Genomic DNA, 133,412 nt, shown 5'->3' with positions numbered 1-133,412 from the left:
TTTGGACTGTGGGGGAAACCGGAGCACCCGGAGGAAACCCACGTGGACACGGGGAGAACATGCAAACTCCGCACAGAAAGGCCCTCGCCGGCCCCGGGGCTCGAACCCGGACCTTCTTGCTGTGAGGCGACAGCGCTAACCACGACACCACCGTGCCGCCCCAAGGACAAATTTATTATTATTCATCTCATCTCATTATCTCTAGCCGCTTTATCCTTCTACAGGGTCGCAGGCAAGCTGGAGCCTATCCCAGCTGACTACGGGCGAAAGACGGGGTACACCCTGGACAAGTCGCCAGGTCATCACAGGGCTGACACATAGACACAGACAACCATTCACACTCACATTCACACCTACGGTCAATTTAGAGTCACCAGTTAACCTAACCTGCATGTCTTTGGACTGTGGGGGAAACCGGAGCACCCGGAGGAAACCCACGCGGACATGGGGAGAACATGCAAACTCCGCACAGAAGGGCCCTCGCCGGCCACAGGGCTCGAACCCGGACCTTCTTGCTGTGAGGCGACAGCGCTAACCACTACACCACCGTGCCGCCCTTTATTTTTATTATTATTATTATTATTATTATGTTAAAATGCAGTACATACAAAATACAGTATGAACATGGCATAAAAACCAGGATTACACAAAAAAGTGTGAACACTTGTTTCCATTGTGGTCCAGACAGGGGCGCCACCAGAAATTTTGGGCCCCATGAAAGATTAGAATTTTGGGCCCCCCAACTTTGCCCACCCTCGTCACAATTGCACTATTGTCATTATTTGACTTTTGATAGCCCATGGACCTTGAGTTTGTGACTTTGTTATTACATTTTATGTATTAACCTACCAGGGACTAGATGAAAACTGGTCAGTGACTAATTCTGGTGCATCACAAATGAAAATTCAAGATTTTGCCACATGCCTTCTTGTGCTAGGACAATTGGTAGTGAAAACATTCCACACACGTAACCATGTCAAACACTTGACTGGTGTCCGTTATTAGCAACACTTTAATCTAGCAAACTGTATATGGCGCTCGCTCATTAAAAACTTCAATCCTAAAGCATTTATGGGTTGTATTGCTGCTTACCTCCTTCTCCAAAGGGGGGTTCAGTGGTTTGGTAGGACGGAGGTCCCCCGAGGCGGAATCTGTGCATATTTAGGGCACCCCATTAGTTATGAAACTGGTTATTAGCACCAGCATAACGTAATATTTCATCTTGTTTATCACACAAGTCAGTTCAGTTATTAGATAAAATGGAAAAAATGTCACTGTACAAACTGTAAAAGTGTTCTCTTCATAGGCTAATCCAACCACGTTCATACTGTTCATTTACCTTTCGCTAATATTTTGAACACACATGTGAGCGATAGCTACCTTTCTTTGGGGAAAAACTGAGTGACCAGTTGCCTGCCTCTCCGGTCCCTCTCAGCTTTCAGCTGCCTTTCTTTACGTTTTTGACAGCCACGCTTCATATTTAGCGATCATAGACTGTACGCACTCCACTGCTGGCTGGCTGGCTGCTGCACCGCGACACAGCAGCAAGTAGCGTTGCACTGATCAGCACACAGATTTAACGCATCGCGCTTCTACCAGAACTGGACCGTACCATTTTGCAAAAGGGGGAGGGTTAAATGACAATATGTTGAAGAACTCAAGAAATAGACAACCTTGTTCAATTAGCTCATTTTAGCAGATGGAATATTGCATTGTTGTTATTTCAAAAGTCTTATTAAAATCATTAAAAGCATATTATCAGCCCCTTAAAGGGCCCCATGGCAGTGCTGGGCCCCTAGAATTGTTCTAACCTTTCCCCCCCTGGCGGCGCCCATGGGTCCAGAGACTTATCACAGACAGCCATGGTTACTATACTAAGTAGATACCCAAATTATAAATAATAATAAAGTAATTTAAATAATAATAATTATGGGCGGGGCGGCACGGTGGTGTAGTGGTTAGCGCTGTCGCCTCACAGCAAGAAGGTCCGGGTTCGAGCCCCGTGGCCGGCAAGGGCCTTTCTGTGCGGAGTTTGCATGTTCTCCCCGTGTCCGCGTGGGTTTCCTCCGGGTGCTCTGGTTTCCCCCACAGTCCAAAGACATGCAGGTTAGGTTAACTGGTGACTCTAAATTGACCGTAGGTGTGAATGTGAGTGTGAATGGTTGTCTGTGTCTATGTGTCAGCCCTGTGATGACCTGGCAACTTGTCCAGGGTGTACCCCGCCTTTTGCCCGTAGTCAGCTGGGATAGGCTCCGGCTTGCTTGCGACCCTGTAGAACAGGATAAAGCGGCTACAGATAATGAGATGAGATGAGATGTTAAAATGCAGTACATACAAGATACAGTATGAACATGGCATAAAAACCAGGATTCCACAAAAAAGTGTGAACACTTGTTTCCATTGCGGTCCCAGAGACTTATCACAGACAGCCATGGTTACTATACTAAGTACATACCCAAAGTATAAATAATAATAAAGTAATTAAATAATAATAAATAATAATAATAATAATAATGTTGGGCGGCACGGTGGTGTAGTGGTTAGCGCTGTCGCCTCACAGCAAGAAGGTCCTGGGTTCGAGCCCCGGGGCCGGCGAGGGCCTTTCTGTGTGGAGTTTGCATGTTCTCCCCGTGTCCGCGTGGGTTTCCTCCGGGTGCTCCGGTTTCCCCCACAGTCCAAAGACATGCAGGTTAGGTTAACTGGTGACTCTAAATTGACCATAGGTGTGAATGTGAATGGTTGTCTGTGTCTATGTGTCAGCCCTGTGATGACCTGGCGACTTGTCCAGGGTGTACCCCGCCTTTCGCCCGTAGTCAGCTGGGATGGGCTCCAGCTTGCCTGCGACCCTGTAGAAGGATAAAGCGGCTTGAGATAATGAGATGAGATGAGATAATAATGTTATGGTAACAAAAAGGACATAGCACCAAGTACAAACAGTCAAAACTTTAAGAGATGGCAATTTGATGATTGTGTGTAGAGATAGAGACCAGCAGCAGGGGTTAATGAAGTGTAAAACACTATTGGGGAAAGCGATAAAGCCGCAAGTGTGGGAGGAAAAGGGGAAGTGTATGGGTGTGATATCTGGAGTATCTACTGAGTTGACAGAGGAACAGATCCGAGTTAACATGAAAGGGGTTAGAGTAACCAAGGTGAAACGTTTGCCTATTACAAGAGATGGAGTTACAAGTCCTAGTTTGTCAGTTATGATAGCTCTGGACGAAGAGCGATTACTGGACAGAGTTAAGATTGGGGATGTCAGTTATGCAGTACGAGCATACATTCCTCCACCAACAAGGTGTTTTAAATGCCAAAGGTTTGGGCATATTACTGCAGCCTGTAGGGCTAAAGCCAGGTGTGCTAAGTGTGGGGGGGAACATGAATATGGCAAGTGTGTTGTAGGAACTAAAATACAGTGTTGTAACTGTGGAGGGGAGCACAGCGCTGCTTATAAAGGATGTGAGGCCCATAAAAGAGCAGTACGGATTCAAAACATAAGGGTGAAGGAGAAACTTACCTATGCTGATGCAATCAAAAAGATAGATAGCAAAGTACGATCTGATGCTAAAGCAGTGTCTGTGTCTCAACCTCCTACTCAAAGAGTTGCACAATCTTTGAATTATAAAATTTCTGAAGACACCTTGATTGTGGAGAAGAAAAAGTTTGTTGCCTTCGTAGTGGAAGTTATCAGTTGCTCAGCTCAGACAGATAGCAGAACAGAGAGAATAAAGATTATCACAAGAGCAGCAGAAAAGTACCTGGATATAGGGGAATTATCCGTTGAGTCTGTAAATGCAGTATTAGCGACCAGAGTGTCTGAAAGTCAGCAGTCATGTGGTGGTGGTGTTTTATAATGGTACTGTCCATATTACAGTGGAATGCCAGGAGTTTAATTGCGAATGGGCAAGAATTTAAACATTTTATTGAAGAACAGCAGGTTAAACCTAATATCATTTGTATTCAAGAAACATGGTTAAAGCCGGGCGGCACGGTGGTGTAGTGGTTAGCGCTGTCGCCTCACAGCAAGAAGGTCCTGGGTTCGAGCCCCGGGGCCGGCAAGGGCCTTTCTGTGTGGAGTTTGCATGTTCTCCCCGTGTCTGCGTGGGTTTCCTCCGGGTGCTCCGGTTTCCCCCACAGCCCAAAGACATGCAGGTTAGGTTAACTGGTGACTCTAAATTGACCGTAGGTGTGAATGTGAGTGTGAATGGTTGTCTGTGTCTATGTGTCAGCCCTGTGATGACCTGGCGACTTGTCCAGGGTGTACCCCGCCTTTCGCCCGTAGTCAGCTGGGATAGGCTCCAGCTTGCCTGCGACCCTGTAGAAGGATAAAGCGGCTAGAGATAATGAGATGAGATGGTTAAAGCCATCACTTGACTTTATAATCTATGGATATGTAGCAGTACGCAAAGATAGAAGCCTAGGAACAGGTGGGGGAGTGGCCACATTTATTCAACAGGGACTTAATTACAAAGCACAAAGTATAAATAAAGAAATTGAAGCAATATCAGTGGAAGTATGGGTGGGTAGAATTAAGTTTAAAATGATTAACTTCTATAACCCTTGTCAAAAGATTAGAAGAGATTTTTTTAGATAGTTTTTGTGTGGAGGGAAATTGTAGAAGTATTTTATGTGGAGACTTCAATGCTTATAACACATTATGGGGAAGCAAAAGAACAGATGATAATGGGAGTACTGTTGAGGAGTTTATGGATGACCACAATCTCATCTCATCTCATTATCTCTCGCCGCTTTATCCTTCTACAGGGTCGCAGGCAAGCTGGAGCCTATCCCAGCTGACTACGGGCGAGAGGCGGGGTACACCCTGGACAAGTCGCCAGGTCATCACAGGGCTGACACATAGGCACAGACAACCATTCACACTCACATTCACACCTACGGTCAATTTAGAGTCACCAGTTAACCTAACCTGCATGTCTTTGGACTGTGGGGGAAACCGGAGCACCCGGAGGAAACCCACGCGGACACGGGGAGAACATGCAAACTCCACACAGAAAGGCCCTCGCCGGCCCCGGGGCTCGAACCCGGACCTTCTTGCTGTGAGGTGACAGCGCTAACCACTACACCACCGTGCCGCCCTGACCACAATCTAGTCTGTTTAAATGATGGAACAGGCACTAGGTTTGATCTAGTACATGGAACAGAATCAGCACTTGACCTTACCTTACTTTCAGAACGATTAGCAGGAGTCAGTCAGTGGGAAGTTCTTAATAATAACCCATTAGGAAGTGATCATTACCCAATTTGGACCAAGATACAAGAGCAGAATGTTAATTTGGAAGAAAACTGGTACCCAAGATGGAAAATGAGAGACGCTAATTGGGGGCTATATAGCATGAAGGCAAGTGGCAAACTTATGGAGAATATGTCAAACTTAAGTGATGATGTTGAATTAGTAAATTCCATAATCACAAATATATTATATGAGTCAGCAGAGGAGGTTCTGGGTGAGTCTTCTGGGATAAGGGAAAAGAAAATGGTGCCATGGTGGTCAGATGAATGTAAAAAAAAGTGGTCAAAGCCAGAAATAAAGCATTTAGAATGGTGAAATCAAATCATTCCTTCAATAATTTAATACTATATAAAAAGGCACAATCTCAAGCTAAAAGAGTAATAAGGGAACTGGAGGAGTTTCTGTAATACAACTCTGATTCCAAAAAAGTTGGGACAAAGTACAAATTGTAAATAAAATCGGAATGCAATGATGTGGAAGTTTCAAAATTCCATATTTTATTCAGAATAGAACATAGATGACATATCAAATGTTTAAACTGAGAAAATGTATCATTTAAAGAGAAAAATTAGGTGATTTTAAATTTCATGACAACAACACATCTCAAAAAAGTTGGGACAAGGCCATGTTTACCACTGTGAGACATCCCCTTTTCTCTTTACAACAGTCTGTAAACGTCTGGGGACTGAGGAGACAAGTTGCTCAAGTTTAGGGATAGGAATGTTAACCCATTCTTGTCTAATGTAGGATTCTAGTTGCTCAACTGTCTTAGGTCTTTTTTGTCGTATCTTCCATTTTATGATGCGCCAAATGTTTTCTATGGGTGAAAGATCTGGACTGCAGGCTGGCCAGTTCAGTACCCGGACCCTTCTTCTACGCAGCCATGATGCTGTAATTGATGCAGTATGTGGTTTGGCATTGTCATGTTGGAAAATGCAAGGTCTTCCCTGAAAGAGACGTCGTCTGGATGGGAGCATCTGTTGCTCTAGAACCTGGATATACCTTTCAGCATTGATGGTGTCTTTCCAGATGTGTAAGCTGCCCATGCCACACGCACTAATGCAACCCCATACCATCAGAGATGCAGGCTTCTGAACTGAGCGCTGATAACAACTTGGGTCGTCCTTCTCCTCTTTAGTCCGAATGACACGGCGTCCCTGATTTCCATAAAGAACTTCAAATTTTGATTCGTCTGACCACAGAACAGTTTTCCACTTTGCCACAGTCCATTTTAAATGAGCCTTGGCCCAGAGAAGACATCTGCGCTTCTGGATCATGTTTAGATACGGCTTCTTCTTTGAACTATAGAGTTTTAGCTGGCGACGGCGGATGGCACGGTGAATTGTGTTCACAGATAATGTTCTCTGGAAATATTCCTGAGTCCATATTGTGATTTCCAATACAGAAGCATGCCTGTATGTGATGCAGTGCTGTCTAAGGGCCCGAAGATCACGGGCACCCAGTATAGTTTTCCGGCCTTGACCCTTACGCACAGAGATTCTTCCAGATTCTCTGAATCTTTTGATGATATTATGCACTGTAGATGATGATATGTTCAAACTCTTTGCAATTTTACACTGTCGAACTCCTTTCTGATATTGCTCCACTATTTGTCGGCGCAAAATTAGGGGGATTGGTGATCCTCTTCCCATCTTTACTTCTGAGAGCCGCTGCCACTCCAAGATGCTCTTTTTATACCCAGTCATGTTAATGACCTATTGCCAATTGACCTAATGAGTTGCAATTTGGTCCTCCAGCTGTTCCTTTTTTGTACCTTTAACTTTTCCAGCCTCTTATTGCCCCTGTCCCAACTTTTTTGAGATGTGTTGCTGTCATGAAATTTCAAATGAGCCAATATTCGGCATGAAATTTCAAAATGTCTCACTTTCGACATTTGATATGTTGTCTATGTTCTATTGTGAATACAATATCAGTTTTTGAGATTTGTAAATTATTGCATTCCGTTTTTATTTACAATTTGTACTTTGTCCCAACTTTTTTGGAATCGGGGTTGTAATATTGGATCAGAAGTTAAGGTCTCCGAGATATGGGGAATGATCAGAAAGATGGGAGGAATAAGAAGGGATTTCTCTTTACCAGTAATTAAAGATAGTGATGGTGAAGCAGTAAATAATGATGAAAAAGCAGAGATGCTTGCTAGGGCCTTTGTTAAGGTGCATAGCTCTAAAAACTTAACAAATGAAGAGTTATTATGGAGAACAAAAATGATTGAAGATAATGGAAACTTATTAGGAAAGAAAGATATAAGTGAGGGCGCACTTGATAAGAATTTTACATTATTTGAACTGAAAAGAGCATTAGTGGGTGTTAAAAATACGTCTCCAGGTAAAGATAGAATTTGTTACAAAATGATTGAACAATTATCTGATGTGGCTAAAAGTGTGATTTTAAAGTTATATAATAAAATTTGGGAGCAAGGTAAGCTGCCCTCTAGATGGAAACATTCAGTAGTGGTACCTATAGCTAAACCAGGTAAGGATAAAGCAGAGCTCAAAAGCTATAGGCCTATAGCACTAACATCTAATCTTTGTAAGTTAATGGAAAGGATGATAACTAAGAGGTTAGTATACGAGATTGAAAAAAGACGTCTTTTCTATCCACATCAAAGTGGGTTTAGAAATGGCCGTACTACGGATCCAATAATCTGCCTAGAAAATGAAATTAGGAAAGCTCAAGCAAATAAGGAGTCAGTCTTAGCAACATTCTTTGATATTGAAAAAGCATATGATATGCTCTGGAAAGAGGGTCTTTTACTTAAATTGAATAAAATGGGAATAGAAGGCAAAATGTTCAATTGGATTAGAGATTTTTTAAGGAATAGAACCATAGAGGTAAGAGTTGGAGTGAGTCATTCAAATATCTACGCTATAGAAAATGGTACCCCACAGGGTAGCGTCTGCAGCCCAATTCTATTTAATATAATGATTAATGATGTTTTTAACAATATTGATTCCAGAATCAGTAGAGCACTTTATGCAAATGATGGAGCACTGTGGGTGAGAGGCCGAAATTCTGATAGTCTAAGGAACAGAATGCAAATAGCTATAAATGAGGTTGAAAGATGGTCACATGAGTGGGGGTTTCATTTATCTGTTGAAAAGACACAAGTTATATGTTTCTCAAAAAAAAGGGTTAACCCTACAGTGGACCTCAGGTTGTATGGGCAGCCACTCAAGCAAACGGATAATTTAATATACCTTGGTGTATGGTTCGATATCAAACTTTCTTTTAAAAATCATATTCAAAAGGTTATAGACAAATGTAAAAAGGGAATTAATATTCTGAAATGCTTAGCAGGGAATGACTGGGGGGCATCAAGCACATCCTTGAAAAGAATTTATAGTGCCCTAATCCGACCAGTGTTGGATTATGGATGTATAGCATATAATTCAGCAGCCAAGACTTCCTTGTTAGAGCTAAACAAGATACAAGCCAAAGCCCTCCGTATATGCTGTGGTGCCTTCAGGACCTCTCCAGTCCCAGCACTTCAGGTGGAAGTAGGGGAGATGTAACTGGACCTCAGGCGACTGAAATTATCAGTATCATATTGGCTAAACCTACAGGGTCATGAAGATAATCACCCAACCAAACAGGTACTAAGGGAATGCTGGGAGTATGGTCGACCCGTACGCAGTTTTGGGTGGGATGGTAATCAGCAGACAGATCAATTGGGGATCAGTGACATTCCTCTTTGCAAAACAATTACAAGGTCAATCATTCCCCCTTGGTTATTTTATTTCCCTATTGTAAATTTGAAAACTAAGGAGATTGCACAATCCAGAGGTTTTTACCAGAATGTACAGCAGTATTTAGAAGTAATGTATGATGACACGACACAGATATATACAGATGCTTCTAAAGACGAAACTGGTAAGACAGGAGCAGCAGTATTCATCCCCAGCTACAATATAAGTATTGGGAAAAGGACGTCAGATCACTTGTCAATTTTTTCAGCAGAAATGATGGTTATTATACTGGCCCTGCAGTGGGTGGAGGAGGTGAAGCCTAGTAAAGCAGTTATTTGTTCAGATTCTATGTCTTCCTTAAATAGTATCCAGAGTGGAAAATCTACATGCCGACAAGATCCCTTAGATGAAATTAACCATCTCGTATTTAAGATAAATCAACATAAAACTTTGATTCAGTTCACATGGGTTCCAGCTCATAAGGGGGTTGAGGGTAATGAGAAAGTGGATAAAATGGCCAAAGAGGCCATCAAGGCAAATGAGGTTGAGTTAGAAGTCCCATTAAGCAAGGCAGAAATTAAAGTAATAATTAAAGACAGCATCAACAAAATGTGGCAGGAGAGATGGAATACAGAGGAGAAAGGAAGGCATCTATATAATTTATAAAAGGAGGTGGTGTTTAGAAGGGGTGGTGAACTGAAACGACAGGAGGAGGTTTGGTTGACGAGGCTGAGGATAGGACACACAAGTCTAAATAGTGGGTTGTATACAATAGGGAAACATCATTCTGGGGCCTGTGCATACTGTGGAGAAGTAGAAAAGGTTGAGCATGTTCTTATACACTGTACACAGTATTCCAGTGAAAGAGAGAAGATGGGGAGAACATTAAGAAAATCTGTAACTATAGATAACTTATTAAGTCAGCCATTCACACAATCAGCAGTAACAGCTCTAACACAATATTTAAAGGACACTCAACTAGCAAATAGAATTTAGTTTTTTTTTGTTTGTTTGTTATAATCAGTCTGCAATGACTTGTTTATTTGTTTATCTTCATGAAGGGTTTCACGGGAAGATGTGTTTATCCTCATGAATGGTTTCATGGGAAGATTTGTTTATCCTCATGAATGGTTTCATGGGAAGATTTGTTTATCCTCATGGGAAGATTTGTTTATCCTCATGAATGGTTTCATGGGAAGATTTGTTTATCCTCATGAATGGTTTCATGGGAAGATTTGTTTATCCTCATGAATGGTTTCATGGGAAGATTTGTTTATCCTCGTGAAGGGTTTCATGGGAAGATGTGTTCATCCTCATGAATGGTTTCATGGGAAGATTTGTTTATCCTCATGGGAAGATTTGTTTATCCTCATGAATGGTTTCATGGGAAGATTTGTTTATCCTCATGAATGGTTTCATGGGAAGATTTGTTTATCCTCATGAATGGTTTCATGGGAAGATTTGTTTATCCTCATGGGAAGATTTGTTTATCCTCATGAATGGTTTCATGGGAAGATTTGTTTATCCTCATGGGAAGATTTGTTTATCCTCGTGAAGGGTTTCACGGGAAGATGTGTTTATCCTCATGAATGGTTTCATGGGAAGATTTGTTTATCCTCATGGGAAGATTTGTTTATCCTCATGAATGGTTTCATGGGAAGATTTGTTTATCCTCATGAATGGTTTCATGGGAAGATTTGTTTATCCTCATGGGAAGATTTGTTTATCCTCATGAATGGTTTCATGGGAAGATTTGTTTATCCTCATGAATGGTTTCATGGGAAGATTTGTTTATCCTCATGAATGGTTTCATGGGAAGATTTGTTTATCCTCATGGGAAGATTTGTTTATCCTCTTGAAGGGTTTCACGGGAAGATTTGTTTATCCTCATGAATGGTTTCATGGGACGATTTGTTTATCTTCGTGACTGGTCGTCACGGGAAGAATTGGTTTATCCTCGTGGAGAATACCACGGGAAGAATTAGTGCATGCACGTCTGTATGAGTTAACACAGAATAATTAATCTCAAGACTGTCCTTTCGTGTCACCAATGGGAGGGGAAATTGTGTTAAGGTACCCAGACCCCGAGGAAAACCCACGGGATTGGATGAATCGCTGTGGTTTAGCATTCTACACAAATTCTAGACAATTTGGCTGGAGTTTCTCTAAGCTCCGGTGAGGTGGGACGAGGGCTGATAGGGCATGCCCGCCCTCTGAGCACCAATACACGTCAAGAAGAGCAAGGATTAACTCAAGCATACATCTCTTAATATTGTTAATATTCTACTCCATTCTATTTTACTATTTCAGCTAGAAGGCTAGAATTCTTCTGTGACCTTGTGTCTCACTGTGTACTGTACTGTTGTGATGACACATTGCTCGAGACATAATATTGATATCTTTTTGAACATTCTATCAGGAACATCTTGCCCTTTGCTATCTCTGACCTAAGGAATGGCCTTTGATATCTGTCTGCACATTGTTATCATATCATAAGAACATCTTATCATTGTATACCATCGCCAAGGTTTCACTCACACACATACATCTGAACATTCATTAGAACAGTGATATAATTAAGACGTGACCTGATCAAGGTCTGACTACAGGCTCAGTTTTGATTTATCCTCATGCAGGCATTTGCAACGATTAATATCCCTTGAGATCACACCTCAGCCCGGTAGATGGCGGTAATACACGTCGATTGTTAACCGCCAATAAATCGACAGAAGAAGCAGAAGACATAGCACCAGAGTAAAAAACTACTGTAGAATAAATTTATAAGAAGAAAACATGATGAATGAACATTAACACAGACCACAATGGAAGCTAATAGTAAACAAAAGTGTTTCTCTCCTGGTGTGATATCTGATTAAAATAATGACTTTTTACAGTTTTCTTAAAATTAGACAGACCTTGTATGTAGTGTAACTCTGAAGGAAGACTGTTCCATGCCTGAATACCAGTGTAAAGGAAACTAGATTTACCAAAAGACTTGACCCTAGGTATCTGCAAGGATGATGCACTAGATATTGTATTGACTGAATGGAGTTCCTTTGTATAGTTGAAGCCTTGGGCCAAAAAATTTGGGACAGAACCATTTAGAATTTTGAAAACAAGATTAAGCTTCAACTGGGCAACGCGCATACTCACTGGTAACATATTGGCCTGCCTGAATTCCTCAGCACCAATATGACTTCTGGTTGGTGCATTCAAAATATACCGGATTAATTTATTATACCTGTAATCCACCCACTGGGGGTGCATAAGCGTACTCTTGGTGCCGGTCCCACGCCCGGATAAATTGGAGAGGGTTGCGTCAGGAAGGGCATCCGGCGTAAAACTGTGCCAAATCTAACATGCGGAATGAAAAGAGAAATACCCGTACCATACCGGATCGGTCGGGGCCCGGGTTAACAATGACCGCCTCCGGTACTGTTGGTCAACAGGGTGCCGGTGGAAAGTGTGCTACTGTTGCGCCAAAACGGAGAAGGAGAAAGAGAGGGAGGAGGCATGTTAGGAGAGAGCGTGAAAGATGGACGGGAAGGAGCCTAGAATTGAAGGTAGGAACATTGAATGTGGGAACATTGACTGGCAGAGCGAGAGAGTTAGCAGGTATGATGGAAAGAAGGAAGTTGGACATTTTGTGTGTGCAGGAGACGAGGTAGAAAGGAAGCAAGGCCAAGAACATTGGAGATGGATGCAAGCTGTTTTATTATGGAGTCGATGGAAAGAGAAATGGTGTTGGTATTGTTTTGAGGGAAGAGTTGGTCAACAGTGTGATTGATGTGAAGAAGGTGTCAGATAGAGTGATAGGCATGAAGTTGGAAATTCAAGGAGTGGTAATCAATGTTGTGTGTGCGTACGCCCCACAGGTTGGATGTGAGAATGAAGAGAAGGAGTCTTTCTGGGAAAAGATGGATGAAGTGGTAGAAAGTATACCGAGGAAGGAGCGCGTGCTGATAGGAGCAGATTTCAATGGACATGTTGGCGAGGGAAACAGAGGAGATGAGGACGTGATGGGCAGATATGGTGTAAGAGAGAGAAATGTGGAAGGGCAAATGGTGGTTGATTTTTCAAAGAGGATGAATTTGGCAATAGTCAATACATACTTCGAGAAGAAAGAGCAACACAGGGTGAAGTTTAAGAGTGGAGGAAGATCTACACAGGTGGACTACATACTCTGCAGAAGGGGTAACCTGAAGGAGATTGGAGACTGTAAAGTGATGGTAGGAGAGAGTGTAGCTAGACAACATCACGTGGTCGTGTGCAGGATGAGCTTGAAAGTGAAAAAGAGGAAGCGTGAAATAGTAGAGCCAAAGATTAAGTGGTGGAAACTAAATGAGGTTGAACATCAGAAGGAATTTAGGGAAGAAATGAGACGAGCATTGAGTGGTCATGGAAGTCTGCCAGAAGATTGGAATACTACTGCTGTACTAGTAAGAGAGGCAGCAAGGAAGGTGCTAGGGTGGTCATCGGGAAGGAGGAAGGAAGACAAGGAGACATGGTGGTGGAACAAAGAAGTGCAGGAAATTATAAAAGAGAAGAGGCTAGCAAAGAAGAATTGGGATGATCAGAGAGATGAGGAAAGCAGGCGGTTATACAGAGAGAAGAGACAGAAGACAAAAAGAGTGGTAGTGAAGGCAAAAGCAGATGCATACCAGGAGTTGTATGAAAGACTGGAGACTAAAGAAGGAGAGAAAAACCTGTACAGACTAGCTAGGCAGAGAAACAGGGAAGCGAGGGATGTTCAGCAGGTAAGAGTGATGAAAAATGGAAATGGAATGTGCTGACAAACAAAGAGAGTGTATTAAGAAGGTGGAAAGAGTACTTTGAGGATTTATTAAATTAGGAGAATCCAAGAGAGAAAAGGTCAGATTCGTTGGAGACAGCAAATCAGGAAGCAGAGTTGGTTAGTAAGGATGAGGTGAGGGCAGCCATGAAAAGAATGAAGACTGGGAAAGCAGTCGGACCAGATGGTATCCCGATTGAGGCTTGGAGATTTTTGGGTGAGACGGCTGTAGAGTTCCTAACGAGATTGTTTAATAAGATCCTAGAAAATGAGAAAATGCCAAATGAATGGAGAAAGAGTGCGCTAGTCTCAATATACAAGAATAAGGGAGGTGTACAGAGCTGCAGTAATTACAGAGGAATAAAACTGATGAGCCACACCATGAAGCTATGGGAAAGGGTATTGGAGGCGAGATTGAGAAGAGAGGGAGCAATCCGTGAACAGCAGTACGGGTTTATGCCAAGGAAGAGCACGTCAGATGCAATTTTTGCTTTAAGAATGTGAATGGAGAAGTACAGGGAAGGCCAGAGAAAGCTACATTGTGTGTTTGTAGACCTGGAGAAGCCATACAATAGAGTGCCGAGAGATGAGTTATGGTATTGTATGAGAAAGAGTGGCGTGAATGAGAAGTATATTAGAGTGGTGCAAGACATGTATGAGAACAGTGAAACAGCAGTGAGGTGTGCAGCTGGAACAAGTGAATGGTTCAAGGTGAAGGTGGGGCTCCATCAAGGATCTGCTTTGAGTCCTTTCTTGTTTGCCATAGTGATGGATAGCTTGACGGACGAAGTGAGGCAAGAGTCACCATGGAACATGATGTTTGCGGATGATGTTGTGATATGTGGTGAAAGTAGAAAGGAGGTTGAGTTGGGTTTGGAGAGATGGAGGTATGCATTGGAATGAAGAGGAATGAAGGTGAGCAGTAGCAAAACAGAATACATGTGCATCAATGAGAATGGGGATGAGAGTGTAGTGAAGATGCAAGGAGCAGGCGTAAAGAAAGTTGGTGAATTCAAGTACCTGGGGTCAACTGCAGGAAAATGGGGGCTGCGATAGTGAGGTGAGAAAGAGAGTGCAGGCAGGGTGGAGCAGTTGGAGAAGGATTTTGGGAGTCATTTGTGATAGGAAAGTCCCAGCAAAAGTGAAAGGTAAGATGTATAAGACAGTAGTGAGACCAGCTGTGATGTATGGATTGGAGACCGTACCCTTAACGAAGAGACAGGAGGCAAAGTTGGAGGTGGCGGAGTTGAGGATGTTAAGGTTTGCGATGGGAGGTTGGACAGGATAAGGAACGAGCACATCAAAGGGACAGCACATGTGGAGAGCTTGGGAATTAAGCTAAGAGAGATGAGACTGAGATGGTATGGGCACATCCTGAGAAGAGATGCAGAGCATGTTGGAAGGAGAATGTTGAGGATGGAGCTGCCAGGCACACGAAAACGAGGAAGGCCAAAGAGGAGATACATGGATGTGGTGAGAGAGGACATGAAAGTGGCAAGTGTGGTAGAGAAGGATGTGGAGGACAGGGAGCAATGGAGATGAAAGATCTGCTGTGGCAACCCCTAATCGGGAGCAGCCAAAAGAAGAAGAAGAAGAAGAATTTATTATACCTGTAGTCTATTTTGGAACTTTTTCAATAACCCAGAATACCATGAAGTACTGGTGTAGTCATAGTGACTTTGAATAAGGATTGACAAAATGGGTTTTTAAACCAGAAGGTTGTTTGTCTTGCATAAAAGCATGACAATGAACACATATTACACGTTAACATTACGTTCTCAGTCATCTGTGGTCTTATAAAGCTATTACAGAAATAACTGCATAATAATAAAGAAGGTTCTGACCATCTTAAAGTGTAAAACTATCATTTTAATGGTTGACAATGACAATGCATTTCTAACATAAAACAACAAAAATGCAACAAAGGAAATTAAAGTAAAAGCAGAACTTATTTTACTGGCATATTTAAGAATATGGTATATTATTATTATTATTATACATACGGGACACTTTTTTTCAATGGAATAAAAAGCATTTATTCTATTCCCTTCTAGTGGGTTTCATTCATTTGGTTTGATAGCATACAATATTATTAGCATATCACCTATCCTATATGCATTATGTCACTCTACCCAATGGAGAATGAATGTTGAATATGGTTTACGATATTACACGTTGTTAAGACAACATGTCGTCACATGTTGGAGCTGATGTGAATATCCAATGAGAAAGTTTCCTGCTGTGCATGCACAGAAGCATTTCTTTGTTCGTAGGAAAAGAGAAAGACACGTTGAACACCCAAAAGGCTACCATTAGATATTCTTCACACATATTTACAAGAGAAAAACATACCAATGGACATCGAAAAACTGGAAAAGAGACACATCGGAGACATAAAACTTCCGCGCTAGTGAGTGACTGTGACAATCCGTAAACAAACATGGCTGCCAGGTTTGTTTTGTTAAATACGGAAGATTTTGAGAGAATTTTGAAAGAGAAAGACACGTTGAACACCCGAAAGGAATGTGTATGTATAATAAAAATAATAATAATAATAATGGCTTTTTCATGGTATATCAGATATATTCCATTCAGCTAGCATGATATTGAATGGGTCTTCGATTCGTTCAATATCATGCTAGCTAAATGGAATATATCTGATATACTGCTCAACACCAACCAATATTACAACCCCGATTCCAAAAAAGTTGGGACAAAGTACAAATTGTAAATAAAAACGGAATGCAATAATTTACAATTCTCAAAAACTGATATTGTATTCACAATAGAACATAGACAACATATCAAATGTCAAAAGTGAGACATTTTGAAATTTCATGCCAAATATTGGTGTTAGGACTAGGACTGTTTTGGCCTCTAGAGGCCGCTGTTATTTCCTTTTCATGTCGTGTTTATTTTGGCCTCTAGAGGCCGCCACTGTTCCTGTGTTTTGTGTTTGTGTTAATTGCCTAATTATCTTCACCTGTGTCCTTAATTAGTTTGTCTATTTATACCCCTGAGTTCAGTCCTCTTGTCACGGAGTCTTTGTGCTGTTATGTTTATCTCCAGTTTCCTTTGTACTGTGTTTTTTGATCTTCTTAGCTTTTGAATTTTTGCACTTTGCTTTTCTTTTGGATTATACTCTTTGGGTTTTTTTTGTCTTTTGTTTTGCCCTGTATATAGTGTATATAGTTTAAATAAACCTTTTGATTCTTTTTCTACTTCCGCCTCACGCCTCTGCATTTGAGTCATCCCCCTGGTGGCCTAGTGGGGGTTTGCTGGATTATCACACCAACGAACCAGGTTCGAATCCCAGCAAAACCCTAACAGAAAGACTCCGTCATGACCGACTCAGCAGAGGCTGCTTCAACTGTCTACCCGGCCAACCTTCAGGGAATTATGGCAGCTTTGACACGCTTCGGAGCGACCATGGACGCTCATGGACGTACGCTCACCAGCCAACGTGAGGCCCTCGCTCGCCACGAGGAACTGCTTCAGCAAATTGGGAAAACCCTGGCACAGCTGACATCTCTGCCTGCATCTCCTGCTCCTGATCCAGTTCCTGCTCCTGATCCAGCTCCCACTCCTGCTCCAGTGCCTCCTGCAATGCTGCCTTCTTCACCTCGCGAACCCAGCCTTCCTGCACCACAGAGGTATGACGGCAAGCACAGTGAGTGCCGAGAGTTCCTTACCCAGTGTCAACTCACCTTTGAGCTTCAGCCTACCACCTACACTACGGATCGCCGCAAGATTGCCTTTGTGATCACCTTATTAGCTGGTAAGGCGCGAGCCTGGGCTACTGCTATCTGGCAAAGACAGGGACCTGAGTGCTTTGATTTCCAGCTGTTTTCTGAAGAGATGCTTCGGGTCTTCGATCAGGCAGACATCAGTACCGACGCAGCCCGAAAGCTCATGTCCATCCGGCAAGGAGGAAGCGTCGCAGATTACGCCATCTCGTTCCGAACACTCGCAGCAGTAAGTGGATGGAACGAGACTGCCCTGGTGTCAGCCTTCCACCATGGTCTGTCTGACCCCATCAAGGACGGTCTGGCCTCTATTGGATGCCCAAGTGACCTCGAAACCCTCATCTCACATGCTATTCGTCTGGACAACAGGATGAGAGAACGCCACCAAGCCTTGAGCCCCCCCAGCCTCCCTACCTCTACCTGGAGACCGTCTACCTCCTTCAGTTACTGTCCAGAACCCATGCAAGTGGGTCGTACTCGCCTCTCCGCATCTGAGAGGGAGCGCAGAAGGAGGGACAAGTGCTGCATCTACTGTGGCAAGCCTGGTCACTTCCGAGCATCATGTCCCGAACTCTTGGGAAAAGGACCGCCCCGTCCAGCCGAGGGAGGGTTGTGACGGGGCCTACCCTCTCTCCCGGACTCCCTGGTCAAGGAATCTACATCCCGGTCTCCATCTCCTGGGGTGAGTCTGTCCACTCTTGTCAAGCTTTGATAGACTCAGGGGCGGCTGGGAACTTTATGGATATTCACTTCGCCCAAAGCATCAATATTCCGACTGCACCTCTTGAAGTCCCACTGTCTGTGTCTGCCCTCGATGGCCAAGCGTTAGGTGATGGAAGAGTCACCCAAGTTACTTCTCCAGTTTTCCTCCAGTCTCAAGGTCACAAGGAAGAAATATCCCTGCACCTGATTCCTTCACCTGAGTTCCCAGTTATTCTAGGCCTTCCTTGGCTTACTCGCCACAACCCTCGCATAGACTGGGTAACAAGCCAGGTTGTGGAATGGGGCCCTGCATGCCATGCCTCTTGTCTGCTCTCTAGCTCTCCTGTGTCTCCTGCCGAGCCCCCTGATCTCACCGAGTTATCTCAAGTTCCCACAGAGTACTGGGATCTCAAGGAGGTATTCAGCAAGAGCAGGGCCGCCGTTCTTCCTCCGCACCGGGCCTACGACTGTGCCATCGACTTGCTCCCTGGGACTACCCCTCCTCGTGGCAGACTGTTTTCACTCTCTCAGCCAGAACGCAAGGCCATGGAGGAATACCTCAAAGATGCCCTGGTCTCTGGGTTTATTCGACCCTCCACTTCACCTGCTGGAGCCGGCTTCTTCTTTGTCGGCAAGAAGGATGGGGGGCTCCGACCATGTATTGATTACAGGGGCCTGAATAAGATCACTGTGCGCAACCGATATCCCCTTCCGCTGATGTCCACAGCTTTCGACCTGCTCCAAGGCGCCACCGTCTTCACCAAGTTGGACCTACGGAACGCATACCACCTCATCCGTATCCGACAGGGAGACGAGTGGAAGACTGCCTTTAACACCCCGTCTGGGCACTACGAATACCAGGTGATGCCCTTCGGACTCACCAACGCACCAGCTGTTTTTCAGGCCCTAATCAACGACGTCTTAAGGGACATGATTAACCTATACGTTTTTGTCTACCTCGACGACATCCTTATCTTTTCCAAGACCGTGCAGGAGCACCGCCACCATGTCCGCCAGGTTCTCCAGAGGCTGCTACAGAACAATCTGTTCGCCAAGGCCCAGAAATGCGAATTTCATGTTCCCGAGGTCTCCTTTCTGGGATTTATTGTACGGACAGGCCAACTCCAAATGGACCCTGCCAAGACCCTGGCCGTCCGGGATTGGCCTACTCCCAAGTCCGTTAAGGAGGTTCAGCGGTTCTTAGGATTCGCTAACTTCTACCGCAAGTTCATCAGGAACTTCAGTTCTGTGGCAGCACCCATGTCAGACCTCACCAAAGGGACAGGTGGATCTTATGGCTGGTCTCCTCAGGCAGAAAAGGCATTCAAAGACCTCAAGGACCGCTTCTGCACGGCACCCATTCTGGTTCTCCCGGACACCTCCCAACCATTCATCGTGGAGGTGGACGCCTCGGACAGTGGTGTCGGCGCGGTGCTCTCTCAACGTTCGGAAGGAAAGCTGCACCCCTGCGCTTACTTCTCCCACCGCCTGAGTCCTGCTGAGTCCCGGTACGATGTGGGGGATCGAGAACTGCTAGCGGTCAAACTGGCCCTTGAGGAGTGGAGGCACTGGCTGGAGGGAGCACAACATCCATTCCTGGTTTGGACTGACCACAAGAACCTGGAGTACCTCCAGCAAGCCAAGAGACTGAACCCTCGACAGGCTAGGTGGGCCCTGTTTTTCAGTCGGTTTGACTTCACCCTCTCATACCGCCCCGGCTCCAAGAACACCAAACCTGACGCACTGTCCAGACTGTTCTCTGCCACTAACAGGGAGAATGAAGTCGGGCCTATTATCCCTGTGTCCCGGATTGTGGCCCCTGTCCGCTGGGGTATTGAGGAGGCTGTCCGACGAGCCCAACGCCAGGACCCCGGTCCTGGGACGGGGCCACCAGGCCTCTTGTACGTCCCACATCAAGCCCGGGCCAAGGTTCTCCAGTGGGGTCACTCTTCCCCTCTCACCGCCCACCCGGGAGCTCGGAGGACCCTGGACTTCCTGAAAAGACGCTTCTGGTGGCCTAACATGGAGAAGGAAGTAAGGTCATTTGTCCTGTCCTGTGAGGTTTGCACCAGAACCAAGAACCCACGACAGCGTCCCCAGGGTCTCCTGCATCCTCTGACCATTCCCCGGCGTCCCTGGTCCCACGTGGCAGTCGACTTTATCACGGGTCTCCCTGAGTCACAAGGTAACACGGTCATTTTGGTCTTAGTTGACAGATTCTCCAAGGCCTGCCGCTTCATACCACTGTGCAAACTCCCCTCTGCTCTTGAAACTGCGAAACTTTTGTTTAATCATGTCTTCCGAGTCTTTGGTCTTCCACAGGACATCGTCTCAGACCGAGGGCCCCAGTTCTCCTCCCGAGTGTGGCACGGGTTCTGCAAGGTCATCGGAGCCACTGCCAGCCTCTCCTCTGGGTTTCACCCACAGTCCAATGGTCAGACGGAGAGGCTCAACCAGGACCTGGAAACCACCCTGCGAGGCCTGGCTATGGATAACCCGACATCGTGGAGCACCTGGCTGCCATGGGCGGAGTACGCCCACAACACCCTGCAGTCATCGGCCACCAAGCTGTCGCCATTCCAGTGCCAATTCGGGTTCCAGCCACCTCTGTTCCCGGACCAGGAGGAGGACGCGGGGGTGCCCTCGGTCAACCAATATGTGAGACGGTGTCGCAAGACCTGGAGCAAGGTCAGGAAGACCCTCATACAGACCTCCAGAACCAACCAGACTCAGGCCAACCGCCATAGAAGACCTGCACACGCTTTCCGCCCTGGGCAGCGTGTTTGGCTGTCCACTAAGGACCTTCCACTGCGGGTGGAGAACCGCAAGCTTGCTCCTCGCTACATTGGCCCCTTCAACGTGGTGCGCAGGGTGAACCCTGTCTCCTACCGGCTCCAGTTGCCCCGGACTCTGAGGATCAACCCCACTTTCCATGTTTCCCTGTTACGGCCCGTACTGACGTCTACGTATGCCCCTGCCCCTAGGAACCCCCCACCCCCCCGCATCTTCCAGGGGCAGACTGTGTTCACTGTGAATCGCCTGCTTGACTCCCGCCGGGTCCGCGGCGGGTTGCAATATCTGGTGGACTGGGAGGGCTATGGTCCTGAGGAGCGCTGCTGGGTTCCTGCTCGGGATGTCCTTGATAAAGAACTATGTCGGGACTTCCATTCGGCCCATCCGGATCGCCCTGGGAACGTCAGGAGACGCTCCTAGAGGGGGGGGTCCTGTTAGGACTAGGACTGTTTTGGCCTCTAGAGGCCGCTGTTATTTCCTTTTCATGTCGTGTTTATTTTGGCCTCTAGAGGCCGCCACTGTTCCTGTGTTTTGTGTTTGTGTTAATTGCCTAATTATCTTCACCTGTGTCCTTAATTAGTTTGTCTATTTATACCCCTGAGTTCAGTCCTCTTGTCACGGAGTCTTTGTGCTGTTATGTTTATCTCCAGTTTCCTTTGTACTGTGTTTTTTGATCTTCTTAGCTTTTGAATTTTTGCACTTTGCTTTTCTTTTGGATTATACTCTTTGGTTTTTTTTTGTCTTTTGTTTTGCCCTGTATATAGTGTATATAGTTTAAATAAACCTTTTGATTCTTTTTCTACTTCCGCCTCACGCCTCTGCATTTGAGTCATCCCCCTGGTGGCCTAGTGGGGGTTTGCTGGATTATCACACCAATGAACCAGGTTCGAATCCCAGCAAAACCCTAACAATTGGCTCATTTGAAATTTCATGACAGCAACACATCTCAAAAAAGTTGGGACAGGGGCAATAAGAGGCTGGAAAAGTTAAAGGTACAAAAAAGGAACAGCTGGAGGACCAAATTGCAACTCATTAGGTCAATTGGCAATAGGTCATTAACATGACTGGGTATAAAAAGAGCATCTTGGAGTGGCAACGGCTCTCAGAAGTAAAGATGGGAAGAGGATCACCAATCCTCCTAATTCTGCGCCGACAAATAGTGGAGCAATATCAGAAAGGAGTTCGACAGTGTAAAATTGCAAAGAGTTTGAACATATCATCATGTACAGTGCATAATATCATCAAAAGATTCAGAGAATCTGGAAGAATCTCTGTGCGTAAGGGTCAAAGCCGGAAAACTATACTGGGTGCCCGTGATCTTCGGACCCTTAGACGGCACTGCATCACATACAGGCATGCTTCTGTATTGGAAATCACAAAATGGGCTCAGGAATATTTCCAGAGAACATTATCTGTGAACACAATTCACCGTGCCATCTGCCGTTGCCAACTAAAACTCTATAGTTCAAAGAAGAAGCCATATCTAAACATGATCCAGAAGCGCAGACGTCTTCTCTGGGCCAAGGCTCATTTAAAATGGACTGTGGCAAAGTGGAAAACTGTTCTGTGGTCAGACGAATCAAAATTTGAAGTTCTTTATGGAAATCAGGGACGCCGTGTCATTCGGACTAAAGAGGAGAAGGACGACCCAAGTTATCAGCGCTCAGTTCAGAAGCCTGCATCTCTGATGGTATGGGGTTGCATTAGTGCATGTGGCATGGGCAGCTTACACATCTGGAAAGACACCATCAATGCTGAAAGGTATATCCAGGTTCTAGAGCAACATATGCTCCCATCCAGACGACGTCTCTTTCAGGGAAGACCTTGCATTTTCCAACATGACAATGCCAAACCACATACTGCATAAATTACAGCATCATGGCTGCGTAGAAGAAGGGTCCGGGTACTGAACTGGCCAGCCTGCAGTCCAGATCTTTCACCCATAGAAAATATTTGGTGCATCATAAAACGGAAGATACGACAAAAAAGACCTAAGACAGTTGAGCAACTAGAATCCTACATTAGACAAGAATGGGTTAACATTCCTATCCCTAAACTTGAGCAACTTGTCTCCTCAGTCCCCAGACGTTTACAGACTGTTGTAAAGAGAAAAGGGGATGTCTCACAGTAGTAAACATGGCCTTGTCCCAACTTTTTTGAGATGTGTTGTTGTCATGAAATTTAAAATCACCTAATTTTTCTCTTTAAATGATACATTTTCTCAGTTTAAACATTTGATATGTCATCTATGTTCTATTCTGAATAAAATATGGAATTTTGAAACTTCCACATCATTGCATTCCATTTTTATTTACAATTTGTACTTTGTCCCAACTTTTTTGGAATCGGGGTTGTATTTAAATATTGCACGCTACATGGCCAAAAGTATATGGGCTCCTTCCTCAAACTGTTGCCACAATGTTGGAAACACACAATTAGTATATAGAATGTCTTTGTATGCTGTTGCATTATAATTTCCCTTCAATGTAACAAAGGGGCCCAAACCTGTTCCAGCATGACAATGCCCCTGTGCACATAGTGAGCTCCATGAACACGGGATTTGCCAAGTTTGGTACCTAAAAACGCGAGTGTCTTGCACGGAGCTCTGACCTCAACCCCACTGAACACCTTTCAGGTTAAATGGAACTCAGATTGTGTGTCTTACCTCACTTATGCTCTTATGGCTGAATGGATACACTCCAAAATCTAGTGGAAAGTCTTCCCAGAAGAGTGGAGGTTATAATAACAGTAAAGGAGGACTAAATCTGAAATGGGATATTCAACAGGTACATGGGTGTGATGGTCAAGACATCCACAAACTATTGGCTAGATCAGTGGTTTTCAAAGTGGGGGCCGCGGCCCCCTGGGGGGCCGCCAGGGGGCGCTAGGGGGGCCTCAAAGTTGGATGACAAAAGTTGGATGACAAAAAAATTGCGAAAAAAATATATGCTTTTTAAAATAATTATTATTAAATATATTGTAATTAGTTTTTTAATCATTATTATAAAATATAATTATTAATAATACATCGTATCGAAACGTTTGCCATGCTCATCTCTCCGATTGCCTGTGATGTTGCGGTTTGCGCCATTCATCAAGCTGCTTTGCTCCTCAAGCTAGCGTATTGCTAGCCCAAAATGGACAGGTTTTTGAAGAAGAGACCGAAGGAACAAACCAACAGCCCTGCTGTGGAGGACACTGCTGCGAAAAAAGCTAAGAAGTCCTGGCCAACTAAAATCAGAAAATATGAGGCAGCATACATGAAGTATGGCTTTACAGCCATACAGAAAAATGGCCAGGATTGCCCAAAATGTGTCCTCTGTCTGGAGACCCTGTCAAACGAGTGCTTAAAACCTTCGAAACTTCAGCGTCACTTGGTACAAAAACATCCGACAGATGCCGAAAAAAACAGTAGATTTCTTCAGACGCAAAGAAGAGCATTTGGTCAGGCAATCTGCTGCATTCACCCAGCAAGCTACTGTCCCCGAGCGGGCCCTGAAGGCATCATTTTTAGCCTCGTACCACATTGCTCGTGCTAAAAAAACTCACTCAATTGGAGATTTGATTTTACCAGCCACCAAAGACATTGTCCGAGAATTGCTTGGTGAGGATGCTGCCAAAAAAATCGATGCTGTCCCACTCTCTGATAACACCGTGAGCTGACGGATTGGTGACATGGCTCAAGACATATCTGCTCAGCTGTTGGAACAGGTGAGAGCCAGCGAATACTTCGCACTTCAGCTGGATGAGAGCACAGATTTATCCAATGAGGCCCAACTGCTTGTGTACATCAGATTTATTTCACAGGAAAGATTTGTGGAGGGGCGGCACGGTGGTGTAGTGGTTAGCGCTGTCGCCTCACAGCAAGAAGGTCCTGGGTTCGAGCCCCGGGGCTGGCGAGGGCCTTTCTGTGTGGAGTTTGCATGTTCTCCCCGTGTCCGCGTGGGTTTCCTCCGGGTGCTCCGGTTTCCCCCACAGTCCAAAGACATGCAGGTTAGGTTAACTGGTGACTCTAAATTGACCGTAGGTGTGAATGTGAGTGTGAATGGTTGTCTGTGTCTATGTGTCAGCCCTGTGATGACCTGGCGACTTGTCCAGGGTGTACCCCGCCTTTAACCCATAGTCAGCTGGGATAGGCTCCAGCTTGCCTGCGACCCTGTAGAACAGGATAAAGCGGCTAGAGATAATGAGATGAGATGAGATTTGTGGAGGAAATACTATTTTGTAAAGCACTTGAAAGAAGAACTACTGGGAAAGCCATTTTTCAAGTTTTGGACGATTACATCGAGTCTAACGGATTGGACTGGACCCGTTGTGTGGGGGTGTGTTCGGACGGAGCTGCGGCAATGACCAGGAAGATCAGTGGAGTGACCACTCTCATTAAGCAGAAGGCCCCGCATGTAGTGACCACACACTGCATGCTCCATCACGAGGCACTGGTCACAAAAAGGATGGATAACGAGTTGAATCAGGTACTACAGGAGGTTATACAGTTTGTCATCTCATCTCATCTCATTATCTGTAGCTGCTTTATCCTTCTACAGGGTCGCAGGCAAGCTGGAGCCTATCCCAGCTGACTACGGGCGAAAGGCGGGGTACACCCTGGACAAGTCGCCAGTTCATCACAGGGCTGACACATAGACACAGACAACCATTCACACTCGCATTCACACCTACGGTCAATTTAGAGTCACCAGTTAACCTAACCTGCATGTCTTTTGGACTGTGGGGGAAACCGGAGCACCCGGAGGAAACCCACGCGGACAACATGCAAACTCCACACAGAAAGGCCCTCGCCGGCCTCGGGGCTCGAACCCAGGACCTTCTTGCTGTGAGGCGACAGCGCTAACCACTACACCACCGTGCCGCCCCACAGTTTATTGTTCAGTGCGAAAATATTTGTGTTGAAAACATGTTAGTTAATAATATTCTTATGCTAAACAAATGTAACAATTATTGACTATTGAATAAAAGTAAGAGAAAACATTCTAAAAGTTGATGTTTCTTTACATATTTTGTAGCATTGTCTGTGGGTTTGCAAAGGGGGTCCCCGGCCAGAAGCTAATGCTGTTTGGGGGGCCTTGGCATGGAAAAGTTTGGGAACCCCTGGGCTAGATAGTATATTATAGGTTGAAGCAGTACAGTGGGTAGCACTGCTGTCGTACAGCTCCAGAATCCCTGCTCCAGTTCTGAGCTCGGGTTACTGTCCGAGCGAGTTATGTTTCTTCCCATGTCTGTGTGGGTTTCCTCTAGGGGTCTCTGGTTCCCTTCTAAAAACATACCACTAGGTTGCTATAATTTGGCCCTAAGTGTGAATAAGCGTGTGAATGTTTGTGCACAGCACCCTGTGTGGAACTGGTGGCCCATCCAGGGTGTGTTCCTGTTTCATATTGTTCCCAGGATAGGTTCTGGATCCACTAATATTCTCACCAAGATAAAGCTATGACTGAACAAATGTTACAGGTTCAAGTGTCTATTTTCTTTACCATTTTGAAAACCTTTTTCATTTTTGATCAACGTTCATGGATAGTCCAGAAGTCATTGTTGTGTTTCACAGTTAATTCTTGATTAAAATTAAGGCATTCATTGGATATACAGTCATTGAAATATTTCATAATCCACTATCCGATTTACACTAACACAGACAGGGAACACACCACTGAGCACCCTAAAGCAGGGGTTCCCAAACTTTTCCATGCCAAGGTTCCATGCAAAGTTCGCCCAAACAGCATTAGCTTCTGGCTGGGGACCCCCTTTGCAAACCCACAGACAATGCTACAAAATATGTAAAGAAACATCAACTTTTAGAATGTTTTCTCTTACTTTTATTCAATAGTCAATAATTGTTACATTTGTTTAGGATAAGAATATTATTAACTAACATGTTTTCAACACGGGCGGCACGGTGGTGTAGTGGTTAGCGCTGTCGCCTCACAGCAAGAAGGTCCTGGGTTCGAGCCCCGGGGCCGGCGAGGGCCTTTCTGTGTGGAGTTTGCATGTTCTCCCCGTGTCCGCGTGGGTTTCCTCCGGGTGCTCCGGTTTCCCCCACAGTCCAAAGACATGCAGGTTAGGTTAACTGGTGACTCTAAATTGACCGTAGGTGTGAATGTGGGTGCGAATGGTTGTCTGTGTCTATGTGTCAGCCCTGTGATGACCTGGCGACTTGTCCAGGGTGTACCCCGCCTTTCGCCCATAGTCAGCTGGGATAGGCTCCAGCTTGCCTGCGACCCTGTAGAAGGATAAAGCGGCTAGAGATAATGAGATGAGATGAGATGTTTTCAACACAAATATTTTCGCACTGAACAATAAACTGTATAACCTCCTGTAGTACCTGATTCAACTCGTTATCCATCCTTTTTGTGACCAGTGCCTCGCGATGGAGCATGCAGTGTGTGGCCACTACCGTACATGCGGGGCCTTCTGCTTAATGAGAGTGGTCACTCCACTGATCTTCCCAGTCATTGCCACGGCTCCGTCCGAACACACCCCCACACAACGGGTCCAGTCCAATCCGTTAGACTCGATGTAATCGTCCAAAACTTGAAAAATGGCTTTCCCAGTAGTTCTTCTTTCAAGTGCTTTACAAAATAGTATTTCCTCCACAAATCTTTCCTGTGAAATAAATCTGATGTACACAAGCAGTTGGGCCTCATTGGATAAATCTGTGCTCTCATCCAGCTGAAGTGCAAAGTATTCGCTGGCTCTCACCTGCTCCAACAGCTGAGCAGATACGTCTTGAGCCATGTCACCAATCCGTCGGCTCACGGTGTTATTAGAGAGTGGGACAGCATCGATTTTTTTGGCAGCATCCTCACCAAGCAATTCTCGGACAATGTCTTTGGTGGCTGGTAAAATCAAATCTTCTCCAATTGAGTGAGGTTTTTTAGCACGAGCAATGTGGTACGAGGCTAAAAATGATGCCTTCAGGGCCCGCTCGGGGACAGTAGCTTGCTGGGTGAATGCAGCAGATTGCCTGACCAAATGCTCTTCTTTGCGTCTGAAGAAATCTACTGTTTTTTCGGCATCTGTCAGATGTTTTTGTACCAAGTGACGCTGAAGTTTCGAAGGTTTTAAGCACTCGTTTGACAGGGTCTCCAGACAGAGGACGCATTTCGGGCAATCATGGCCATTTTTCTGTATGGCTGTAAAGCCATACTTCATGTATGCTGCCTCATATTTTCGGATTTTAGTTGGCCAGGACTTCTTAGTTTTTTTTGCAGCAGTGTCCTCCACAGCAGGGCTGTTGGTTTGTTCCTTCGGTCTCTTCCTCAAAAACCTGTCCATTTTGCGCTAGCAATACGCTAGCTTGAGGAGCAAAGCAGCTTGATAAATGGCGCAAACCGCAACATCACAGGCAATCGGAGAGATGAGCATGGCAAACGTTTCGATATGATGTATTATTAATAATTATATTTTATAATAATGATTAAAAAACTAATTACAATATATTTAATAATAATTATTTTAAAAAAGTATATATATTTTTTCACAATTTTTTTGTTATCGTCCCTCCAACTTTCTGAGGCCCCCCTAGCGTCCCCTGGCGTCCCCCCAGGGGGCCGCGGCCCCCACTTTGAAAACCACTGCCCTAAAGAATTATTTGGTTTGTTCCTCTGTGGAAAACCTTAAGGATGTCTTAGCGAGGAAAAAAAGGTAGAAATGTTCACCATGTAAAGAACACTTGAACCCTTTTTATGAGCGTACAGTGCTTGGCCTGAACAAGAAGTGTCAGGCACAGTTTCCATTCTGCCTCTTAATGCTGATTCAGCTCAATTCCTACAGCTTTCATGGAAATAATTTGGTCGACCGGCAGAGAGAGAAAAAAAAAATCTTTAAAAGGCATGCAGCTTCCCAGGGCCTGAATTTTATACACGCTACATATTAAAATCCATTTACACTGCATTTTTGATGCAAACAGTTCTTGATGAAATAAAGTAATTGAGGTATTTCTGAATGGTGATACTTTGTATAAGGGCTAGAACATGCAATGTGAAGATTTGTTACAGATCCATGAGGTCATAATTAAAATTTGTAGATTAAAAACAAGAAACAAGCATACTTTGGCACACCCAGGTTGACTATAATGGGGATGGCATGGTGGTGTAGTGGTTAGTATCATCGGCTTGGAGCAAGAAGGTTCCGGGTTCGAACCTTACAGCCGATAGGGGCCTTTCTGTATGGAGTTTGCATGTTCTCAATGTATCTGTGTGGGCTTCCGCCCACAGTCCAAAGACATGCAGATTAGGTAAAATACCCAGCAACTGGGGTTGCACAAATCAGTGCATACTTAGTGCCGGTCCCAAGCCTGGATAGACTGGGGAGGATTGGGTCAGGAAGGGCATCTGGTGTAAAACCTATACCAAATCAAATATGTGGAACAGATCTGCTGTGAGGGCGGCACGGTGGTGTAGTGGTTAGCGCTGTCGCCTCACAGCAAGAAGGTCCTGGGTTCGAGCCCCGGGGCCGGCGAGGGCCTTTCTGTGTGGAGTTTGCATGTTCTCCCCGTGTCCGCGTGGGTTTCCTCCGGGTGCTCCGGTTTCCCCCACAGTCCAAAGACATGCAGGTTAGGTTAACTGGTGACTCTAAATTGACCGTAGGTGTGAATGTGGGTGCGAATGGTTGTCTGTGTCTATGTGTCAGCCCTGTGATGACCTGGCGACTTGTCCAGGGTGTACCCCGCCTTTCGCCCATAGTCAGCTGGGATAGGCTCCAGCTTGCCTGCGACCCTGTAGAAGGATAAAGCGGCTAGAGATAATGAGATGAGATGAGATGTTTTCAACACAAATATTTTCGCACTGAACAATAAACTGTATAACCTCCTGTAGTACCTGATTCAACTCGTTATCCATCCTTTTTGTGACCAGTGCCTCGCGATGGAGCATGCAGTGTGTGGCCACTACCGTACATGCGGGGCCTTCTGCTTAATGAGAGTGGTCACTCCACTGATCTTCCCAGTCATTGCCACGGCTCCGTCCGAACACACCCCCACACAACGGGTCCAGTCCAATCCGTTAGACTCGATGTAATCGTCCAAAACTTGAAAAATGGCTTTCCCAGTAGTTCTTCTTTCAAGTGCTTTACAAAATAGTATTTCCTCCACAAATCTTTCCTGTGAAATAAATCTGATGTACACAAGCAGTTGGGCCTCATTGGATAAATCTGTGCTCTCATCCAGCTGAAGTGCAAAGTATTCGCTGGCTCTTACCTGCTCCAACAGCTGAGCAGATACGTCTTGAGCCATGTCACCAATCCGTCGGCTCACGGTGTTATTAGAGAGTGGGACAGCATCGATTTTTTTGGCAGCATCCTCACCAAGCAATTCTCGGACAATGTCTTTGGTGGCTGGTAAAATCAAATCTTCTCCAATTGAGTGAGGTTTTTTAGCACGAGCAATGTGGTACGAGGCTAAAAATGATGCCTTCAGGGCCCGCTCGGGGACAGTAGCTTGCTGGGTGAATGCAGCAGATTGCCTGACCAAATGCTCTTCTTTGCGTCTGAAGAAATCTACTGTTTTTTCGGCATCTGTCGGATGTTTTTGTACCAAGTGACGCTGAAGTTTCGAAGGTTTTAAGCACTCGTTTGACAGGGTCTCCAGACAGAGGACGCATTTCGGGCAATCATGGCCATTTTTCTGTATGGCTGTAAAGCCATACTTCATGTATGCTGCCTCATATTTTCGGATTTTAGTTGGCCAGGACTTCTTAGTTTTTTTTGCAGCAGTGTCCTCCACAGCAGGGCTGTTGGTTTGTTCCTTCGGTCTCTTCCTCAAAAACCTGTCCATTTTGCGCTAGCAATACGCTAGCTTGAGGAGCAAAGCAGCTTGATAAATGGCGCAAACCGCAACATCACAGGCAATCGGAGAGATGAGCATGGCAAACGTTTCGATATGATGTATTATTAATAATTATATTTTATAATAATGATTAAAAAACTAATTACAATATATTTAATAATAATTATTTTAAAAAAGTATATATATTTTTTCACAATTTTTTTGTTATCGTCCCTCCAACTTTCTGAGGCCCCCCTAGCGTCCCCTGGCGTCCCCCCAGGGGGCCGCGGCCCCCACTTTGAAAACCACTGCCCTAAAGAATTATTTGGTTTGTTCCTCTGTGGAAAACCTTAAGGATGTCTTAGCGAGGAAAAAAAGGTAGAAATGTTCACCATGTAAAGAACACTTGAACCCTTTTTATGAGCGTACAGTGCTTGGCCTGAACAAGAAGTGTCAGGCACAGTTTCCATTCTGCCTCTTAATGCTGATTCAGCTCAATTCCTACAGCTTTCATGGAAATAATTTGGTCGACCGGCAGAGAGAGAAAAAAAAAATCTTTAAAAGGCATGCAGCTTCCCAGGGCCTGAATTTTATACACGCTACATATTAAAATCCATTTACACTGCATTTTTGATGCAAACAGTTCTTGATGAAATAAAGTAATTGAGGTATTTCTGAATGGTGATACTTTGTATAAGGGCTAGAACATGCAATGTGAAGATTTGTTACAGATCCATGAGGTCATAATTAAAATTTGTAGATTAAAAACAAGAAACAAGCATACTTTGGCACACCCAGGTTGACTATAATGGGGATGGCATGGTGGTGTAGTGGTTAGTATCATCGGCTTGGAGCAAGAAGGTTCCGGGTTCGAACCTTACAGCCGATAGGGGCCTTTCTGTATGGAGTTTGCATGTTCTCAATGTATCTGTGTGGGCTTCCGCCCACAGTCCAAAGACATGCAGATTAGGTAAAATACCCAGCAACTGGGGTTGCACAAATCAGTGCATACTTAGTGCCGGTCCCAAGCCTGGATAGACTGGGGAGGATTGGGTCAGGAAGGGCATCTGGTGTAAAACCTATACCAAATCAAATATGTGGAACAGATCTGCTGTGAGGGCGGCACGGTGGTGTAGTGGTTAGCGCTGTCGCCTCACAGCAAGAAGGTCCTGGGTTCGAGCCCCGGGGCCGGCGAGGGCCTTTCTGTGCGGAGTTTGCATGTTCTCCCCGTGTCCGCGTGGGTTTCCTCCGGGTGCTCCGGTTTCCCCCACAGTCCAAAGACATGCAGGTTAGGTTAACTGGTGACTCTAAATTGACTGTAGGTGTGAATGTGAGTGTGAATGGTTGTCTGTGTCTATGTGTCAGCCCTGTGATGACCTGGCGACTTGTCCAGGGTGTACCCCGCCTTTCGCCCGTAGTCAGCTGGGATAGGCTCCAGCTTGCCTGCGACCCTGTAGAAGGATAAAGCGGCTAGAGATAATGAATGAATGAAAGATCTGCTGTGGTGACCCCCTACGGGAGCAGCCGAAAGAAGAAGAGGTTGAATATAAACGACTTGACATATAAGTTGTCATCATCCATGTAGACATCTTGCTCTGACAGTTCATGCATTTATAATTCATGCCTATTCCAGACCACCAGCTTTGCAGTTCAAAGCTATTTCGAGGTTTTCTGTAGATAAGTGTATGTAAAGCCTTATTTTAAAGGGGTACCAAATATAATATATACAGTTGCTGATGTGACAAAGTAACGTATTCTTAAGTATTCTATCAAATTTATATACTAGAAAACAACGAAATATCTTGGTAATTGTAAATATAATACTTTATACGCTAAACCGCACAAGAGTCGCCATTTTTAAAAGACCGTGACGTCAGCGCTACCCACTGCACTAGCGGAACTCTCCGAAATAGAGGAGAGAAGCGTGTAATCATGGCGTCGGGCGCATCAAGTGAAAGCGACAGCTCTGTCGAATCATACGAAGAGATCCCGCAAGACACACTGCAAGCAGGCTATGGCTTAGAAGGGTACCAGTTTGAACCTAGGAGAGGTACTCTCGACTCCGGTGATGAAATAAGAGAAGAAAGCTCGGATGACGGCGAGGATGAGACTGATGCTGACCATGGGCATGACGAGCGTGGGGCAGAGCGTCTGCGTGCAGGTGACATGGCGTGGTGCTCGTGCGGAAAATGTAACGTGGAGTTGCTCACGAGTCCAGCAGAATTTATTTGCTGCAATGAGATAGGCGCCACCCGTGGACTTGCGAAATCATCGCAAGAGGCAGAAACAGGTATTTCACACGTGCTATTCCCAACCTCAATGAGCCAACACAACTGGGCACATACATACGTCATGAGTGTTATGCAGAGAAAATGAACGCGCATTCTGATTGGATAAAATTAATATCATGGCGGGCTGTTCAAACTGCGGAAATAGTTTGCTCGAGCTACTTTCAAAACACTATAACTTTCCAACCTTAGAACAAAAAACTTTTGTGGGTGATTCTATAATTTGGGGTACATTCCATGTCCGCTGATGTTTACTGATGTTACTGACTATTAAAAATCTTTTTTTTCTCTGGAATTTCACATTTTAAGCATGTATACACATCATGCAATATAACTATAAAAACATTTAACATATTTTTTGATTATTAGTAATTAAAATCTATCATGATATTCTTAGAGTTTTCATTTTTTCCATGTCCGATTTCCTGTTTCACTATTTTGTGTTCAAAATAAAGCATTAAAAAACATCAAAGTCAATAATATTATTTTATAATGTTCTTAAGGGTGTTAAGTACTAGGAGAAAATAATAATTTCATATTACATTTTAACATCTTCATCTCATCTCATTATCTCTAGCCGCTTTATCCTTCTACAGGGTCGCAGGCAAGCTGGAGCCTATCCCAGCTGACTATGGGCGAAAGGCGGGGTACACCCTGGACAAGTCGCCAGGTCATCACAGGGCTGACACATAGACACAGACAACCATTCACACTCACATTCGCACCTACGGTCAATTTAGAGTCACCAGTTAACCTAACCTGCATGTCTTTGGACTGTGGGGGAAACCGGAGCACCCGGAGGAAACCCATGCGGACACGGGGAGAACATGCAAACTCCGCACAGAAAGGTCCTCGCCGGCCACGGGGCTCAAACCCAGGACCTTCTTGCTGTGAGGCGACAGCGCTAACCACTACACCACCGTGCCGCCCCCATTTTAACATCTTAATACTTAAAATATTAATTTTACCGCTGTCCGCAAAATTTATGTCAACTAAGTTACTAAATGAAACCTGAAACCCAAAAATGGTTTGCTCCAACACCATGTGACCAGCCCTGTGTGGTGACGCCTTCCTCTCTGGTGGGCATTTTGAAAGCATCATGGTGAGTCTCCTCTAATTTTCTTCAATATTTGATCTAAAATTACATATGGTCTGGGAGTATATTAATTAAGCGTCAACTAAGTTACTCATATAATCATGGGTTTTGATGTTTCAATATTTTAATTAACTTACCTGATTAAAAAAGCTGCTAACCTCTTTAAGAAAATGCCATGTGCTTAGCAATGCTACATTAGCTAAGGAAGTTATGAGACAAAACATGGAAATTGTCAACTAAGTTACCTGTCAACTACGTTACACAGACTGGGTAACTTAGTTGACAGGCAACTCCAGTGCTCTCTGACATCAGTAATTTTCACTACATCATTGTCATTATCAGTCTGCCTATCTCAATGAATAGGCAAGGCAAGTTTATTTATATAGCACATTTCATACACAGTGGCAGTTCAATGTGCTTTACAGAAGTAAAAGCAGAACAGTAAACAATAGAAAATAAAATTACATAAAATAATTGGGGAAGAAAAATAATAAGAATTAAACAATAGTAGAAATAAAATAATAAAATGAAATAAAGTTCAAAAAAGGAATCAGCCTCGAGATTAATTATTATGGGTTTAACTCATAAAGCGCGCTCTTCCCGTGGCTCTTCCACGAGGATCACCAAAAATCGTCCCGCAGACAAAATCTACGAGGATCACCAAATAAAATCGTCCCGCAGACAAAATCTACGAGGATCACCAAAAATCGTCCCGCAGACAAAATCTACGAGGATCACATAAAGCGCGCTCTTCCCGTGGCTCTCCCATGAGGATCACCAAAAATCGTCCCGCAGACACAATCTATGAGGATCACCAAATGAAATCGTCCCGCAGACAAAATCTACAGTTAATGGAGTGCATCTTACTTTTTCACTATACAAGTTAATTTAGTATTTTAAAATCTATTTGAAATAGGTGTCAGCAGCTGAAAAACAGCGCAAATACAGGGCTCAAAGAGATGCTGATCCAGCAAGAAGGGCAGCATATTTGGAGAAGCAAAGACAGGCATGGCACAGGCTAAGGGCACAGAGAAAGGTGAAAACTGTTGGAATGATGAGTGAGAGAGAGAAGAGAAGCAAGAGGGCCTATTGGAGGAAGGCGCAGAAGGAAAGCAGGGAAAGAAAGACGAAACTTCAGTATCGGGATGTCAGTTGCCCTTGTACCACTAGGCAAAATTTTGAATGCAGATGTGATGGCACACATGACTTTGCCTTTGATGTTGAACACACAGCAACATTAGTCCCTCAAACACACAAAGCAGCAGCATGTGAAATTCCTTGGGGTCCTGATCTAATTGGAGAATGGTGTGTTGTAAGATACGAAGGAGACATTTACCCTGGGATAATTCAGGACATCATGGAAAGCCATGTACAGGTGAAGTGCATGAGTAACATTGGAGTAAACCGTTTCTTCTGGCCACTCAGAGAGGATGTGCTATGGTACCTGTTTGAGGATGTGTTGAGAATGATTCCTCCTCCGAAGGCAGTGAATTCACGCCATGTTGAAATTGACAGAGAAATATGGTCAAGTTTGTAAAAGGTCCTAGTGAGGTTTATATGGAATGTATCGATCAGTTTAATGTTTCATATACTACAGTTGTATTTCATTATATTTCAATGTAATTCTCATCCCATTCTCATTATCTGTAGCCGCTTTATCCTTCTACAGGATCGCAGGCAAGCTGGAGCCTATCCCAGCTGACTACGGGCGAAAGGCGGGGTACACCCTGGACAAGTCGCCAGGTCATCACAGGGCTGACACATAGACACAGACAACCATTCACACTCACATTCACACCTACGGTCAATTTAGAGTCACCAGTTAACCTAACCTGCATGTCTTTGGACTGTGGGGGAAACCGGAGCACCCGGAGGAAACCCACGCGGACACGGGGAGAACATGCAAACTCCGCACAGAAAGGCCCTCGCCGGCCCCGGGGCTCGAACCCAGGACCTTCTTGCTGTGAGGCGACAGCGCTAACCACTACACCACCGTGCCGCCTCAATGTAATTCTGTTCTACTGTATTAACTGAATACAGTGCAGGGCAGTTCATCGATTGTTATTTGTTGCCCTCTCACTGCTTTTATATGTATGTGAATCAACTTTATCGCCTTTGATTCTGCTTGGCTACATGATTGATTTCTACTGATGATTACTACTGATATTTTACTGTAACTGAGTCGCAGTTACATGGTTACTGTTGCTTATTTCCTTGTCACTGTTTTATCCATCACCTTGCCTATGAATTTACTTTAATTATCTTTCATTAAATTTCATACTACCTTAAAATAACATGGTACTGGTTGTTTAATGTGTCCTGTCAACTAAGTTACTTGTGTCAACCGCATTACCTCCATCGTCAACTAAGTTACACTTACATTTGTCAAGTTAAAAGAATGAAAATGAGGTCTATAACATAACTTGATGATTGGTATAGATGTGACCAGTTGTGAACTTTGGCAGCCTTTTCTTTAAATTGTGAAAATGACTGGTATGGCATTTTTGTAAATGAAAAAAATCATGGTCCTAATAACAGTTGTAGTTGAATTACTTACATACTGGGGGAAATTTTAATGAATAAAATATATTTTTTTGTAAAATATTGTATATCTGGCAGAAAAGACTAAATATGTCTTCAAATCTAATTTTACTTTAAATGTAAGATTCCGCCAAATGATTGAAATCATATCAGTTTGTCCGTAACTTAGTTGACAAGCTCGGAAGGAAAAACATTTTATTTCATTAAAAATAGAAAAAATGGTTAATGATTAAGCTTTGCAACAACTGGATATGTTACCCTGAAGGATTATGCTAACTTGTAAGATTGGTTGATTCACTGAAAAACAATATGTTTTTTAATTTTTTTCTTACGGCGAAATGTACCCCAAATTATAGAATCACCCTTGTAAGTCTTGAATAAGGTTCGTTAATGTGTGTTGTTATATTTACTCTATATATTGCCCTCTGTTCCCCTTTAATGGTTTATATCAGTAATATATATCATTAGTGACAACCAAAATTAATTAATAAAGCAGGGGGAAAATATTATTTTATTATCAAGCACAAAACTATCAATAAATCACGGCTTCCAGATCCCGGAAAAAGGCAGCCTTGCCCCATACGTGGAATCCCGGTTATCTAGGTCATTTCAGTTCATTTGATTCCGTGCTTATTTACTCGCTGACATTGGATATTGTTGTTGGAATCTTACAAAAAATGACAATGGGAAAGCACCGTGTTGTGTTTGGATGTTTAAATCTATATACAACAGGACATTCAGTTCACAAATTTCCGAGAAAGGACACTAATCTAAAGACAGAGCGGGTGAGGTTTGCGCAAACAAAGTGGGCAGATCCTGTCACCTACTAATAATAAATCTGATTCATCAAGCGTTCACCACCAGAACGACCACATGGGAATCACTGGAGTAAAAAAGAAACCCATTGATTTAATAAATGACATTTGGACAGTTCATCGATTCCCCCATTATCACCTACTTCATATTTTCCTTTCAGTAATTACACTGAATAAGTGGACATTTTAAAGATTATATTTCTGCATTTATTGAGGTACATGTAAATATTTTCCCTGTATTTTGCAGCAGCCAGTTTAGAATAAAAATCTACAAACCAATCTGTTTCCAATTCTCTCTGGCTGGTGGTGCGCTATCGGCAGTGAGCAGGACTGTCATGAACTGGCAGTTTCTTGTCTTGGGGGCTCGAAAAGATAACCATTTACTCCGGAATATCCTTGATAATCATCTGCCCCTTCATCCAACATATAAGAATCCCAATCACCATCAGAATTCTCTCCGAAACGTGATTCCATATCGAGACTGGTCTAACCATTGCTGCGCACATGAACGAAATTGATGCCTGGATTGTTGCACGTGTGACGTCACGCACCCCTTCGGGATCTTCCAGTTCAGTCTCGGCAGATTCCGTGAAAATCAGCTGATCTTATTGATTGTCCATTAATTTATGGCCTTTTGGATCAGCTATGGTTCAAAAACACATGGTCAGTCAACATAATGATTGTTGCTTTGTACAAGGAAAAAAAAAAGTGTGGTTTAGGGACATTGAATTCACTTTAAGGCACTGTATGCTAGTCACATATAGAAGTTACAGTGGTGCTTGAAAGTTTGTGAACCCTTTAGAATTTTCTATATTTTTGTATAATATGACCTAAAACATCAGATTTTCACACAAGTCCTACCTGGTCATTTTTTTTTTATTGAGGAAAATGATCCAATATTACATATCTGTGAGTGGCAAAAGTATGTGAACCTTTTGCTTTCAGTATCTGGTGTGACCCCCTTGTGCAGCAATAACTGCAACTAAACATTTCCGGTAACGGTTGATCAGTCCTGCACAGCGGCTTGGAGGACTTTTAGCCCATTCCTCCGTACAGAACAGCTTCAACTCTGGGATGTTGGTGGGTTTCCTCACATGAACTGCTCGCTTCAGGTCCTTCCACAACATTTCGATTGGATTAAGGTCAGGACTTTGACTTGGCCATTCCAAAACTTTATTCTTCTTTAACCATTCTTTGGTAGAACGACTTGTGTGCTTCGGGTCGTTGTCTTGCTGCATGACACACCTTCTCTTGAGATTCAGTTCATGGACAGATGTCCTGACATTTTCCTTTAGAATTCACTGGTATAATTCAGAATTCACTGTTCCATCAATGATGGCAAGCCATCCTGGCCCAGATGCAGCAAAACGGGCCCAAACCATCATACTACCGCCACCACATTTCACAGGTGGGATAAGGTTCTTATGCTGGAATGCAGTGTTTTCCTTTCTCCAAGCATGACGCTTCTCATTTAAACCAAAAAGTTCTATTTTGGTCTCATCCATCCACAAAACATTTTTCCAATAGCCTTCTGGCTTGTCCATGTAATCTTTAGCAAACTGCAGCCGAGCAGCAATGTTCTCTTTGGAGAGCAGTGGCTTTCTCCTTGCAACCCTGCCATACACACCATTGTTGTTCAGTGCTTTCATGAACATTAGCCAATGTGAGAGAGGCCTTCAGTTGCTTAGAAGTTACCCCGGGGTCCTTTGTGACCTCGCCGACTATTACACGCCTTGCTCTTGGAGTGATCTTTGCTGGTCGACCACTCCTGGGGAGGGTAACAATGGTCTTGAATTTCCTCCATTTGTACACAATCGGACTGTGGATTGGTGGAGTCCAAACTCTTCTGAGATGGTTTTGTAACCTTTTCCAGCCTGATGAGCATTAACACTTTTTCTGAGGTCCTCAGAAATCTCCTTTGTTCGTGCCATGATACACTTCCACAAACACGTGTTGTGAAGATCAGACTTTGATAGATCCCTGTTCTTTAAATAAAAAACAGGGTGTCCACTCACACCTGGTTGTCATCCCACTGACTGAAAACACCTGACTAATTTCACCTTCAAAATTAAGTGCTCATCCTAGAGGTTCACATACTTTTGCCCCTCACAGATGTGTAATATTGGCTCATTTTCCTCAATAAATAAATGACCAAGTATAATATTTTTCTCTCATGTGTTTAACTGGGTTCTCTTTATCTACTTTTAGGACTTGTGTGAAAATCTGATCTTTTAGCTCATTTTATGCAGAAATATAGAAAATTATAAAAGGTTCACAAACTTTCAAGCACCACTGTACATTGACTTAAAAAAAAAGCCACAAAATTGTTTCAAAGAACTAAAAGAAAAGTAGTTCAGCTCAGCTTTCATTTTATTGAACCATTACTTGTGTATTTTCCTTTTTTCTGTAAAAGATAAAATTACTGTCACAAACGGGACAGTAAACAGACACGAACAACCAAGATCACTACTGTACATGATTAACATGAACACAACTACTGCAACACGCAGTTATACAGTATGTGCCAAAGTGCTCTCCTTCATATCTTCATACCAACATCCTTCCCTTTCAAGTTTATAACAGGATCTACTGGACAGTTCAGCTTCAGCATCTTTGGATGGGTAACACAGGCTGGACAAAACCATGACTGAAATTAAAGACTACAATAAAACAAATAATAAAATAAGAATAATTTAGTTAACTTAAAATCACTATGTGCTTTAGGATGACCTTTCTGTACAGTGATACAATATTAACACTTGGCTCTAAACTACAGAAGCCGCGAGAGGCCCTTCATATAATCTTTTTATTCCCCTTGTTATCCCGAGATAGAGACAATTAATTCAGGATCTCGAGAAAACGCAACTAATTCGAGATCGAGAAAAAACTGTTATTCTGAGATAATGACATAATTCAGGATGTCAAGAAAACACAACTAATTCGAGATCTCGAGAAAACAAAATTACTCCGTGATCTCGAGAAAACAGCTGAGATTTCTAGCAGAGCTGCGCCCCCCTGTGGGTCAGACTTAATGCAATCTCTCCCTGTGTCAACCCCTGATCAAAATATTGCCTTATTAGGTGATCGATTATTCCAGACGTTCTAATGACCAAAGTTGCGTCTATACAGAATGAGAAATAGCCCCAAAGTCAGCATGTCACAAGTCTCTTGGCGTACCTGAATGAACCATTTCTCAGCTGTTTACTCGAGATCATGAAATAATTGTTTTGTTTTCGAGATCACGGAATAATTGTTTTGTTTTCTCGAGATCTCGAATTAATTATGTCGTTATCTCGGGATAACAAGGTGAATTAAAAAAAGGATTATATGAAGGGCCTCTCTCGGCTTCCGTACTAAACCTTACATGTGTACCATATTAATATCTTGCATATCTGAAATTAAAGTGTCAGTTCAGATGCAGGATAAATGTAAATCGAAATTTTTACATATAGTAGAATGGATGCATCCAAATAAAAAAAAAAAAAGGGGGGTTCCCCCCTCTTTAAAGTCTTTGGATTTTACCGCCAGTCTTCATCCGCTGGCAAAAACAGTGTCGACAGGTTTCATTTTCTCCAACTTTAACTACAGGTCCAGAGAAAAAAAAAAAAAAAAGGCTTTGTGCAAGTTATACTGGGCTTTATTTGGAGGGCTGCCCCAGCAGGTAGACAATGAGCTCATATGTGGAGAGCACTATAGCAGTGTTGGGAATTTGCCTAATGAGCTGTGGAATGAGTCCTCTATAAAAAGCAGCGTAGCCCTCCTCCACTGCCACCAGGCGGGCCGTTTGGAAAAAGTATTTATATTTGCTGCCCTCTTCTCTCAGCCTCGTCCGAATGACCTCTGGGGGGGGGAAAGACAGGAAAGACAGTGTCAGATCACCAAAAAAAAAAAAAAGCAAAAACGCTGAACACAGGAAGTGCGATAAGGGACAGTCTAGTTAAATAAAGCACAAGAGTCACTTGCAAGTCCACATTCTCAGCACTATCTACTTTGCATTGTTGACATGACCCTTATATAAATATGCACATTTTATCAGTGAGCGTTAGCCGTGTTTATTTATTATACAAACAAATTCAAGAGAGTCCCATACCATGTGGATATGCTATGCAAGAGGCACAGCCTTTGGCAAAAGCAGCTGCTAACATAAGGCTCAGGAAATCCGAGGCTCTTTTGCCTCCATCACTGTTGGCTGACGTAAGCCGACTCCTTGCTATGTGCTTCTTCAGCGTCTCGTAGATGAGGAAGCAAATCATGGTCTCCGAGATTCCAGCATATGATGCAGTGAGGCCCCGGTAAAAGCCTCGTATACCTTCTGTCCTGTATACGTTGCGTGCGCACTGTAACGCGTTCGTCTTCTTCTCTCCTCGTGCCCTGAAGGAAAAGCAGTTAATTAGTAAATTCTCTACAGAACCATTTTAAACTAGGTTAAGAACCTATAATGAAGTTTTGGATTGTGAAACTGGCTGTACTTCCCAAATGACTTTCGAGCATGCTGGTTGATTAGATTAGATGTAGCGGGAGGGGGAACAAAAATTTTTACTATGTTTCTTCTGATTGTACATTAGTTGTACGATGTTTCGGGGGCGTACAGTGGGTTAGGATGTTCATTACAGGACTATATTTAGAAAAGGCTTCCAACATACTACTCTCTCATGATCCTCAAGGCTGTGCTGGCCCATGCAGGGATAAATATATCTCGAGCCATTTAAGCCAAGAGCGGCATAGTGAGCTGGATATTTATACCACAGGCCTTCCAGGTCACATGCTCATTACTGCAACGGTCAAATGACAGCAGGATCCTGTTAATGACTTTTATACGCCCCTTGAAAAGTGCACGTTATACACGTGCACATTAAAGTGCTACGCAGCATGTTGGGTACAGCCCGTCCTACAAATTTCTGTTGCAGAACTGGAGTAAAAACATACTTCTTTTCAAGCTGCATTCTGGTTTTGACCATCCAGATGGGGTTCATTAAGGAGTTGGTTACAAATGCTGGGGGGGAAGAGAAAAAACAAATCACCTTTAACACGCAATCATTTCATAAAAATGCACTACTCTTCCCCTAAATACAACTGCATTAAATAAAGAAATGGTGTATGAAAGTGCATGGAAGTCCAGATGTTTGAATCCACCAGTCCCTAGTAAGAAATGAGGGCGTTTTCACACCTGGTCCCCTTTAAAGGAACCAGACTCAGTCCTCTTTAAGTGGACCAAAAAGTGGACCAACAAAAAAAAAAGAACTCAGTTCTTTTTGTGTTCACACTGAATTTATTACAAAAAGGACTGGGTTCTCTTTCTGGTCCAGTTAAGCTTTGATGGGGCCTCAGTCCTCTTTCTGTTCACACCAGGTCCTCTAGAGCCCTCAGACCCCCAGTGCATGGAATTCTGGGTAATTTTCTCTTGAATCAAAATGAGACAGACAGATTATTGTGGCCGACTCATCAGTCAGTAAGTTCAGAGAACTAAAGCGGCTGTGGTAAGTTCCAAAAGGAAGTTGACTTTCCCTGCTACAGTCACGTGACCAACTGCAGCAAACGAAGAAGGTTAAACTACAGTGAAAAAGGCGAAGTGAACCCGGTGCGCTTTTTGTTCACAATGCGCAGATTAGGCGAACCGTACCGTTGATTTTTGGCGAACCGTACTGAGACCACCTCCTGAGGTGGTCTCAGTTCGGTTGGCTTTAAAGGGGTCTGGGTACGGTTGGAGTGTTCACATATGCGCAAAAAATGCTGAGTCATCGATCTGAGTTCGGTTAGATGGCTGAAAGGGACCAAGTGTGAAAACACCCTGAGTTGCAAACCAACTAAAAATCAAAATCAGAAAAAGAGCAGGCCTGATTAACTGGTAGCACTTCATTCCTTTTTACCTTATCAAGCATTTCTTTCATTTTCTCCTGCATGCTTAGTGTTAACAATAAAAACACGATCAAGCTCTCGCACTAGCTATTTACAGCAAAGGACTCCTGGCAAATTAGACACTTGAGCTTAATAGAGAAGAAAAGAAATTGCGTCTCTGAACTCCGCTGCATATCCTTTATTTATTGTTACTTTAAAAAAAAAAAAAAAATTGCAACCCAAAATCCCATGGAATTAACATTAATCCTGGTATGAACCAAGCAAAGAGGAGATCAGATTAGATTCAGTTTAACACATTGGCGACACCTAGTGTTTCACAGATTCTCTCTTTTTGTTTTTAGTTAAATTGTTATCCCACTTGTTATTACAAAAAAGTTAAACAGTGGCAGCTGTGGTTCAGACCCGTCCATGACCTCTGTGCAGCTCACCTGCAAACCCAGCTGAAGACATGTGCACTGCCCCACTGTTTGGCACAAAGATGCCATTGAATGTCTCTTTTGACTTGGAATAGGCTGCAAAATATATTGCCCTGAAAAAAACAACAACAAAAGGAAAAAACATTTCAGATAAAGCAAGGGAAAAACATCATGTGTGCTCCCTGGGTTACAGCCTGCAGAGATAAAGAGCTTGTTTCACTGCAACAAGAAAGGACTGCTGAAAGCCTGCCAAGTTTAGACACAGACTTCAATGTCCACAGTGTGCAGAACCGTCTGTCTTGTTTTCCTTCATGCGTTTCGAAAACAGGCTGAGCTGGATTACTGCTATGGGAGGAACAATCAGCTGGAGATCAAGTCGCCTAGTCACGATTATCCCTGAGGTTCTGTGGCTCGGTTATTAAACGGAGTGCGCAAAAAAAAAAAAACCTTTCAATATCCAAGGGTCTATTTATCCAAGTTTGATCTAAGCAATAGATTACAAGTTAAATGTAAGCCATGTTCATAAACACGTCCTTAAAAGACCTCTTTGCACCTAACAAACATCTTCCTACGGTTATAATTCAACTGGCCAATTACCATCTTCACGATTTAACAATTAATCCTAAAAACATTCTGTGCATCTGGATTCCGAGTATACACGGCTTTCTCAGACTCTCTTGTAACTTATCAAAAGCACGGATAGTAATCTTAGATTTTCAAAAATGCGAATTACAACAAAGCCAAGGGCGGCACGGTGGTGTAGTGGTTAACGCTGTCGCCTCACAGCAAGAAGGTCCTGGGTTCGAGCCCCGGGGCCGGCGAGGGCCTTTCTGTGTGGAGTTTGCATGTTCTCCCCGTGTCCGCGTGGGTTTCCTCCGGGTGCTCCGGTTTCCCCCACAGTCCAAAGACATGCAGGTTAGGTTAACTGGTGACTCTAAATTGACCGTAGGTGTGAATGTGAGTGTGAATGGTTGTCTGTGTCTATGTGTCAGCCCTGTGATGACCTGGCGACTTGTCCAGGGTGTACCCCGCCTTTCGCCCATAGTCAGCTGGGATAGGCTCCAGCTTGCCTGCGATCCTGTAGAAGGATAAAGCGGCTAGAGATAATGAGATGAGATGAGACAACAAAGCCATTTAACACAACAGTAGAGGAAGCTTACACTGTTTAGTTAGGTAGAACTGGGATTCCTGTTTACCTTGATGGTGCAACACCAACCAGATTTGGACCCAGTCCTCGGAACAACGAGCTTGGCCCTTCTTTTTCCAGAATTGACCTGGAAAGGATAAATAACGTATACTTGAGCGATATACTTAAAAATACTTTGATATACCTAAGAAAACAATACATTAATACATGGTTCAGTCAGATCGGGTAACACCAACAACGTCTGGCATTTAGTGAATACAATTGCATATTATTTATTGTTTGGTACTAATTACAGTAATGCTTAGAGCTTTATTACCCTTTTGATACACGCTCGTTTCTTGGTTGATCTCATTGTCAGGAAAGTTAATCATCTAGTCCTTGAGTAAACATGAACTCCGTCCTCTTTGTTCACCACATAATCATTGTAGATTCAAGAGGTAATCTTTATTCCACATACAGGCCTCATGTACGTGCATCCACACCATGCGCTCGCATTGATGCAAATACGTAGTCTGAAATTCAATATTGCTGAGGGCAGTGTCATGAAGCAGGATGTCTGACAAGTGCTTCTTGGAAAACCTCTATATTTAATTACATTGAGAAATTAATGACTGGATGAGGGACAAAAAAAAAAAAAAAAAATTTTAGCATGGACAGGCTCAAAACCTGTTTTCTCAAACTCAAAGCAAGTCCAAATACATCTGATACAGCACTCCATAAGTACATCAGATGTACTGGGGAAAATCCTCAAAAAAAAAAAAACTCTGCAGGGCCTCCAAGGACAGGATCAACAATCCAAGTTAGAGCCTACACATGAGGACCGGACAGGCTTATATTTATCAGAGCAAAACAAGAACGACTATTTCACAACACAAAAAAAAAAAAAGTTAACAAACCATATATCATGACAAAGTCCATTACAAATAGCTCACACTTCACACTCTGAGGTAGACCATGATCAAACTTTAACAGGGGACAAAATCACAAAGAAGCAGTTTCATAATACGGCCTGTTTCTTGGATTTGCCAACAATAACACATGGGACTCCTCAGTCTTGTCCTCGTCAAATATGTACATAAGGCACAATGTGCAGAAAAGGAACTATGAGCCTAAGCAGAATCCGTATGTACTGGCAATGAGTAATATGATCCAGATCAGAGAAGCCAGAACATTCTCTTGGCCTCCTCAGGTATAATGACTGACCTTCCAGAAAAGGAGACACTCACTACGTTTACATGCACATGGAGAGAATCGAATTTCTGCCGTTGCTCGACTGAAATCGAAGTTCAAAATGCCATGTATACACCTTAATTCGGCTGAAATTGAACCGAACTTGATTTCTCGGAATCGAGCTACACGACCTAGTTTATGCGATTTCTGCCGAGCTACTTTGTGCATGTATACCCTATCGAGCTAGTTGTCAAGCTACTTCCGGAAGTGACGAGTGACGAGACCACAAGCGGGAAACACAACAGCCTCGGTCGGCATGACAACAGTAGTAGCGAGCAGCAGAAGAGGTCAGGAGGAACAAACGAAGAAGAGAAAATGGCGATGTAGAGCTCTCTGAAGTGTGGGTGGAGCACAGAGGACGGCAGGACAAAGCTTCTGGTACTAATAGGCTTTTTATTGTCAGACTTTTCAGTTTAACAGCCTACTTTTATTCTTGAGAGAAGCGCGCGCGCGCTGTGTTCTAGTCCTGGGATGAGCTCTCCCCTCTGCCTCCTTAAATAGGGCGCGGTTACTGGGAAGACACACAAACATGTTAATTACCGTCAGGTTTCGTGATTCTGCCACTCACCTTCCCTGGCTCCGCCCTCCTGTCACAGACCGGCGCTTGACCACGCCCCCACTGCCACAGGCAAGCAGAAACGTGCACTTCTGGAGCAATGAGGAGACAGAGTTCATGCTCATTCAGCTTAAGGAGTTGAATATATTAAAATTCATGGACGGGAGAAAAACGCGCAATGGAGAACACGGAACTGATAACTTTGTTTACGCTCTTGAATAGCTCTTCTTCATGACGACAACCGGAAGTGTACCAACACGATGGGGCGTGTTGCGCCACCTGTGGCTCGGGTGCACAATGCACCTCACACAATAGCCCGATTTCAGTTGTGTGCATGTAGGATTGGATTTCTCTGGCACCCTGCTGGGACCTTCAGCTCGATTACCGACAGCAGCTCGATTTGGATGTGCATGTAAACGTAGTCAGTGCCTTGTTCCTGGTCAGCTTCTATAGAACATGGACACCTTGACAGTAAATGAGGCTGTAATTGTGTGCAGTCTGATCCTTTATAGAAAAGAACTGTTCGTTGAACTAATTTCTGATCATTTACACGAGCTATATTGAACTGAAAACTAGCCATATCAAAGTTTCTGTATAAACTTGGAAGAAAAAAAAAGTACTTATGACCAACAGAGCAAATATAGTGCATATGTTAATGCAATGCAAGTGTCCTCACTGAAAGTTAAGCGTGACTCCTTGAAGGCAGCAGAGACCTGATCTTGCATCCTTCAGTAATTCCTTTAATCCTTAACTGGACTGCAATTCTGTTTATGGTGCAAAATAAATGACAACATACATCTCTCTCTGTCTCTCTCTCTCTCTGACAAAAGGTATTCAGTACATTAACTGCACAGCAATTCTCCAGAGTGCCCAAAAAGCAAAAAACACAACCGGAACCACCAAAAATAAAATTGCATTTACTTTATTTTGCATTTATTATTTACAGCACATGTTCCACATGTGCACCCTTATGCATTACGTACGTTTTCAGCCACTGTCGCGTCTCTGCAGATTCTGCTCAACATAAACTGCTTGACAACCTGGACATGCAAGTTTAGGTTTACGATTGCTTATGATGTTAAAAAGCTCTTCCATACCGTAGGACCTGCAGGAGGCTCGGCGTTACTGGTCCCGGTCTAATAACACCAGCTCCGCTGACAGTACCAAGCTGCACCTGAAACACTGGTCTGAGTGCGAGACCTGAGGATTGTAGCCTCGTCTTCAATACCTCCAGCGGGCAGGTCACGATGGCACCCACTGTACCGCCACATCTGCAAATGTATGAAAAAAGACAACTGTTACCAGCGTTCCAGCGAGCTTTCCAAGAGGGACAGGGTGCCAGTGATTATTGCAGGCAATTTTTCATGCATCTAGGGCAATTCTGCACAAATTATTATAAACAAAGAATCCAGCATGCAAAATTAGCCATACTGGGCAACTATGCAAGGTAGATTCATTCATTCATTCATCTCTAGCCGCTTTATCCTTTTACAGGGTCGCAGGCAAGCTGGAGCCTATCCCAGCTGACTACGGGCGAAAGGCGGGGTACACCCTGGACAAGTCGCCAGGTCATCACAGGGCTGACACATAGACACAGACAACCATTCACACTCACATTCACACCTACGGTCAATTTAGAGTCACCAGTTAACCTAACCTGCATGTCTTTGGACTGTGGGGGAAACCGGAGCACCCGGAGGAAACCCACGCGGACACGGGGAGAACATGCAAACTCCGCACAGAAAGGCCCTCACCGGCCCCGGGGCTTGAACCCAGGACCTTCTTGCTGTGAGGCGACAGTGCTAACCACTACACCAGCAAGGTAGATTACTTTTGTAAAATAAAGCAAGCAGATCTGAAACTTTAGTTAACCCGTTTAATACAATGGTTCATAAAACTATATGGAACACCCCCACACACAGTTGACTAATAATACTAACAAAGGCCTTTTAAGTGATCGTCTATGCAACAGTTTTACACACTGCATACATTCAGGAATATAATTTCTAATGTAGCTTCTGACGTGGATACAGATGCCTGCTGTTCTTATACCCAATGACCACTTAGGCCATCCTTAAAAAAAAAAAAAGTTTCCTGTCCACCGGGCGAGCAAAAAAAATTCAGTCGGGAGGGAGGGATTTTTTTTTTACTATATGGATGGATAAGAAATCGCAATGCTGTGTTAGCTTTTTCTTTCAGTACTTTATTACAAAAAAAAAAAAAAAAAGACATTTAATAAAAATGACAGTTTAATCAACTGAAACTTGTACAAAAACTTTAAAGTTAGCATTTTAAATGCTGACTGCAACATTTGCAAAACTTTTACAAAGGTGCTTAAAATGTCCGACACACGGACTTTTTGTAGTTCTAAATCAAGCATTAGGCCTAGTTCGGATGAAATTACACTATTAAAATGATCACTGAATGATTTGTTTTTCTGAATCTTTAATTTTGTTGTTCGCTAGAATACCATTTTGCGATTTCACACTTAAGCAAATGTTCGAAAACTCCGGATCTCCTTCCTTCATGGTGGCTGCCATTTTTTTGTGCCGCACGGCGCATGCGCAGAGCTGATTCAATTCTATATTCTGCACGGAATGCAGGGCTTTCCACAAGCGCCGGCCATACAGCCGACTACACAATTAAGTGCAGCCGGCTACTTTAAATGACATATTTGTAGCCCACAGGCTCCAAATATTAATTTTCGATTTTAATAAAATTAAAATGTTTATCTAACGGACTGACAATAATGTCAAACTGAACCGCACTCATTTAAGTTGTGATTCGCGCTGTTTGTACCGATAATGACCACAAATTCCCCACAGACTTCGTTGATCAAGGGAGAGTAACTCATCCGCGGCCCCGACATGCGGTGTGTGCGCGCGCTCAGCGGAGGCAGTAGTGTGTCGGAGGCGACATCGGAGGGAACAGAAGCAGAGATAACGCTTATTTTGCCTCCGGTAAACCAGTCTTCTCTCGTTCAATTACGTGCTGGCATTAAAAGACACCGTTGGCTGTAAATGAAACCAAACTGAGTCGTTGGAGTGTATTTTCATACACAAATGGAGAAATGTTCGCCGAGTGTTTAATTGTGTAGCCCCACTGCAGACCGTTGTCATTGTTAATTCATAGCATGCTCAGCTGCGTGAATGTGTCATGCACCGAAAATAAGAGATTTACAAGCCAGGAACGCCTCATGATGCAATACGCAAGAAAAGAAAGAAGATTTACTGCCATTTTACTTTGTATTTGAGTAAAGTGAATAAATAAATGGTCTGTGGAAAATACATTTAATCCTGGGAACTGCGTGCACAGGAGCTTGTGTGTTTACCCCCCCGGCTAATTATTTGTCATGGCTGGCTAGTATGAGCCTTAGTGGAAAGCCCTGGGAATGCGTAAATGTCAAGTTCGATTTTAGATTTACGAACCTGAAAAAATGTGTCAAAAAAACGGTGTTAAAAAAAAAAAAAAATTTTCAACCACACAAACGGCACTCACCCAGCTGGTGGACCGGAAACAGAACGTTTTTTAATAACGGCCTTATGACTGAAAACTTATTGCATAATTCTGTAAAGCCCTTTTAGTTTAGTAGTTTATTAAAGTGAGGTGTAACCAGTGTCCTGGTCAGTTTATTTTATCAGGACCACCATGCCTTGCCCTCCAGAACTTGTGCCCTGCCATCAAATACCAACACCATTCCCAAATTTATATGCACCCTGCTCATAATTATCCAAAACTTTCCAAGCACTTGGCCATAGAAAGAAAGCGTGTCCTAATGAGTACTAACGAATGTTGGACTCCCAGTGAAAGTAACGCACATTGAACAATCACGGCACATCATTAGTGCGGGGTCGTAGTCGTGCTCGGTCAACCGTTTTGTCTTATTTATAATAGAGTCCGTGAATCAAGGTAAATAAGTCTGAAAAACAGCGATGCCTACAAATGCACGAAAGAGACAGAATTGGTTAAAGCAGCAAGGGGCTTAGAACTTGCATATGAAGGGTTCTTTTGCAAACAAAGTTGCAGGTGTCAACTCTAAAGAATCTCTGCATTCAGCTGCAGACCTGCTGAGAATCGATTTAATAACCCGAGTTGCTTTTTGTAAAGAGGCTGACCATTGATAAAATTTTGCAAAGCAGTGCAGGCCATTTTACAAAACAAAAAACAACCCCCAACTCATCCTGAATGTAGACCTTGCTGCCAGTTTACATTCCTGTCACAGGCCCAGTATAACTCTTACATTTAGCATTACCATCCTGGTTAATGCAATATTATTAAAAGAAAGATGCACCGTGCTGAATGCTGACGTTACAGCAAAGACTGACCGCTTTGATAAATCCAGTGACAGGTTCTCACATTCAAATAATCAGTCTCTCATCTCATCATCTCTAGCTGCTTTATCCTGTTCTGCAGGGTTGCAGGCAAGCTGGAGCCTATCCCAGCTGATTACAGGCGAAAGGCAGGGTACACCCTGGACAAGTCGCCAGGTCATCACAGGGCTGACACAGACAACCACTCACACCTATGGTCAATTTAGAGTCACCAGTTAACCTAACCTGCATGTCTTTGGACTGTGGGGGAAACCGGAGCACCCGGAGGAAACCCATGCGGACACGGGGAGAACACAAACTCCACATAGAAAGGCCCTCGTCGGCCATGGGGCTCAAACCCGGACCTTCTTGCTGTGAGGTGACCGCGCTAACCACTACACCACCGTGCTGCCCCAAATAATCAGTGGATTTATGCAATTTTTTTTCAAATACATTAAACTAAAGTAAAAGTTTGAAAGGTGATAAAGGATTCATTACTGCAGACTTGTGTTGATCTAATTAATTTAGCTTTGAGCATATTAGTGATTTTATGCAAAATACAGATAACATGGTGCATTGGGATTGTTAGTTTTAATTAATATTAGCACAAAAATATTAGAGAATACAGAGCTGTAAATCACCACCTAAAACAAAAATATGGGCCAAAGAGACTAAAATTTTACGCCTAGTGATATCAAGCAACCTAACTAAGGATCTAACATTTAGCGTTATTGCTATATTATAATACTAATAGCAGACCTAACAGTCAGGCTTACTTAAAATTAAAAAAGGTTACAAATCAGCCTCGATTAGGTCTAAAATGTTAATACTAATAACTGATTAATATTAGTCTGAGATATTGTTAGATTAGATCTAGTCTAACATGTTAACGTTAGTGACTAGATTTTTTATTTTATTTTTTAAATCTATCGATACAAACTTTGCTTTTGTTTAGTCCTCAACTTCTAGATCCAATTACATTCCAGCAAACAGAGATGCTAAGTTCTAAGCCCCTTGCGGCTTTAACCAATACACTCTTGTGCATTTGTAGGCATCGCTGTTTTTCACACTTGTATTTACCTTGATTCACCGACTCGTTATTGTAAGTAAATGAGAAACTGTTGACAGAGCACGGCGACAACCCCGCGCTAATAGCGTGCCGTGATTGGTCAACATACGTTACTTTCACTGGAAGTCAGCAGCATTCATTAGTACTCATTAGGACACACTTTCTTTCTATGGCCAAGTGCTTGGAAAGTTCTGGATAAATTTGGGCATGGTGTTTTGCTTGCAGGGCACAAATTCTGGAGGGCAAGGCATGGTGTCCTGATAAAATAAACGGACCAGGACACTGGTTACACCTCACTTTACTAAACTAAAAGGGCTTCACAGAATTATGCAATAATAGACCGTTTTCACAGTCATAAGGAAATAAGTGGTCATTGGGTATAAGAAAGCTTTAGTCTTATTACAGAGGAAGAAGTCATGCTGATGAATTAACCGCCTCATGATAAAGCAGTTCAACAAAAGGCAGTCCAAGTATCTGTGGTTTGACAAGTTCGCATTCTGGCACACGTTTCTAAAATGTTGCCTCGTCGGAGAGTTACACAGGTCAAGGAGAGCAAACTGAACCCTTGCAAAATGACAAAAAAAAAGTGACGTAGGTAGTATCGATCATGTATCTGCTGATCAAAACTTGGAAAAAAGAAAGAAAAAAAAAAGCGCTTGTATGGGCAATTTTCTCATCCAAAACACAATAACCGTCTAATCTAAACCTTTATAAAAAAATAGATGCTAGACAGGTTGAAAGCAGTTTAATGTAAAACTGGAAGGGGGTGAAGAAAATTAAAGTTTACAATAGTTACACCATTTGCACCATGTCTGCATCATCTCTGTGCTCTAAAGTGAGCCGGGCATAGTTCACCGCAGTGACGTACAACGAGTTGGATAAAGTAAACTTTCGTTTAAACGCTAAGGCATCGTACGATGGTCATGTAGAACCACTGATAGGGTGTGAAAGCTGTTGAGTTATTCAAATGGCCCAAAAATGGATGTATTTAGAATAAAAATTACATGCGAGTGGATCATTCCAACCTAATGCATTTAAAAAGACATAATATACTCCTCAGGCCCATAATTATATCACAAGACATCTAGAAAGTGACAGAACCAATACTACCTAATAATTATAAAGCCTGATTGAGATTAAGACAATTAGACAATTCTGTCAGATTAATGCGTTATGACTTCAAATTAAATTAAGGCCAATTCCTCAACATGTTTTTACAGATAAGATATTGTACAAGGTGTCGCACTGCGTTAATATTACATAATCTCCCTCTCATTCTCTCACACAGACAGTTTTGCCATCATGAACTCCTCATACATTTGTACTGGACTCCTGAAGGACAGATTAAACACAAATCTGTCGGAGAGGCACAACACACAAGATTAAAAGCTTATTACTAATGCTGTAGAAACTCAAAGCTATACAAATGTTAAGCTCGGTAGCAGTGACCTATTAGACTATGCCATACAAGACCTAATGCTTTAAAATAGCTTGCTGGCAGAGCCACAGGAGGCAACTTCAGGGCATGGACTTGTGTAACAGAGCAGATTTCAGTGGTACGACAACCACCAAAGAGCGACGTGTGAAAAATGTGTCAATAATAATTTAAAAAAAAAAAAAAAAAAACAAACAAACAACACACCATACATGAAGGTGGGTCATAAGATTTTAGAAGATAACTGCACCAAGCACAAGTGTCACTCCTTTTTTTAATAGTTTCATCTACGACATGACAAACACCCACTGAGTCACATTGGCAGGATGTCCAAAACTTCGACACTTTAATCGAGTAATAAAAGTATGTTCACACATTTTATAAATAAATAAAAAAAGCCCCACACAAGGGCATTTCCAGCCTCAACCACAGACACTGGTTTCCGATTCTGTGACTGAGGAAATGTTCATCATATGATGTCCCATGATTGAGGTTGCTTGTATTTAATACATATTAAGGATATGCTCATGTATTCATGCAAGTTTTATCATAACTTAATTAGTGGCATTCTCCACGTCCTCTCACAGCAGATACTGGGGGAAAAACAGAGACTCAAGAACTCTTATGCAAAGTTCCTTCCAAAATTGCACAGTCAAACAAAGCGTAGTTTTAAAAACCCATTCAGGCTGGAAGGTCTGACGCAAGATCTGGTAGCCCGTGGTTACAGGTCCTGTTTTTGTCAGGCAGCTCTAACAGGATTGACCTTGGATGAGCAAAGAGCAAAACTCTCTTCAAAGTACGTTCTGTACCACCTAGAGATTATTTTGCTAAACTTTATATATTATTTAATCAGATTGAATCAAGGTCAATGAAGGCTTTGGGATGGGATAGAACAGGTGTGATGAAAGAGTGAATGCAATGAGTCTACTACTGTGAAGCTTCACAGGAATATGGAGGACATGAAGGCAAAAGTACTGTATTGCTCTATACACTTTAGACGTATATACATTTTCAAAAGATTGCTTTTCTGGCTTAAAATTAAACGGTACTGAAAAACTTTGCATCTCTGTAAAGACAGGAGAATATTAGGAGCAGCAAAAGATGTTTCAAATTTAAAAAACAAACAAACACCCCACCACACAACACTGAATGCTGCTGGGTTTTGCTGCAAAAATAAGAAGCAAGGCGTCAAAAAGTCTCCAGAAGAACTGTGGCGTACTGACCAAGTTCCTTATAAATTGCAGAAATTGTGCAGAAAGCGCAGTTTCAGGTACATCAGGCCTAGAAAAAAAAAGTGCATTTCCTGTCAACCCTTCAAAAAAATTTAGGGTAGGACGGTCGGATTTTTTTTTTTTTCTATGTTGACTATGCGGCTTCACACTAGCGATAAAATACTTACCGATGGAGCAGATCGTCCAGATTTATATCCTCGGCTATTTCTATTCCATGTGGGGCCGTTGTTGACGGTCGTGTGTGACCTATGTCTTCTGATACAGTGGATGTTTTAAGGTTGTGCGCTACATCTTGTGTTGGGTGGTGTAAATTATAAAATTTGAATTACATTGAGATTTGATTTAAAGGACGAAATTATTGAAAAAATTAACTTGTTGTAATTTAAAAATCATGGTGCCACTGGTGGTCGCCATGTTCTCGTTCTTGTCTCGACAAACTCCTGTAAGTGATAATGTGATCGCGATAACATGTGGTCATGTGACCAATCAACATGGCAGCGCCCGGAACAGATTTTTTTGTGTCTCGTCTTAAGTAAACGAGTCCACACAGACTGCATGTCGCGTTGTTGATCATTTTCTCTATGCATTTTGTTTAGAAATTTAGTTCTTTATTGAATGAACTACTTAAAATATGTACAGGGTCGGCGAGGTTTTAGCAGGGTCGGGCGGACGACCGGAAACGCACAATTTTTTTTTCTAGGCCTCATTAGGAAAACGTACTGGTTGGCACTAGACTGCGTTTCTGCTAGTTGTTTTTGCATTGTCCTTGTTTTCACTTTCTGTTGTATGTAGGTTATTGTCTGCAATGTTTGCACTCCATCGTTGTGATGTGTAGATTTGTAGTCCTGTTATGTTTAATGGAAATCCACGGTCCTGGAGAAATGTTTCGTTTTAACGGTGTACTGTACCAACTGTATATGGTTGAAATAATTAAAAAAGCCTTGACCTTGCTTGGTGAGTTTAAATTAATTAAATGGGGTTGATCACACCAAATATTGACCTTCATTAACTACAGTTTACTGCCCTCTTTATAGTACTGTATTCTTCAATGCAGAAACATTGAATGTCATTATTTTTAAAGACATCTTTGCACAGCTGTGTGTGTGCGCGCGCGTGCGTGCGCGCGCGTAAATGTCAGAAACGAATTTATGGCCAAGTACATTCTCACATACAAGGAATTTACTTTGGAGGTAGTGTTTGAACAGTTAAGATAAAATAACTTAAAAAGACTTTAAAAATAAAATGTACATAAAAATATAAATAAAAACAGATGGGGAAGCACCACTATATACTGCCACTTTTGCATAGCTTTCTCCCCCCCCCCCACTACAATTCTTGTTTTTAAGCACTATTAATGCAGTCACCTGCCCCCCCCCCCAAAAAAAAGCACATACATGTATAGATTTCTTATCGTTGCATTTTTATTTGTATATTGTATTGTCAGCTTGTTCTTGGGATTTTTTTTTTTTTAATTCTAGAGCAGAGTCGAGTCTTTCGGCTGGGTAGGAATTGTAGTATTCCAAGTTGAGCTGCTCCCATTTTCAGTTGACTGTCATTTCAGGTCTCTGTGGGTTGTCTAATGCCCTATGGCTGTATACCATGGGATGGTCCTCCATATGTTTGTCCAACCATGCTTTGAATACAAACATTTGGCACTGTACGTAACAACTGTCTCAGGCAGGTTGTTCCACCAACAGACCAGTCGGTTGCTGAAGAAATACCAGTCTTTTGTTGCTCTTGACAGTGTTCTTTTTCAGTTCTAGACTATGCCCTCGTGTCTTGGTGTTTTATCATCATTCCTGTTATGCATGCCTTCGTATCGCATTTTTCACATACATACTTGATGTTTATCATATAATCGCCTCAGTCTGCGGTACACCAATACAGGTAGCTTAAGAGCTTTCAGTCTGTCCTCATATGGAAGAGCCTTCAGTCCAGGTACTCGTCTTGTGGCACGTCTCTGAACACGCCCAATCTGTTCCGCCAATTCCCATGTGTAGGGTGACCATATTGGGGCACCGTACTCAAGATGTGGGCGTATCGGTGACTTGTACAGGAGAAAGAAGACATCTTCATCCACGTATTCAAATGATCTCCAAACAAGTCCTGCAATCTGGTTGGCTTTTGAGACTATAGCTGCTATATGGTTCTCAAAACTGAGCTCGTTGTCCAGCAGAACCCCCAGATCTTTTTCCTGTTGTGTGAAGGCTAATGGCACCATTCTTGTTTCATCAGTCACGGTATATGTGTAGTCGGGATGCCCTGAACCAACTCTGATCACTGTACATTTGTCAGGGTGGAAGCACAACTGCTACTTTTCTGCCCATCCTTGTAGACTAGAAAGGTCTTCTTGTTGCAGTTCACATTCCTACTCGTGACTGACTGAGCAGAACATCTGTGTCATCCGCAAATGATTTTAGGTGGCTTGATACTACCTCTGGCATGTCATTAACAAAGATGGTGAATAGCACTGGTCCCAACACACTGTCTTCTGGCACACCACTGCTTAACTCAACCTATTCTGATTTGGTCCCATTTTTGTGGCACGTCTCTGAACACTCCCAATCTGTTCCACCAATTTCCACAGCTAGAATGACCATATTGGGGCACCGTACTCAAGATGTGGGTGTATCAGTGACTTGGACAAGAACGAGAAGGCATCTTTAGCCACATATTCAAATGATCTCCACATAAGAAGAAACCTTTGTCACATACACACTTCAAGCACAGTGAAATTCATCCTCTGTATTTAACCCATCTGCGCACACACCCAGAGCAGTCAGCAGCCACACTAGAGCACCCAGGGAGCAGTCAGGGGTTAGGTACCTTGCTCAAGGGCACTTCAGCCCAAGGCTGCCCCACGCTAACCTAACTGCATGTCTTTGGACTGTGGGGGAAACCGGAGCAGACACAGGGAGAACATGCAAACTCCACCCGGAACCTTCTTGCTGCGAGGCGACTGCGCAAACCACTACACCACAGTGCTGCCCATAAGTTTAGCAGAGGATGGTTGGAGACTCTTTGCTTACACTCCGTAAGAGAGGAATTGATCCAATGTAGCAAACTGCCCTTGACGCCGTAGCTTCCGATCTTTGCTAAGAGGCGTTGTATTGGTACCGAGTCAAAGGTTTTGCGGAAGTCCAAATATAGATAACATCGACTGGCTCGAACCACTCTGTCCAGTCCTGATGGACATGCTGATGCTGTGTTTATAGACCATTAATTTTCATGTAGGACACCAGTGCATCTCTAATAGCTCCTTCTAAAACTTCTCCAGTGGCAGGTGGGCGGCACGGTCGCCTCACAGCAAGAAGGTTCTGGGTTCGAACCCAGTGGCCAGTGTGGAGTTTGCGTGTTCTCCTCGTGTCTGCGTGGGTTTCCTCCACAATCCAAAGACACGCGGTTAGGTTAATATGGGACGGCCTTAGGCTGAGGTGCCCTTGAGCAAGGCACCTGACTCCCAACTGCTCCCTGGGCGCTGTTAGCATGGCTGCCCACTGCTCTGGGTATGTGTGTGCTCATTGCTCAAGCATGTGTTCACTGCTTCAGATGGGCTAAATGCAGAGAGGAAATTTCACAAGTGTATACTTGTGAAATATGTATACTGTACATGTACAACCTGTGTTTTCTTTCCCCCCCCCCCAAAAAAAATCTGTCCCTCTGAGTTGCATGGATTCAACAGGAAATCTTTTGGTGGAGAGAGTGGAGACCTCGACTGGCTATCGTAGCCTGCAGGGAATCGGCCGTCAGACATTCTGTCGCATGTCCCAGACCCAGTGAAATGTAACTGAATTGTCTTGGCCATCCCCAAGGGTCCCATCTGCATCTCATCATTGCTGAGGAGTGTGCTCCCATCACCCAATCAAGCATCCAGCCAGAGCAGGTCATGATATTTTTTAACCATATTAACATGCCATTGTTGTGTGTTATGCCTGATGTCAAGACTCTCGTCTCTGCGAGCCTACCACACAGACTTAATACTTGTCATTTTTAGGGCATACATAACCTGCGTTTTCTCTCTCTCCCTCCCCCCCCAATCTGTCCCTCTGAGTTGCATGTTGGTCCTGGGATTGAGATGCTGGCCTCTTCTGCCCCTTGGACCTGCTTGATCCATCCTGGTGCCCTGTGTCTGGTCGGAGTTTTATCGCATCGCTCCTGTGAAGGATGGCCCCATGAGGATAGTTGAGGGTTACACCTGGAGGACGCTCTGGACTCTAAAGGCCTCTGCATGCTCTTGCGACAAGGCTTTCGCAGATAGCTTTTCGCAGACAGTTGTAATTTATCGTTGAGCGGGGAGTAATAGGCGTGCACAATGTTATTCACCGCCACAACGCAAGGGGGCGCGAAGTCGCTAGGAGTAGTTGGTGGGTGTGGTTAGTGGAGTGTTTATCTTCCGGTTACTTATAATGACTAGAACTGGAGTCGTATAGGTGTACGTACTTCCTCACTTCCTCGATCAACCGCTCTTCGTGCTGCTCCATCTTCGCTCGTGTTTTTAAAAATGGCGGTCGTGAAAACAAAACAAAAGTAGGGAAGCGGAAGTGCGTGTACAGCGGATGTAGAGTGGACCAATCAGAGCCCTCTTGTCTGCGATGCTGTCTGCGAGGCTTCTGCGGTGGTCACAATTTTTGGGAGGTGCGTGTAGAGCGTCTGTGAAGGGGGGGGCTACGCAGATGCCATCTGCGAGGACTACATTGTCAGCATAAATTGGCCTTTACAGTAATGCTTTTATGGCTGAGGACTACAGTTGACTTGCTAACTTTAGGACTGCAGTTGTCATGAACAGTTTTGCACTCAAGTTTCCATCAATGAAGAGTTTATAACATCAACGAAACTGTCATGTTAAAACTGTTAATGTTATAGTCATGCTGTCTGTTGTTGCCCAAATGAGGATGGGTTCCCTTTTGAGTCTGGTTCCTCTTGAGGTTTCTTCATGTCGTCTGAGGGAGTTTGTCCTTGCCACCATCGCCACAGGCTTGCTCATTGGGGATAGATTAACTCATGTTTTAAAGTTGTTCAAATTCTGTAAAGCTGCTTTGCGACAATGTTTATTGTTAAAAGCGCTATACAAATAAACTTGACTTGACAAGTGTGTGATGAATAAAGTTGTGCTTTCTTCTTTCTTTTCTTTAATAGTTGCTAGGATTTTCCCTTCACTGGGAAACCTGCTTTCTGTTGTACGGTGTGTGTTTCTTTTCACATGTCTGATAACTTGCTGCTGGAACAAAATTCCCCAACTTGGGATCAATAAAAAGTCAATCAAGCAAGCAATCCATCCATCCATCCATCTATCTATCTTTCTCCAAGTTGTACAGCTTAAGTTCCACAATACATCACAGCTCTCTTATGATAAAAAAACAAATCATTTATTTCCAGAATATTCACACAATATTAGGAACATGTGTGACTCAACCTGGCAACCCGGATACTGTGTGAGAGGCACGAGCTCACTGTGAGAGACATCCGTGAGCTAGCTTAACTAGCGACCTGAAACCTCAATGTCAGCTAGCATTTCGGTTGCTAAGAAGCAACGAAACACTTTAAATATCATTAAAAAACCCATATTATCAAACTGAAATGATATATATCCAGTGGATAATTAACTATATCGTCAAAAAGTTTCTCCAAACTTTGTTTCACATGAGAAAATGACGGCTTTAGCTTAGCACCGCTAGCTACCTCAGCCTGAAGAGGCACTGCGGATAGTCAACCCGAGTTAACACACACCAGGGAAGAAAAAAAAAACCAAAAACAAATAAATAAAAAATAAACAAACAAGTCTACTCACCCCCCGGCGAAGAGATGTAATAACGTGTCTTTCTGCGCCATTTCAAATTATCATCATACACTTCAGGTTTCAGTTTTATTGGCTTTAAAAATAAATAAATAAATCACACAAGTACCGAGTCTCCAAACCGGCCTCAGCCACCCAGCCGGCTTCTTTATAGCGCTGTGCGCAGACTCTAAACAGAGGACCGATTGGCTGTTAGGCTGCGTCTAAAACGTCACACCGAGAACACTGAGCGTATTATATTAGCCATTAGTTTGATCTGTGAGTAGTGCGCCTATGTAGGGAGTAAATGATGCTTTGGAATTCGGCATTATGATGTCAGGGAGGCTGGGCCGCTCGTGCCCAGCCCACGCAAATCAGAACCGTTTGATTTGAATAGGCTGGGCGGGGGTGTTGTCCTTGACGTCATTGAAGACATCCAGTCTTGTCGCTCTACTGAGGGGATGAGCTGGACATTTGATCTGAACATTTTGAGTAAATGAAGAACTGGAACGTGTAGTGTCATGTGCTGCAGCTGTGAAATACTTTCTATGTTGAAAATGCCCTATCAAAAGTGATGCGTACACTACCGTTCAAAAGTTTGGGGTCACTTTGAAATGTCCTTATTTTTGAAAGAAAAGCACTGCTCTTTTCAATGAAGATCTCATCTCATCTCATCTCATTATCTCTAGCCGCTTTATCCTTCTACAGGGTCGCAGGTAAGCTGGAGCCTATCCCAGCTGACTACGGGCGAAAGGCGGGGTACACCCTGGACAAGTCGCCAGTTCATCACAGGGCTGACACATAGACAACCATTCACACTCACATTCACACCTACGGTCAATTTAGAGTCACCAGTTAACCTAACCTGCATGTCTTTGGACTGTGGGGGAAACCGGAGCACCCGGAGGAAACCCACGCGGACACGAGGAGAACATGCAAACTCCACACAGAAAGGCCCTCGCCAGCCCCGGGGCTCGAACCCAGGACCTTCTTGCTGTGAGGCGACAGCGCTAACCACTACACCACCGTGCCGCCCTCAATGAAGATCACTTTAAACTAATCAGAAATACACTCTATACATTGCTAATGTGGTAAATGACTATTCTAGCTGGCGGCATGGTGGTGTAGTGGTTAGCGCTGTCGCCTCACAGCAAGAAGGTCTGGGTTCGAGCCCGGTGGCCGGCGAGGGCCCTTCTGTGCGGAGTTTGCATGTTCTCCCCGTGTCCGCGTGGGTTTCCTCCGGGTGCTCCGGTTTCCCCCACAGTCCAAAGACATGCAGGTTAGGTTAACTGGTGACTCTAAATTGACCGTAGGTGTGAATGTGAGTGTGAATGGTTGTCTGTGTCTATGTGTCAGCCCTGTGATGACCTGGCGACTTGTCCAGGGTGTACCCCGCCTTTCGCCCGTAGTCAGCTGGGATAGGCTCCAGCTTGCCTGCGACCCTGTAGAAGGATAAAGCGGCTAGAGATAATGAGATGAGAGATGAGACTATTCTAGCTGCAAATGTCTGGTTTTTGGTGCAATATCTACATAGGTGTATAGAGGCCCATTTCCAGCAACTATCACTCCAGTGTTCTAATGGTACAATGTGTTTGCTCATTGCCTCAGAAGGCTAATGGATGATTAGAAAACCCTTGTACAATCATGTTAGCACAGCTGAAAACAGTTGAGCTCTTTAGAGAAGCTATAAAACTGACCTTCCTTTGAGCAGATTGAGTTTCTGGAGCATCACATTTGTGGGGTTGATTAAATGCTCAAAATGGCCAGAAAAATGTCTTGACTATATTTTCTATTCATTTTACAACTTATGGTGGTAAATAAAAGTGTGACTTTTCATGGAAAACACAAAATTGTCTGGGTGACCCCAAACTTTTGAACGGTAGTGTATGTTTTATTAAGACCGACAATATTCATTATTATATAGTTAGTTTTTTCTTTTTTATCAGACATCTAGTTTTTAGGTTTGTTTACCTGACATGTTTCGACGTACGACTGTCGTCTTCCTCAGAGTGTCACCGGAAGACGACAGTCGTACATCGAAACATGTCAGGTAAACAAACCTAAAAACTAGATGTCTGATAAAAAAGAAAAAACTAACTATATTTAATATATGACATAATGAATGTAACTGAAAGAATATTCATTATTGCTTTGATGTGTGTTCTGTTGATCCGTACACATCCATCAATCCATCTATTAGCCACTTATCCTGTTCTGGAGCCTATCCCAGGGTGGCACGGTGGTGTAGTGGTTAGCACGGTCGCCTCAGAGCAAGAAGGTTCCGGGTTCGAACCCAGCAGCTGGCGAGGGCCTTTCTGTGTGGAGTTTGCATGTTCTCTGCATGGGTTTGCTGCGGTTTCCACCACAATCCAAAGACATGCAGTTAGGTTGACGTGGGGTGGCCTCAGCCTTGGGCTGAGGTGCCCTTGAGCAAGGTACCTAACCCCTGACTGCTGTGTGTGTGTGTGGGTTCATGTGACAAATAAAGGTTTCTTCTTCTTCTTCTATGGGTGGTCCAAAAGCAGTCCAAGGCTCATTGATTTGCATGAGGCATAAAGGTTTGTTGTAATGTTCACAATGTCTGTCTCTTACTGCTTGAGGTCAAACCTCGTAAATTCCATGAGGCGAAAGCAAATTCCTGGGAAGATTGTGGTGCCCGCGGGTCACAGCTCCTCGGCTGAAGAAAGGTAGACATTAAAGAGGTTGTCCTCTTTATGCAGAAGGCTTGTAATGCCGACCGACACACCTGCACAACAAGCACTGGACTTTGGGTCTAATAGATACAAGTCCAGAAAAGGAAGGCATTGTAAGAACTTACTGAGTATTCTGAGGGCAGACCTCAAAGAAAGAGGACTAGGACTGTTATGGTCAGAAAGGAAACTACGGGAGCTCAGGAAGCTCGTGAAGAACAGGACACAGTGGAAAGGGTTGAAGAAAGACTGACTGCAGCTGCAGAGTGTCCAGACCACTGCAGCAGCAGAACACAGTAAAGCCATGAAGGCTTGTCCATATGGACCCACAGAAGAGCTGCTGTAGCACAAACTGCAGCACAAACTGCTGAAAAAGTTAATGCTGGCTAAAACAGAAAGGTGACACCTTTCTGTTTTAGCCAGCATTAACTTTTTCAGCAGTTTGTGCTACAGTAGCTCTTATGTGGGATTGGACCATACAGGCTAGCCCCTGTATGAGCCCCATGCAAATCAATGAGACTTCAACACCCATGACCCTGTTGCCGGTTCACCGGTTGTCCTTTGGATCCTTGGACCACTTTTGGTAGGTACCAACCACTGTATACCGTGAACACCCCACAAGCCATTGTGCCATTTTGGAGATGCTCAGACCCAGTCATCTAGCCATCACTATTTGGCCCTTGTCAAAGTCACTCAGATCCTTACGCTTGCTCATTTTTCCTATGGGCAAGAGGCGGGGCACAGCCAGATTATTGCAGGGCTGACACAAAGACAAATAACCATTTACACAATTTATCCATCCGTTATCTGTAGCCCTGTTCTAACCGGATGCCCGTGGTGGCTGTAATTCTGCATTAAAGAACTTCGTGAGTTCAAGCCTTTGGAATAGGCTGTGTAATCTCATAGCAGTGGAAATTCCAGCGGAATATCCTCCATGTATTTTTATTTTTTTACATATATATATTGCATATCATATCTTAGGGCAAAGGGGGCATTAGGCCCTGTGGAGTATTAGGTCCTGTGAGGTGTTAGGTCCTATGAGGTATTAGGCCCTGTGAGGTATTAGGCCCTGTGAGGTATTAGGCCCTGTGGATTATTAGGTCCCACTACACTGAAAATGCATGGAATTTATCAACAGCATGTCAGACATTATTGCCCAATTGGGATAAGTGATACCTGAACCCAGTAAAATGATGGAAATTGAAACTTGGACTCTTCTGCTGGGAACTTATTGCCCCACACCTGGCTCTACTGTAAAAAAAAAAAAAAAGTTGAGTTGTTGCACTTTTATCATTTGTTTTGACACCAGTTAATTTGTAATTCTGTGTTTGTTTGATCTATGACACTGTTAGTGCAGTCTGTTAGGGCCTGGTATTTGGCCCACTTCCTGTCTTCCCAGGGGACAGTTCTTTGCAACATAATCACCTGTCCAGCTGACTCAAACAGCAGTACTATGTCTGGTCTCAAGGGCATCGTGACTATGTGAGCCAGGAACTTGAGCTGCCTCCCTAGTTCAACACTCAACTGCCAGTCGGCACCTGCACTGAGGAGGTCTGTTAGAGTTTGACTTGGGGTCTGAAGCCTCTCCCCTGCCTTGATAAATGTTACAACTCTTGTTGCCTGGCAGTTCTTATGTAGGGAGATAGCTGTACAAATGGTCTCAGCCACAGCCTTCAGTATCTGGTCATGGCACCAGCAATAATGCCCTTCTCCCAGGGCTTTCAGGCAGCTGCTAAGGATGTGCTCTGTGGTCCCTTTCCCTTTGCACAGGCTGCAAGAAGATGTCTCGGCCTTACATATAATACTTATAATACATTTCACACATTGTCAATGTATATTTTTATTTAGTATTACTAGATATTAGAATAGAGATTGTTCTTTTTAAGGGTTGCTTTTACCAATATTTATATACACCGATCAGCCATACAATTAAAAACACTGACGGGTGTAATGAATAACATTGATGATCTCATTACAATGGCACCTGTGAAGGGGTGGGATATATTAGGCAACAAGAGAACACTCAGTTCTTGAAGTTGATGTGTTGAAAGAAGGAAAAATGGGCAAGCATAAGGATCTGAGTGACTTTGACAAGGGCCAAATAGTGATGGCTAGATGACTGGGTCTGAGCATCTCCAAAATGGCACATCTTGTGGGGTGTTCTTGGTATACAGTGGTTAGTACCTACCAAAAGTGGTCCAAGGATCCAAAGGACAACCGGTGAACCAGCAACAGGGTCATGGGTGTTGAAGTTTCATTGATTTGCATGGGGCTCGAAGGCTAGCCTGTATGGTCCAATCCCACATAAGAGCTACTGTAGCACAAACTGCTGAAAAAGTTAATGCTGACTAAAACAGAAAGGTGTCACCTTTTTCAGCAGTTTGTGCTACAGCAGCTCTTCTGTGGGTCCATATGGACAAGCCTTCATGCCTCATGCGAATCAATGAACCTTTGACACCCATGACCCCGTCGCCGGGTCACCGGTTGTCCTTCCTTGGACCACTTTTGATAGGTACTAACCACCACATACCAAGAACACTCCACAAGATGTATCATTTTGGAGATGCTCAGACCCAGTCATCTAGCCATCACAATTTGGCCCTTGTCAAAGTCACTCAGATCCTTACGCTTGCCCATTTTTCCTTCTTCCAACACATCAACTTCAAGAACTGACTGTTCTCTTGCTGCCTAATATATTCCACCCCTTGACAGATGCCATTGTAATGACATCATCAATCTTATTCACTACACCCATCAGAGTTTTTAATTTTATGGCTGATCGGTGTATTTGTCTTATGCTCTAGAAAGCATTTGATGAAATAAATTACTTCAATGTCCCAGTATACCTGATCTTTGTTCATTTTAATTTTAAAATATTAATCCACATTCCAATTAATGTTAAACATAATTAATTTTGACAACCGATACAGTCACTTCTGGACTGTTGTCACATTTTGTTTTTAATTTATTCAAATTAGAAGATTCACTAAGCTGGAAATTCCTGTCAGACCTCTAGTGTTTGTGATAAGATGAAGGTGTGGTGTAATACCATCAGCAATAACTCATGTCTGCAGAGCTGCATGAAGAAAGCAACCTATAGGGAAAGGGGGTGTGAGCCAGAGGGAGGGATGAAAGCTAAGATACACATTGCTCAAGATTCATAACCCATGAACTCATGCGTGTGTTGTTCAACCATGTCCTTGTCTGCTTGTTTACTTGTCTGAAATGTGCGAGCTTGCCAAAAGGTATTACAGTACCTGTATAAGGGACAGCCTTTGATTGTTTGAGATAATCCACAGGTTAAACAAAAGAAAGTGCTGGGGATTATATGCATCATTTCATTCAGCATTAAATAAAATAAAAATGTTTATATAATTTCTTTGCATTGTATTTTGGTGACACAATACCTCTTGCCCTAAAGAAAATATGGATCACAAAATAATTCATATGACGTTCATATATGACAATATGTGGATCATCATTTGGTAATTTTCCACTATAGCTACTAATGGAAATGGAAATAAATCTAACTTAGACAACATTAACTGTTTAATGTCTGGTGATACTGTTTGCAGCAATTGCCTAATACAAGTGGTTTTCAAACTGGGGGCCGCCAGGGGGCGCTAGGGGGGCCTCAGAAAGTTGGAGGGACGATAACAAAAAAATTGCAAAAAAAAATACTTTTTTAAAATAATAATTATTAAATATATTGTAATTAGTTTTTCAATCATTATTATAAAATATAATTATTAATAATACATCATATCGAAACGTTGTTTGCCATGCTCATCTCTCCGATTGCCTGTGATGTTGCGGTTTGCGCCATTTATCAAGCTGCTTTGCTCCTCAAGCTAGCATATTGCTAGCGCAAAATGGACAGGTTTTTGAAGAAGAGACCGAAGGAACAAACCAACAGCCCTGCTGTGGAGGACACTGCTACGAATAAAACTAAGAAGTCCTGGCCAACTAAAATCCGAAAATATGAGGCAGCATACATGAAGTATGGCTTTACAGCCATACAGAAAAATGGCCAGGATTGCCCGAAATGTGTCCTCTGTCTGGAGACCCTGTCAAACGAGTGCTTAACACCTTCGAAACTTCAGCGTCACTTGGTACAAAAACATCCGACAGATGCCGAAAAAACAGTAGATTTCTTCAGACGCAAAGAAGAGCATTTGGTCAGGCAATCTGCTGCATTCACCCAGCAAGCTACTGTCCCCGAGCGGGCCCTGAAGGCATCATTTTTAGCCTCGTACCACATTGCTCGTGCTAAAAAACCTCACTCAATTGGAGAAGATTTGATTTTACCAGCCACCAAAGACATTGTCCGAGAATTGCTTGGTGAGGATGCTGCCAAAAAAATCGATGCTGTCCCACTCTCTGATAACACCGTGAGCCGACGGATTGGTGACATGGCTCAAGACGTATCTGCTCAGCTGTTGGAGCAGGTGAGAGCCAGCGAATACTTCGCACTTCAGCTGGATGAGAACACAAATTTATCCAATGAGGCCCAACTGCTTGTGTACATCAGATTTATTTCACAGGAAAGATTTGTGGAGGAAATACTATTTTGTAAAGCACTTGAAAGAAGAACTACTGGGAAAGCCATTTTTCAAGTTTTGGACGATTACATCGAGTCTAACGGATTGGACTGGACCCATTGTGTGGGGGTGTGTTCGGACGGAGCCGCGGCAATGACCGGGAAGATCAGTGGAGTGACCACTCTCATTAAGCAGAAGGCCTGCATGTACGGTAGTGGCCACACACTGCATGCTCCATCGCGAGGCACTGGTCGCAAAAAGGATGGATAACGAGTTGAATCAGGTACTACAGGAGGTTATACAGTTTATTGTTCAGTGCGAAAATATTTGTGTTGAAAACATGTTAGTTAATAATATTCTTATCCTAAACAAATGTAACAATTATTGACTATTGAATAAAAGTAAGAGAAAACATTCTAAAACTTGATGTTTCTTTACATATTTTGTAGCATTGTCTGTGGGTTTGCAAAGGGGGTCCCCGGCCAGAAGCTAATGCTGTTTGGGGGGCCTTGGCATGGAAAAGTTTGGGAACCCCTGGCCTAATACTACCAAACAACATAATTGCAGAACAATTGTTTTTCAGAGTAAAGCAATCACACATTTTTTTTTCCTTCCCACGCCTTACAGTACCTGGTATTCCTAGGCAGTCTCCCACTCAAGTACTAACCAGGCCCAACCTATATGTGGCGCATCAGGCGGCGCCGATCTCCGTTTCCATAGCCCTCGGCCTCTCGCCTATTACATAGCTAGGGTTACAGTGGGGGGCTAGTCCTCTGGTAACCACAAGAGTTTAACTCCCCATGCACATCTGTATTGCAGCGTGCCTTGCCAGATGGCAGTAGGTACCATTTTTATGATGGTCTTTGGTATGACCCGACCGTGAATAGAACTCACGATCTCCCGATCAAGAGGTGGACACGCTACCACTAGGCCACTAGTCGGTCTAATCACAAAATAGTCATCATAATCTTATTTTATTTTAAAATGCTGTCATGAAATTTAACGTGTTTATGAGATGAATGGAGTCTTGTCAGGTTATAATTAGAAAGATTCCATGTTAATAGCTGCTGCATTTGGCTCAAGTCTAAAAAATAGAAGAGATTTTCACTCGTGTGTGGAGCAGTTGCTCAATAACTCTTGCATGCTCACTGGAATGCTTTGTCCTTCAAATGACAATGTTTAGCTTCTGGTTGCATTTCACAAGATCAGATATCACAAGATTCCACCCAGAGAAGGAAGTGGCACGCTATGTTCATTGCTCTGTTGATAGCAGGGCTGCTTGCTGAGCGATGAACTAGCTAGTGTTAACCCTCATCTCATCTCATCTCATTATCTCTCGCCGCTTTATCCTTCTACAGGGTCGCAGGCAAGCTGGAGCCTGTCCCAGCTGACTACGGGCGAAAGGCGGGGTACACCCTGGACAAGTCGCCAGGTCATCACAGGGCTGACACATAGGCACAGACAACCATTCACACTCACATTCACACCTACGGTCAATTTAGAGTCACCAGTTAACCTAACCTGCATGTCTTTGGACTGTGGGGGAAACCGGAGCACCCGGAGGAAACCCACGCGGACACGGGGAGAACATGCAAACTCCGCACAGAAAGGCCCTCGCCGGCCACGGGGCTCGAACTCAGACCTTCTTGCTGTGAGGCGACAGCGCTAACCACTACACCACCGTGCCGCCCATTTTTCATTCTACTTTTATATTTTGCATTCCATATGCACTTTATATTTTATATTTCATATATATATTTCTTTTTATATTGGTAAGCATAGTTTGGTCGGGCAGTTGCAAAATAAGAATTCCATTACCCAATAATAAACCGCTGTGTCTGTTATTGTGTATATGACAAATAAACATCTTGAATCTTGAATCTTGAATAAACATCTTGACAGACTGCAGGCTAATTCCTTTTCACCCCTCTGATGCCCCTTCGATTTACTTGGCTCTTTTGCTTATCTTAAAGCTAGATGGCCTCTTGATTTCATAAAACTGGTGAAATTTGGTTCCCTCTGAAATTTGGTCATTGTGATATATGTTTATTTCTGCAATATCTAAAAAAATTATCAGGCCATTCTGTGGCTGGGAAGTTATTTAATTTGAGGGGATTCCTGAGCAAATAATGTGCATGAAATTGCTTGCTTTGCGCAGTCAAGCAGACAGAGGAAGTCTGTTTGCGCATGCGCAGGTTTACCGTCTTCTTTTTCTTCTTCTTTTGGGTTTTACAGCAGCTGGCATCCAGTGTTGCATTACTGCCATCTACAGGTTTACCTTTGACCGTGTATAGCACTTTTAACAACAGACTGTCGCAAAGCAGCTTGACAGAAAATTAAAGAGTTTAAACATGGGGGTGTCGTGGCTCAGGTGGATAAGGCGCCATACCATAAATCCGGGGTTCGATTCCGGCCTGAGGTTATTTCCCGATCCCTCCCCATCTCTCTCTCCTGCTCATTTCCTGTCTCTACACTGTCCTATCCAATAATAAAGGTACAAAAAGCCCCCAAAAAATCTTTAAAAAAAAAGAGTTTAAACATGAGCTAATTTTATCCCTAATAAATTTATTTATCCCACTGGAATATATTATTACAGTATAATACATTAAGCAATCACCACTGTTCTGATTAAAACTTCATTTAGCCTGTCTGGGATTTGTATAGACACAAGTGAGGGCCAACAGAACTCTAGCAAGTTCGCCAAAATGCTTGAACCAAACTACAGCCGATTTCCTCATAAAACTGCACAGCTGCGTACCTCAGAGCACTGATGGAGTTTTAAAGGGTCACACCTAATCTTTTTAATGATGAGAAATATTTCAAAGCAGGACACTACGAGTAGAAACAGCAATTTTGGTCATGCCAAACTCCTTAAGCACCTTTGATGAAGGTTTTGTGTGTCATTATGATATAAAACGACATTACTAAACTGGAAACGTATTAAACCACATTGAATCCGTAAAGTCATTCTACCAAAATCTTTTTTCTCGATATCCAGAACCAAACATATCAGGTTTCTAGATGACCTGCATTCATGAAATTTTATTTGTTCATTCCTGTCCCTATTTCAAACGATATTAAAAAGGTATTTCTCTTGAGAGCATCTTCAAAGTAGACGGCCTTTCGATTTCATAAAATCGGTGAAATTTAGTTCCCTCTGAAATTTGGTCATTGTGATATGTTTAGGGCAGCATGGTGGTGTAGTGGTTAGCGCTGTCGCCTCACAGCAAGAAGGTCCTGGGTTCGAGCCCTGGGGCCGGCAAGGGCCTTTCTGTGTGGAGTTTGCATGTTCTCCCCGTGTCCGCGTGGGTTTCCTCCGGGTGCTCCGGTTTCCCCCACAGTCCAAAGACATGCAGGTTAGGTTAACTGGTGACTCTAAATTGACCGTGAGTGTGAATGGTTGTCTGTGTCTATGTGTCAGCCCTGTGATGACCTGGCGACTTGTCCAGGGTGTACCCCGCCTTTCGCCCATAGTCAGCTGGGATAGGCTCCAGCTTGCCTGCGACCCTGTAGAAGGATAAAGCGGCTAGAGATAATGAGATGAGATGTGATATGTTTATTCCTGTAATATCTAAAAAAACAAAAAAACAACAGGCTATTCTGTGGCTGGGAAGTTATTTAATTTGAGGGGATTCCCGAGCAAATAATGTACATAAAATGGCTCCTTTCGTGCAGTCAAGCAGACAGAGGAAGTCCGTGTGTGCATGCGCAGATTTACCTTGACCGTGCACTGACAGTTCCATTATTCTGTCGCTAAACGAACAGCTGATCACACCGAGGTGCTCGCTGACCACCGATATTTATTAGTTTGGTTCTGCGTTTCCTTTCCTTCGTATATAGCATAACGTCTTTTCTTATCGCTTTCTTTCCGTTACTGTAGTCGGTCTTTCACATTTCATTCGCACACTCACTTCCTCCTTTTTTCTCTCCTGTTCCAAATTTGTATCCCACAATGCCTTGCATGAACGGGGAATCCCACCACGTCGTGCATAACGTTGTATCTTGAATTGGGTCATGGTGAAGCAGGAAAAAATAGCGGCAAATTTAGGGCCACATGGCCTTAAATTCATTAATTGTTCTATTTTAAAAAATAATAAAATTGGAAGTCTGTGATTCGAATTCAATAGCTTTTGGTCCACTAAACAAAAATAATTGGGTGTCGGGGAAAATTCTTTTATGACCTAGACTTGAAAAATCTGAAAGGCAGTCTAGCTTTAAAGTGTTCAGACTTGAAGGCATCAAGATGGTCTTGATGTTGTTAAACAGTATTATTTGAATTTTATGTGGTTGACGCTGATATATTACATAAATTACTCTCACTAGACATCTAGAGTCTTGTTGATGCACCTTCCACTCCATGCCTTTAAGATTATCTCAGACAAGTATTGCACTACTTACTCCCCCCCCCCTTTTTTTTTTTTTTGTTGTTGTATAAATGTGCCTGCCTGTGGCATATTGGCCTACAAAGTTGCCCAGAATCTGCTGACGTTTGTGGAAATATCACATGTAACTCATGTCATGTGATTTGTTAATTTAATGAGTGTTCCAGGTAACAAGACTTTTTGTGCAATGAAACTGTATGAAGCATTTTTGCATTATTATTCAGCATTTTATATTATATCCTGTCATCTAGATCAGTACCTAATAAGCAATTTGTTTCATTATTCATTTGAATTTGTAATATATCCTAACTGTAATGAATATGGCAATAATATGGCTGAAGTGGTAAAGCAGACTCTGGAACTGAACTATTAACTGGTGGTTAATTTCAATTAGTTTGTCTAAAAGGAGCTGGCATTTCATTATAACTTGATTTCAGAGAATAACATTGCAGTTGGGGGCGGCACGGTGGTGTAGTGGTTAGCGCTGTCGCCTCACAGCAAGAAGGTCCTGGGTTCAAGCCCCGGGGCCGGCGAGGGCCTTTCTGTGTGGAGTTTGCATGTTCTCCCCGTGTCCGCGTGGGTTTCCTCCGGGTGCTCCGGTTTCCCCCACAGTCCAAAGACATGCAGGTTAGGTTAACTGGTGACTCTAAATTGACCGTAGGTGTGAATGTGAGTGTGAATGGTTGTCTGTGTCTATGTGTCAGCCCTGTGATGACCTGGCGACTTGTCCAGGGTGTACCCCGCCTTTCGCCCGTAGTCAGCTGGGATAGGCTCCAGCTTGCCTGCGACCCTGTAGAAGGATAAAGCGGCTAGAGATAATGAGATGAGACATTGCAGTTGATCTGGATTTTGTAGAAAGAAAATGCAGTAATAAGTCACGCCAAGACATTTCAATGAAAGCTGTCTGTACACTATTTGTTTTCATAAATAAATAATGTAAGAAAGAAGCTATAATGTTGAATTGAAAACATGAAAAGGTGTTTTGCTGTTTTCATTCCTAGATACTAGGCATATTAAAATAGTACATTTGTGATAATTACTAAATTAACTACTAAAGAAAGAAAGGACGTGTATACTGTGGGTGGTAAAAGAGAGCAGCTGGACTTGCTTGAAGATTCTTGAAGACGTTTCACTTCTCATCCGAAAGGCTTCTTCAGTTCTGTCTGACTAAGGCCCTGTCCACACGGCAACGGATTCAGATGAATCCGATACAACTGTTTATCGTTTAGGCCTGGCGTCCACACGGCACTGACGTTTTGGGTGCCCCAAAACGCAATCTTTTGAGAACGGGTTCCAGAGTGGAAAGATCTGGCAACGTTGCCGTTGCGAAGTCGTCTGGATGAGTAGAACGGATTTGTTTACGATGACGTCACAACCACATGTGCTTCACGCCGGGTAGAAGTGTAACGAACTCGATGCGAGTTGTCAACAAATCCTATAACTTGGTTCATGAAACGCGCTTACAAAATATTTTCACTGTGAATATTTATTGTGTAATGGTGCAAAGTGAGAGAGAGAGAGAGAGAGAGAGAGAGAGACTCTGCCCTTAGGGCAGAGTCAATCCCGCCAGCAAAAATAGGGAAAAAAAGGAGCGATCTCACCTCTTCAGATGTTGGTTTCAGTCCTACAATACATTCCTCAAAAAGGGCGTAGAAGAACAAAGTAATCCATCAACGTGTAGCATTCAATTTATTCCGAACCATTAAAGACGCCACCTTCCGCGTAGAATCATACGTCATCCTCGCCGCCATATTGGATAGGTCAAAGCGGAGAATAAAGATGCCTCATTCATGTGCTGCGTTTAACTGTACCAACAGGTTTACCGTCCAAATGAGATCACATGGGATTACCTTTCACAGGTGAGACTGGAAAAATACTTTTCATTGTATTTGGTCATTATAACGTAATTTTACGAACAGATTTTCCTGACTTTGTGGCTAATATGAAGTCTTGCGCATAATAGTTTATGCGCATGCATCCTTACTTCTTCTATTGTTCTGGTGTCTCCGAAGGGACCGTCTTACAGCGCCCCTAGAGGTGTGGCATGTGTATTGCATCGTTTTCAGCAAGCGTTGCGTTGCCATATGGACCTGATATCTTACTGATCGTTGCCCATGTGGACACAATATTTTTTTAAATAACATCTCGTTGCCGTTGTCGTGTGGATGTAGCCTAATAGGGAGTATCAGGTATTTATCCTCTCATGGATGAAAAGTGATCCTAAGGTGTTGTTGAGCCATCCTGTTGGTGTGGGTCACTGGGGGCTGGGTGTGAACAGCCTAGAGAGTCGTTGGGGTGATCAATGGTTGTTGGTTCTCTCTTCTTGTCCCTTTTCCACCAAAGCAGTTCCAGGGCTGGTTCGGGGCCAGTGCTTAGTTTGGAACCGGGTTTTCTGTTTCCACTGACAAAGAACTGGCTCTGGGGCCAGAAAAACTGGTCCCAGGCTAGCACCAACATTTTGCTGGGCCAGAGGAAAGAACCGCTTATGTCAGCAGGGGGGGAGTTGTTAAGACCAACAACAATAGCAAGATCGTGAAAGGTCACCATTTTTAAGCGACGAGAAGCAGCAGCTGTACAAACGCGAAGTCATCCATTATTATTGTTGTTGTTGTTGTTGTTGCTTCTATATTCACGCCAAGGCTTATGCAAACGCAGCAACGTAACTGACGTATACAGCGTCGTAACTGACGTATACAGTGACATAATGACATGCCTCCCCTTAGCACCCCGAGCTATGGAAACGCAAACTGGTTCTCAGCTGGCTCGCAAGTTGAACGAGTTGGGAACCAGCACCAGCCCCGAACCAGCCCTGGAACTGATTTGGTGGAAAAGGGGTATCTGTCCTCCTGTGAGTCACTGAAAACAGCTGGGTTTTGGTGTGCATTCAGTTGTCTGGGAAGTGTGCCTAGGACTGCATTGTAGGTGGCTGATAAATGGTGTCTTAGACCACCACCTCTGTTCAGTGAAGGCCGTTCCAGGTTGACAAAAATGGCTTCTTTAACTCCTCGCTCATACCAACGATCCTCTCTGGCTAAAATGCGTACGTTGCAATCCTGAAATGAGTGTCCTTTGCTGTTAAGATGAAGATGGACAGCAGAGTCCTGGCCTGAGGAACTGGCTCTCCTGTGTTGAGCCATGCACCTGTGAAGCGGTTGTTTTGTTTCCCCAGTATATAGAGTCCGTGCATTCCTCACTGCACTGAATTGCATACACTATGTTGTCCTGTTTGTGTCTGCCTATTCTGTCCTTAGGGTGGACCAGTTTCTGCTTCAGGGTGTTACTGGGTCTGAAATGTACCAGAATGTTGTGTTTGTAGAAGATCCTCCTGAGTTTCTCAGATAGACCAGGAATGTAGGGAATGACAATGTTCTTGCGTTTGTTACTGTTATCCTCCTTGTCCGTTATGTTCCTTTTTCTGCTCTTGAAGAAAGACCAGTTGGGATACCCGCAGTTCTGAAGTGCTTTCTTGATGGGATTTTGCTCCTTCTCTTTTCCCTCTACCACTGTAAGAATGTTCTGAGCCCTGTGTTACAAGGTCCTAATGACCCCCAATTTGTGTTCCAGTGGGTAGTGTAAGTCGAAGAGTAGGTACTGGTCTGTGTGTGTGGGTTTCCGGGATCGAGGTCTACCCGGTTTCCTCCTACTGTTCAAAACTATGCAAGCAGGTGCACTGGCCCTTGTGTGTGTGTAGTGCTCTGCGAAGGACCTAGAACAGTTGTGCTTAACCTTTTTTGAGTCACGGACCCCTTTAAGAATCTGATGAAAGCTATGGACCCCCTTCCCCAGAAATATTCACATAAACACAACTTTGCATGCAATATGTATAATGTACTTTATTTATTGAGATTTTATTGTCTCATACATATGACATACACAAAGTATTACTACTGCTACTACGACTACTACATCTACTCTCTCATTATCTACTTTATTTCAATGAGAAGGTTGTTGTTGTTTGCCTTGAATAAGAATATGAAACTGTGGAGTGGGCTTTGACAAGGTGACACGCATGTCATCTTTGACATCCAATCTATTTCAACTTTTCGTTTTGATAGAAACAAGTGCTGAAAACCCTGATTCACAAAGGTAGCAAAGGGAATCAGAGCACTCATAGCTCGTTTTACCAGACAAGGGTAGGCTTGGGTCAATGCATACCAGAATTCTCCAAGACTCTTTGGGTTGCATTCATTTCATAACACTTCCTTGGTCCTCAGGTCAATGAGGTCGTCTTTGACAAGGTCTTAATCACTGATACAGTCTATGTTGGCTAGGAAAGGATTACATACCCATGTTTCAACTCTAAGGTTACCCGAGCCAAAGTAACCTTTGAAAGAGTTCTGTAGAGTCTCCAAATGTCTGCAGAACTCTGCCTGCAGAGAAGCTGACAGGGCATTGTTGCTTTCACTTCCATCCTGCTGAAGCACTTCTTCTAACATCTGGCAGCTTGCCCAGAAAAGCTTTCATTCTGACCTCTTCTGCTCCTCAGACCTTCCTGATCCATCCCGATGTCCTATGCCTGGTTGGAGTCTCATCACATCACTCCTGTAGAGGATGGCCCCATATGGACAGTTGAAAGTCACACTTGGAAGATGCTCTGGACACTTACAGCAATGCTTTTATGGCTGAATACTTCAGTTGACTTGCTAACTTTAGGACTGCAGTTGTCATGAACAGTTTTGCACTCAAGTTTCCATCAATGAAGAGTTTACAACATCAACGAAACTGACTTCATGTTAAAACTATTAATGTTATAGTTATGCTGTCTGTTGTTGCCCAAATGAGGATGGGTTCCCTTTTGAGTCTGGTTCCTCTCGAGGTTTCTTCCTCATGCCGTCTGAGGGAGTTTTTCCTTGCCACCATCGCCACAGGCTTGCTCATTGGGGGATAGATTAGGGATAAAATTAGCTCATGTTTTCAGTCATTCAAATTCTGTAAAGCTGCTTTGTGACAATGTTTATTGTTAAAAGCACTGAGTGTTTAGTCTATGTCTAGTTCTTATCTAGAGTGTTTATACTGTTTATATTGTTTGTTTGTTTTTTCAATTATTCTATTTTTATTTTTATTTATTGCATTGCCTGTTTGCACCGTAGGTCAGAGAGGACTGAAATTTCATCTGTGCTGTATGTCAAGCATGTATAGCATATTTGACAATAAAGTTGACTTGACTTGACAAATAAACCTGACTTGACTTCTTTCAGCAGCATCCATAATGGTGACTTCATGGCCTTGAATTGAAAGATTTACCGCGTTCATTTGGCCAAAGATATCCGCCAAGTAGGCCAAGCCATGAATGAACTCCTCACTGTCATATTGTTCTGAGAGTGGCCTTTCTTTTTCTCTCAAAAAAATTGAAACTTCTGCACTCAGTTCAACCAGTCGCTTCAAGATTTGTCCTCTGGAAAGCCAGCGAACCTCTGTGTGGTTCCTGCATTTTATTTTTTTCAATTGGAAACCACTGATTGGGACAAGGGCTGTATACCAAATATAAATGTTAATTTTTATCTGATCCTCATGGACCCACTGAAACCCATCCATGGACCCCAGGTTAAGAACCCCTGACCTAGAATGTGTTCTTGGGATAGGCTCTGGATCCACTGCAACCCTGATCAGGATCGAGCAGTAAGGCTACTGAAAGTGAGTGAAAAACGTGTGCTACAGGAAGAAACGAAAGGTGTTATTATAATTACGAGACATGTACAGACTCCAGAAATGTATACATTTAATGTTTTGTCTTAGTAAATCAATGATTTTGTTTTATTTGGACCAAATTTGTGATGGTGTTAGTTATTTTAGGCCCTATCTGTTCAGTATACAGCAATTACTCGTTTTGTTTAACGCGTGTAAACTTTGTGAAGCTGCTAGCTATGTTTAGACGCACAAATTTTACGTGACATATTTTATGTCTAAACATGAACACAAGTTCATGCTTTCGTTACCTCCAGGTTGGATTATTGTAATGCCTTACTGTCTGGATGTTCCAATAAGTGCATAAACAAGCTCCAGTTAGTTCAAAATGCAGCAGCAAGAGTCCTTACTAGAACTAGAAAATATGACCACATCACCCCTGTCTTATCCACACTGCATTGGCTCCCAATCAAATTTCGTATTGATTATAAAATACTACTATTGACCTTTAAAGCATTAAATGGTCTTGCACCACAGTACCTGAGTGAACTTCTGGTCCTCTATGACCCGCCATGCCTACTTAGATCAAAAGGTGCAGGCTATCTGCTGGTACCTCGCATAGTGAAGGCTACATCAGGGGGCAGAGCCTTTTCTTACAAAGCCCCACAGTTATAGAACAGCCTTCCAAATAATGTTCGGGAATCAGACACAGTCTCAGCGTTTACCGTAAGTCTAGGCTGAAAACATATCTGTTTAGTCAAGCCTTTTGTTAATGGTGTTTACGAGGTAAAGGAGTAGATCTGGAGGGTCCTCAGACACAGAGTGTTTGGGTAAACTGGGATGTATGGATGCTGTCGGTCCCCCATTCGCTTGCTCACTCAAGTTTGTTGACGGTGTAGTGGCTGGCTGCTTTATGTCCCGGGGCTCCTTCATGCCTGTGTTACCTTCTGGCTCTCCCCTTTTAGTTATGCTGTCATAGTTAGTTGCTGGAGTCCCTGCTTGCACTCAGTGCAATATGTATACTGTTCCTACTTATTGAGATGACATTGGGCATACCGAACAACCTGTGTTTTCTCTCTCTCTCTCAAATCTGTCCCTCTGAGTTACATGTTGGTCCTGGGATCGAGATGCTGACCTCTTCTGCTCCTCGGACCTGCCTGATCCATCCTAATGCCCTATGTTTGGTTGGAGTCTCATCGCATCGCTCCTGTAGAGGATGGCCCCATATGGACAGTTGAAAGTCACACCTGGAGGACGCTCTGGACTCTTACAGTAATGCTTTTATGGCTGAGGACTACAGTTGACTTGCTAACTTTAGGACTGCAGTTGTCATGAACAGTTTTGCACTCAAGTTCCCATCAATGAAGAGTTTATAACATCAACGAAACTGACTTCATGTTAAAACTATTAATGTTATAGTCATGCTGTCTGTTGTTGCCCAAATGAGGATGGGTTCCCTTTTGAGTCCAGTTCCTCTCGAGGTTTCTTCCTCATGTCGTCTGAGGGAGTTTTTCCTTGCCACCGTCGCCACAGGCTTGCTCATTGGGGATAGATTAGGGATAAAATTAGCTCATGTTTTAAAGTGCCATTCCACCATTGGATGCATTTTTTTGGCATAAAATACAATATATTTTATGACAACATGACTAGACAGAGAAATGTTTTAGCTTCAAAATGATATATCAAACATAATTTTTTGACAACGACAAGTATATTAATTTTGCGACCAAAGTCACCTACCCTTTTAATTTCCGCGCGGTAGTGAAACGTGATGTCATCGGCAGGTTCCCCTTCTTGTGTACCACGTCACGTGTGACGTGGCACAGATTATCAGCAATGGCGGATAGAACGCGATTGTCAGCTTCGGAAAAGAAGCGAAGGAAAATAGCAAGTGATGCCCAAAGGAGACGGTCGATGGTGAATATCGGCACAGCAATCGACAAGTGGAAATCGCGTTCTATCCGCCATTGCTGATAATCTGTGCTACGTCACACGTGACGTGGTACACAAGAAGGGGAACCTGCCGATGACATCACGTTTCACTACCGCGCGGAAATTAAAAGGGTAGGTGACTTTGGTCGCAAAATTAATATACTTGTCATTGTCAAAAAATTATGTTTGATATATCATCTCATTATCTGTAGCCGCTTTATCCTTCTACAGGGTCGCAGGCAAGCTGGAGCCTATCCCAGCTGACTACGGGCGAAAGGCGGAGTACACCCTGGACAAGTCGCCAGGTCATCACAGGGCTGACACATACAACCATTCACACTCACAGTCAATTTAGAGTCACCAGTTAACCTAACCTGCATGTCTTTGGACTGTGGGGGAAACCAGAGCACCCGGAGGAAACCCACACGGACACGGGGAGAACATGCAAACTCCGCACAGAAAGGCCCTCACCGGCCCCGGGGCTCGAACCCAGGACCTTCTTGCTGTGAGACGACAGCACTAACCACTACACCACCGTGCTGCCCGTTTGATATATCATTTTGAAGCTAAAAGATTTCTCTGTCTAGTCATGTTGTCATAAAATATATTGTATTTTATGCCAAAGAATACATCCAATGGTGGAATGGCACTTTAAGTCGTTCAAATTCTGTAAAGCTGCTTTGCGACAATGCTTATTGTTAAAAGCGCTATACAAATAAACTTGACTTGACATATCTGTTCAGGATAATTCTTTAGAACACGTTCAGAAACATATTTATAAGCTTTGCAAGTTAAAAATAATGTATAGTAATGAGCACTTTTTAAAATTAGCATTTTTTTAAACGTCCCGGAACCAATGACAGGCGGATCACGAACATGGGGGAAGAATTTAGATGGTGAACCGGAAGTGTACGGAGTCACATTGAAGCGGTTCTCTGAGTAAGTCCTTAATTAAAAAAAAAACAAAAAACAAAAAAACAACAAACAAAAAGCCAAGTTATTAATTTCATGCACTGTTATTGTATGGAATAAATTACACCAGTCTGTGTTTGATATTTAAGCCTTGTTTTTATATCCAAGAACCTAAGCTAGTTGGCTAACAGATAGCTACCTAGCAACAAGCTAGAAACTCGTGCTAAAACAGAGGGCAAAACTGCTTTCAGTTTATTGTACTGATTCTTCTAGGCTGTATAGAGCAATAGTATATTTGTCAGTCCCTGAAACATTCAACTTGGACGTTATAATGAGATCTGCAATCATTTATGTGTTGTCTTGCACTATAATTTTAACTTCTTTCTAATCATATTTTAGAATCAGAAGCCCTTCATTGCATGTTCATGTTTAGGGGGAATTCACATGATCCACATGAGAGTGCACAAGGAATAAGACCTGGTCATGATTGTCTCAAGGCTAATCCCACGGCTGAATGTGTTCTTCAGATTTGCTGGTAAGTGTTCTGAATGATTTTCTTGACTTACTCTTTATTTAACACGTATTTGAAAGCCTGTGTCACCTTCTTATCCTGACAGGTTCACATCAGTACCATTGCAAGTCTGTACACAATGCAATGCCACACTGCCGTTCTGCTACAAATCCGACACAAAGGTACTTCACAACAGACACTGACAACAAGCAGCCAACGAAACTACGGACAGTGCTCGAGTCGGAGTTAGAGGAGTTCCTCGTTCCCCGAAAACTCTCCGTTACTCCTGTAGAAAGCTGGCTTTCTCTGTGGTATTCACTACCTCCGCTTCACGTGACTCCTGTCCCTTTAGAAGAAGGCAAGAAGATGGAGGAGGCTGTGGGGTTGCCTCCCTCGGCTGTGCCTGTTGTGGAAGATGGTGAGAGCTCCACACCGCTGAACTGTAAGAATGTGCTGGAGATCCGGCGAAGGAAGATGAACAGACACAAATACAAGAAGCTGCTGAAACGAACCAAGTTCCTGAGGAGGCGGATCAAGGAGCGCAGACAGAAAAAAAAGCAGGTCGGTCATTTTTATAAAATATACTAAATGTAGATGATGCGTTGACAAAATGAATCTTGATCTTGACAGAATTTATCTAGATTGTCCTGCATTCATTCATAAACTCTGTTTATTTATTGCCTGGGTTGTCTCATCTCATCTCATTATCTCTAGCCGCTTTATCCTGTTCTACAGGGTCGCAGGCAAGCTGGAGCCTATCCCAGCTGACTACGGGCGAAAGGCGGGGTACACCCTGGACAAGTCGCCAGGTCATCGCAGGGCTGACACATAGACACAGACAACCATTCACACTCACATTCACACCTACGGTCAATTTAGAGTCACCAGTTAACCTAACCTGCATGTCTTTGGACTGTGGGGGAAACCGGAGCACCCGGAGGAAACCCACGCGGACACGGGGAGAACATGCAAACTCCGCACAGAAAGGCCCTCGCCAGCCACGGGGCTCGAACCCGGACCTTCTTGCTGTGAGGCGACAGCGCTAACCACTACACCACCGTTCCGCCCTGCCTGGGTTGTAAAAAAAATAATAATAATATGGAACTAGGAGTATAAAATGTTTTGGGGGGACCTTTTTTGGTTACATGTTCAAAAAATAATGTTCAAAAAAGTGTTGAAGCAGATTTAAGGACCTCATCATTTACACTTGGGCTGGATGGGTTTGTTCCCTCACTCAGTCGACGCTCTCTGGACTACTTGGACCAGTCATCTCTTTGCATTTTATAGCACTGTAACCTGCAACTTATTTCAAAATATCCAATATAGCTTCCCTTTATCTTCACCGGAGGTGTGCACGTTGGTCGGAATGCAAATAAGAGATGGAGTCGAAGTAAAATTATACTAAAATAATTGGCAAAGATGTTATATTCACCACTCTTAGGTCAAAATGACATGAAGATAAATTGTGAAATGTTCCGCAAGTACGATTTTGGATTCCCATTGCAGAAATTTAGTCCGAATATGAAATAAAATACATTTTAACAACGATACTTCATTTAATGTCGACAGAAATAAAATTCTTTTGACATTTTACAATTTTAAGATTAAGTACAAAATATAAACGGCAAATCAGCTGTTTCTAGTTAGTTTGTAATTAATAAAAAGAAAACACTATGCATTATGTCTAAGAAAAGCATATAGTTTCGTGACATCATCGCATCATCGACAATTACATCACCTCGCCATAGTTAAGACTTTGTCGTAGGTTTATTGCACTAAGACCAAGAATGTGAGATTCTTACACTTCACTCCATGTATTCCTTACACTCCACACCATGCACTTTACGCTCCACTAGTGCAATTCTTACACACCACACCATGCAACTTGTGTACAAAAAGAATGACCTCAGTAAAAATTTGCTGCTAAATGTGAGCGCAAATGTTATGTTTTTTTTAACTTGGGTGGGTGTTGTTGTTTTTTTTTTTAAGTACACTGCTCAAAAAAATTAAAGGAACAGTTTTTAATCAGAGTATAGCATCAAGTCAGTTCAACTTCTGGGATATTGATCTGATCAGTTAAGTAGCAGAGGGGGTTGTTAATCAGTTTCAGCTGCTTTGGTGTTAATGAAATTAACAAGAGGGGCAACAATGAGACGACCCCCAAAACAGGAATAGTGGAGGCCACTGACATTTTTTCCCTCCTTGTCTTTTCTGACTGATATTTGGCTAGGGTCAGTGTCAGTATTAGTAGCATGGTGCGGTACCTGGACCCTACAGAGGTTGCTCAGGTAGTCCAACTCCTCCAGGATGGCACATCAATACGTGCCATTGCCAGAAGGTTTGCTGTGTCTCCCAGCACAGTCTCAAGAGCATGGAGGAGATTCCAGGAGACAGGCAGTTACTCTAGGAGAGCTGGACAGGGCCGTAGAAGGTCCTTAACCCATCAGCAGGACCGGTATTTGCTCCTTTGTGCAAGGAGGAACAGGATGAGCACTGCCAGAGCCCTACAAAATGACCTCCAGCAGGCCACTGGTGTGAATGTCTCTGATCAAACAATCAGAAACAGACTTCATGAGGGTGGCCTGAGGGCCCGACGTCCTGTAGTGGGCCCTGTGCTCACTGCCCAGCACTGTGGAGCTCGATTGGCATTTGGCATAGAACACCAGAATTGGCTGGTCCATCACTGGCGCCCTGTGCTTTTCACAGATGAGAGCAGGTTCAACCTGAGCACATGTGACAGACATGCAAAGGTCTGGAGACGCCGTGGAGAACGTTATGCTGCCTGCAACATCATTCAGCATGACCGGTTTGGTGGTGGGTCAGTGATGGTCTGGGGAGGCATATCCCTGGAAGGACGCACAGACCTCTACGGCACCCTGACTGCTATTAGGTATCGGGATGAAATCCTTGGACCCGTTGTCAGACCCTATGCTGGTGCAGTGGGTCCTGGGTTCCTCCTGGTGCATGACAATGCCCGGCCTCATGTGGTTAGAGTATGCAGGCAGTTCCTGGAGGATGAAGGAATCGATATGCTCGCCTGACCTAAATCCAATAGAACACCTCTGGGACATTTCGTTTTGGTCCATCCGACGCCGCCAGGTTGCACCTTGGACTGTCCAGGAGCTCAGTGATGCCCTGGTCCAGATCTGGGAGGAGATCCCGCAGGACACCATCCGTCTGCTCATTAGGAGCATGCCCCAACGTTGTCAGGCATGCATACAAGGACGTGGGGGCCATACAAACTACTGAATACCATTTTTGAGTTGCTACAATGAAATTTCGGCAAAATGGACTAGCCTGCCGCATTTTTTTTTTTTTCCACTTTGATTTTTGGGGTGTCTTTGAATTCAGCCCTCTGTAGGTTGATAATTTTCATTTCCATCAAACAATGTGGCAACCTTTCGTTCCGAACACATTACCCAGTCCATATCAGGAAAGATATCCAGCATGATTCCCCCCCCCCCCCCCCCCCCATTGAGATCTGATGTGTTTTCAAAGGCTACGTTCACACTGCAGGCTGAAGTGACTCAAATCCGATCTTTTCGCCCATATGTGACCTGTATCCGATCTTTTATTGACAATATGAACGACACAGATCCGATTTTTTCAAATCCGACCCAGGCCGTTTGGATATGTGGTCCTAATTCCGATTCCTATCCGCTCTTTTCATATGCGACTTCAGTCTGAACCGCCAGGTCGCATTCATCCGACTTACACGTCATCAACAAGCCACAAACGTCACTATTCTGCGCTGAAGTAGGCGGCGGGTCTTTCAAAAAAAAGTTACAACAACATGGCGCATAATCATGGGCGCAGATAGAGGGGGGGACTCGTCCCACTCAGATTTAAATTCACCTCGCTCGGTCCCCCCCCCACTTATAGGGAGGAAAAAACGTCTATGCTGTCTTTCTTTGCATAAGGCAAACCTCACGGAAAAATCAAAAGACTAATTACCATTCGGTTTATTGAGGTGCACAGCAGTGTATACATAGTTGCAACAACTCACATAAAACAAAGACTGATATTCGGTTGGTTGAGCTGCGCAGACTGCACAGGTTGCGAGCTCGAGCTTGGTTGCTATGGTTACTAACAACAAGTTTGACAGGCATATCGGGGTTGGGGTTGGTTTGCTGGCAGCTTTGTCCCTCCCAGTTCAAAAAACGTATCTGTGCCCTTGCGCATGACATCAATGCGAGGGACGCTTCGGGCTGTGAAGGTTCTGAATCTTCTCAATGGAAGGACGCAGAGGTTAGGGAGCTGATTTCCATTTGGGGGGATGCAGCTATTCAAGCTAGATTGGATGAGTCATACCGCAACCGGGCGGTTTTACTTCCATAAACACTGGCCATGCTCACTGCGTGTGACGTCGTCGTATCCTGCAATGCGCATGCGGAACACTTTTAGGTCGCTTTTCGTTCATACTGAGGATCACATACAAGTCGCATATATTTGTTAATGTGAACGACCTCACAAAAAAATCGGATTTCACAAAAAAATCGGAATTGAGCATTAAGCCTTGCAGTGTGAACGTAGCGAAAGTGTTCCTTTAAACTTTTTTGAGCAGTGTACTTATTTGTACCAAACTCTTTCTGTCGTTGTTTATATAGGCTAGGACAGGGGTTTTCAAAGTGTGGGAGAGTCAGCCCCCCCTCAGAGAGCAAATAAACAACAGCGCCCCCCCACAATTTTTGTTGTTGCTATACTTAAAGTTCCATTCGTATTTAAAAAAAAATGGTTGTTGTACACATTTTTTTCTTTTACACATTTTAAACATCTGTGCTTTTTAAAACATCTTTTTTTACACATTTTAAACATCTGTGCTTTTTCTTTTTAAAACATCTTGTTTTGCACATTTTAAACATCTCATAGCATCGTTAGCTAGCACCTCTTGGCAGACAACACACTGTGGCAGTGGAGCATCTTCAGATCCAGTCCATGAAAATCCAAACTTTAAATAATCGTGGTCATACTTCCTTCTTTTTTCAGTCCCCCCAGGATTCCGCGGGCCTTTTTTGTGATTGTTGCGGGCTAAAATGTCTGATGTTGTGGGGGGTTTTTCCAAAAAATTGCGATGAAAGTTGCGGTGTTTTTTTAGGTTTTTGTTGCGATTACATTGCGGGAGGAAGTGAAAGTTGCGAGAAATTGTTGCGATTTTCTCTTTTTGTGATTAAAATTGAGTGATATGTTAAATATTAAGTTATTACCGAAAAACTATTGATTTAAAAAAACAAAGACACTGAGAAATGGTCCTATAAACAACTTTACCAATATAAAAGATTACCAGGAAATGCAGAAAAATAGGCTTTACTTATCCAAATGCACCTGTTGGTTCAAAAGTTAAAGTGCAGAGAACCTCACAGCACAACATGAAGTTACCTTAAAATATAATATAAATGCCTCAGCTTTCATGTAAGAAAAAAAACTATTAATACTAGTACTGTGTGCAGGCAGTCTCTCCTGAAGACTAAATTAAACAATAATTATAAACTAATAAAATAAATGGCTCAGGCTTCATAGAAGAAAAAAAAACAATTTGAACAGAATCTCACAGTATGATGCTGAAGCTGCCTAAACAATGGAAAATAAAATACCATTTTGGCAAAAATGTTGGCATCCATTAATTTCTTGTATTAAGTAAAAAAAATAATGTAAAGTGCGCACAGTCCTTCACTGTAAACATAACACACTTTCAGTAACAGAATTTAAGCCTACATAAACACTGACTCGCACATGCAGTGTTGCCAGATACTGCTGACGGTTTCCAGTCCAAAATATGTTCAAAACCCGCCAAAATGCACTTAAAACCGCCCAATCTGGCAACACTGCACGCATGCTGCTTCTCTTGAACGTATACACGGAAGTAAGGCGAAAGGTAGTTTGTCGACGTCACTTCAAGACAACGCCAACGATTGGTCAAATTTGCGGGAAAGTTGTGGTGATTGGATATAATTGCAACACCGCCCTGAATTCGCGGGGATTGGTTGAATTTGCAAATCGCAACATCGTGAAATCCTGGAGGGTCTGGTTTTTGCTTGGCCCAGACTCTGTCTCCTCACTCACTGTAGCTTTAGGTACTAAAATTCGATCCATTTTGTCTCGGGCAAAGGCTAGTTGAAGTTCGCTAAATGTCCGCAATAGTAACTTATTCTGGGGCGGCACGGTGGTGTAGTGGTTAGCGCTGTCGCCTCACAGCAAGAAGGTCCTGGGTTCGAGCCCCGGGGCCGGCGAGGGCCTTTCTGTGTGGAGTTTGCATGTTCTCCCCGTGTCCGCGTGGGTTTCCTCCGGGTGCTCCGGTTTCCCCCACAGTCCAAAGACATGCAGGTTAGGTTAACTGGTGACTCTAAATTGACCGTGAGTGTGAATGGTTGTCTGTGTCTATGTGTCAGCCCTGTGATGACCTGGCGACTTGTCCAGGGTGTACCCCGCCTTTCGCCCGTAGTCAGCTGGGATGGGCTCCAGCTTGCCTGCGACCCTGTAGAAGGATAAAGCGGCTAGAGATAATGAGATGAGATGAGATGAGTAACTTATTCTGGTTTGTTTCCTCACATTGCGCCCCCCCGAAGAACTCTGGCGCCCCCCAGGGGGGGCGCGCCCCACACTTTGAAAAGCCCTGGGCTAGGAGGAACAGTATTTCATTCTTGACTATATGAAAGTGCAGGACATTCTGACAATAAACATATCTTGAAGAATTGAACCATGTGGAAAAATCTAAGAAGAAAAAGAAGGCTTTAATTTGTCACATGCACACTCAAATTCATCCTCTGCATTTAACCCATCTGAAGCAGTGAACACACAAGTGAGCAATGAGCACACACACACATACCCAGGGAGCAGTTGGGGGTTAGGTGCCTTGCTCAAGGCCATCTCAGCCCAAGGCCGCTCCATGTTAACCTGACCGCACATCTTTGAACTGTGGAAGAAACCGGAGCACCTGGAGGAAACCCACGCAAACAACATGCAAATTCCAAACAGAAAGGCCCCCGTCGGCCACTGGGCTTGATCCTAGAACCTTCTTGCCGTGAGGCGACAATGCTAACCGCTACACCATCGTACCGCCCAATCTACACAACACACTGAGGCCTGCGCCTTCATATTCAACTCCAGAACTGAAATGTACCTGTTCATAAGCCGAATATACCCTGAACACACAGTTTACTGTAATCTTTTTCTATTTCGTTTTGACATCTGAGTATTTTGATATACACTACCGTTCAAAAGTTTGGGGTCACTTTGAAATGTCCTTATTTTTGAAAGAAAAGCACTGTTCTTTTCAATCAAGATCACTTTAAACTAATCAGAAATCCACTCTATACATTGCTAATGTGGTAAATGACTATTCTAGCTGCAAATGTCTGGTTTTTGGTGCAATATCTCCATAGGTGTATAGAGGCCCATTTCCAGCAACTCTCACTCCAGTGTTCTAATGGTACAATGTGTTTGCTCATTGCCTCAGAAGGCTAATGGATGATTAGAAAACCCTTGTACAATCATGTTAGCACAGCTGAAAACAGTTGAGCTCTTTAGAGAAGCTATAAAACTGACCTTCCTTTGAGCAGATTGAGTTTCTGGAGCATCACATTTGTGGGGTCGATTAAATGCTCAAAATGGCCAGAAAAATGTCTTGACTATATTTTCTATTCATTTTACAACTTATGGTGGGAAATAAAAGTGTGACTTTTCATGGAAAACACAAAATTGTCTGGGTGACCCCAAACTTTTGAACGGTAGTGTACATTTGAGGTGGTGTTCTATGCTTTGTACAGAATACTGATTAAAATTTCACATTTTTGCCATGGCGTTAGTTCCCATACCTGTGATACTGTAGCCTGTCCAGTAAGTTATTACTATTCTAAACTAGTACTGTACTCTCAGTCTCTGCATGTGGATTTCTGTATTGCGTTATATGAGGCACTAGGAGGCGCACAAACTCATCATTTCATACACTACCGTTCAAAAGTTTGGGGTCACCCAGACAATTTTGTGTTTTCCATGAAAAGTCACACTTTTATTTCCCACCATAAGTTGTAAAATGAATAGAAAATATAGTCAAGACATTTTTCTGGCCATTTTGAGCATTTAATCGACCCCACAAATGTGATGCTCCAGAAACTCAATCTGCTCAAAGGAAGGTCAGTTTTATAGCTTCTCTAAAGAGCTCAACTGTTTTCAGCTGTGCTAACATGATTGTACAAGGGTTTTCTAATCATCCATTAGCCTTCTGAGGCAATGAGCAAACACATTGTACCATTAGAACACTGGAGTGAGAGTTGCTGGAAATGGGCCTCTATACACCTATGGAGATATTGCACCAAAAACCACACATTTGCAGCTAGAATAGTCATTTACCACATTAGCAATGTATAGAGTGGATTTCTGATTAGTTTAAAGTGATCTTCATTGAAAAGAACAGTGCTTTTCTTTCAAAAATAAGGACATTTCAAAGTGACCCCAAACTTTTGAACGGTAGTGTAGAGGTAAAGGGCTGATATGTAAGCAATTGTGTTTGTACTCAAAAATCCATTCGATTGGTTTTATTTTTTGAAAAATAAAAAGTAGTTGTAAATAACAGCACTGCTGAATTCTCATCCGATGGGTCAAAAGGTTTTGAAAGGTTGAAAGGGTTTTTGTGTTATTAAATTCAAGAGAGACAAAGGAAGAGGCTGTTATTCTGAATGAGTGTGTGCTGTTGGCATTTGGGAGTATCCTTCATGTTTACATCCTCATATAGTGTCTCATAAAGCACTGGCTTTACCATACTGATAGTATCCAGTCCTTTCGTGCCTAAAGTTTGATGTACAACACATTTTAATGGTGATTTTATTATTTTAAACTCAGTAATGTTGTTTTGTTCATTATTAACAAAAGATTGACTTACAGTGGTGCTTGAAAGTTTGTGGACCCTTTAGAATTTTCTATATTTCTGCATAAATATGACCTAAAACATCAGATTTTCACACAAGTCCTAAAAGTAGATAAAGAGAACCCAGTTAAACAAATGAGACAAAAAATATTACACTTGGTCATTTATTTATTGATGAAAATGATCCAATATTACATATCTGTGAGTGGCAAAAGTATGTGAACCTCTAGGATTAGCAGTTCATTTGAAGGTGAAATTAGAGTCAGGTGTTTTCAATCAATGGGATGACAATCAGGTGTGAGTGGGCACCCTGTTTTATTTAAAGAACAGGGATCTATCAAAGTCTGATCTTCACAACACATGTTTGTGGAAGCGTATCATGGCACGATAAAAAGGAGATCTCTGAGGACCTCAGAAAAAGCGTTGTTGATGCTCATCAGGCTGGAAAAGGTTACAAAACCATCTCGAAAGAGTTTGGACTCCACCAATCCACAGTCAGACAGATTGTGTACAAATGGCGGAAATTCAAGACTATTGTTACTCTCCCCAGGAGTGGTCGACCAGCAAAGGTCACTCCAAGAGCAAGGCATGTAATAGTCGGCGAGGTCACAAAGGACCCTAGGGTAACTTCTAAGTAGCTGAAGGCCTCTCTCACATTGGCTAATGTTCATGAGTCCACCATCAGGAGAACACTGAACAGCAATGGTGTGCATGGCAGGGTTGCAAGGAGAAAGCCACTGCTCTCCAAAAAGAACATTGCTGCTCGTCTGCAGTTTGCTAAAGATCATGTGGACAAGCCAGAAGGCTATTGGAAAAATGTTTTGTGGACGGATGAGACCAAAATGGAACTTTTTGATTTAATTGAGAAGCGTTATGTTTGGAGAAAGGAAAACACTGCATTTCAGCATAAGAACCTTATCCCATCTGTGAAACATGGTGGTGGTAGTATCATGGTTTGGGCCTGTTTTGCTGCATCTGGGCCAGGACGGCTTGCCGTCATTGATGGAACAATGAATTCTGAATTATACCAGCGAATTCTAAAGGAAAATGTCAGGACATCTGTCCATGAACTGAATCTCAAGAGAAGGTGGGTCATGCAGCAAGACAACGACCCTAAGCACACAAGTCGTTCTACCAAAGAATGGTTAAAGAAGAATAAAGTTAATGTTTTGGAATGGCCAAGTCAAAGTCCTGACCTTAATCCAATGGACATGTTGTTGAAGGACCTGAAGCGATTGAAGCTGTTCTGTACGGAGGAATGGGCTAAAATTCCTCCAAGCCGGTGTGCAGGACTGATCAACAGTTACTGGAAACGTTTAGTTGCAGTTATTGCTGCACAAGGGGGTCACACCAGATACTGAAAGCAAAGGTTCACATACTTTTGCCACTCACAGATATGTAATATTGGCTCATTTTCCTCAATAAATAAATGACCGAGTATAATATTTTTCTCATTTGTTTAACTGGGTTCTCTTTATCTACTTTTAGGATTTTTCTGAAAACCTGATGTTTTAGGTCATACTTATGCAGAAATATAGAAAATTCTAAAGGGTTCACAAACTTTCAAGCACCACTGTACTAGAGGTTTAACGTCTTTTGAAAATTCATTCAAATGTATAACTGCATGTTGTGATATTTTGATAAAAGGAATAACATTTTAATTGATTAAAAAAGCCAAAACAGGTTTGTATTGTTTGATTTGTCATCAATTGAAGCACTGTCTTTCATACATTTTTTTTTTTTTTTTTTAAAGAGGTCTTCATCATCATCATACCAAATGCCATAACTGATCAGGACGTTTTTGACTGACTGTTTGCTGTTTGTCATGCTCAGATAAGATTCGAGAAGGACCTTGAGAGAATCTGGAGGCGAGCGGGACTGAAAAAAGCCCCTGAAGGATGGACCACACCGAAAATCTACGTCCGACATCAAGTAAAGCGTCGCTGATTGATTTGCTCAATGAAACTGTGTAAAAATAATATCTATTGAGGACTGGTCTTGCTTTTTAGATCATCAGCTTGGCTTTGCTAGATTTTAGTGGAAACCTGTGACTTGCCTTCTCGTATATAATATTGTAACAGAAATAAACAACTTTCACCACCCCAAGAACGTGCTCTATTGCTTCATGGTGTGTGTGTTTTTTTTTTTCTCTTTTCTACACGATGTTTTTCTTTTCAAACTACCACTAGAGAGAACCAGAGCACCATTTTTACTCCTACATGTACTGTATTTACTGACATGTTTACTCATTTGAGGAATATCAGCATGTACTAGAGGTTTAACGTTTTTGAAAATTCATTCAAGTGTATAACTGCATGTTGTGATATTTTGATAAAAGAAATAACATTTTAATTGATTAAAAAAGCCAAAACAGCGGTCGTAGTTTTGGCCAAAACCCCGCCCCTTTGTCGTAGTCTTATAGTATGACCCTCCTTGATTTTGTATTATATTGTATGTTCCTAAGAGACACTGTTAAATGTGGTCTCTTGAGGACAAAAAGTTTTGTCAAGGTGAACCAGACCAAGGAGCTGGTCATTGACTTTGGGAGGTCCAGACCAAGGTCATGACCAGTTCTGATCGAGGGAGTTGAGGTGGAGGCTGTGGATTCCTACAAGCACCTTGGGCTGTGGCTGGACAGCAAGCTGGACTGGACTTGCAACACCAATCACTTATACAGGAAAGGACAGAGCAGGCTATACTTCCTTAGGAGGCTGCGGTCCTTTAACATCTGCAGGAAACTCCTGTGGATGTTCTATCAGTCTGTGGTCGCCAGTGTCCTGTTTTACACCGTGGTGTGCTGGGGTCCAAGAAGGACACATCCAGGCTGGACAAACTGATCAGGCGGGCCGGCTCTGTGGGCGGCATGAAGCTGGACTCTCTGGTGACGGTAGCAGACAAGAGGTCTATGGACAAACTATTGAACATCATGGACGATGCCAGTCACCCTCTGCACACCGTCATCAGCAACCAGAGGAGCCTGTTCAGTGACAGAATGCTCCTTCCAAGTGCAGGACGAACAGACTTAAAAACTCCTTTGTCCCTCACACCATCAGACTGTACTACAACTCTCCCCCCCCCCCCCCCCCCCCCCCCCCCCCCCCCCCCCCTGGGGGGGAGGAAGGGTAACAGGAGGACAGAGGACGGGAAGGAGCTGTAGCCTAGCTTAACGATAAGCTATACTGGATAATGTGCAATATCTCTCCTGCTTCCCCCCACTTCCTCTCTTCCCCATATCTTCTCATCTCATTATCTCTAGCCGCTTTATCCTGTTCTACAGGGTCGCAGGCAAGCTGGAGCCTATCCCAGCTGACTACGGGCGAAAGGCGGGGTACACCCTGGACAAGTCGCCAGGTCATCACAGGGCTGACACATAGACACAGACAACCATTCACACTCACATTCACACCTACGGTCAATTTAGAGTCACCAGTTAACCTAACCTGCATGTCTTTGGACTGTGGGGGAAACCGGAGCACCCGGAGGAAACCCACGCGGACACGGGGAGAACATGCAAACCCCACACAGAAAGGCCCTCGCCGGCCCCGGAGCTCGAACCCAGGACCTTCTTGCTGTGAGGCGACAGCGCTAACCACTACACCACCGTGCCGCTCTTTTTATATTTGTATATGTAAATATTTAATTTAATTCATCTAGAATTTTTTCTATTCTGTGTTTATCCTGTAATGATGCTGCTGGAATCTTAATTTCCCTGAGGGAACCTCTCAAAGGGATCAATAAAGTTCTGTCTAATCTAATCTGATCTGATCTGATCTGACTGGGAGAAAAAAGAACCCACAAAAATGGGGGGTAGGGAAAGTTTGGGGTTTCATAGTCAGAAGCTGGAGCTCAAATGGCGCCTTCTTGGTGACTTAGTGCACTATGGAGGGAGGAGAAACTCTTATTTTACACCCTATGTAGTGCACTAATAGAGACAGAGGGGCGGAGTTTGGGATGGGGGCGGAGTCTGTGAAAAGGGGCGGGGTTTTGGTGGTCCAGACACTGACACGACAGTGTTTTTGTTGTCTCTGGTAGAAAAAGTTCTCAGGTGATGCTCAGTGTTTAAAAGTCTGACCTCCATCACCTGCTGTCCATGATGAAGGATTCAGCTCGGGTTTTGTGTGAAATGTTTGGGATATTTTTCAGTAAGTATCTGTTTTTAACCTTTCACAAACACCACAATCCCTTCTGCATGAACTTGGGGTTTTTTTTTTCCTCCTCTTCTTCCCTCCTTTTGTTTTCCATCTGTTCTCCATGCTTCTGCAAACTTTTCTCCTCTGGATATTAATAGGGCAGGCTGTTTTTTTATTTTTGCATTTTATTTTAGTTTTAGCAGATTTATCAACATGATCCTGAGATGTTTTATTTATTATATACTTTTACATTTAAATGTAATGACAAAATGTCTTTCACTCTTGTGTTTAACCCTTTCATTGAGTCCATGGAGAGTGTATAGTGCATATCCACTTTAAGGCTTTTTGTTTTATACATTTCAGGAAAGTACTGTATAAGATCACCTTCCAAATCACTTGAGAGCATTACTGCAAATTAATGGAAACTCCTGCAGCTGTCTAGACTGTTTGTTGTTCTCCATCTTTATTAACTTTCTGCATAAAAAAGGGAAGTCTTAACTGAGTGCCTTGCATTAGATTTTTTTTTTTTTTTTAGAAAGATGGATTCTTTTGCACCTCTTTTTGACATGCGACGGTCTAAACATTTTGTAACGTTCGGAAATATTTTCGACAAATTTGTGTTCAGCCTCAGTGCTAAAAAGTTTGGACGCTATAGGTTCTTGGTGTTTTTTTTATTGTTATTATTTCACACATGCGTGTCTTTTTTTTATTTTTTAACTCCTGTACAATCCAGTTACTTTTGAATAGTTGATATGTAGACAGAATCAACATTTCATATATCATATATGATTCAATTTTAACAAAGAAAATCTTTTTTTTTTTTTATAGATATGCATATACACACTACCGTTCAAAAGTTTGGGGTCACTTTGAAATGTCCTTATTTTTGAAAGAAAAGCACTGTTCTTTTCAATGAAGATCACTTTAAACTAATGAGAAATACACTCTATACATTGCTAATGTGGGGCGGCACGGTGGTGTAGTGGTTAGCGCTGTCGCCTCACAGCAAGAAGGTCCTGGGTTCGAGCCCCGGGGCCGGCGAGGGCCCTTCTGTGTGGAGTTTGCATGTTCTCCCCGTGTCCGCGTGGGTTTCCTCCGGATGCTCCGGTTTCCCACACAGTCCAAAGACATGCAGGTTAGGTTAACTGGTGACTCTAAATTGAGCGTAGGTGTGAATGTGAGTGTGAATGGTTGTCTGTGTCTATGTGTCAGCCCTGTGATGACCTGGCGACTTGTCCAGGGTGTACCCCACCTTTCGCCCGTAGTCAGCTGGGATAGGCTCCAGCTTGCCTGCGACCCTGTAGAAGGATAAAGCGGCTAGAGATAATGAGATGAGATGAGACATTGCTAATGTGGTAAATGACTATTCTAGCTGCAAATGTCTGGTTTTTGGTGCAATATCTCCATAGGTGTATAGAGGCCCATTTCCAGCAACTCTCACTCCAGTGTTCTAATGGTACAATGTGTTTGCTCATTGCCTCAGAAGGCTAATGGATGATTAGAAAACCCTTGTACAATCATGTTAGCACAGCTGAAAACAGTTGAGCTCTTTAGAGAAGCTATAAAACTGACCTTCCTTTGAGCAGATTGAGTTTCTGGAGCATCACATTTGTGGGGTCGATTAAATGCTCAGAATGGCCAGAAAAATGTCTTGACTATATTTTCTATTCATTTTACAACTTATGGTGGTAAATAAAAGTGTGACTTTTCATGGAAAACACAAAATTGTCTGGGTGACCCCAAACTTTTGAACGGTAGTGTAAATTTAAGTCAAAAAAACATTTTTTTTGTCTTCTCAATAAACACCTCTATTGTTTACCCTGGAGCTGTAAGTGTATTGCTGGAGTGTTTATACCTGATGAACAGTACTAGTTATAGTCCAGGCCTGTGATTAAATCTGTGCACTGTCGAGCGCCTGCATCTTATATTTATCAGCACGAGTGAACAGTCTGCAGTATGTCAGCCTTGTTTGGGCAGCGAACTGGACATTTTAGTTTATCAGTTGTAAGGAAAAGTACTGCATCAGCATGTTTGCTGCTGAGAGTTTTATCGGAAGGAGCAGAAGCAGAGCCTGAATTAGCCTGAGCCGCCTCCTACAAAAGGATGTTGACTTTGTGAGTATAGACACACTGTGGAATGTTAGAGAAACAAATAGCAGTTTGTCCACGCACACAACCAACCACTGATTTCAACCTGTTTGTCTTTTTTAATCTCATAAAGAAAGAAACCAAGCTTATTTTTAAATAAAATAAAAGTATCCCACACTTTCAGAAGAAAAATGAATTAACTGCAAGTTTCCTTGTTGCTGCATTCTCAGAAAAATAAAGTACGTTATTGTACCTGTAGGGGTACAATGGCTGGTCACTGGGGCAATACTCTCAAAGGCACTTATTTGTACCCTTTATATACTGTTTGGGAACATATAGGTACCTTTCTGGTGCTAAAAAGGTACATGTAGTTACTTTGAGGTCCAATAATGAGCCCTAGGTGGTACATTAGGGTAGCTTGTACCTTGGGGGACAGAAATGGACTCCTTCTGTACCTCTATTTCTGACCGTGTGTGATGGTATTGTCAGGGTACACCTTCTGTACCATTAGTATGTCTCTTTTACCTAGTATATATATGTTATTTACCAGCTTAAGGTCGGTCCGTATCATGAAATACCGTGACTGAGGTCTTGAAAGTACTGACCGAGGCCCTCTGGGCTGAGGTCACGGTATTTCACCATATGGACCAACCTTAAGCTGGTAAATAATATATTAATTTTTTTCTTTACCAAATTCTAACAGAAAACGAGAGCGCCCGAAAGGGAAAACTGAGCCGTGCCATTTTGAATCCTCATTCACGGCTGTAATGCAAATGGCTTCCTCCTCGGTATACCAGTGCACTTCCATGGCAGGAAAAAAACTACATTGTGCCGCCTATGTAGTCCCCTATTTATACAAAATTGAGTCATTCAGGATTCAGCCATGTTTTTGCTCGGCGTTAGCAAGTTAGAGGTTTTTAGCTTTCTCCCGAAATGTTTCTTTTATTTCTTCTTCCTCAGGGTAGTAAAACTCGCTTTCGCTGTGAACACTGTCGTTATCGCTATCCATGCTGTAAAATTAATGCTATTCTCCTGAGAAATGCTGGCAAAAATGTAAGATTTTTGATAATCTTTTTAATAAATCTTATAAAAAAAAAAGATAAATGTTGACAAAAAAATGCTACTACGTTTTTTGTTGTTGTGAACGAGCGAGTCGCCAGAGGTCCGTAGCCGGGGTCCGTATCGTAGGATACGGACCCGCTCTCCAGCCAATCAGAGCGCAGGATTTGATGGAAACCGGTTGGCGAAAAAAATAAATACAGTTATGGACAGAAATTTACAAAGACGGACATGAATTTCATGGTAATATTGAGCTTTCAGTGATTTCTTTGAACTGTTCTTTTTCTGCAGCAGAATGATTGTACAGCACACATCTTTCATAAAAAACAAAACAAGAATTTGGTGCACGACTTTGATTTTATTTTTGGTTTTCTTAAGTTAACACAGGGTCACAATTATACGTACATCATACCTGAGATTTGGTTAAATGTCCCTTAGCAAGTTGCACCTTGACCTTTTGGATTTTTTGTAGGTATCAACAAGTTTCTGGTTGAATTAGATATTTGACCAGAATTCTTGACTCTGAATTCTTGGCAGAATTGGTAGAGTTAAAAAAAAATTGTGTTTCCTGGCACAGACCTGACTTTTAAGCACAGAATACATATTTTCGATAAGGTTGATGTCAAAACTTGTTGTTGTTGATAATCGTAGCCTGGATTATCCATTCCATAGCCAGCTTTGATGTGTATTTAGGGTCACTGTCCTGTTGGAACACCCCGAATGTGTTCAAGTTTCTGATGGTTTGAGGTTATGGTGAAGAATTTTAAGGTAGTCTTCCTCCTTCATTATTCCATCCACTTTGTGCAATACACCAGTTCAACTGGCAGCAAAACCACTCCGGAGCATGATGCTACCAACACCATGCTTTACAGTTGGTACAGTGTTCCTTTGTACCTCTGGTCATTGTGGCAAAACAAGTCAATTTTTGTCTCATCTGACCATAAAACTTTCCTCCAGAAGTGTTTTATTTCTTCATGTGGTCAGCTGCAAACTTTGAGCTTCAAGGTGTTGATTTTGGAGCAGGGGCTTATTTCTTGGATGACAGCCTCTTAGTCCATGACAATGTAAGATTCGCTTGACTGTAAACAGTGACACTGGTCTTCCAGCAGCTTACAGTTCATGGCTGGCCTGTAGCTTGATGATTCCTGGCTCGTTCCTGACCATCCAAACCAATTTCTCTCAGCTGAGGGTGACAGTTTGGGTCTTCTTCCAGCAAAGTGGCTTGGCAAAGTGACTACACCTCCCAACTGATAATCTTGGAATCTGCAGTTGTTTCAAAATGGCTCCAAGAGACATTCCTGAGTTGTGTAAATCTATGATCCTCTTTCTCAGATCTGCACTGAGCTCCTTGGACTTTGCCATTGTACTGTGTGTTAAGTCAATCCAGTGAATGCTGTCAAACAAACTCTTTATGTTGGCACAGAGAAGCTACCAGCTGTAGTCAATCATGATCACTGACAGGAAGTTACGGGAAGTTGGCCGTGGCAAATTAAAAGATATTTTGGCACTTTTAGCACTTCTGAATTAGTAATCTAAGTGGGTGTATGTAAATTTTTGACCCTGTATGTATACCTTTGATCATGTGTTGACTTCAGAAAGCCAAAAATGGATGAGAACTTCTGTAGATTTATCACCACATTCTTTATTATTTATTTATTTATTTATTATTTTTAAAAAATTATTATTAACAGTGTTTGTTGTATTTTCCTCACTAATGGGTTCTGATATATAATATTACACACATACATGTATACATATATTTTAGAATGGACCCCTACCCCCATTATTTATTTATTTTATTTTCCTTGTGTTGTTTTCTTGCTTAATAATTTAATATATGTATAGAGCCTATCTACAGCTGCAAAAGGAAAAAGAAAGTAATTGTATAAAAATGGGTATATTATACCATTTGTTATCCATCCATCCATCCATCCATCCATCCATCCATCCATCCAATTTCTGCCGCTTATCCGGATCTGGGTTGCGGGGGTATCAGCCTATGGCAGAGCAGCCTAGACTTTCCTCTCCCCGGCCACCTCCACCAGCTCTTCCAGGGGAATACCGAGGCGTTCCCAGGCCAGCCGAGAGATGTAATCTCTCCAGCATGTCCTGGGTCTGTCCCAGGGTCTCCTCCCGGTGGGGCATGCCCAGGAGGCATGCCCAGAGAACCTGCCCTGGGAGGTGTCCAGGGGGGCATACCGTTGTTATTACAAAACTAAATAAAAATTAATTAAAAAAATATGCTTGTACAATCATTCTGCCCCAGAAAAAGGAAGAAGCCACAGTTCAAAGAAATCAATGAAAGCCCAATATTCCCATGACATTCATGTCTGTGAACCACAACTGTAGTGTACCTCTAAAAATCCATCCATTATCTGTAGCCGCTTATCCTGTGCAGGGTCGCGGGCAAGCTGCAGCCTATCCCAGCTGACTATGGGTGAGAGGCAGCGTACACCCTGGACAAGTCGCAGCGCTGACACATAGAGACAAATAACCATTCACACTCTCACATTCACGGTCAATTTACAGTAGCGCCACTAATTAGCCTAACCTGCATGTCTTTGGACTGTAGGGGAAACCGGAGCACCCGGAAGAAACCCACACAGACACGGGGAGAACATGCAAACTCCACACAGAAAGGCCCTCGTCGGCCACTGGGCTCGAACCCAGAACCTTCTTGCTGTGAGGTGACAGTGCTCACCACTGTCCCATCCACCTCTAAAAATGTTACTCTAAAAATGAATCATGATCTCTTTATGAGGGCGGTACGGTGGTGTAGTGGTTAGCGCTGTCGCCTCACAGCAAGAAGGTCCGGGTTCGAGCCCCGTGGCCGGCGAGGGCCTTTCTGTGCAGAGTTTGCATGTTCTCCCCGTGTCCACGTGGGTTTCCTCCGGGTGCTCCGGTTTCCCCCACAGTCCAAAGACATGCAGGTTAGGTTAACTGGTGACTCTAAATTGACCGTAGGTGTGAATGTGAGTGTGAATGGTTGTCTGTGTCTATGTGTCAGCCCTGTGATGACCTGGCGACTTGTCCAGGGTGTACCCCGCCTTTCGCCCGTAGTCAGCTGGGATAGGCTCCAGCTTGCCTGCGACCCTGTAGAACAGGATAAAGCGGCTAGAGATAATGAGATGAGATCTCTTTATGTATCTTTGAACATAATCCTGCATACACTATATCCATGTTTCCAGGTGAATCTTACATACTAAAGTACAAACCTTTGCAATGAGGAAAGGTACAGTTTCATTCATCTCATCTCATTATCTCTAGCCGCTTTATCCTTCTACAGGGTCGCAGGCAAGCTGGAGCCTATCCCAGCTGACTACGGGCGAAAGGCGGGGTACACCCTGGACAAGTCACCAGGTCATCACAGGGCTGACACATAGACACAGACAACCATTCACACTCACATTCACACCTACGGTCAATTTAGAGTCACCAGTTAACCTAACCTGCATGTCTTTGGACTGTGGGGGAAACCGGAGCACCCGGAGGAAACCCACGCGGACACAGGGAGAACATGCAAACTCCACACAGAAAGGCCCTCGTCGGCCATGAGGCTCGAACCCAGGACCTTCTTGCTGTGAGGCGACAGCGCTAACCACTACACCACCGTGCCGCCCCGAAAGGTACAGTTTATTCTTTAAAAAAATAATTATATAGAGGATTTTTTTTTTAAAGCAGTTGTCTGTGTCTTTATCTCATCTCATCTCGCTGCTTTATCCTGTTCTACAGGGTTGCAGGCAAGCTGGAGCCTATCCCAGCTGACTACGGGCGAAAGGCGGGGTACACCCTGGACAAGTCGCCAGGTCATCACAGGGCTGACACATAGACAACCATTCACACTCACATTCACACCTACGGTCAATTTAGAGTCACCAGTTAACCTAACCTGCATGTCTTTGGACTGTGGGGGAAACCGGAGCATCCAGAGGAAACTCACGCGGACACGGGGAGAACATGCAAACTCCACACAGAAAGGCCCTCGCCGGCCACGGGGCTCGAACCTGGACCTTTTTGCTGTGAGGCGACAGCACTAACCACTACACCACCGTGCCGCCTTGTGTCTTTATGTAACTCCAATTGAAGTTTGTCGTTGTTTAGTCCGTTACTATCAAACAAAAACAACATGATTTTCTTTACCATTAGAAAACTAAATTAGCTTGAGACAAATAGTTAACTTTATTCGTGTTTTCAGTTCTTCTCAATTTGGCTAAAATAAATACAAACATATTTGGCAATTTCACCTTATTTCGAAAAGCTTTTTTAGGTTCAAAATGGTGTGTACTCTATTTACTAGCTAGCTGCATCTAATGACTGTGTACGTCAGGGACGTATGCTTCAAATGACTTAATTATGAGCGTAAAATGTTGTCAGCAGGTACAAGAAGAATAAAATGCTCGTTAATTTGTTTGAACATTCTTTATTTGAGATTAAGCATATGAAAATAACACAAAACAATACACTGAAAACAAAACACAACAGACAAGGAACAATTGGTGTCTCAGCAAACCTACAAACCCAATTCAAGATCTACTTCCCAAATGGACATCCCACAAAACTAAGCCCCGGATAGGGGGGAGAAAGTGCACCCAACAGGAGACCTCCACAAAACAACAACAAAAAACACTTTATTGCTCACGACCAGCTGTTACCAATTCATCTATCTGTCCATCTGAAATGAGAAATGACGGGCCCACAAAAACAAATCCATTTTTACATGAAGTTTTGCTGTTATCTTCTCCATTAAAGAAACATTCTTTAGTCTCTCTTGCCATTGTTGACGGGTGGGAGGCAGAGGCTTGAGCCAGGACAGGGTTATCATTTTCCTAGCCACAAGTAAGAGAATCTGTAATAGTTGGACTTTCCTCTTCCCTATATCTTCCCCTGGAGCAGGGGCGATTCTAGCATCTGATCTTTGGGGGTGCTTAGGCCCCAGAGCTGACAGAGGCACCTGGCTTGAACGACAGTGTTTCCACGTTTATTCCGCATTTAGACTAGACTTAACTAGACAAGAAGACTAGACTAGACAAGACTAGACTTATGCAATGTTTTCACAGAAGCTGACCCAATAAACTATGATATCTACACATTTACAACCACTGACACAAATATTTACGTTATATTTTTAACTAAACAAGACCTACTACTGGGCAGCACGGTGGTGTAGTGGTTAGCGCTGTCGCCTCACAGCAAGAAGGTCCGGGTTCGAGCCCCGTGGCCGGCGAGGGCCTTTCTGTGCGGAGTTTGCATGTTCTCCCCGTGTCCGCGTGGGTTTCCTCCGGGTGCTCCGGTTTCCCCCACAGTCCAAAGACATGCAGGTTAGGTTAACTGGTGACTCTAAATTGACCGTAGGTGTGAATGTGAGTGTGAATGGTTGTCTGTGTCTATGTGTCAGCCCTGTGACGACCTGGCGACTTGTCCAGGGTGTACCCCGCCTTTCACCCGTAGTCAGCTGGGATAGGCTCCAGCTCGCCTGCGACCCTGTAGAACAGGATAAAGCGGCTAGAGATAATGAGATGAGATGAGACCTACTACTGCATTTGTAATGTTGGAGCTATTCATTTTGAACAGTGGTAATTGTTAATTAATGTGTTATTGTGTATTGTGTAATAATAGTGTGTATTATTATGATTTTACATTAGTTTATATTTTTTGTTATATTTGTTATATTTTGGTAGTGTTCTTTTGCTAGTCATTTGTTTAATTGTTTGCTTCGTGCATGTACGTTTCAGTGTCTATTTTGATTAATTTGCTAATTAAGTATCTCGATATGGATGATAAATGTCGTTTTTATCATTCTGTTCATAGACCAGGGAACATCAATATTGCATTATGCATATTATTGTGTTGTGTTTAACAATTGTAACTCCAGTCCGTACCTTTACATCTCGCTATGCCAGTAATACTCAGGTGCTACACTCAAAAAAATAAAACATTGGATTTACTTAACCGAGTTATGGCAACCGGTTCAACGAAACTGTGTTAATTTAGATGTATTGAATACAGTTATGTGTTGAAAAACTCAACATAACTATATTCAATACATCTAAATTAACACAGTTTCGTGGGACCGGTTGCCATAACTCGGTTAAGTAAATCCAATGTTGGTTTTTTTTGAGTGTACTTCGAGTTCCTCATCGACGTGGAATCCAGTTAAAAAAACCACCATGTCATAGCAAGCACTCACGCGGACAAGCAACCCAATCAGAGGGGACACAAGGAGGAGAGGTATTTTACTGGTCATAGAACTATCACGTAACAGGTGAATTCAAGAACACACACACGCCCGCGCACACATTCATTGCGCAGTGCGCAAGGGCACTTATTTCTGAAAATTACGTCCAAAAGCAGTGTTTTTGAGGGTGCTGAGCTAGGGGGTGCTGAGCTCGTTTTTGGGGGTGCTTGAGCACCCCCAAAAATAGGCTAAACACACCCCTGCCCTGGAGTCAAACCCAGTATATATTGTAATGGATTCAGTGGTAAATTTATTTTCAGAATGTTTTGAATTTCTGCCTGGATCCCTTGCCAAAATGGAATCAATATCGGGCAATCCCAGAAAATGTGAGTGCAGTCCCCGATCTGTTTACATTTCCTCCAGCATAAATTTGAATTATTTTTGTCATATTTTTGGTGTAGTGGAAGGTGTCTTGAAGTATCTCATTCTTAATTTCCAATTGAATTCCTTCCACACTGGACTATGAGTGATTTTTATGGCCCTGTCCACACACCACCTCCCACTCTTCATCTTCAATAACAACATTCATTTCCAGTTCCCATTTTTCCCAAAGGGTATTTTTAAATTTACTTGGGCACATTAGTTTGCTTTTCTAACCATCCACGTAAAATCATGACCACTGTTGTTACTGCTTCCTGATTCCTGCCAAGAAGATGATTAGATATCTTTGGTTATTAATATTATATTTAAAGGAACGTAACATTTCCAGCTGGATTACAGATGGAAACGGTTCTAAACTAATCGCTGAATTGTGCAATTCCTCTGAGGCTGAAGTTTGTAGATAAATCCTCACTGAATGTTTCTTCCTTTCCTGTATTATTGTATGTAGTACGGCTCATCTTGTGATGCATTGCCCATCTTCTTTCTTTCTTTCTAAATAGGAAAGAGCAGGCAAAAAACATGTCTGTGAAGGCGGTTGACTAAGCCCATTGTCATCAGTGCTTGTTTAATGCTCTTCGTTTGGCCTTAGTTTAACAGTAATTTGGGAAAAGTACCGTGTAAATTCCAGTTAAGTTTTCTGAATCATCACAGTTAATTGTACGCTTCTATATGCCAATTTACAGACATATTGTTAAGTCATTATTCAGCAAGTATTGCTTCTTTGCAAGGTATGGTTTCAGGGTGGCACACTCGCAAAGAAAATTACAGGGTCTGCTGGTGTGTATTACCTTTCTTCAGTGGCCATGCTGTGCTTTTCAGCCCAGTCCAAGCCTCAGGCTTGGTGGTGACAAGGATTTCTTCTTTTACGGGAAATGTGCTTTCGGTCTTCCAGGCAGTGTGGCACTGTCGCTTGGGTTTTTCTTTTCTTCTTCCTCTTCTTCTTTTATTTTAACCTCAAGAGTTTGTCATTGTGTGCTGGTGTGTCTTTAGGTGTGTAGATAAATTACTTTTGTACCCTATTTGTATTTTTGTCTCCATTTGGTGTCTTGGAAACGAGTTGGCTATTTTGGTATAATAATCTCATCTCATCTCATTATCTCTAGCCGCTTTATCCTGTTCTACAGGGTCGCAGGCAAGCTGGAGCCTATCCCAGCTGACTACGGGCGAAAGGCGGGGTACACCCTGGACAAGTCGCCAGGTCATCACAGGGCTGACACATAGACACAGACAACCATTCACACTCACATTCACACCTACGGTCAATTTAGAGTCACCAGTTAACCTAACCTGCATGTCTTTGGACTGTGGGGGAAACCGGAGCACCCGGAGGAAACCCACGCGGACACGGGGAGAACATGCAAACTCCGCACAGAAAGGCCTTCGCCGGCCCCGGGGCTCGAACCCAGGACCTTCTTGCAGTGAGGCGACAGCGCTAACCACTACACCACCGTGCCGCCCCGGTATAATAATAATAATAATAATAATAATATCCCAATTATTTTTTGTAATTTTTGTGCTTTTTGTATGGGAACATTTTCAACAAATTACGTTTATTTATTTTACATTACATTATGCTACATGGCATTTAGCAGACGCTCTTATCCAGAGCAATGTACTGTACAATGACGGTGACTGTTTGTTGGTTCGTTCATTCATTCATTCATTCATTCATTCAAATGAGGTTTCGTATAAATAAATATGCATAAATATTCATGTAATCTTTGGATGATTCTCAAAACAGCATTTTTATTTCACTGTGAAAGCTGTACTCCCTTTCAGATTTTTCAAGTTTAAGTCATAAAAAGAATTTTCCCCGACACCCAATTATTTTTGTTTAGTGGACTGAAAGCTGCTGAATTCGAATCACAGACTTCCAATTTTATTATTATTTTTAAATAGAACAATTAATGGGGCGGCACGGTGGTGTAGTGGTTAGCGCTGTCGCCTCACAGCAAGAAGGTCCGGGTTCGAGCCCCGTGGCCGGCGAGGGCCTTTCTGTGCGGTGTTTGCATGTTCTCCCCGTGTCCGCGTGGGTTTCCTCCGGGTGCTCCGGTTTCCCCCACAGTCCAAAGACATGCAGGTTAGGTTAACTGGTGACTCTAAATTGACCGTGAGTGTGAATGGTTGTCTGTGTCTGTGTCAGCCCTGTGATAACCTGGCGACTTGTCCAGGGTGTACCCCGCCTTTCACCTGTAGTCAGCTGGGATAGGCTCCAGCTTGCCTGTAGAACAGGATAAAGCGGCTAGAGATAATGAGATGAGAACAATTAATGAATTTAGGGCCACATGGCCCTAATTTCTCCGCTGTTTTTTCCTGCTTCACCATGACCCAATACAAGATACGACGTCATGCATCACGTGGTGGGCTTTCCCCGTTCACACAAGGCATTGTGGGATACAAATTTGAAACAGGAGAGAAAAATGGAGGACGTGAGCGTGCGAATGAAACGTGAAAGACCGACTACAGTAACGGAAAGAAGGCGAGAAGAAAAGACGTTATGTTATATACGAAGGAAAGGAAACGCAGGACCAAACTAATAAATATCGGCGGTCAGCGAGCACCTCGGTGTGATCAGCTGTTCGTTTAGCGACAGAAGGATGGAACTGTCAGTGCACGCTCAAAGGTAAATCTGCACATGCGCACACGGACTTCCTCTGTCTGCTTGACTGCGCGAAACAAGCGATTTCATGCACATTATTTGCTCGGGAATCCCCTCAAATTAAATAACTTTCCAGCCACAGAATGGCCTGTTTTTTAGATATTACAGGAATAAACATATCACAATGACCAAATTTCAGAGGGAACTAAATTTCACCGATTTTATGAAATCGAAAGGCCGTCTACTTTGAAGATGCTCTCAAGAGAAATACCTTTTTAATATCGTTTGAAATAGGGACAGGAATGAACAAGTAAAATTTCATGAATGCAGGTCATCTAGAAACCTGATATGTTTGGTTCTGGATATCGAGAAAAAAGATTTTGGTAGAATGACTTTACGGATTCAATGTGGTTTAATACGTTTCCAGTTTAGTAATGTGGTTTTATATCAGAATGACACACAAAACCTTCATCAAAGGTGCTTAAGAAGTTTGGCACGACCAAAATTGCTGTTTCTACTTGTAGTGTCCTGCTTTGAAATATTTCTCATCATTAAAAAGATTAGGTGTGACCCTTTAAAACTCCATCAGTGCTCTGAGGTACGCAGCTGTGCAGTTTTATGAGGAAATCGGCTGTAGTTTGGTTCAAGCATTTTGGCGAACTTGCTAGAGTTTTGTTGGCCCTCACTTGTGTCTATACAAATCCCAGACAGGCTAATTGAAGTTTTAATCAGAACAGTGGTGATTGCTTAATGTATTATACTGTAATAATATATTCCAGTGGGATAAATAAATTTATTAGGGATAAAATTAGCTCATGTTTAAACTCTTTAATTTTCTGTCAAGCTGCTTTGCGACAGTCTGTTGTTAAAAGTGCTATACAAATAAACTTAACTTATTTTATTTAATACATCCAAAAATTCCACAAAATGCACAAACTTTACAACAGTGGTGTAAGTGGTTAGCACGGTCGCCTCACAGCAAGAAGGTTCTGGGTTTGAACCCAGCGGCCAGCGAGGGCCTTTCTGTGTGGAGTTTGCATGTTCTCCCCGTGTCTGCGTGGGTTTCCTCCGGGTGCTCCGGTTTCCCTCACAGTCCAAAGACATGCGGTTAGGTTAATATGGGACGAACTTGGGCTGAGGTGGCCTTGAGCGAGGCACCTAACTCCCAACTGCTCCCCGGGTGCTGTTAGCATGGCTGCCCAGTGCTCTGGGTATGTGTGTGTGTTCACTGCTTCAGATGGGTTAGGCCCTGTTTACATTATTTCGAATCAGCGAATCATCAGATTAACGTTTTTAAAACGATTCGCGTACACACACAAAATTTCTGTGCCCGCAACAAAACCGTTCCCCGTGCACACAGCAACGCCAATACACGGATACGCTAATCACATGACTAATTAGACGGCACGTCACATGATCCTAGTGCATATCGGGCATGCGCAAGTCACTCACCACTTGCAAGTGGAAGGATGTCGTTGTAAAAAATGAAGTATGCCAGTCTGTTATCGGTGGTACTGGTACTACAATGACGCCTTTTTTACACCGTGTATGGCCTTCGTATTTATGCTAGAAGGATCTAACAGTGTTCGGTACACTCTTCAGCTCGCAGAACGGCCGTTTTTTGCGATTACAACAAGACTATTTAGTGCTACGGTAACCAACACACTTCCTGTATTGCTCATTCACTTATTGACTTCCTCAACTCACTTCCTGTATTGCTCATTCACATGACCAACGTGGCATGACCAACGCCAGCGAATCAGGAAGGTGGATGTCACAGTGACGTTGTCCAATGACGACGTCAGCTAGAGCTCAGCACTGCGTATCCTCGTTCCTCAATGTTTACACAGCACCGGATCAGATACGTACTGGGTTGAATACGTGGGCTCTGGCGGATTCAAACTGTTCCGCCTGTGGAGTCGTTTTCCGGCGTTTTAATGTGCACGGACAGTGCATCTGCAACGAAAACGATACGGATACGGTCTAATGTAAACACCACCTTAAATGCAGAAAGGAGTTTCACAAGTGTGTGATGAATAAAGTTGTGCTTTCTTTCTTTCTTTCTTTCTTTCTTTCTTTCTTTCTTTCTTTCTTTCTTTCTTTTCAGCAAAGATTTAAGACCTTTGCACAACATTTCTATCAAAATATCTAAGAGTTTTAGAATGAAATACACTGCTAGATCATTATTAAACATTTGGCGCACCACTGAATGATTGGTTGTTTTCATAGTGAAGAGTGAATCAGTTGAACATGGAAAGTTTATTGTTCACCCAATGTTTCTTCAGACATGAAATAAAGAATAATATCTCTCAGCTGTGGGATCTGTTTTAAAGTTTGTCGTGATTCCTAAACCACCTGGTCTTATAAACTCTGAGATTACATGGGTTTGAGCTTCATCTCTCAGTACATTCCGGAGTATGATTGGTGGGCTCATCTAGACTAGGCCTAATACACACTTTTTATAATAATAATCATAATAATAATGAACATATCGTTTAGTTCCAATAATTCACTATTTAAGAACAACTTTGTGCAGTCATGTGACTCTTTTCATTGAATTGATTGACTAGAAGTTCTGCCTCAGCAGTTGTCCTTAAGCAGAGACACTTCGCTGTTAGTGAAGCGATCGTCAACGGTATTGAGGATCTGGTTCATAAACTGAAGCTGAATAGCTCTTCTGTGTTACACTGTGTGTGAGCCGTTTAGCAAACAGCAGATGCAATAGTGCTTATACTGTGTGGTTGGAATAAAGTGCACAGTCCAGCTGCAAATGCACACTCATAAAAGCACAAAAAGCCCTGAGAGTTGGAGAACAATTGTAATACAGGATGGTGCTGTTATTTTCACATCTGTTCTTAGTGTTTGATTTAAATGCAATGTTCTTTACATACGACTTACACTACCGTTCAAAAGTTTGGGGTCGCCCAGACAATTTTGTGTTTTCCATGAAACGTCACACTTTTATTTACCACCATAAGTTGTAAAACGAATAGAAAATATAGTCAAGACATATTTTTCTGGCCATTTTGAGCATTTAATCGACCCCACAAATGTGATGCTCCAGAAACTCAATCTGCTCAAAGGGAGGTCAGTTTTATAGCTTCTCTAAAGAGCTCAACTGTTTTCAGCTGTGCTAACATGATTGTACAAGGGTTTTCTAATCATCCATTAGCCTTCTGAGGCAATGAGCAAACACATTGTACCATTAGAACACTGGAGTGAGAGTTGCTGGAAATGGGCCTCTATACACCTATGGAGATATTGCACCAAAAACCAGACATTTGCAGCTAGAATAGTCATTTAGCACATTAGCAATGTATAGAGTGGATTTCTGATTAGTTTAAAGTGATCTTCATTGAAAAGAACAGTGCTTTTCTTTCAAAAATAAGGACATTTCAAAGTGACCCCAAACTTTTGAACGGTAGTGTATACACTGATCAGCCATACCATTAAAAACCACTGACAGGTGAAGAAGTGAATAACATTGATGATGTCATGACAATGGCACCTGTCAAGGGGTGGGATATATTAGGCAGCAAGAGAACACTCAGTTCTTGAAGTTGATGGGTTGGAAGCAGGAAAAACGGGATCTGATTGACTTTGACAAGGGCCAAATTGTGATGGCTAGATGACTGGGTCTGAACATCTCCAAAATGGCACATCTTGTAGGGTGTTCCTGGTATGCAGTGGTTAGTACCTACCAAAAGTGGTCCAAGGAAGGATAAGCGGTAACCCGGCGACAGGGTCATGGGTGTCGATGGCTCATCGATTAGCACAAACTGATGAAAAATTTAGTGCTGGATAAAACAGAAAGGTGTCAGCATTAACTTTTTTCAGTAGTAATTCTCCTGTGAGATTGGACCATACGAGGTAGCCTTCGTGCCCCGTGCGAATCAATGAGCCTTTGACACCCATGACCCTGTTGCTGGTTCACCGGTTGTCCTTTGGGTCCTTGGACCACTTTTGGTAGGTACTAACCACTGCATACCGGGAACACCCCACAAGATGTGCCATTTTGGAGATGCTCAGACCCAGTCATCTAGTCATCACTATTTGGTCCTCGTCTAAGTCACTCAGATCCTTACGCTTGCCCATTTTTCCTTCTTCCAACACATTGACTTCAAGAACTGAGTGTTCTCTTGCTGCCTAATATATCCCACTCCTTCACAGGTGCCACTGTAATGAAATAATCAATGTTATTCATTTTACCTGTCAGTGTTTTTAACTGTATGGCTGATCGGTGTATAATAAATACCATCAATTCCTTTTTATATAAAACTAATAATATTGGGTTTTGTTTGCATTTTAGTGGCTGCTGCTTTTCTCACACCACATGGTAAGAAATGAGCCATTCTATATCATCGTTATGTACATATATTATCTTCTATAACAAAATTAATCTCAGTGCTACAATAAACACTACCGATTAAAGAATTTTGCATATTTTTGTTTTGTAGCGTGGGCCCAAGTCAGCATGCAGAGCATTGTGGTGGAGGCAAGGAACATTACAGTTTCCGAGGGGTCAAGGGTCGTTCTGCCATGTCTTAGCCAAAAAATTGTGTGGAGGCAAGACGATCTTCGGGACCGGCAACGCGTGGTGCACTGGGACCTGAAACGCAACCGTCCTGATTACAAAGTTGAGCGAGTTCTGGACATGTTCTCAGGAGGGACAGAGCGTGTCTATAACGCCTACAACAAGGGTCGGGTTACTGTCTCCAAAGAAGCCTTTAGTGACGGCAACTTCTCTCTCACCATCCACAGTATGATCCTGCTGAATCTTCACAGTGCTTGACATGTTACAGTTTTTTCTGTCCTCACTAAATTAATTGTAATTGTTTGATTTTGTGCAGATGTTGACATGAACGATAAAGGCCTCTATACTTGCAACCTGCATCACCATTACTGCAAGCTCGACCAATCCATTCAAATCCAGTTAAACGTCACTAAGATACGTAAGTTCTGTTTTGTATATTGTATTTTTTACGTTGTACTTTTATATTCTCTGTTGTCTAATGTTAATTATTATACATACAGGCCACATTTTCCATGGAATAAAAACGTGTTCTATTCCCTTCTAGCGGGTTTCATTCATTTGGTTCAATAGCATGCAATATTGTTAGCATATCGCTTATCCTTTGTGTATTACGTCACTTTATCCAATGGAGAACGAGCGTGCAATATTGTTACAATATTGCACGTTGTCAAGATAACACGATATCACACGTCGGAGATGTATAACGTCCCCGCTAGCGAGTGACAGTGACAATTTGTAAATAAACATGGCCGCCAGGTTTGCTTTGTTAAAAACGGAAGATTTTGAGAGAATTTTGGTTGCCAGGTCGCTCGGTTGTGTGTAGCTGTCGATGTTGATGTTAAAAGTAACTAAGTAAATTACGCAGGGAAAATAATAATAATATTCGGCTTGACTGCGCTAACATTGGCCTTTCCTAACACTATAACACTACTTCGCTAACGCTACACCGGCTGAAAGGTAACCGGACTGCTGCGCTAACAGCACTGAGTCGCAGGTAAGCTAACGTTGGCCTTCGAGAATGCTGATTTGAAGAGAATGTGTATGTATAATAATATTGGCTGGCTTTTTTTTTATGGTCTATCAGATATATTCCATTCACGACTTATTCAATATCATGCTAGCTGAATGGAATATATCTGATATACCACTCAATACCAGGCAATATTATTTAAATACTGAAGTGTAGCTCATTACTGTGTTATAAATCTATAAGCCATGGCATTTACATGGAACGCTGAGCAGATTTCCAACCAAGTATTGAGTAAATTTCAAGTGAGTTCCAGGAAGCTTGTAAATATAGCACTGTGTATTTACAAAAACTGATGTTCTCCAAAACTCAGTTGACAAGAAACTAGACAAACAGTTTCAGGGAGACTGGAACACAAACTTGCAATGTCGTAATCTATCTGCAATTCTGTTTCCATCATCACAATTTATTACCTCATCCTTTTATCACTATGGCAGTTCATAAGCCAAAATGTTTATGATATTTTAGCATCTTTTCTTCTGAATTCCTGGTATGTGCATTCATATATTACATACATATTATGGTCAAAGTAAAAATTCTCTTGAAAACTGGTGGAAAGGATCACGCATGCCTGTTATCTGCGCAGTAAAAACTATCGTATATTATGTTGCAATAACTCCTTGTCTTAAACAAACTCCTGTCCTGCAGCACGTAAGGAGAAGCGCATTTGGGATGGGGAGAAGTCTATCTTTGTGGTGCTGGAGGGCAGCAGTGTGGTCTTGCCCTGCATAAACCGAAGCCCTCTTTGGAGGGGAGGGCTCCAAGAGGACCAGCAGCAGGTTGTGCACTGGGACTTTCAGGGTCCGGGGGTGAGGCGTGACCAGGCAAACCGGCTTCTCGATCTGTACGCCTCTGGAGAGAAGCGGGAGTACGGGCCACTGTACCTCAGCAAGATGCACATCTCGGATGATGCCTTCAGCATGGGGGATTTCTCCCTTGCAATTAATGACATCCAGCCATCTGATAAAGGTTTATACTCCTGCCACCTGCACCACCACTACTGCGGCCTGCACGAGAGACGCATCTTCCGGGTGATCGTAGATCCTCCTGTGCCGCCTGTAGCCGTCCCTACTGAAGTGCCGACCACTCAACCTGCTAATACTGAAACCACACGCACCCCAGAAGTCATGGATAATGACCCTGGTAATTTATCATTTATTGTTTCAGTCAGCACCTTTTCATATATTAAGTGTGTACTACATGCCTGCATTTCTGTCTCTCTCTCTCTCTCTCTCTCTCTCATCTCTCTCATGTGTCGCTCTCTCGTGTCTCTCTCTGTCTCCTCTCTTGTCTCTCATGTGTCTCTCTCATCTCCCTCTCTCTCGTGTGTGTGTCTCTCTCTCTCATCTCTGTTGTCTCTCTCATGTCTCTCTCTCTCTCTCATCTCTCTTGTCTCTCTCGTGTGTCTGTTTCTCTCTCGTGTCTCTTTGGATTACAAAATTTCTTTCTCTCGTGTCTCTCTCTCTCTCTCCTCTCTTGTGTCTCTCGTGTGTCTCTCATCTCCCTCTCTCTCTCTCGTGTGTGTGTGTCTCTCTCTCATATCTCTCTTGTCTCTCTCTCTCTCATCTCTCTCTCTCTTGTCTCTCTGTGTCTCTCTCGCCCTCTGTCTCTCTCTGTCTCGTGTCTCTTTGGATTACACAATTTCTTTCTCTCTCGTGCCTCTCTTTCACTCCCTCATGTCTCTCTCTCCCTCGTGTCTCTCTCTCTCTCTCTCTCTCTCTCTCATATCTCTCTTGTGTGTCTCTCCTCTCTTGTGTCTTTCATGTGTCTCTCTCATCTCCCTCTCTCTCGTGTGTGTCTCTCTCTCTCTCTCTCTCTCTCATCTCTGTTGTCTCTCTCTCTCTAATCTCTATTGTCTCTCTCATGTGTGTCTGTTTCTCTCTCTCTCGTGTCTCTTTGGATTACAAAATTTCTTTCTCTCGTGTCTCTCTCTCTCTTTCTCCTCTCTTGTGTCTCTCGTGTGTCTCTCATCTCCCTCTCTCTCTCGTGTGTGTGTGTCTCTCTCTCTCTCTCTCTCTCTCTCTCTCATATCTCTCTTGTCTCTCTCATCTCTCTTGTCTCTCTCTCTTGTCTCTCTGTTTCTCTCTCGCCCTCTCTCTCTCTGTCTCGTGTCTCTTTGGATTACACAGTTTCTTTCTCTCTTGTGCCTCTCTTTCACTCCCTCATGTCTCTCTCTCCCTCGTGTCTCTCTCTCTCATATCTCTCTTGTGTGTCTCTCCTCTCTTGTGTCTCTCATGTGTCTCTCTCATCTCCCTCTCTCTCCTTCATATGTCTCTCTCTCTCGTCTCTTTTGTGTGTCTCTCTCTTGTGTCTCTCGTGTGTCTCTCTCATCTCCCTCTCACTCGTGTGTGTGTCTCTCTCTCATATCTCCCTTTCTCTCGTGTCTCTTTGGATTACACAATTTGGCATTATCAAAACAATACAAAATGTTTAAAATGTTACTTTTCAAAGGGGGTGCACTCATTTACGCTGAGCACTGTATACGGCCAAAAGTATGTAGACACCTGAGCGTTACTCAAATATGTGCGCCTTCCTCAAAATGTTGCCACAAAGTCGAGCACAATTGTGTATAATGTCTTTGCATACTGTAGCATTACAGTTTCCCTTCCCTGGAACTAAGAGGCCCAAATCTGTTCCAGCATGACAATACATGTGCACGAATTAAGATCCATAAAGTCATAGTTTGCCAAGGTTGGAGTGGAAGAACTCGAGTGGCCTCCTCCACCCCCACTGAACATCTTTGGGATGAATTGGAACCTTGATTGCACCCCAGGACTAATCACCTTCCAGCAGTGCCTGAGCTCATTAATGCTTTTGCGGCTTTAATGAGCACAAATCCCCACAGCCACACTCCAAAATCTCGTATTAAACCTTCCCAGAAGAGTGGAGGGTATTATAACAGCAAAGTGTTGACTAAATCTGGACTGGGATGTTCAGAAAGCACATATGGGTGTGGCTGCTCAGGTTTTTACATGCTTTTGGTTATATCATGTCAAATAGGAGAAAGAAATGGAGCAAGAGACACACATCGGCAGCATTTTTGAAATAATAATAATAGTACACTGCTAATAAAAATGTGAGCATGTGGTATTGCCATCCAGTTTCCCTGTGGAATGTGGTGTTTGGAATTGGCGTAGCTGCATCGTAATTATCGAGGCTGGGGCATCGATTCGAACCTGTACACTGTCTTTACACTGAACGAACAAAAGCTTAAAGTCACGTCTTTGTAAGAATCCAAAGGGAAAAAATAGGCTGCATGCAGATATTGTGCATGCTCCTTGTCTCATTACAGAGCTTCAAAGTGCTTGTGGTCACTTCCTCGACTAATGATTTCCTGTGTTTTATGTCCCAGTCCTGTCTGGGTTTAGTGATTGATGGCCTGTGACACGAAAACTGGAATGCCTTTTTACTGACATGAAAAGATTTTCTTTTCATGGCTTTCTTATTTCATTTCTGAAAATTATTTCCTCCTTCCGATTTTTTTTTTGTTTGTTTTTGGCTTTTTTTTAATCAAATACGAAAAGCTCATGAAAGGTAAAGGTTTGCTGAAGACAAATGTTTCCTCGCTCAAAGAATGTCTGAACTCATTCTGCAGAGCGAAGCAATAAACTTTTACTTTCAGAGTGAGTAATGCGAGTTTAGCTTTGTGGTTTATGACAGTATCACACAGTCTTGCTGTGGCGAATGCGTATCTTGGTGTGGAAAGGGAGGTTTGCTGCATCTGTATAACATCTGGCTAACGGTGCCATCAAAGTTAGCTGGTTGTTTCTGTGAGATCCACATCTCATCCTGCCTGTGAAGCATTTTCCTGCATTCCTTTCTAAGTAAAGAAAGGTGAACATCTTGTAGCGGTGCATACCTTCAAATATGAATAAGCTCCTTCGAAATATAAGAAAGCCCCTAAAGTTCAGATAACACACATGGTTATGGTAATAATGTGGTTCATGAGTAAAGAATTACACATAATGATAGTGGTGAATGCTTCCAAAAGCTGACTTTATTGTTACTCACCATTAACCTCACTCTTAGTATTACGGAGACTTGCTGACATGGCACTAAACACTTTTTTAAGAGCGCAGCGTTGCAGAGGCAGGAGCAAGTCATTGTTTTGCAAAGCAAGTGAGCCTCAAGTCTTAACATAAGTCATGTTCCAATAAAGACAGACAAGTTGTAAGTGAAGTCTTAAACTCATTAACAATCAAAATGTGTTCTACACCAAGTTTAAAACTTAACGCCAGCATAGTAATAGTACTATGTTACATTTTAAAGGAGAACTGAAGTCATTTTTAAACTTGGTTTATGAGCCATTCCACCGAATCGGTGCCATTTCCATCCCTAGAAAATTCTATGTATAAATGCACATAAAAATGTACTTTAAAATACATTCCCTTATTACGCAGAATGTCCTGCACATTGATCTGATTTCAAGTTTAAGATATATAATTGTAAGGATTAATAAAAACTACCTAAAACACTGAAAAATAGCATGTGTTACCCGTCCCCGCACTCTAACTTTATACTCAACGATGAAATATTATGATTAAAATCCTTCAGAAAACAGTATTTCTTTTGCACTGTTGTGTGACTCCATATCCTATCCATGGTTTAAATATATTTTTTTCATAAGAAATCCACAATATCTTAGTTAAAATACACATTTTAGTCATGTCCCTGGGTTTTCACTCAGTCCTGTTACCCAAACATATTACCCCATCTGACAAATTTGGAACATTCCATAAATCACATGCTCAAAAGGAAGTTACATCAGTTGTGTCTTCTGAAGGCCATGGGAAGACCAAAAGTTAGTTCTCTCATTTACTTTTCTGTATATTTGATGATTTTTTAACTTTGACTGATAAGGTCAATGTCAAAATACTGTCCTGTTACTTAAATTATTTCTTAGATGATATTTGTTTATTTTAAAAATACAGATTTTTGGTAAATCATTAGAATGTGCTAAGTGTGGTCATGCTATTAGCGATGACGCCATGTGGCTTAATTCCATGTATTAGCTAATCCTAGGCTAAAAACTCAGTCCTGTTACTTTCAGAGTTTTGGTAACAGGACTGAAAAAAATGCAGCCATCTTTGACTTCCAAACCTTGTAACGTAGCCTGAGGTTGACCAATACATATTTTGAATAGTTAAATATGTGTGTTATTATAATCAGTGTTGAAAAGATATAACAAATTAAGTTTAATTTGGGAGTGGTACAACAAGCAAATGGCACCCATTCGGTGGAATGTCCCTTATTTCTTAATTAACGTGTTATTCAATGACGTTTTCGGTTTTAGTAACTTTATATCGTGACTCGTACTGGCAACTAATTGCAATTAAATATTATACTTATCGGTCTATTCGGTTTTTAGCCGTGTTGAATTTAGTTCGTTTGGTCCACGGCAGGCGTCGCTTATCCGCGCAATCCTCACGAGACTTGTGCGAGACTTCGAAACGTGAAGCGTCAGCCAGGTGTCAGTGCCGCCATTTTGAAAACTGTTTTCCAAACGAAATATTGCACAAAAACGAGTTTAAATGACGATTACTGCTGACTTTTTTCAAACTTTTCTGATCGCTATCAAAACAAACAAAACTTCCGGCTTGATTACGTCAGCATTCGAAAGAGGGCGCGCGCGTCTTACGACAACGTTGGCAGATGTCAGTCACTTTGATTTCCGCTGTACATTTTACTCCCGTCCTACGATGTCTCGCACAGGTCTCAACAAATCTCGTTTACGGCCATTGCTTTGACATATGGACTGATATATTACAGAGCATATTTCAAACACTCATAACTTGCGATAGCAGTGACAAAATAGCGATCAAAAATGCATTCCGATATTTAATAAAATGAGAAATAGAATTTTGATAATAAAAAATTTGCCTTCAGTTCTATGAACAACATACAGTACATAACAATTAACTAATAACACTCCCTAACTGTTTGTACAGTAGTTGTAAATTTTATCTTGTTGAATGTCTATGAGGCGAGATACCACCAGTTGTTCCATCACCACCTTCTCTCTCTCTTTTGATTTCAATTGGACAACAAAACATCATGTCATGTTACTGCAAAACCAGAACGTGTAAACTGTACCCTGAATACGCTCGCATAGTGGAAAACTAGTTACAAATCGCTGCCACTGTTTCCTTACAGAGACCTTCACAATATCAATGATTATTCTATCCACATTCACTGGATATGAGCAATCGCATGCTCTGATTGGCTACTCTACTACTAGAATATCAGCTCATATACCGTGAGTAGAGAAAAACAAAATGGCGGAACACATTAAGTCAGATATCACTTTGTTATCAAGTATTTAAAAGAAACAGAAATAGCTAAAAGAACATAGTTTCACCCCCCACCCCAAATTTCCACACTCCAGTCCAGCTGGTGGCAGTAATGCTCCTTTAAGTTGGTTTGCCAACTGCTAGAAAGCCCTGAAGAAGAAGAAAATGGCGCTGAACCAACTGAAAACAAAATAAACACTCTACTCGAAAACAAAACCATCCAAAATACAACAAAATATGGAATGAAAGTATTTGATAGTAAGAACGTATCTTATTTTTAAATTTTATTTTTCAAGAATTATTCTTATAGCATTTTTCACAAAGTGCTCCTGTCATTTCGCCAGTTTGCTTACATTCTAAGCGGAAATGATTTTGTCGGACGTTTTGTAAGTTTTTATTTATCAAATTTGCAAAAAAAAAAAAAAAACTAAAAATGCTCTGTTTATCAAAATCCATTGAATGTGCATAGAATAAAACAGTTATTCCACTCAATCTCGTTGTACATGGCTTAAAGCCAACTCGGTGGTACGTGCCTCATCGGCTATCATCTCATGTACGACTCGATTTCATGGAATAACTGTTAATTATCCGTTTTGCTTTGTTACAAACAACATGTTTTCTTTATTATGTGGCGCATCTGCCATCCAAGTCCCTGTGAATGAGCTGTTAGTATAGAAAAGCTTATGTATTACAACAAGTCCATATAGACTTTTATGTTAACATTAGTGCTGTCAAAAATGTCGCGTTATTATCGCGTTAACTTGACTCAATTTTAACGGCGATAATTTTTTTATCGCAAGATTAACGCTCTGTGACATGATGTAGGTTTTTCATAAGCTTTTGAAACTGCCAGGAACTTGTAACAGAGACTTTGCTTAGAAAAACGATAGCAGCTAGACTGTAATGCCACGCCCCGCACAGCCAGAGTCCTCTGCCCTCCCCCCAAAGAACCAGCGCGGGCATGGCGCGCTAGCCCCGCGCCTCGGGACGAAGAGCCACGGTGCTCGGCTTAGGTTTCGTTTTCCCATCGGCGTCTCCAGCCCGACTTTGCAGCGGCTGTGACAAGACGTGTTATGCTCTGCAATAAAAAAAAAAAAAATTGGTACAAAGCAAGCCCATTCACTTTTTTATGCTGATAAGAGAATTACAATGGTTTTTCATGTGACAAAAATGTGCGATTAAATTGCGATTAATCGCGAGTTAACTATGACAGTCGCGACATTAATCGCGATTAAATATTTTAATTGCTTGACAGCACTAGTTAACATTTATGTTACAGACGGAACGACTGTCAGGATCGTGCAGTTCGAGAAAATTAATCCACACTTTTTCTAATCCGCAAATCTGACAGTGCTGTGGCGTAAAGCAGTTTTTTAAACACTACGACATTACATGTTTGTTATTTCAGCTTTTAATCCTTATGTCTTGCCTGTACAAACTTGATTTGAATAGTCGAGCACGTTCTCTGCTTCCTAAGTGGATGGGATTTTTGCGTCATATGACCAAGTCCAAGTCAAATAATTGATGTCAAGCTGAAAATTCAGTTCCTGACTCAAATTAAGTCATGTGACTTGATCCCTCGTTTGTGCGGATTTGTGTGCTTCGAATTCTTTCAGGTTTATTTGCAAGAAACCGTACAAACGAACGGCACAATGAGCAACGACGTAATATCTGACTTTTCGCTTATTGTGAATGGTAAGAAGTAAATCGAGAGCAGGCCTGCAGACTGGCTGACCACAAACAACACATCCCTCCTCCTCCCCCTCCTCTTTCCTCCCGTCTCCCCCTCTCTGCTGGTCCGTATGTTTTCTTCTTCATTGCAGCTGCATGAGATCAGGTCTGGAACTCATTTTTCCTGAGAATCATTTTGACACGAAACCCAACTCCTCCCTGCTCTTTGCTTGCTGGGACGCGTATGAAGGGGGAAAAATAAACCACTTGCACACTGGAGCTGTTAAAGAGACAGGATAATTCATCTTCGATCTCTAGAATGTCACTGAATCACAACAATCTTCTCTGATCTCGAGGTGTTTCCAGAGCTCATCTCGACCTAAAAACGATAGAAGGAAACTGTTAGTAATTATAGTTACCGTACTACATAATTTATTCCTCTGTGGTGCAGATATAAACAAGGTGGAAGCCTCGCATGTCTTTAACGTCATCCTGCCTGAGAGCAAGACTCATCTCTTACACCAGGCTGGTTACATCCTGGCTTTCTTCCTGCTGTTACTGCTCATGCTCATAGGAGTCATCATGACCACAAGACACTGCAAAAAGAAAGGTAGTGCAATGATTTATACTTTGTTTTGCCAAATAGATTGCTCATTGGTACGCCCACATAAAAATGTGTCATGCCTTCAAGGCCATGTCTGAACATTAACTACTACTACGACTGTTTTTCAGGGATCGAGTATGACATTCGGAGGGCTGACCGGTGAGGAGCTAAAAGCTGAACCATTTTACCATTACTAGTTTATATTTGAGATTTTTTAATGTAAAGAATGAAAGGTCATGGGGCATGCTATGACAGGAAAAAAAATCAACAACAGGTTGGTGTGATGTGGCCCAACATAAAAAAAAACAAACAAAAAAAAAACAACTTGATTATTGGGGGCATCGTGGCTCAGGTGGCTAAGGCGCCATACCATAAATCCGGGGACCTGGGTTCGATTCCGACCCGAGGTCATTTCCCGATCCCTCCCTGTCTCTCTCTCCCACTCATTTCCTGTCCTGTCTCTACACTGTCCTATCCAATAAAGGTGAAAAAAGCTCAAAAAATATCTTTAAAAAAAAAAAAAACTTGATTATTTTCCAATAATAGCACGTCCTGATGCGTTTTATTCCACTTATACCGCAGCGATTTTCCAACACCAATTTTTTTCTATACACTCACTGGCCACTTTATTAGGTACACCTGCAGCCAGTCCTTTGACAGCAGCTCGATGCATAAAATCATGCAGATACAAATCAAAAGCTTCAGTTAATGTTCACTTCAAACATCAGAACGGGAAAAATCGTGATCTCAAAGTGTGACTTCCTTTCACTGTGGCATGGGTGTTGGTTTGAGCCAGATGGACTGCTGGTTTGAGTATTTCAAAAACTGCTGATCTCCTGCGGTTTTCACACACAACAGTCTCTAGAGTTTACACAGAACGGTGCGAAAAACAGAGCGAGTGGGCGACAGTTCTGTGAGTGGAAACAAATGTCTAGTTAATAAGAGAGATCGGAGGAAAATCGACAGATCGATTTGAGCTGCCAGGAAGGATATAGTGACTCATATAATCGCAACCATGGTGAGCAGAAAAGCATCTCAGCATGCAACAGCAGAAGAACACATTGGGCTCCATTCCTGCCAGCCAAAAACATCCATCCATCCATTATCTGTAGCCGCTTATCCTGTTCTACAGGGTCGCAGGCGAGCTGGAGCCTATCCCAGCTGACTATGGGCGAGAGGCAGGGTACACCCTGGACAAGTCGCCAGATCATCGCAGGACAAACAACCATTCACATTCACACCTACGGTCAATTTCGAGCCACCAATTAGCCTAACCTGCATGTCTTTGGACTGTGGGGGAAACCGGAGCACCCGGAGGAAACCCACGCGGACACGGGGAGAGCATGCAAACTCCACACAGAAAGGCCCTCGCCGATTGCTGGGCTCGAACCCGGACCTTCTTGCTGTGAGGCGACAGCGCTAACCACTACACCACCGTGCCAGTGAGTGTACAACCCCAATTCCAAAAAAGTTGGGACAAAGTACAAATTGTAAATAAAAACGGAATGCAATAATTTACAAATCTCAAAAACTGATATTGTATTCACAATAGAACATAGGCAACATATCAAATGTCGAAAGTGAGACATTTTGAAATTTCATGCCAAATATTGGCTCATTTGAAATTTCATGACAGCAACACATCTCAAAAAAGTTGGGACAGGGGCAATAAGAGGCTGGAAAAGTTAAAAGGTACAAAAAAAGAACAGCTGGAGGACCAAATTGCAACTCATTAGGTCAATTGGCAATAGGTCATTAACATGACTGGGTATAAAAAGAGCATCTTGGAGTGGCAGCGGCTCTCAGAAGTAAAGATGGGAAGAGGATCACCAATCCCCCTAATTCTGCGCCGACAAATAGTGGAGCAATATCAGAAAGGAGTTCGACAGTGTAAAATTGCAAAGAGTTTGAACATATCATCATCTACAGTGCATAATATCATCAAAAGATTCAGAGAATCTGGAAGAATCTCTGTGCGTAAGGGTCAAGGCCAGAAAACCATACTGGGTGCCCGTGATCTTCGGGCCCTTAGACGGCACTGCATCACATACAGGCATGCTTCTGTATTGGAAATCACAAAATGGGCTCAGGAATATTTCCAGAGAACATTATCCGTGAACACAATTCACCATGCCATCTGCCGTTGCCAGCTAAAGCTCTATAGTTCAAAGAAGAAGCCGTATCTAAACACGATCCAGAAGCGCAGACGTCTTCTCTGGGCCAAGGCTCATTTAAAATGGACTGTGGCAAAGTGGAAAACTGTTCTGTGGTCAGACGAATCAAAATTTGAACTTCTTTATGGAAATCAGGGACGCCGTGTCATTCGGACTAAAGAGGAGAAGGACGACCCAAGTTGTTATCAGCGCTCAGTTCAGAAGCCTGCATCTCTGATGGTATGGGGTTGCATTAGTGCGTGTGGCATTGGCAGCTTACACATCTGGAAAGACACCATCAATGCTGAAAGGTATATCCAGGTTCTAGAGCAACACATGCTCCCATCCAGACGACGTCTCTTTCAGGGAAGACCTTGCATTTTCCAACATGACAATGCCAAACCACATACTGCATCAATTACAGCATCATGGCTGCGTAGAAGAAGGGTCCGGGTACTGAACTGGCCAGCCAGCAGTCCAGATCTTTCACCCATAGAAAACATTTGGCGCATCATAAAACGGAAGATACGACAAAAAAGACCTAAGACAGTTGAGCAACTAGAATCCTACATTAGACAAGAATGGGTTAACATTCCTATCCCTAAACTTGAGCAACTTGTCTCCTCAGTCCCCAGACGTTTACAGACTGTTGTAAAGAGAAAAGGGGATGTCTCACAGTGGTAAACATGGCCTTGTCTCAACTTTTTTGAGATGTGTTGTTGTCATGAAATTTAAAATCACCTAATTTTTCTCTTTAAATGTTACATTTTCTCAGTTTAAACATTTGATATGTCATCTATGTTCTATTCTGAATAAAATATGGAATTTTGAAACTTCCACATCATTGCATTCCGTTTTTATTTACAATTTGTACTTTGTCCCAACTTTTTTGGAATCGGGGTTGTACATTTACAGTGGAATGTCCACAAAACAAATTAATTCCTTTTCTCACTTTAGTTATAACAACGATAAACCTCTTCCCTTCCCTCCTCAAGACACTCCAGTATCAGAAAACTGAAAGTTACAGCTTTACCTTTGACTGTTATAAAGCTCTGACACTGGAGGCTTCTTCCAGAAATGTGAAATAAACATCTCACAGAAACTTGCCACCAAACGCCATATCAATAATTACATACTTTTTAAATCTTGTATAAATCAGTGTGTAAGTTTGTACTAGAGAAATGATAATGTATTAAAACAAGGCAATCTTAAAATACAAACCTTATCGCTACCACTCTTATCAGAGTCGGGGGTTTTTTTCAGAAAATTAATCACCACATTCTCACCAAACAGATTCAAGAATTCAACAGTGCTGTGGTATAAATGTGTTAATGCAAATATATTACTGATCACAACACTGTTCATAGCGTGTATTTTATATACTGTATGTACTGCGTAAGAAAGAGCTTTTTTTTCAATTAGAGAATATCATGTACCATGCAAATTTCCGAATGTGTATGTGTTTTGAACAGGAATCCCAGGATGGAATTTGAAATGCAAGCTACTGAACTGAGACCCTTCAATCATGAAGTTCGACTTGGTAAAAAACAAACAAACAAACAAAAAAAACACGTGTCAACATTTACATGAAAAAATAACTACACTCGACTACACATTTTATTTATTTTTAGAAAGTGTCTATTTATGACAGGGTGAAATTAGAAAGGTTGAATCTGACTTAGCTCGGTTTGCAAAATGTGGGTACACAAAAGATGTTCTGGTGTGCAGGGGAGGTTAGTTGAAAACCCAGATTACAAGTGTCGGCGTTGTCTCGGAGGAGCTCGGTCGATTGACGCAAGACCGTGCAGTGAGGTAACGTTGGCAGGTAGCAAACTAGAGGTCGTTGATCGCTTCGTATACCTTGGTGATGGTATCTGCCCAGGAGGTGGTTGTGAACTGGCAACGATTATCAGAACTCGTTCTGCTTGGGGAAAGTTTAGAGAGCTGCTGCCATTGTTAACCTGCAAAGCTGTCTCACTTCATACCCGTGGTCAACTATACAGCAGTTGTGTGCGTAGCACCATGTTATACGGTTCTGAATGTTGGGCACTCCAAAGAGATGACCAAAAACATCTTGAGCGTAATGAAAGAGCCATGCTTTTATGGATGTGCAATGTCAAAAGAGGAACATGAATTAGCACGTCTTTTCTTCCACGGATGCTGAACCTCCGTCGCCTTGACACTGTCCTCAGATGCAATCGTCTCTGTTGGTTTGGACACGTCCAACGCGGTAATTCTTGGATCAACAGATGTACTACCTTGGAAGATGAAGGAGCGAACAACCGTGGCCGACCTCGAAAAAGCTGGAAAGAATCTGTCCACGCTGACTTGAAGCTATGGAATATCGCAGAGGAGGCAACTCAAGACCGTGCTGAATGGAGAGCTCTGCTGAAGACTGCTAGTCATACACACGTCTGACGTGTCAACTGACTCAAAACGGATAGTTCAGTTCTCGGAGCTGAGAAATATTCAATCTCTGTGCATTTGAGTTACAAAGTTGGAAAAAAAAAACCATGGATGCTTCATGTTCATGTTGATCTTATGTTAGCAACAAGCTAGCCAGCTTCCTGTCATGAGTGATGTATACTGTATTTTCTTCAAAACAGCAATCTGTATAGTCACTGTTATAGATTTAACAACCAAATATGTCTGTATAGTAATTGATCTTAAAGCAAATACTTGCATATACAGCGTAACTTATTTTAAGTTAATAAGTTCTACTTTGTTTACCGCTGAGGTTGTGGATATCCATATTGATTTGATGTCACTTTCTGAATTTAGAGTTGAGGAAATCCCTCACAGTTCCCGAGTAGGAATTTCCAACTGAGGGGATTTTTGTTCTTTGGTTTTTAGTGGTTCGAGGTTGGGAATTTCAAGTCATGACGTCTAGTTGATTACAGAATATGTATACCTTTTTGTATTTATGTAATTAAACAGGATCCAAATTTGAGCAGTGTTCAATTATTTTTGTCATATAGAATTCTTCATACCAATCTTTGCAGTGTAGAATTCCCATATTTTAATACATGCTTTTTAAAATATCTGAATTGATATTATTGAGTATAACATGGTATTTGATTGTAAGGAAAATCATTGGTAATGTCAGTCCTGAGAATATAATAGTTTTCTTAAAGCTAGCTAGCTTGTTAATGCCCTTGGCTACTAACACAGTTTACCAAATACTGTGTTACCTAACTTAGTAGTGACACTCGCCATTGGCATCTCATCTCATCTCATCTCATCTCATTATCTCTAGCCGCTTTATCCTGTTCTACAGGGTCGCAGGCAAGCTGGAGCCTATCCCAGCTGACTACGGGCGAAAGGCGGGGTACACCCTGGACAAGTCGCCAGGTCATCACAGGGCTGACACATAGACACAGACAACCATTCACACTCACATTCACACCTACGCTCAATTTAGAGTCACCAGTTAACCTAACCTGCATGTCTTTGGACTGTGGGGGAAACCGGAGCACCCGGAGGAAACCCACGCGGACACGGGGAGAACATGCAAACTCCGCACAGAAAGGCCCTCGCCGGCCACGGGGCTCGAACCCGGACCTTCTTGCTGTGAGGCGACAGTGCTAACCACTACACCACCGTGCTGCCCTGCCATTGGCATACCAAATATAATCGTATCCTCAGAGTTAATCAACCTGCTAGTAACCTTGGCTACGAGCAGTGTTTTAGTCAAGTCGCTAAACCTCGAGTCCGAGTCCAGTCTCGAGTCCCCAGTGTTCAAGTCCAAGTCATGAAAGAAAATTTCAAGTTGAGTCCGAGAACAAGACTCCAACCGCACCATTTGACGGTGGCTGTTGCTGCCTTTATGTGAAAGCGTCTCTGCTACTGCGTCGGACTAACGTTCCTGCTCGACTGCCTCATTTTAGTTAATAGACTACAGATAAAAAGCTTATTCATCGCTCAGCAAGCCCCGCCCACTATCAACAGGGCAAATAACATGAGAGAGGGTTAACACTAGCTAGTTCATCGCTCAGCAAGCCCTGCTATCAACACAGCAATGAACATAGCGTGTCACTTCCTTCTCTGGGTGGAGTCTTACTAAATGACGATTGAAATTCAAGGTTGTCCCCGTTGTCTCCTCGATAGTTCTTCTACATATGGAACACACAGCAGTGCATTTTTCCCCACTGCACGAGAAGTCTTTATAAGCAAAGCGGACAATTCTAGGGGCTTCTCTCCAGGCATTTTAGCGCCATTAACGTTAGTTTGTTCCTGAACATGACGTATGAACAGGTGAATGTGCATTCTCTTGGACGAAATTAGTATAAAAATTAATGCGGATATAAATATCTTATGCCAAATTATTATGGCATGTTACAAAAAATAAAGAAAAAGTCCGAGTCCGAGTCTCCAATTTATGCGTCTGAATGCAGTTAATGCATGAGTCCGAGTCCGAGTCATCGGTGCTCAAGTCCAAGTCAAGTCACGAGTCCTTAAAATTAGGGCATGAGTCCTGGACTCGAGTACTACAAGCCTGCCTACAAGTATATTCAATATAACATGCATGGTTTAATTAATTACATGACATAATACTTAGACAAACTTTATCATGCTTGTTATCCAAGTTGACTAGTTTTTGCTGGAGATGTAACGTCATGGTAAAGTTACTAAATAACATTTTTAGTTGTATTATTGTGCAAATAGTTATTTTTACATATTGGTCTATACCGTAAAAAGGGTTCTTTCTACAGTTTTTAAAACTATTGGGTACAATATCCTTTTCATTTGCAAGTATTTTCTTATTTAAGTCTCATGAGTCAAATTAAGTCAGTTGTCAGTATTTTATTAGTGCAATATTTCTACTTCAGGCGAAGTACTACTCTTACTTAAGCGCCATTCTTATTTTGTTGTATACATTACGTACACGGTAGGCGGCATGGTGGTGTAGTGGTTAGCGCTGTCGCCTCACAGCAAAAAGGTCCGGGTTCGAGCCCCGTGGCCGGTGAAGGTCTTTCTGTGCGGAGTTTGCATGTTCTCCCCGTGTCCGCGTGGGTTTCCTCCGGGTGCTCCGGTTTTCCCCACAGTCCAAAGACATGCAGGTTAGGTTAACTGGTGACTCTAAATTGACCATAGGTGTGAGTGTGAATGGTTGTCTGTGTCAGCCCTGTGATGACCTGGCGACTTGTCCAGGGTGTACCCCGCCTTTCGCCCGTAGTCAGCTGGGATAGGCTCCAGCTTGCCTGCGACCCTGTAGAAGGATAAAGCGGCTAGAGATAATGAGATGAGATGAGATTACGTACACGGTCCATGTTTTTACTTCGCTTTCATTTTTATACATAGATATATATTTTCCCGATAGCTTTTTAATACTTTTATTGCACTCTGTTTTTTTTATTACTGTTTATTCTGGACTCTTTTCTATCTGTGAGCTGCTGAAACATGTAAATTTCCCCACCAAGGGATGAATAAAGTTTATCTTATTTTATCTTATCTTTTCCCCCAGACTACAAGAATAACATAATGAAAGAGAGGTTGGAGATGAACAACTATTGTGCCCCGAAAGAGATCGATCTCAACAAAGGTGATTATAGTTTCAGGTCAGTTGTTGAGAAATAACATGGCAATTTCTTTCTTTCTTTCTCTCACTTTGTGTTTCTCTTTCTTTACTAGAAATGGAGAAATTTTCACAGAAGTAACTGATGGTAAGCTGCTGGCTGGTCCAGGGCATGCTCTACGGGATTCAGGAAAAGTGCAGGCTTACGCAATGGAGCTTTACTGTACAATTAACAAGAGACTCTCCAAATCTAAACACTCATATGCTTGTAGTATGTCTGTTTCTAATGTAATGAATTGCAGTGATCTGTACAAAAACCATTTTCCTTGAAGTAAATGTCATTTGTCGAGTGTCATTTAAAGGTCAGTAGTTGTTTGATGGTATAACTATAGTATGCTGTAATTCTAATCTGGTATAGCAAGTGGAAACAAATGCAATGAAAGCAAAAAGGTAAATCGATACTGATGGCAGTTTCACTAAACAGTTTTGCCCTGTTAACCTGAGCTCACCTGATGGTACCTTCGAGAAGCAAAGCATTGAATGCTTTTACTGAAAATGAATGAAATGTGTCCGAGCAAGTCTGATTAAGGAACACTCAGGAAGTTAAATACAACCCCAATTCCAAAAAAGGTGGGACACTGTGTAAAATGTAAATAAAAACAGAATGCAATGATTGGCAAATCTCATAAACTCGTTTTTTCCCCACAATGTTATTATATACGCTACCGTTCAAAAGTTTGGGGTCACCCAGACAATTTTGTGTTTTCCATGAAAAGTCACACTTTTATTTACCACCATAAGTTGTAAAATGAATAGAAAATATAGTCAAGACATTTTTCTGCCCATTTTGAGCATTTAATCGACCCCACAAATGTGATGCTCCAGAAACTCAATCTGCTCAAAGGAAGGTCAGTTTTATAGCTTCTCTAAAGAGCTCAACTGTTTTCAGCTGTGCTAACATGATTGTACAAGGGTTTTCTAATCATCCATTAGCCTTCTGAGGCAATGAGCAAACACATTGTACCATTAGAACACTGGAGTGAGAGTTGCTGGAAATGGGCCTCTATACACCTATGGAGGGCGGCACGGTGGTGTAGTGGTTAGCGCTGTCGCCTCACAGCAAGAAGGTCCTGGGTTCGAGCCCCGGGGCCGGCGAGGGCCTTTCTGTGCGGAGTTTGCATGTTCTCCCCGTGTTCGCGTGGGTTTCCTCCGGGTGCTCCGGTTTCCCCCACAGTCCAAAGACATGCAGGTTAGGTTAACTGGTGACTCTAAATTGACCGTAGGTGTGAATGTGAGTATGAATTGTTGTCTGTGTCTATGTGTCAGCCCTGTGATGACCTGGCGACTTGTCCAGGGTGTACCCCGCCTTTCACCCGTAGTCAGCTGGGATAGGCTCCAGCTTGCCTGCGACCCTGTAGAACAGGATAAAGCGGCTAGAGATAATGAGATGAGACACCTATGGAGATATTGCACCAAAAACCAGACATTTGCAGCTAGAATAGTCATTTACCACATTAGCAATGTATAGAGTGTATTTCTGATTAGTTTAAAGTGATCTTCATTGAAAAGAACAGTGCTTCTCTTTCAAAAATAAGGACATTTCAAAGTGACCCCAAACTTTTGAACGGTAGTGTAAAAACATATACAACATATTAAATGTTTAAACTGAGACATTTTACTATTTCATGAAAAATATTTTTAGCTCATTTTGAATTTGATAGCAGCAACACGTCTTAAAAAAGTTGGGACGGGGCAACAAAAGGCTGGAAAAGTAAGTGGTACTAAAAAGAAACAGCTGGAGGAACATTTTGTAACTAATTAGGTTAATTGGCAACAGGTCAGGAGCATGATTGGGTATAAAAGCGCATCTTAGAGAGGCTGAGTCTCTCAGAAGTAAAGATGGGCAGAGGTTCACCAATCTGCGAAAAACTGCATCTACAAATTGTGGAACAATTTCCGAATAATGTTCCTCAATGTAAAATTGCAAAGACTTTGAATAGCTCATCATCAACAGTACATAATATAATCAAAAGATTCCGAGAATCTGGAGAAATCTCTGTGTGCAAGGGACAAGGCTGAAAATCAATATCGGATGCCTGTGATCTTCTGGCCCTCAGGCAGCACTGTATTAAAAATAAATAAATAAATCGGGCATGATTCTGTCATGGAAATCATTGCATCGGCTCAGGAACACTTCCAGAAATCATTGTCTGTGAACACAGTTTGCCGTTCAAGCGCTATCGTGCAAAGAAGAAGCCATATGTGAACATGATCCAGAAATGCCACCGTTTTTTCTGGGCCAAAGCTCAATTAAAATGGACTGAGGCAAAGTGGAAAACTGTTCTGTGGTCAGACAAATTGAAATTTGAAATTCTTTTTGGAAACCATGGACACCGTGCCCACCGGACTAAAGAGGGGAGGGACCATCCGGCTTGTTCTCAGCACTCAGTTCAAAAGCCTATATCTCTGATGGTATGGTGGTGCATTAGTGCCTATGGCATAGGCAGCTTGCACATCTGGCAATGCTGTAAGGTATATACAAGTTTTAGAGCAACATATGCTCCCATCCAGACGATGTCTTTTTCCGGGAAGGCCTTGCATAGTTCAGCAAGACAATGCTAAACCACATACTGCATCTATTACAACAGCATGGCTTTGTAGTAGAAGAGTACATGTGCTGAACTGGCCTGCCTGCAGTCCAGACCTTTCACCAATTGAAAACATTTGGCACATCACGGGGCGGCACGGTGGTGTAGTGGCTAGCACTGTCTCCTCACAGCAAGAAGGTTCTGGGTTCGAGCCCAGTGGCCGAAGGGGCCTTTCTGTGTGGAGTTTGCATGTTCTCCCTGTGTCTGCATGGGTTTCCTCCGGGTGCTCCGGTTTCCCCCACAGTCCAAAGACATGCAGGTTAGGCTAATAAATTGACCATAGGTGTGAATGTGAAGATGTGTGAATGGTTGTTTGTCTGTATGTGTCAGCCCTGCGATGATCTGGCGGCTTGTCCAGGGTGTACCCCGTCTCTCGCCCATAGTCAGCTGGGATAGGCTCCAGTTTCCCCGCGACCCTCCACAGGATAAGCGGTTACGGATAATGGATGGATGCATGGATGGATGGCGCATCACAAAATGAAAAACATGACAAAGAAGACCCAGGACTGTTGAGCAGCTAAAATCCTGTATCAGGCAAGAACAGGGCAATATTCCTCTCCCAAAACTCCAGCAGCTGGTCTCCTCAGTTCCCAGATGTTTACGGACTGTTGTTAAAAGAAGTGGGGATGCTACACAGTGGTAAACATGGCCCTGTCCCAACTTTTTTTTTAGATGTGTTGCTGCCATCAAATTCAAAATTACCTTGTTTTTTTTCCTAAAATGGTACATTTTCTCAGTTTAAGCATTTGATATGTTGTCTATGTTCTATTAGGAAAAATATATATATGTTATTTACCAGCTGGGAGGTCTGTATCGTGAAATACCGTGACCGAGGTCTTGAAAGTACTGAGCGAGGCCCTCTGGGCTGAGGTCAGTATTCAAGGCCGAGGTCACAGTATTTCACCATACGGCCCGACCTTAAGCTGGTAAATAATATATTTATTTTTTTCTTTACCAAATTCTAACAGAAAACGAGAGCGCCCGAAAGGGAAAACTGAGCCAAGCCGCCATTTTGAATCCTCATTCACGGCTGTAATGCAAATGGCTTCCTCCTTGGTATACAAGTGCACTTCCATGGCAGGAAAAAAACTACATTTTGCCGCCTATGTAGTCCCCTATTTATACAAAATTGAGTCATTCAGGATTCAGCCATGTTTTTGCTCGGTGTTAACAAGTTAGAGATTTTTAGCTTTCTCCTGAAATGTTTTCTTTTATTTCTTCTTCCTCAGGGTAGTAAAACTCGCTTTCGCTGTGAACACTGTCGTTATCGCTATCCATGCTGTAAAATTAATGCTATTCTCCTGAGAAATGCTGGCAAAAATTTATAAGATTTTTGATAATCTTATCAATAAATCTTATTAAAAAAAAAGATGAATGTTGACAAAAAAATGCTACTATGTTTGTTGCTGTGAATGAGCGAGTCGCCAGAGGTCCATAACCGGGGTCAGTACCGTAGGATACAGACCTGCTTGCCAGCCAATCAGAGCGCAGGATTTGATGGAAACCGCATCGCGAAAAAAATAAATTAGTTTATGAGATTTGCAAATTCTGTTTTTATTTACATTTTACCCAGCGTCCCAACTTTTTTGGAATTGGGGTTGTATTTGTGGTTCCAGGGCTATAAACCACAAAATTATGTACTTATGTAAGTGGTATGAACTTGTCATGTCTCCTTCATGTATGTACATAAATATTCTGTCTACTTTTTAGTGCTATTTTCCAAGCTTTTTAGTAGTCCATCTTTATTTTTTACTGTTTATGCGCGCAGCACTATGCAATTTTATTATCCTGCCACATGAGCTACACAAACAGAGAGAATTGTCGTCATTCTATTTTATAATCAGGCCTAGAAACGTGCATTATGCAGACCTGAGAAAGCTATGTATATTTAGTTTGCATTTATTACAGTTATTTTCTCTTAGTATGGCCCAAGTTTGCAAATCCGATGATCTCCTACGACGCTGATCTCTATGACTCAGTTTTGGGCTTTTGAGAAACAACACGCTGACTCATAAGATCTTAGGTGACATTACAGCTTTATTACGCAGTGCTTTTAGGAAACAGCGTTGAAACTGAAATGGCTGCAAAGAGGCAGAGCAAATTCTACTGGTATGAAGAGCTTTGTACAAAAAACATGGCATTCGAATTTAATAAACTACATTTTTTGAAGGAATCTGCTTGAGCTAGTCTTTATGCCATTAATATCGGTAATGTCACTTAATTTTCGTCCACCTTATGTACAGTGCTTTGCGTAAGTATTCACCTCCTTTGAACATTTCCTCATTTTGTAGTGTTACAACCTGCAGCTAAAATAGACTTAATTTGGGATTATGTGTCATAAATCTACACAAAATACACAATGTTGAGGGGGGGGATCTATATAGTCTGCAAAATTTATTTACAAATAAAAGCATAAGGGATACTTCTGCATAAGTTTTCAACTCCATTCACTCTGAATCCCCTAAATTAGTTCTGGTGCAACCAGCTGCCATTTAAAGTCAT

At 42.7% G+C, this 133,412-nt stretch overlaps 3 protein-coding genes across 5 annotated transcripts; 2 read left to right on the top strand and 1 right to left on the bottom strand.

The window, feature by feature from the left end:
- Positions 1 to 39,852: 39,852 nt before the first annotated feature.
- Positions 39,853 to 60,761, bottom strand: slc25a33 (solute carrier family 25 member 33). Of its 2 annotated transcripts, XM_060938379.1 has the most exons (7): positions 60,540 to 60,761; positions 47,803 to 47,976; positions 44,969 to 45,046; positions 43,785 to 43,885; positions 42,427 to 42,493; positions 41,591 to 41,871; positions 39,853 to 41,340 (listed from the first exon to the last, which is right to left on the bottom strand). In XM_060938379.1, exons 1-7 carry the CDS (start codon positions 60,578 to 60,580, stop codon positions 41,138 to 41,140), a joined length of 945 nt encoding a protein of 314 aa, XP_060794362.1. In that variant the 5' UTR covers positions 60,581 to 60,761; the 3' UTR covers positions 39,853 to 41,137. The 2 variants fall into 2 exon arrangements, with proteins under 2 accessions (XP_060794362.1, XP_060794363.1); XM_060938380.1 differs by lacking the exons at positions 47,803 to 47,976; positions 60,540 to 60,761 and adding an exon at positions 46,718 to 47,373.
- A 19,817-nt stretch (positions 60,762 to 80,578) lies between these two features.
- On the top strand, positions 80,579 to 92,086 carry aurkaip1 (aurora kinase A interacting protein 1). Of its 2 annotated transcripts, none has more exons than XM_060938378.1 (4): positions 80,579 to 80,633; positions 81,040 to 81,141; positions 81,224 to 81,678; positions 91,811 to 92,086. In XM_060938378.1, exons 2-4 carry the CDS (start codon positions 81,090 to 81,092, stop codon positions 91,922 to 91,924), a joined length of 621 nt encoding a protein of 206 aa, XP_060794361.1. In that variant the 5' UTR covers positions 80,579 to 80,633; positions 81,040 to 81,089; the 3' UTR covers positions 91,925 to 92,086. The 2 variants fall into 2 exon arrangements, with proteins under 2 accessions (XP_060794361.1, XP_060794360.1); XM_060938377.1 differs by having other exon boundaries at positions 80,583 to 80,633; positions 81,006 to 81,141.
- Positions 92,087 to 93,962: 1,876 nt separating this feature from the next.
- On the top strand, positions 93,963 to 133,083 carry mxra8b (matrix-remodelling associated 8b). The gene is made up of 10 exons (XM_060938376.1): positions 93,963 to 94,119; positions 110,778 to 110,804; positions 110,926 to 111,228; positions 111,319 to 111,420; positions 112,678 to 113,172; positions 120,442 to 120,600; positions 120,723 to 120,753; positions 124,220 to 124,287; positions 128,212 to 128,289; positions 128,379 to 133,083. Exons 1-10 carry the CDS (start codon positions 94,068 to 94,070, stop codon positions 128,402 to 128,404), a joined length of 1,341 nt encoding a protein of 446 aa, XP_060794359.1. The 5' UTR covers positions 93,963 to 94,067; the 3' UTR covers positions 128,405 to 133,083.
- Positions 133,084 to 133,412: the final 329 nt, after the last annotated feature.

The sequence above is a fragment of the Neoarius graeffei genome, chromosome 13 (assembly GCF_027579695.1).
Source record: "Neoarius graeffei isolate fNeoGra1 chromosome 13, fNeoGra1.pri, whole genome shotgun sequence".
Lineage (NCBI taxonomy): Eukaryota > Metazoa > Chordata > Actinopteri > Siluriformes > Ariidae > Neoarius > Neoarius graeffei.
This window is presented reverse-complemented; position numbering and strand designations above follow the sequence as displayed.

Bases quoted from the DNA above. Each gene is read 5' to 3' on its own strand.
- aurkaip1 (XM_060938378.1), top strand. From the start codon at position 81,090: ATGATTGTCTCAAGGCTAATCCCACGGCTGAATGTGTTCTTCAGATTT. The intron at 81,142-81,223 runs GTAAGTGTTCTG...TTATCCTGACAG, and splicing joins TGTGTTCTTCAGATTTGCTG to GTTCACATCAGTACCATTGC. The intron at 81,679-91,810 runs GTCGGTCATTTT...TGTCATGCTCAG, and splicing joins GCAGACAGAAAAAAAAGCAG to ATAAGATTCGAGAAGGACCT.
- mxra8b (XM_060938376.1), top strand. From the start codon at position 94,068: ATGATGAAGGATTCAGCTCGGGTTTTGTGTGAAATGTTTGGGATATTT. The intron at 111,229-111,318 runs GTATGATCCTGC...GATTTTGTGCAG, and splicing joins CTTCTCTCTCACCATCCACA to ATGTTGACATGAACGATAAA. The intron at 113,173-120,441 runs GTAATTTATCAT...TCTGTGGTGCAG, and splicing joins AGTCATGGATAATGACCCTG to ATATAAACAAGGTGGAAGCC.
- slc25a33 (XM_060938379.1), bottom strand. From the start codon at position 60,580: ATGGCGCAGAAAGACACGTTATTACATCTCTTCGCCGGGGG. The intron at 47,977-60,539 runs GTGAGTAGACTT...ATACATTTGCAG, and splicing joins TTACATCTCTTCGCCGGGGG to ATGTGGCGGTACAGTGGGTG. The intron at 42,494-43,784 runs GTGAGCTGCACA...CTTCCCCCCCAG, and splicing joins GTCTTCAGCTGGGTTTGCAG to CATTTGTAACCAACTCCTTA.